At 37.9% G+C, this 144,179-nt stretch overlaps 1 protein-coding gene across 12 annotated transcripts; it reads right to left on the bottom strand.

Annotated features, from left to right (window-relative positions):
* Positions 1-25,854: 25,854 nt before the first annotated feature.
* On the bottom strand, positions 25,855-142,227 carry YAP1 (Yes1 associated transcriptional regulator). 12 transcript variants are annotated; one of them, XM_053670415.1, is made up of 9 exons: positions 141,501-142,226; positions 137,836-138,086; positions 82,581-82,696; positions 62,865-62,984; positions 47,569-47,762; positions 45,311-45,358; positions 33,446-33,576; positions 30,361-30,473; positions 25,855-28,897 (listed from the first exon to the last, which is right to left on the bottom strand). In XM_053670415.1, the coding sequence occupies exons 1-9, from the start codon at positions 141,819-141,821 to the stop codon at positions 28,659-28,661; spliced, it is 1,533 nt and encodes a 510-aa protein (XP_053526390.1). In that variant the 5' UTR covers positions 141,822-142,226; the 3' UTR covers positions 25,855-28,658. The 12 variants fall into 12 exon arrangements, with proteins under 12 accessions (XP_053526390.1, XP_053526392.1, XP_053526391.1 ...); XM_053670417.1 differs by having other exon boundaries at positions 47,581-47,762; positions 141,501-142,225; XM_053670416.1 differs by having other exon boundaries at positions 62,871-62,984; positions 141,501-142,225.
* Positions 142,228-144,179: the final 1,952 nt, after the last annotated feature.

The following is a 144,179-nucleotide window of genomic DNA, read 5'->3' as shown; positions in this document are numbered from 1 at the left end:
AGCTCTCCATTTGCCTGAGGATGTGTGCTCGCCTTCCCTTTCCTTATGAAGTTGGTTTGGGCGAACTTCGAGATGCTCTACTGAGCATGTCGGTCTCAGTCAGAACTCACTAACTGACTTTGAGGAAAGCTCATTAACTTTCACTTTGGCTGTGTTTTGGTCTGTATTATTTTAGTTCTTCTCTCCCCCTCTTCCTTTCTTTCTCCATCTCCCACATATGCTAGCAACAAGACGAGCTTGTTATACTACGTTTTAAAGGACGCCTCCTTTCTTAGGCTGTACGTGAAGACTAAAAGAAGAGGCCAAACTGTCATGAATTGTCTTTACACAAAAAATGTTTATAAATACCTAAGTACGATGCATGATACTCACAGTTTCAGACCATGCTGGCTAGCCGCCGTTAGGTGTCCTTTTCCTGAGAGTACTAATTCCCACGCATCTGCACACCGGGACCTTTACCTCTGACTCAGATCCGTTCCCATAACTACCCCGTCTGTAGCACCTGTGGTTACTCCTTCCACTTTCCTTCTGGGAATATCCAGCTGCTTCTCCTGATTCCCCAGAGAGAGAAAAGGTGACGGCATGAGTGGTTTGGTGCTAAAATCTGACGTGCCAATGCTGCAGTTTTCAAGTTGGCTGGAGGTAAACATAAACATAGTTGATGATCCATTTTACTTAAATTTTTAAGCTGTGTTTTCTTTTTTCCTGATTACTTCAACTCCTTCAGTTTTTGCACGAAGCTTGACAAAACCTCTGAGAGAATTTTCTAGCATCAAAAAATGGGAACATGTTCTAAAATTATTTGGCGTATGAAGAGATGATAGTCTGAATGAGAGATATATTCCAAAGACACAGTTAAAAGCTTCACAACCGCCCCACTGCCCCCAACACGAGACAGAATAACAAGGAAGGAACTGACTGGCCCACCGGGAGAGCAAAGAAAGACGCTTACTTCACAGACTTCTCATTATATTCTACATTGGAATCAAAAGGCAGAGTCCAGGAAGAGAGCAGAACAGGGTGAAGAGACCCATATTTAGACAGATTTATGGTCCCCTCACACGGTGAAAACGTTATTTATAAGGAACATGCGGTCAGGCCAGGGGAGAGCATGACTATGGACTTGGCTCTAAACCTCATCATTAACTGCCACACAAATCATGTTTCCCATCCGAGTACACGGTAACTTAATGCTGGGTCTCAAAGGTGTGCAATTAAGTCATACCAGCACTGGGAAGAAGTTTTAAATAAAACAGATGTGATGTATATTAATGCCCTAATGTGACATCAAAGGAGCAGTTGGGGATTATTTTCTTTCTTTTTCCAAATGGGCTTTGATCTGGCTCTCTCCCTTATTGCCAGGATTAGTGCGGTGGCCAGAGGCTCAGCGTTAGACTTGGACTGCCACTTAAGGACTCGCTGTGGGGCTGCGGCTGCCACTCACTGAATCCAATTTCCTGTGTAGAGATGGGACCATCATCAGTTCTCCTTAAAACAAAGCAAAACAAACTCTGGAAGGCTTAGGACATTGTACCAACAAATGTCGGGAACAAAGCTTTCTTTCGAGAGTCTGTTTCTGTTATATTATTTTATGCCTGGATATTTTTCAAACATATAAGAAATAAAAATGGAATTAACCTGTTTAAAAGCTAGTATTTAAAAACAAGATAGGTTCAATATATCAGTAAATTACAAAGATAAAACCAAATATAATAATTTGATTTTTTAAATCCTCCTGCACTTTACCGTCCTGCTCAGTGCAAATGAAGACAGATGAGCAAAAATACACTTTAGACCAGTACACAGGATGGAGACCCCGAATGCCCTTTTTTTTAATGGCAAGGATTTGGAAAGAGAAATGTCTTTTTTCTTGTAAATGTCAATTGATCTCACAAGCTAAACTGACATTTGTCATTCCTTTGGCTTCCCGGCTTCCAAGCACCACTTGCTATAATTGCAGAAGCCCCACCTGTTCCAGAAGCTGAAAATGTTGGAATGAAATGTTTGCTTTCCCAGCCGACTTTGCATAGTATGGAGGCGTAGGACCACAGTCCTCTCCACTAGATGTCCCTCTTCAGGACTTTGAATTGGAAGCTAATGATCCAAAAAGAGTAGAGACCACACTGACTCTATTCTGGCAAAGATGGCCACCACGCTGGCTCCTGAAGCTACTGCCCAGAGGTGGCAGGCGTGGACAGTTAATGTTACTGTCCAGGACCGATGTTAGTGGTGCAAACGGCAGTACGTGTGCCCCGCAGACTTCCTCTGTGGCATGAGTTTGGGTGAGGTTCTCACCTCATCATGACCTCTAAATCTGATTTTCTGGCCCTTGCAGAGTCTGTAACGCCCTCTCTTTCTCCGTATACACATACATACACATAGGTGCATACAGGTATATGTGTGTGTGTGTGTGTATACATACATATGTATATTTATGTTTTCCACTTAAAATAGCTGAGTTTATTTCTGTTGCCTGTAACAAGAGCCTTCATTCGTTCAGAAACCAATGACAAGAACAGCTGCACACAGCAGCCTCCGAAGAAATCATCGGAACCTGGGATTCATCATTTTGACTCTGCAGTAACAGGGATGCATATCCACCTGGTATTAAAGGACAGAACTCTGGGAGCCCGTGCCGCACAATGGCATAACCGTGAACCAGAAAAACATCTGAAGAGCTCGTGAAAGGCAAGACTTCGAGGAAACAAGTGGTGACTGACGCGGAGCAAAATGAAAGCCTCGAGGGACTGAAGAGCTGTAGGAGCAGGTGGTCCCTGCTGGACAGCTTAAAGAAAAGGAAAGAACAGCTCAGAATCCTAAATGGTTGACCAAGGACCAGCTAAAAACAAAAGACTTTCTATGATGGTACTTGAAGGGAAACTTGTCTCTTGTAGATATTGGGCTAACGTCAGTAAAACCAAACTCCGAGTTGGATCTTACTGATTGCTACATGATATTAGTTGAATTTATAGGTTCCAGAGTTCTAAAAAATAAATTCTATCTGTGAAAGGGTGTTGCCCAAAGAACTAAATAGATCATGTCTGGGATCTGCAGCCTATTCGGAGCCTCCTTTGCTGGAGGAAGTTGCTGTGCTTCTCTTCCCGTGAATCTGTCCTGGCTTACCTGTGGGCCCTGACACAAGTTAGCCAGCGTGTAAGGTGAGCCGGCCCTTGATTTGCCCTCTCCCCTCCGTCGTCTGCCACTCCATGACTGCAATTAGAGCTCCGCGTGCCCCGAGTGGCCTTTTACAATGTCAGACTGAAGGGAGATTATTTGCTCATTTATTTTAGGGGGCTGAAGGGAAGATGCAATACCTAAGTGGTGTTCTGATGTTTTCAAGTAGGAAACATGAAAATATTAAGTTAGAATAAAATGTTCAATCTGGGCTAGATTACCAGAGATTCTGAAATCACTGGGCTAGTTCAAACAGCCGGGAGTAATTCTAAGTGTATGCTCCATTCGTACATTAAAATCTGGCCCACTGAGGCCCACTCTAGCAAACTATTGCCCAGACCAGCCACAACAAAGCTTCAAGCAGGCTTGATGATACAGAAAGCAGCAGGAACCAGATTATCTGCAGCTGATTTAGAAATACCTTTTATGGAATTAGGCGGAGCCTTGATTGGTGACGGGAGTTATTCTTTCAGCCTGAAGTGCTATGAAAGACAGCCAACCATGCTTCTAAAGCAACTGACCTGTGAATTCATTACTCTGTGAGGACATCGAGACCACCACATTTAGAGTACACCTCTGTGATTGACAATGAAGATACTGCAGTATTTGTCTATGCACACTACATGTATTCTTAATCATCTGTGTGTATTTTGAAGCAATGGTCAACCAGGTGAGAGAAGTCTTAGCCGGGTCTGAATTGTCATTCTCACCAATGTACAAAGACAGACCTGCCTTTGTGGTCTGCCCTGGCTTATCCATGCTAATTAAAGTTGAGACACTAGAAATTCCTTGGTATTATGTGAAGGAAATAATCAAAGATTCGGGGAGATAGGAATGTTGTAGTAAATTCTTAATGTTAAACTGCTCACTCATCTGCTAGCTATGTTCCTTGAACAGCTAGAAGACACTCTGTTCACCAAGTGTCTTGAGAAAATGCCAAGACCTTGAGAAATATTGGAAAGGAGGGCACCAGCATCTTTGAATATTGCTGTAATAGCTGTCAGAAAATACCCTAATTGAGCCCTGGCTGGTGTGGCTCAGTGGATTGAGCGCGGGCCTGCGAACCAGAGTATGGCGGTTCGATTCCCAGTCAGGGCACATGCCTGGGTTGCGGGCCAGTTCCCGGCAGGGGACATATGAGAGGCAACCACACATTGATGTTTCTGTCCTTCTCTTTCTCCTTCCCTTCCCCTCTCTCAAAAAATAAAGAAAGAAAATATTTAAAAAAAAAAAAAAGAAAATACCCTAATTGAAATGAGCGTGCTGGTTTCTGTGGAAAGAAAAATTATGATCCAGGGGTGGTAGAAGCTACATAGAAGCCATTAATTAACAGATGCAAAGTGGGTGTCATGACAAAAATAGGAAACAGGTCAGGGTCCTTTACAGGATAGTCTGACCTATAACACCCAGCAGTGGCTGATAATTATGAGTTCCCTTTGGTTAAATTATAGGGCAACCTGTGCAGGTCCTTGACTGATCTCTACAATAATAATAAACAAAAATAAAATCTCTAGGACTGGTGAACAAGAGTCCTGAGTTTACTTAACTTGATTTATAGATTCACAAGTGATAGGACCTGGTGAACAGGAACTAGTATATGACCCAGATGCCTTAGTAAGACACCTGCACCCCAGAAGAGAAGATAAATCCCACAAAAACACGGGGGCCTGATACCATACGATTCTTCTAAGAGTCTCGTGGTATGGAGCAGGTTGAGATATTTTCTCCTAAGTAAAGGTTAAAAGGATGGACAGATACAACTATAAAAATATATTTGATATGAACATACTATTTTAAGCAGAATCAAAAGACTAATGATAGACTTCTGGTCAAGATGTCAGTGTAGGTAAGTGTAGTACTGGCATCCTCCCATCACCACATCAAAATTACAACTAAATGACGAACAGCCATCATTTAGAGTAACCAGAAATCCAGCTGAACAGAGGTCCTGTAACTAAGGACATAAAGAAGAAGCCGCCTTGAGACTGGTAGGCAGGGTAGAGACACAGAGGAAGCTTGCCCCCCTCCCATATGTGGTGGTTAAAAATAAGGGGGGCTACTTGACTGCTGAGGTCTCCCCGGAGGAGTGAGGAGTCCCAGCCCTACACCAGGGCCCCAGACCAGGGCTCCTGTGTTGGGAAGACAAGTCCCCATAACTTTTGACTGTAAAAACCAGGGGGGATTACGGAGAGCTGAGTGAGATGGAGAGCTTCTGGAGTCCCAGATGTTAAAGGGCTGATGCCTGGATTTATTTACTCCAACTCACTTGTTCTGAGCTCCAGAGCTGGGACAGAGCACAAAAGTTTCATGAGGGACATACAGGAGAAACCGAATAGTCTGGTTTTGGGTGAGCGTTAAAAGGGCAGCTTTCTTCCAGACAGAAGGGCTGGCAGAGGACACTGTTCCTTTGCTAAGCACCCCCAGCCACAGAGGCAGCAGGTGTGTGTGTGAGGGGGCATATCTGAGTCTCCATCAACCTAGCTAACGCTGTTCATTTTGCCCCAGTGATTCCCGGAGACCCTGCCTCACTCAACTTGCAGAACCACAAAAGCTGTTTTTAGTGGCTTTTCCGTACAAACAGGCTGTCTTGGCTCACGCATTAGACTTTCCTAAACTCTTCCAAAGGTTCACAAACCCCAACCAAGCGGCACTGAGCTTCAGCATGCCCCGTACTTCTTACTAAGTGGCCTCAGGCCTTGGCACTGGCAACGGCTGGCCTTGGTTTGCAGCTTGGCCTCTTCTGTGTACCTCCAAGCCCGGTAAAAGTAGCAGCCCACTGCAGAACACTTTGTAACTCATGCTCGGTGGCCCCAGGGAGGGCACAGATGAGGACTGACCTTGGCCTGTAGCTCCCCAGAGGTCCCAGAGCCAGCATATCTAGTGGGGAACTGTAATTGAAGCCAGTCCTCACCTCCCATCGGACTGGGAATAAATCGCTCCCATTGATAGATATGCCAACAGCAACCCAGGCTTGACTACAACAGGATGGTGCACCCAGCCCACGTGGGGAGAGGAGGAGAGGGCACACCTGGAACATTCAGCTGAGGTGACTAAGGGGGTGTGCCACTGAGCCCTAAAGGACACCTACAACATAGGGCCCCTTTACCAAGACTGAGAGAAGTAGCAGCTCTACCTAATGTAAACCAAACACAGGGAGGGAGCCAAGATGAGGAGACAAAGAAACATTTCCTAAATGAAAGAACAGAACAGAACTCCAGAAAAAGAACTAAACAAAATTCAGACAAGCAATCTATCAAATGCAGAGTTCAAAACAGTAGTTATAAGGATGTCCTTTGAACTTAGGGGAAAAGTAGATGAACTTAGAAGTTCAACAAAGAGATAAGAAACATAAAAATGGAGCTAGAAAACCTACAAAAGAATCAGTCATAAATGAAGAATACAGTAAATGTAAGGAAGAACACATTGTAGAGAATCAGCAGGAGAGTGGATGAAGTGGGAATTTAAATCAGTGAATTGGAAGATAAAGAAGCAGAAAACACCCAATTTGAACAGGATAAAAATTTTTAAAGAGTATTCTTCAAGAAAGAGAAGAAAAAAGATGAAAAATATGAGTAATAAAATGGCAATAAATACTTATCTATCAGTAATTACTTTATTTATTTTATTTTTAATTGATTTTCGAGAGAGAAGAAGCAGGGATGGGAAGGAGAAATAGAGAAATATTAATTTGTTGTTCCATTACAGTATCATAAATAATTCATCACCTGGTATACCCTGGCAAGGTAGCTCAGTTGGTTAGAGCATTGTTCCCAAACACCTAGGTTGGGGGTTCGATTCCTGGTTAGAGCACATACAAGAAGCAACCAATAAATGCATAAATAAGTGGAGCAACGAACCAATGTTTCTCTCTTGCTCTTTCTGTCAAATCAATAATTTTTTTAAAAATTTAAAGAATTCATCACTCTAAAAAATCCAAAAGTTTAAAAAACAGCTTCATCAGATATAAATGACAATTACTGTACTAAAGCAAGTGATGAACAGAGTTTGAGACCGGAGATGCATCTGTTCACAGGCCATCAGAAATATGAATCCCCTGAAGGAATACCACCTACTCAAAGACATCAGACTGTAATGATTTATATGTCACAAGTCCAAAGCTTCTATGTTTTTATTTCAACTTAACAGTAATAACATATGCCCATTGTAAAAAAGTGACTGGAGATAAATAAAAAAGAATAAAAGTCACATACGATCGTGCCAATCAGAGATAATGTCTGTAACTACTTTAATATGCACAATTCTCTCTAAAAATGTATCTACCTAGTTTTTCAACAAAAAGAGATATATGTATAACATTGTTTTGTTACTTGATATTTGTTGAATGACTGCTTTATGTTAGTCATGAAGTTAATCTCTAGCAACATAATTTTGTAACTTCCTCTTTCATTAGAGTATAAAATATTATAAACATCTTTCCATCTCAATCCATATGCTTCTTCAACCTCATTCACAATAGTTGCATAATACTTCATTTGACGAATGTAATGTAATGAATTTAACTGAGCTTCCATTTTTGGAAAATAAATTATTCCCATGGAACTTGTGCCTATTTTGCTAAATCTTTGCACAAATCCTTCATTATTTTCTTGGGACAATCCCCTACAAGTGGAACCTACCAGCAATCTTGCTAGAAACTTCAGTTGGGCTCTCCCGTCACTTTTCTTTTGGTCACCGGGCTCCGAGTTCCCCTGCGGTGTCGCAGCACGGAGAAGGTCGCCCCATCCTGCATCTCACCTTCAGGCAGGAAGGCCATTCACAGTGAGCCCAGGGGTTTCGTCCTTGTCATTGGTGGAGGGTTTGCTTTCAAAACATTCAAAAGATATCAATGGAAAGAAAGCCTAAAGAGTTTAGTTTTAGTCAGTCTGTCAAATATTTTCAAGTAACATTTTAATAAATTTTAATCCAGCACTCCTCTCCAATTTTATTGCTCATGGTAAACAATGTAGTCTATGACATATTGATGTAGCTAGGCCAAACATGGATTTTCTTTCTTTCTTTCTTAAAAGGTTTTATTTATTTATTTTTAGAGAGAGGGGAAGGGAAGGAGAAAGAGAGGGAGAGAAACATGAACGTGTGGTTGCCTCTCACACATCCTGCACTGGGGACCTGGCTGGCACCCCAAGCGTGTGCTCTAGACTGGAAATCAAACCAGTGACCCTTTGATTTGCACGTTGGCACTCAATCCACTGAGCCACACCAGCCAGGGTTATTTATTTATTTTTAAACCAAACTCTGGCCAGTTTTATTACAGAAAAATTTTGCATGATTTCCTCTTCACCAGTCTGTTCTGGAATGCTTCTAATGATACCAGAATCGCCTGAGTCAGTGACAGCCAATGTGCACGCTCTAGTATTTTCCACACATCGTGCCCAGCTCAGTCCTGTTGCGGGTGTTGTGATGGACCCCAGTCCCGGCCAACACGGCACAGCACTCACTCAGGTCTGCTCCGGGCTGGACAGTTGCTGGCCAGGGTGACCAGTTTTGCTCTGCCTTACGTGATCATCATCTTCAGAGTCTCCTGTGCCCCAGCTCGTACTTTCCACTTTCCATAACAAGTGGGAGCCTAGAGTTGATGGACTCCAGAGGCTTTTTTGTCTTCTTTGTGGCCACCATCTTCCTGCCTGCGGTGCGGGGTGGCCCCAACAGAGAGCAGCTGCCGAGATGGCGGGGGAGCGGGAAAGGGCCAAATGCGTATGTTAAAATAAATATGTTTTATGTTGCATACCCGCTTTCTCTATCAGCTCTGATTAATATCTTGGATTATAATGTATACTATATAGACTCAATTTCCATAGCTGGATTATATTCTAGGAAGTCTTTGCCAGTTGCTTATTTGGAACCAGAATGAATTTACACACCAAAAGCAACTATTATGAATTGCTCTCAAGCACCAAATTAACACAAAAAATCCACTTGATCTGTTGTGTAGCTACAATATCATGCAGGAACCCTGTAGTCAAGACCTCAACCCCTACCCTAATGATTATGCTGAATTATGGAGGTTTATGCCAACAAGGGAAGGTTCTTCAAACAGGCCGGCTCCCTTCTCCTGATTCCTGGTTCTGATCAGTCCCTGCTGGGGACAGAGGCTCCATCGCTGAACCTCAGGCGGGCAGAGAACAGTCACCCCCTGCTGGGTGTGGAAAACAGCACCTGACTTCATGGGGGGAAGCTTTACCCTCAGGAGTGCTAGTTTGACCATAACTGTCTCAGAGCCTTTTTTTAAAAAAATATTTTATTTGTTTATTTTTAAAGAAAAGAAGAGAGGGCGAAAGAGACGTTGAGAAACATTGCTATGTGAGAAAAACATGGACTAGTTGCTTCTCATACACTCCCCAGCTAGAGACTGGGTGGCAACCCAGGCATGTGCCCCGACTGGAATCAAACTGGTAAACTTTTGCTTTGTGGGATGGTGCTTAACCAACTGAGCTACGCTGGTCAAGATTGGCTGACAGTCTTTATAACTGAAAAGTCCCATCTGGGACAGGGCCACCTGGGTAGCTGTGAGTCAAAGAATCATGAAGGAAACAGAAACTCTTCTTGAACACACATTGGTCAGTGATACGTCTAGAATGACCTTTGTCACATTACACTTACTTGGAGAATCTCTCCTTGACCCTTCATATCTGGGTCAGATGTCCCACCTGTGGTCTTCCTTAACAAACAGAGCACAAGTCACCTGTCCCTGCCAGTTTACCTGTCTGCCTCTTCTACCCTTGAGAACCCTGGCTCAGTGATTCTCAATCCTGGCTGCACACACAGTTATCTGGAGGGCTCTGAGCAAACGTGATGCTCAGGCTCCATCCCTGTCCAATTAAAGCATAATCTCTGGGATGGAGCACACACATCACGATGTTTGAAAAGCTCCTCAAGAGATTCTAATAATCAACCACTTCCGTGGTTTAAAGAACAAGGAGTTCTTTAAAAGCAGGGCACATGCTTGCTTATTCATCATGGGTATTAAATGAGTTAATAAACCCCTTAGAACAGTGCCTGGCTGGCAGACATTCAGCTCTTAATAGTTTAATTGCCATTTCATTAGTAGTAGTAGTAGTCAGTACAATTCCTGACCAGCAGGCACCTTACCACTCATTTAACTTACATAAATTAACCTATCTACACTGCAGACAAAGAGGAGAGGTAGCAAGAGAGAAATACTGTTTTAGAAGCTCAGGTGATTTCATGGACCTTCTACTCAGTACTTAACGGCCCCAGACTAAGCCTGAAACACGTGATCTGAATCTGCTTTTCCCCACACTGGTCTTCGTCCCTGAGTGTCTTCCAAAGTATATACAATATAGTTCACCCTTGAACAATGCTGGGGTTAGTGGGGCCAACCCCTCGAGTAGTAGAAAATCCACATAAACTTTTAAAATATATATATTTGATTGATTATGCCATTACAGTTGTCCCATTTCCCCCTCTTCATCCCCCTCCATCCTGCACACCCTCTCCCACCCACATTCCCCTGTTCATGTCCTTGTGTCTTAAGTTCTTTAACTTCCACATTTCCCATACTATTCATAGCCTCCCTCTGCCTATTTTCTACCTACCATCTATGCTACTTATTCTCTGTACGTTTTCCCCCTTTCCTCCTCCCACTCCCCTGTTGCTATCCCTCCATGTGATCTCCATTCTGTGGTTCTGTTTCTGTTCTAGCTGTTTGCTTTTCTTTTTGTTTTAGGTGTGGTTGTTAATAATTGTGAGTTTGCTGTCATTTTACTGTACATGTTTTTTATCTTCTTTTTCTTAGATAAGTCCCTTTAACATTTCATATAATAAGGGCTTGATGATGAACTCCTTGAACTTGACTTTGTCTGAGAAGCACTTTATCTGCCCTTCCATTCTAAATGAAAGCTTTGCTGGAGAGAGCAATCTTGGATGTAGATCCTTGCCTTTCATGACTGGGAATACTTCTTTCCAGCCCCTTCTTGCCTGTAAGGTCTCTTTTGAGAAATCCGCTGACAGTCTGATGGGAAGTCCTTTGTAGGCAACTCTTCCCTTGTCTCTTGCTGCTTCTAGAATTCTCTCCTTCATTTTAATCTTGGGTAATGTAATTATGATGTGCCTTGGTGTGTTCCTCCTTGGATCCACCTTCTTTGGGACTTTCTGAGCTTCCTGGACTTCCTGGAAGCCTATTTCCTTTGCCAAATTGGGGAAGTTCTCCTTTATTATTTGTTCAAGTAAGTTTTCAATTTGTTGCTCTTCCTCTTCCCCTTCTGGTATCCCTATAATTCAGATGCTGGAATATTTAAAGATGTCCTGGAGGTTCCTAAGCCTCTCATTTTTTTTAAAATTCTTGTTTCTTCATTCTTTTCTGGTTGGATGTTTCTTTCTTCCTTCTGGTCCACTCCATTGATTTGAGTCCCAATTTTCTTCCCATCACTCTTGGTTCCCTGTATATTTTCCTTCATTTCATCTAGCGTAGCCTTCAATTTTTCATCTAATTTGCGACCAAATTCAACCAATTCTGTGAGCATCCTGATCACCAGTGCTTTGAACTGTGCATCTGTGCATAGGTTGGCTATCTGTTCATCGCTTAGCTGTATTTGCTGTGGAGCTTTGATCTGTTCTTCTGTTTGGGCCATTTTTTTTGTCTTGTCACACCTGTTACGTATGAGGGGCGGAGCCTTAGGTGCTCACCAGGGCGGGTCAACCCAGCCACTGGGTTGTGATGCTGTATGTGGGGTCTAGGTCCAAGAGGAAATAATGGTGCTTGCTCTGCTCTCTGTCAGATTTCAGTCCCTTCTGCTGCTTCCCCCTAGCAAACTGAGCCCTTCTGGTGCTGATTCCCGGGTGGTGGGTTTGTGTACATTCTAGGACTCTGTGGGCCTCTCCAATGAACTCTCCTGTGAGGCTGGAGTCTCTCCCAGCACCTCAACCCCCACAGGTGTTTTCAATTGGTGTTTTGAGGTTTTATTTCACTGCGCTGGGGCCCTGGGTGGTGCGGTCTATCCTGCTCCCCAATTTCGCCTGGTTTATCTGCGCGTGAATGTGGGACCACCATCTGGCCACCTTGCACACAGTGCCTCACTTCACAATTGCTGCCTCGCTGGGTTTACCCATTGCCACCCTGTGCCAGGCAAGAGTCTTGCGTGCCCAGGGTGCCTTGCATGCCCGGTGTCACCACTTCTTGTGCCATGACCACTCTCTGCTGGGCCACGTGACTCCACCCTGCTTACCAGTCTGGATGAATGTGTCTATTTTAACTCCTTGGTTGTCTGACTTCCATATAGCTCTATTTTCTGTCAGTTCTTGCCACGTCCACAGTTGGATCCCTTCCTTGACAAAGTCGGGAGGGAAGGTCCAAGACTTCAAAGAAGCATTTTCCAACCTGGTGGACGTGGCATGGAGGGCATGTTTACCCCCCGAGTCAATTTTAGACATATCTAAAATGCAGAATAAGAATAGGCCCCCTGCGACAGCCTAACCGAGGCAGACAGCCAAGTTCCTGTTCAGACCAAGAAGCATAGTAACAGTAACTGCAAAAGCCAACGAATCCGAAATCGCTTGCCAGCTGAAATCACTTGCCAGCTAGAATAGTATAAAAGCTTCAGCCTTACTTTCAATGAAGGTCTTCAGAGCATCACCTGCCTTGAGCTGCGTAGTTGCCTGATTTCCGCGTCGACTCCTACCTTCACCTCGAGGGGACCTTTAGACCCGCTGCGGCCGGACCCAGGCAAGTTCTGGTTGTTATTTTGTTTTTAAATTGTTGTTGTCCTTATTTTGGTTGTTCGAGAAGGTACAGTGTGTCTATCCATGCCTCCATCTTGGCTGGAAGTCTCCACATAAACTTTTCATTTCCCCAAACTTAACTACTAATATAGCCTACTATTGACCAAAAGCCTTACTGACAACGTAAACAACACATATTTTGTATTATATGTACTATTTACTATATTCTTATAAAGTAAGCTACAGAAGCGAGTGAAACTGTTAAGAAAATCATATGAGCCCTGGCTGGTGTGGCTCAGTGGATTGACTGCTGGTCAGTGAATGGAAAGGTCTCTGGTTCGATTCCCAGTCAGGGCACATGCCTGGGTTGTGGCTCAGATCCCCAGTTGGGGGTGTGGGAGAGAAAACAGATTGGTGTTTCTCTCACACACCCATGTTTCTCTCTCCCCCTCTCTAAAAATAAATAAAATCTTAAAAAAAATAAAATCATAAGAAACAAAATACATTTAAAATACTATACATATTTATTGAAAAATAATTGTGTATAAGTGGGCCAGCCTGCTTCAAACTCATGTTGTTGTAGGGTTGACTATATAGGCAGTTAAAGTTTTTGGGAATAATTTTGACTCTGTGAGTTTCTACCAAGGTATTTACACGATAAATTGACTGCGAGTCAAAAGTCTAAGGTTCTGTTCCAGGCTCTCTGAGCAAGTCTCTTCAGCCTCTGGGTCTCGTCCTTCCCTTGAGAGTTCTATTCTCTGATTTTGAAATCCGGACAAACCCTGTTTTACCCCATCTTGTCTGCCTCTAGTACCCTGGTAGATCAGACTCCCTACTCAGGACTGCACGGGCCTCACTCCTGGCTGCGCTGCCCAGCTGCCCATCAAGGCTCTCACCCCACCAATGCCCCAAGAAGCCTCCCCCTGCCTGGGGTGGTGCCGGGGAGGATGTGACATCAGCTCTAGTATAGCAGCTGTGTGTGTCGAGTAAGTAGTCTTGGAAACCACTGCCATTTACACCGGAGGCCAAAGGAAGAACAATGCTATGGGACCGTCTTTCTTGAATGCTAGTTCTGGGAATAATGACAGCTCTAGGAGTCCGGTTCATACTTTGGGATGTTTCTTTAAGAAAAAAAAAAAGACCATCTGACATTTCACTCAGTCAGCCTGGCCTTTGGCCCAATTTTCCCAATCAAGGGAGGTTTCTCAGCCTGGCAGCTCATCAGGAACAACTGAACAAATGCCAATAGCAGTTCCCCTCCCCCACGTTGTAAACAAGGTGTGAAGTGCTAATCAAACACACATGGCAGTCCAGTTAATTTAAAAATACACAAAATCAATGGGAGAAATGAGGCCAATTCCTGTTAGAGATGAAATAATAGAATTGCCAACATTCTGTTGTACTTACATTATTTTAAGTAAGAGTCTTTGGGTAGGAGCAGGGATTATTTTAACCATGTGCAGAGGTGTTCTAATGGGATTTGACCTGCATTTAAAAATAGTGAGGTAACAAATCTTTTAAATCCACATTGTGCATTTGGGATTGTTGTATGTTTGTTTTGGTTCCTTTTGGTTTTGTTCTTAACTCTAAAGGCCTGGTGGACTGGTCTTGAACTTGGGGAGTTTCCTAAGTGTCTTGTTAGAGTTGAAAGAGATCAGATATACTCAAGAGTTGCGCATGAACTTCACCTAAATCCATTGCCCTTCTTAAAAACACAGGATTAACAGAGCAGAAGCCTCTCTTTGGGCCAGGCAGCAGCCTTTAATGTTCATCTGCACTTAGCCAATACATATTTTGTTTACCCCTACACCACCTCCCCCTCTGTTGTTTTACATTACTCTCTTCTTCTCTCTGACACCTACCTATTCAATGATCCAGCCTGTTGCTCTTATCTGCTCCCTACACAGCCACAACCCTGGTGCTAGCCAGCACCACCTCTCCCGGCGACTACCACTGTAGTTTCCCAACTGGCCCCTTGTACCACACTCATCTGCTTAATAGTTCAGTGTTATACAGCAGCTAGAGTAATCTTCTAAGCACCCTACTGTGAGCATATTATCCCTTTTATGTAAAACTTCAATGACTTCCTTTTGCATTTCATTTTAATTTTTCAATTACAGTTAACCGTCAATATTGTTTTATTATATAGTTTCAGGTGTATAGATAGCACTGTGGTTAGATGAAGAGATCCCACAATAATTCAAGTACCCACCTGGCACCATACATAGTCATTACAGTATTACTATGTTCCCTACGCTGAACTTTACATTCCTGTGACTAGTTTGTAACTGCCAATTTGTACTTAATAGTCCCTTCACCCAGCCCCTCCAACTTTCCTCCCTTCTGGCAACCATCAGTTTGTTCTCTGCATCTATGAGTCTATTTCTCTTTTGTTTGTTTATTTGGTTCTTTATATTCCACATATAAGTGAAATCCTATGCTATCTGTCATTGTCTGACTTATTTCACTTAGCATAATACCCTCTAGGTCCATCCATATTGTTGCAAAGGTAAGATTTCATTCTTTTTCATGGCCAAATAATATTCCATTGTATATATGTACCACAGCTTAAAAAAAAGATGATCAGTCTTTTTATTTAAAAAAAATTTATTATTTTTTTAATTTTAGAGAGAGGGGAAGGAAGAGGGGAAGAGAAACATCAATGTGCAGTTGCCTCTTGCATACCCCATATGGGGGGGCCTGGCCTGTAACCCAGGCATGTGTCTTGACTGGGAATCGAACCGACTCGTTGGTTCACAGGCTGGCACTCAATCCACTGAGCCACACCAGCCAGGGCTGTACCACAACCTTTGATCCACTTGTCTATTGATGGGCACTAGGGTCGCTTCCATTTTTTAGCTATTGTAAATAATGCTACACTTGGGCAAGAGAAGCAACAGAAAAAATAAACAAATGGGACTACGTCAAACTAAAAAGTTATTGCATAGCAAAGGAAACCATCAACAAAGTGAAAAGAAAGTTTACTGAATGGGAGAACATATTTGCCATGAATACCCCTGATAAGGGATTCATATCCAAAATTTATAAAGAACTCATACTACATAATGCCAAAAAACCCACAAGAATTCAATTAAAAAATGGGCAGAGGGCCTGAACAGACACTTCTCCAAAGAGGGCATACAGATAGCAAATAGACATATGAAAAGATTCTCAACATCACTAATCATCAGAGAAATGCAAATTAAAACCACAATGAGATATCATCTCACACCTGTCAGAATGGCTATCATCAATAAATCAACAAAAAAGTGTTGGCAAGGATGCAGAAAAAAGGAAACCCTTGAGTACAATTGGCAGAAATGCAAATTGGTGCAGCCACTATGGAAAACAGTATGGTGTTTCTTCAGAAAATTAAAAATGGAACTGCCTTAATAACACAGCAATTCCAGTTCCAGGTATATATCCAAAGAAACCCTGAAACACTGACTCAAAAAGATATATTCACCCCCATGTTCATTGCAACTTCAGTGACATTCCATTGCTGCTGGGATCGAATTGCAAATCCTCAGCATAGCCGAAGAGCCCTGCTGAGCCAGCTCTGTCTACTTTATGCTCTTCTCACTGTGCTCCAGTCACACCAGGCTTTGATTTTTGTTTGTAGTTTCTTCAGGGCTGACAGAAGCTTCTTTTCAACCTTAGATTTTGAGGACATGCTGTTCCATCTGCCTGGCATGACAGGCTCCCTGCCTCAGCTCCCAAGCAGCTCCCTTTCTCTACACTATGTCTCCTCCTCAGAGAAGCCTCTCCGTACTTCCTTGCCCAGGTTAGGTCTCTTTACACATTCTCATGGCTCCCAAACACGTATGGGTTAACAATGACAAATCATATCTAAATTTAGTTAGATAACTAAAACATTTCAGGTTGGCTTCTCTCCTTGAAACAGTAAGTTCTGTGAGGGCAGGGGTGGTGTCCTGTTCCTTGCTGTAATGTCTCACCCAGCAGAATACCTCACCCCTGGTGGGTGTTCTATATACTGACTGAATAAAGTAATAGTTTCTCCTACACAGATTGGTTTACTCTCTGGTATTTGTTTTAGTCTCCCTCTCCAAACTCATTTGCCTTCTTTATGACACAATTCAGTTTCTCCCTGAAAGGCAAGGCTGTAACAATTCCTTCAGGACTGATCCCTCCCCTTTCTGGAGGGGTGAGTTGTGAAGGGTAGTAGGAACCTGTCAACTCTGCGCCACTGAGGTCCCCGCTCCTTTTGTGATTCTGCCATAGGCAACCATTTTGAGGTCTTCTGGGAATGCCTGTCTTCACATCACACACTCAACCCCATTGCTCTTTGTGTTGCCATTGGTCTCTAGTGAGCCACACAGAAGCAAGTTACTAGGTAATACTTTAAGATGCTTTCTGAGTGTCACCTCTGCTCATACTGGATCATGGCTACTGCACACCAGCTCAGATGTTGGCACATCACTCAAGTGCCAACACTACATCTATTTTAATGGGCAATACAGAATGGCTTAGACTGGATTTTTGCTTCAGCACATATGGAGGTACTACTCTTGCTAACAGGAGGCAGTCTATGACTTCGGTTTTCTTCAGGTCTTTTAGCTGGTCCATTCTTGTTCAGTGATCACCCAACCGCCCCCAACCCACCCACAAATGGGCTCACAGCCTTTCAGTAGCTGCTCTTGATGGCCTCACGAGATTAAATTCCCCATAGTTTTTCTTTGCTTGACATAAATATCACAAGTTAAGAATCTGCTCATATAAGAGTTTTCCTAATTTTAACCTCTGTATTAATAGAATTGTTTCAATTCTACAGTAATTCACTGCCTGAGCAGATGTTTGATTATACTATTGGGGAAACCAGTTTGGTTGCCTTCAAAATCATCCCGTTCCTGTCTTCTACCTGGAGGGTTATATCAACACTATTGGGAGTATTTTGGGAGCAAATAAAAAATACCCTGAGTTCACTGTTAAGGTCTAGATATGTGCATGCAGATATCATATACGTACTTCTCTCTCCGCGTGTATATCCAGTGCATCTTTGTTAACCCTTTAGGTAAGTTCAATTATAATTTTCCTAAGATTTGACTCTATAGCTTATACTTTTAAAATAATTTTTGATAGTACTGTCCTTCTCTTTAGAAGACCTGCACTCCTAATGTTTCCATTAGATATTCAAATTTCTCACCCAGCATATGGTGGTAACAGGTCAAGTTCTAGAACCAGACTGCCCAAATTCACTCCTCACAGATGTGTGACCTTTATGCCGGTTTTCTTATCTACAAACCTATGACAGTACCTACTTCACTGGGTTTTTACCAGGATTAAACGGGTTAATTCATTTGAAAGTGCCTGGCATATAGTGAGTGCTCCGTACACATTAACTCATCATCTGGTCGTCTGTACATATTAACTGTTATCATACATTAACTGTTAGTGTACTAAACTCCATGAAGGTAGGGGTTTGTCTGTTTTGTTCATTACTGTGTTCTCAGGGCCTGGAAGAGTGCCTGGCACAGTAAGACACTCAAGTATTTGTTGAATGGGTTAATCCATCGGAGGTTTACAGCCCGACTGAAACACTCCCATTCCCACATGGTGTTTTCCTGTTTTGTGACTTCCCCTTCCTCTAACACCACTTCTGTTGGTGAGTCAGAACCATTCAGTGCCCACACTCTAATGCAACCTGTATGAGGCTTTTCCTAATCACCCCAGGAGGAAATCTGCCCGTAGACAATTCTCTCTTGGTACATCACATGGACTGCTCTTCATCAGTCGTCTTATTTCTTCAATCTTGTAAGCAACTTGAGGGAGTTACGTATTACTGGACAGATTTCGCAACCTATTAAAGCACCATCATTGTGGTGGCAGTCTTTCTAGGATTACCTCTGCGTGGAGAGCAAAGTCCTACCTGCTGCAGGGCAAAGGGTAGGGTAGAGCCAATAAATAAATACAGTTGAGCCTCAGTGCATACGGTTCGTCCCATACACGTTTCCCAGGTAAGGGTTATGTCCTCAGCTTCTCATTACTTCACAACCACAGTGTGGAATTTGGACCTAGGTTTGAGGCCCATAGTTAGTAATAATACCTACTACATCTCACAGAATTTGGTATGATCAAATAAGGAAGTGGAAGTGTTTTAATATTGTTGAATACTAAGATATTGTTATTGAAATAAACAGCATAGTTATATAAAATGGGAAGGGTAAATGACTTGGTATGCAACACTAATGAAAGCAAGGCAGAGCTCTGCCTGTACCTGTGCAAATTTTGAGTACACCTACTCAAGTCTCAAGGGCAATTTTGCATTGTTCAGTAACAATGTTTCTAAAAAATGCTCAGAAAAAATTATGGGCATGTTAATAAAACAATTTTGCTTCTAAAGTATGTTAACAGTTCCCCAGTTACTCTTATATTTTGTTTTGGTCCTCATAACCAGTGTCAGAGATGGTGTATAGTATTTTCACTTTACCCTTAACAGAAGTCTTAGTTTCAAGTCACACAGTAAGTGATAGCAATGGGACATCAATCTGATTGGAATAACTTGCTACAACAGGGAAACTGCTGGAGATATTCAGGCCTCAAGAATTTTGCTTTAACAACTTTGGATGCTGATGGGGACTTCGTCTACAGTTATTTTTTTAGTTGAAATCAGTGTTAAATTCCCTAAACAATATTCCACATTTGTCCAGGGCTTGCTACTCCATTCCAGATCAACAATGTGCCCTCAAAAGGGAGTTCTGAGCTGGTTAATACACACATGCCTCGTGAGTCATCAGCTGTTTTTCTATTGGACAGTTTAGGGGCTCATGCTGTTCTCCTGCAAGTCTCATTGTAGACTTCTGCATAAATTCCTTTGGCCTAGAATGCAGAAGAACTACATTGTTGGTCATGGCTTAGATTGTAATAAAAGATAGCCAAATCCCAACTCCACATTCTCTTCTGGCAAGTTTCACTGAGATTATTTTATAGGGATCATGAGACTTCCTGGTACCCAAACACTTCAGAAGATACTGTAGAAGTGGTTTTGCACAGCATGAATTCAAGCTAGTCATGATCTGGGTGCTCATGTATGTATGACTTTTTGTGTCTCAAAAAACTACGGCCTTGACTCATGGTCATCCGAGTTCGGATCATACAGTTGTGATATTCTGACCTATCATTTAGATCCTGCTGACCTACAGCCAATGAGATGCTTCTCTTGAATCCTGGATGCAGATATGTTTCGCTCTTAATCAGTAGAATGAGGTGCTTAAATACAAGTTGGTACAAGGTTTACTTAAAGAGAAATGATCTTCAGCCAAGTTTACTGCATTTATCACTATGTTGGCTTAGAGTAGCTGCTTTCAATAGCTCTTGGAGATAGTACTCAACTGAAATCCAAGAGTGCTTCTTCCTGAGATTCTGCCATTTGACCCACATCTTTGAGGACATGAATTTGTCTTACAATTGTCTAGACCACGGGTGGCTAGGCTTGGGCCCAGGATGGCTATAAATGTAGCCCAACAAAAAGTTGTAAATTTACTTAAAACCCTGAGAGTATTCTGTGATTGTGTCACAGTGTCACATAAAATAAATGTACACATGCTCCTGCTACTTGTACAGGTGCATGGCTTCAGTTTTATGGCCTGTGGCTTCCAGCGTGTTACTTTTCAAGCAGACAGTAGAATGGACACCATCAGACATTACATGTGCTTGTAGAGACTCAGCGAGGCAGCGATTATTAGTGATATTTCAACCTACCATTGCAACGTTAGGCATTTGATGTTATTTAGAAGTCAGGTAAGCATTATTTGATTTTATTAAAGGTACTTTCACACCTCAGCAGCACCTTATATATATATACACTGCCCACCACGCTTTACAACTTGCCTTCTACCTCATGCTGCATCGGTAGCCACAAGGGCTGTGGAAAGGCCCAAACCTTGCTATTTTCCTGTCAATTAATTTTCATAATAGAAGTAAATGAAGGCCCTTATCTATTATTTTTTAAAAATATTTTATTTATTCTTAGAGGGGAAGGAGGAGAGGGACACATCGGTATGTGAAACATCGATTGGTTGCTTCTTGTACGCCCCCCAACTGGGGACCTGGCTCACAACCCGGGCATGTGCTCTGACAAGGAAATGGACTGGCGATCTTTTGTTTCACTGGCTGGTGCTCAATCCACTGAGCCACACCAGCCAGGGTCCTTATTTATTATTATTTTTTTAGTCCCAGCATGGCTTCTCAAAAGAAAAAAGAAAAAATACAGATAAAGGAAGTGTTCAATTAAAAATAGACAGATGACTACTTTTTTTGTCCAGGCAAATAGTAAGGCACTGTGCTTAACTTGCAGGGAATTTGTGCAAGTTTCCAAAGACTGTAATTTGAAAAGATATTATATGCAAAAAACATGTTGCCAAATTCAATGCACATGAAGGATTATGTTGTAAAAACAAAACAGCAGAACTTAAAAAAGTCTGTTTTCTCAACAAAAATTTTTTCAGAAAGTTATAACTTGGACGGATTTCATTGTAAAAGCTTTATGTGGTAGCATACTTAGTTTCAAAAAACATCTAAACCTTTTACTGACGGTGAGTTTATTAAGCAATGCATAAAAAGTGTGGTAGCTATAATTTGCCCTGGGAAAAAAGGGGTATTTCTAAAACCAGTTTGTCTCACCAGAGTACAGCCAGAATCAAAGGAACTAGAAAATCTACTGAAAGAAGTTTGGAGAGTAAAGCTACTAATTTTAAATTTTATGCTTTGGTGACGGGTGATGGCACAGAAGCTACAGATGTGGCTCAACTTGCCATTTTTATCAGAGGCATTGATGACGACTACGTCACTGAAGAAATGGCTTTTTCAGTGCCATTAAAAGACATAACTAACTCAAGAGATTTATATGGAGCAGTAAAAAATATATCCAAGTGATTTTCTTTGTCCATTGTCAGTGTATCTGGTACAGTTACTGACTGTGCGATGGTGGGTAAGAGAGAGGGACTTGTAAAATTAATGGAAGGCAGTGCAATTGCTCCCCAAAACTCATGTTTTGCATAGTACATCAGGAAATTTAAGCACAAAAGCTTTAAAAATGGATGATGTCATGTAAATCACCACCAAGACTGAATTTCATAAGAGCCAAGGGATTGAATCATTGCCAATTCCAGGAATTCCTTAAAAGTCCTGAAGCTGACTATGGTGACACCATTCACTTTTCAGAAAATGGCTAAGTCAAGGCCAAATATTGAAAAAGATTTTATGATTTGCGATGTTATCAAGTCGTTTACGGTATCAAAAAACATATTTGTGCTGGAACTTAGACAATGAAAACTGGCTTACAGATTCAGTGTTTTTAGTGGATTTAACTGCTCATTTAGATGAGTTACACATACATCTTCAAGGTGAAAACTGACTTATCAATACCATGTTTCAAACTAGTGTTCCAAGTGAAACGGAAATTAAGTTTCAGTTAATTTGCCAAAAAAAAATGGCAAGCTCAAATTAAGGCAAACAATTTTATGCATTTTGACATGTTGGCTAAACACAGTCCTGTGAACAGTGAAAAATAAGCAGCCTTGCTTTCCCATTTGATACAAGAATTTGAAAACAGACTTCAAGATTTCCAGGAAAACAGTATTCTGCTATATTTGCAACTCAATTTTCAGCCGACATAAATGTTACCTGACAGTTTTCAAATGGAATGCATAGAGCTGCAATTGGACATTCTACATAAAGAAAAATATGGTTGTATCTCTTTACTGGACTTTTCATAAGCCCTGTCTTCCCGGAGACAAATACCTGTTGCTTCACCATCACGCCTTATTCATGTCATCACTTTTTGGCAGCACCTACATCTGCGAGGAACTATCTTCAAGAATGAAACTCATTAGGAGTAAAATTAGAACCAAAATATCTGATGAGCATCTTGAAAACTTACTGAGAATTGCAGCTACTTCTATTACACCAGATACTGATGCACTAGTTTCTCAAATGTCAAACATCCCACTGGTTTTATGTTGCCCTCTTACTTTTATAATAAAAAAATCAATGCCAATCAAAAACTAAGCAATGGTTTTATTACTTAGATATGTACATTTTCTATATTAGTGATCACAAACTTGGGACCTGCTTGACGATTTTCGAAGATTATCAAAAGGACTGCTGCATAATTTGTGTTATTATATGAGGGCTTTCTTGCCTATTGGTAGTGGTGGATATCATGAAAATTACACATGGACCTTATTACTATTATTTTTTTTGTGCTCATCAGTTTTTATTAGTGTTTGTGTATTTATTTAATGTGTGGCCCAAGACAACCCTTCTTCCAGTGTGGCCCAGAGACGCCAAAAGGTTGGATACTCCTGATCTAGATAAAGAGCAGAGCATCATTTTAATCTTGTGAAAATCCACTGTAATGCACTAACTTGATTTGTAACTGAACAAATGGCCTTATTAAAAGGACCTGAGATGTTTCATAATATCCCATGAAGAAAATTAAACCCAAAAGATGTTTAATTGATAGATATAAGTTCCGTGGAGGTCATGGGAACAATGGTCTCACAATAAAATATACTTGGGACAACACATGAAGATACGAAGACACATAAAGGTGTATCATAACCCTAAAAAACAAGTTGGCAGTCTTAACTATACTAAGGGTATCCTCCTGGTTTCAATCTTACTTTTTTGGTGGTTTTTTAGAAAGGTTCTTTTTACTAAAAATCTAGCTCTGTCCAGTTACTTACTTTTACAAACCATGTCAATTTTATAAAATTGCACTCTAGTTTTTAATAGCTTTACATTAAAAAGAAATCCAAGCACCAGATTAGCTGTTTAGGAATTTTACAGTAGACTCTTTGCTCAGTTATCTCCAAATACTGCTTTGAGCAGCACACAAATATCAGTGTCATAGGATTCTCATCTGATTTCTAATTCAGTAATAAAGTTTTAACCAGAGGACTTTATCAAACTTCTCATGGTTATTAGAATACAGTGACCGAATGCCAACAATTTAAGGTGGGACAGGGAAAATATGGTATATACCCTGCCAAAAACATATTTGACTCCAGCAGCACATGAATCTACTCACAGCTGCCAAATAAAGCCAGATTTTCAATATAACTGAATACGAACCTCATATAATTACAGTGGCCAGGACCAGGGAGGTCTGGCTGTCACTGAAGAGGTAAGGAAATGGGACGGGGTCTCTGGGCGGCTCTTCTTCTGCAACCTCATCTGCTGACTAGATGGAAACCAGTGGGTGTTACACGACTCATCGGTCTCACTGACCTTGCTAGCAGTTACCATCTAGGTTTCCTTTTATTATTAGTTATTATTCTTTCTCTCTCTAGAAAAAACATTTGTCTGCTTAGACCAGCAGGGCAATTCATTTACTGAGCTGTTTTACTTTAGTGTTGGGTCTGTCTTTCTAAAAAAAAAATTATGTATATTATTTAATATCAGGCTCTAAGAAAGACTACTATACTATACTTCTAAAATATTTAGAATGCCCCTCCTTGTTCTTGCTAGAGGCTCTTCCTCTCAAATACAAATTAATACACAGGAGTGGGCAAAATATTAACAGTTTGCCCACCTCTGTATTCTTTTGAGTATTATGCTGACTTAGGTTCAGTCAGCTACCTACAGGTTGTACGATTCTGGTTCACAGGATCCAGAATGAAGATAATTGGGGTTTACGCCATCTAACATAAGGTGCATTGCCTACAGACACAAGATCGTTTTGAGCTAAGATATACAACCACTACATCCTGCACAAGATGAGGAAGACAATACATTTCAAGCTCTACAGTTATGAGCATTCTTCTATTGAGAAGAAATTATACATAGTTTTCAGATTTGCTTTGCCAAAACTCATCTGTCAATAATTAAAGATATTATATACACACAGAAATAATTTTCAAAGACAATCAAATTTACTTCTTAATCAAAGTTCAGAACCTATCACTTAAATTTGTGAATTTTTTATTTATAAAGAAAACTAATGATTTTCACCAATGGAAGTGTTATAATTTGGATACCGTGAGACAATATTTGGGAGAAATAAAACCAAAGGCTATTTCGAAAGACCGTGTCAAATTCTTCCATTTCGTCTGTGCTGTTACATGTAGTAAGTAATTTAAGAATGGAGACAACTGTGCTTCACACTGTTGTCAATGGGGATGGTCTACCTGACAAGTGTAGGCCATGAAGTTCAAGGAACTTCAAAAGTTCCAAATGCCAACCTAACCTTCATGTACCAGTTACTATTATAATCACCCTTTACTTTCTTTTATCACTAGAACTTGTTATATCAGAAGTCCACTGAAAAGCCAAAAAGTTTTAAATGTATTAATCGTTAAAAACAACAAAGAAGAGTTTAAAGAATATATTTGAACCACATAAACAAACAAAAAGGTATTACATAAGAAAAAATAATGTAACAATTCATGTAAGTACCTAACATGATGAGCATGCTCTTACATCTAAAACAAAAAAAGATAACATTGGTACTATATATATATATTTATATATTTGACAAGTGTGCATTAAAGAATTCTCTAATATAAAACATTTAAAATGTGGAGAATATTTTTTCAAAATACAGAAAACAATTGTTAGGATAGGCACACCCCCAATTCTTCTAAAAACATGCTGGCGGAAGGTAAAACTCATCTGAGCACTCATCTCTCAGATGTGCAAAAGCTACGAAGCTGTTAGTCACTGGATATTGGCTCCACTTTGCACGGTTTGAGTTTCAACACTGATTGGTATGGATTATGAATCACATAATTAATTTGTTATTTTCAGTGTTTTTGCCAAGGTTCCATATAGGAGGCAGCAAAATCATTTGTTTATAAAAGTTACTTCCTTTGTTCTTTTTTTAAAAAAGGCACTGTATTTAGAAAATAGTTATTATAGCAAATAGTACTTTGGGAAATCTGAAACTCTAAATCAACGTGCTCCATGAACTGTAAGTAGATCTTAGAAGCCCTAACTGAAAAGAACACAAATGTAAAAAGCTCATAAATTGAAAGATTATAAAAATTGGTTTATTGTAAAAGCAATTCAAGAATACCCAGTTAAAATCTTAACCCAATGCTACCCAAAACAACCAAGAAGCAGTTAAACACGTTTACATTAGGAACAAGAACATAAAACAAGACCACACTGAGGCTGTGGTTAAACTCAGAAAGAGAAAGGACTCTTAGGTCTTCCTCGGGTCAGTACAGAGGGTGTAAGAACCAAGAACTGCCTATGTCAGCTACCACGGTGCTGCTACAATATTGAGGTATAACTGGGCAAATTAATGTCGAGGGGAAATAAAGAACTCCATATTCTTATTTTGTGGGTATACTTTGAAATTTTGGGAACAACTGCCTGTACTGACAGCAAGGTAAGTTTTTACTGAAGAAAAAAGTTATAAAGTTCTCTATCAAAGTCCCACTAAAATCTTCACAACCCCTGCCCCTCCCTCTCCCTCACCTAGAGCTACTCTGCTGATATATAAGATACAGTCTTGATTTTCAGCTTACTGGCAAATTACAGGCACTCCTCTCTTTGATCTTCTGCACATTTAAAATCCAACATGCACTCACTTCTCTGCCTTTTGGCTAAGATCAAGTGTAAAAAAACCCAATATGCTACATCATCCATGTACTCAATTATACATTCTAGGTAGAATTTCATTATTGCTCTAAAAAAAAAGAAAAAAAAATCAATGGATCTGCACAGTGGCCATTTTCCCTCAGATTTGTTTCAAGATTTAATCTTTCTGCTGTTTTCTTAATAAAAACCTTAGAGTCAATTATTATGAGTGATTGACCTATGAATCATTATATACAACACAGTGATTGCTTTTTTTTTTGAGCACTGAAAATACTATAAAAACTTCTTTACTTCCAACTTTTTTTCCACTCCTCTAAATTGAAGGGTCAAAATACTTAGATTTTGTAATTAGGGAAAAAAAATCTATCTTTCCAAGCTGAGGCATTTCATAGCAGTTTTAGCCAGGAAAAGAGATTTTATGCCTGTTATAAACCCTTGAAAATAAGGGTTTACTCTAGAAACACTGACAGACCCTTACTCACAAAGGTACTAGCTGGTGCCACTGTAGTTCACAACCAACTACTGCTTCATAGCTTATACTGAAGAGTTGACTCGTGCTCATTTTTTTCCTTTAAAAAATACTCTTTGGAAACCATTATGAGTCCTGTAGACACATACTCTAGTTATATCTCTTACTGTAAAAATAAAAGTATAATCATGATTATCTATATTTCTTTGCTAAATTCAACTACCAATATACATTTATTAATCTGATCACTTTACCAGCTAATGTATGACCTTACAGTATTATACTGTCCAGGGTCAATTCTCATTATACAGAAGTAGGAGCAAATCTTATAAGTAAGAACAGTCTTATAGGCAATATTTCAATGTAGTCTTGAATGTGTTCATTACAAATGATGACTAAAATACTAGACTTTACTTCCAAAACTAAGGTGGAGATAAAATTTCCAAAGCTAAAGGAAGGTGAATGACCACATAAAGTTTACTTCTATCATGTGTATGAGAAACCTACTCGGTGACTTATAATCACTCTAAGGGAGTCAAACAAGGGGAAAATAAAGCCATTTCTTGGTTGCTTCTTTCAAATTCATCAGATAATCTTCCTTGTGTGCCTGGAAGGCGCACACTACCCCTTTAGGCACTGTCTCAAACAACTGCTCTTTCTAGAACACTGAACTACCTCCAACATCTGCAGACTGCCCCAACCAGATTTAAACTACCTGTGAAATATAAACTATTGGTCATGTATTCTAAATGCATACATTCAAAACTACCATTTTAAAATAAACTGGAAAATAGGGAAGCCTAAAAAAATACATTCTACTATCACATAAACTCGTAAGTGTGTGGGGGTACATATAGAGAGAGAGCAGATAATCAAGATTTAAATAAGAAGGTAAAAAAATCAGGAAATGAAGATTTTTACCAAAGAAACTACAATAATTGTCCCAGCTACAACAATAAACAGATTCACTAATATGGTAATTTGCCTTGGTTCCAGAAAGAAAAACAACATGACAACAACAACAAAACCACAAAACCCCAACCAATCAAGCAAAACAATTCCACAACAAAACCCACCAAAACCTATACTAGAGTATGTGGCAATAATAATATATTTCTATGAAAATTGTCTCATGCCTTACAAGCTCCTAAAATAAAATCAAGGTCACTATGTGACTAATGATATAGCACTAGGAGGGGAAAAAACAAACACTGAAAATAAAACAGTCTTCAGCCTTGGTTTCAGCTCTCTCTCCAAATCAGCATTAAGTACTCAGTATCAGACACAACATTTTTGGCTTGTCAGACCAGTAAGTCATGTTTTACACTGGCCAAAGGCAGCTTAAGAAATAATTGCTTAAACAAACTAAATGCTGTGACATGAAGCATTTGACTTCCAAGTCTATTTGTTAAAATGACCGGTGAACATCTAACAGGGCAAAAGGAATGGCATCCATCATCCAAACAGGCTCACTTCCCCCAGCCCCCAAAACAAACAGTAGTTATAATAGCAAAAGAAACAAAAAAGTTTTTTGATTCTTTAGGGCCAACTATGAAAGAGGTCAGCAATATATTAACAGCAGCAATGGACAAGGAAGAGCAAAATAGTGGATGAAAGAATCTTGCTGGACGTTTGTTCATCTTTTTCTGTATCAGCCAGAAGATCACAACTGGCTTATTTTAAAAATTTCTGGTATGTGTGTCTTAACTCCTTAGATCCTTCACAGATTTAGAATTCAGTCTACCTGAGGGCTCTATAACCATGTAAGAAAGCTTTCTTTATCTAGCTTGGTGGCAGCCAAAACAGACTCCATGTCATTAAGGATGTCAGAACTCAAAGCTTCCTGAAGACTTGGCATCAGCTCCTCTCCTTCTATGTTCATTCCATCTCCCTCCAGTGTTCCAAGGTCCACATTTGTCCCAGGAATGGCTTCAAGGTAGTCTGGAAAACGATTCTGCTGTGAGGGTAGGGTGCTTTGGTTGATAGTATCACCTAGTTGGAACAGAGAGAGAGACAGAGAGAGAGAGAATAAGGTCCTTTTTGAAAAGCTAACATCAGAGTTGTATCACGTGAGAACATGCAGAAATGTATAGAGAAAAGCACTCCTGAGTGACCTGAAATGATGCCATTTATTTTAGACCAAACAACCCACAAGTAACAATGCCAAGATTACTTCTGCTTCAACGTATGTCCACATATTTAACCAACAACTCGATCACTTATTACTATGTACTAAGCACTAAAGGGGGAAGGGATCATTAAAAATGTAAAAACCCCTTGAAAAATTATATATAGCAAGAGAAGGAACAAGCACACTACACAAGAGCATTACTACTTAATTCTGTCCCAAATATGCACCAACAAAATAAGAGGAAATAAAGTCCCATCTTTCCCTTAAGTACACTTTGGAGAACTAAAATAAAGGACTGGATAAAAACTCTATTCCACTCTTAGCAATTAATATTTCATAATAACGAAACAAGCCTCCCAGAAGTCTTTGAATAAGTAAATTTTCCTAGCCCAGAAGTTTTCCAAATTTACCTGGCCATAAAACATTTTTTTTGGAGGGGGGGGCACATGACAACATGAACATTTCTTAGAGCTTCAATGAACATGCTGTGAGGCATGTTCATTGCTGTAGGGGTTTGGAGAAAAGACAAATGGGGGACAGGGTAGGGGAATGTATCTGAGATGGGCTTAAGTGACTCCTAAGGGTGATTTAAGATTTAGATAAGCAGAAACAAAGGGGGAAACTAGGAAGCACAAAAGCCAAGAGCTGGATGAGCACTGGCACAAAAGACTCGCCCAACACTTTCAGAAGTTGTCAGCTGAAGAACCAGCTAGCTGGAAAACTGTTTTACTTCCCTGCCAGTTCGTGCCCTTGGAGAGCTGCAAGTCCGGGGCCATCAGCCGTTGCCAGGTAAGCCATAGGAAGAATGACTCCTTAATGACCCTTGTGAGGAAGGTGTTTCTCAGCTCCTGCAAGACCCTTGTAACTATTCTAATGAGAGTAGGTGAGCCCCACGACCAAGCCTTTCCCATTTGGCTTCCTGAGCTTCATAACACCTAAGTTGGACCGAAAACCCTCACAGGAAAGAGGGAGGCAGACACTGAATTGCAACACAGAAATCTCTCTCCAAAATTAAGGATATATATCTGTATTAACAGAGAATTCTAACAGGGTCCTCAATCGTCCTGCCAACTAACTTAGCATTTTAAGTGCTAAAATAAGTCATGTCACCAGTTTTGTTCAAATAGAGCTGAGATTCCATGACATTTAAAAACTGAGAAAGGACTCAAGTTACAAACTGCCATATAAAACAAAGAAGGCACAATATGAGTTGAAGTTTACAGGATTTGAATGGCTTTCTTCTGAATAGCCTTTGCTCACAGTAGTTTATTAGAACCTGGAGATATCTGCCCGAAAGTCCCTCAGAGGAAGGAAGAATACCGACCTGTATCCATTTCATCAACACTGTTCAGGAAGTCATCTGGGGTTCTAGGGACACTGTAGCTGCTCATGCTCAGTCCACTGTCTGTACTCTCATCTCGAGAGTGATAGGTGCCACTGTAAGAGAGACCAATACAAATATTTAAAAAATGATTTCAAGGTAAAAATAAATACTTGCTGAGTATGAACATGATTCTCAAAGAGGATCAGGAAAACTGCCCCGCAGCAACTGAAACAGGCACTCCTCCGGGGCCCACATGCCGGCAGCCCTTAGTCTACACAGTGAAAGAGGCAAGGTAATCCCAATGGAAGCTGGCAGTTCTAAGGGACCACGACTGCTCCGAAATGTGTGGGCCTGGTGGCTATAGGGAATGAAAAAAATACACCCAGTTTTCCTGGCTGACAGAAAATTCTCTGGATAGGTGTTCTCTCTGTAATGCCACTTTGAATCTAGGGACCCACATAGCCCTTGTTTCGGGGTCTCAATTCGCCGAGTGGTGGTAGTGCAGGCGTAGGTCAAAACACGAACTCTTGGTAGGAGGTGACGCAGGTCTGCACTAGACTCACATTAAATTCCTAGCTCTTATGCAGCGAGTTTAAGCTAAGGGGGAAAAAAATCAACAAATAATAAAGAACTAGAATGTGTTTTTGGACTAGGCCAGAACAGATAAGCCACTGCTGATAAGATAAGAATTCCCATAGCTTGATCTTCTTGCTTCTGTTTAGTAGAAAAAAGCCCTAATACCTCAGAGTAAGAGTACTTAGAGTCCCAACTGAAGAAAAGATTAATTGAAAAGCAAACAAAAACAAAAAACCTACAAGGCACACACCTTGAGAAAAACAGAAAAACAGGCCAAGACAGATTTTGACTTTGGGCTAAATGAAGTTTCCTAGATTTACATAAAAGTATGATAAATATCCTCAAGACATTACTTTCATAAACAGAATACTTTCCTGGGCTAGTAGGATTGTAGACAGCAGCTGGCATTGATTGTAAAATTTGGTGTTCTTCTAATTCTAGAAAATTTTATGGCAAAGTGAAAAATACAGGTAGGTCATTGTTGGTCAAGGGTCTGTGACCATGATGTGAACTTTCACTTACCTCACAGCTTCAACACTTAGGCAGCTATTTAGCTTACATGAAAGTTAAAAACCAAAAGTTTTATAAAGCAGCTTTAACAGTTACTTTAGGTTGAAGGCTTGCTTCTGCCGAACTTCTTCCCTAAATTACTAAATTGCTTCCCTAAATTGCTTTGCCCCCCACCCACCCTCACTCCGTATACTGCAACCACTGGTTTACTCTAATGCTTCTACCAGACTGTTTCGGAGTAGCTGGATTTACAGTTGTGTGGAGTTCTTTCCAAGCCACAGGGGCAGCTCCAGAGCATTCCTGAGGACAGAGTTCACAGAGCTCTTCCCTGCAGAACCCCACTGCCTGCAGCCCCCACTCATCCAATGAACATTCACTAGGATCTGCTACCATAATACACAATAGGCTTTAGACCAGGCTCAGAGGATGCAGGGGTTAAAAACAACAAAACCACTTACAACGGATGCTTTTTGAGAGGCCCACAACTTTAGGGGTGGGGAGAGATGAACAAAAAATTCAGTACATTAATGAGTCACATAAAGAGCGATGTGCTTTTATAACAAAGAAGAGGGAGCTTAAAAAGTACAGGAGGAAGGTTTTGCGCAGGGAGGCATCAGAGGTGGCCTTGAAGGCTCTCAGGGTAAAAGGGAGATAAGATGTTATACCACTAGGAGTCAACTCCAAGGCAAGGTAGGGAAACAAGTGTTTATAGCTTAAGGGATCTGTATGAATCAAATAACAGGCAATAGGGAAACCACCTAAGTTTTTGAAAAAATAAATGTTACAATCAGATGTGTTTTAGGAACTACAGAAAGTGAACATGGCAGAAAGCCATGTTCACTAAAAACACTGATGTTGTTTACCAGAAATTACAATTTTGAACTGCAGCCCAGCTTTGATTAAGTTTTAAGAAAGAATCTTCAGAAATGACTATCGGAAGGATATGCATTCTATCCCTTTTTCTAAATAGCCTAATTTTATCCCTGGATTAATACAGACCTTACACAGATGGGTACTAGAATTATATTGGCCTAAAATTCCCCTTGTGGAGAAAAAAATAAGTTCTGTGGCTATCACCTTTCCTAATTAACCTCAGTTTAAGTTCAGAGCTACAATTTGTATAAATATACTCAATTTTTGGCAAAACTTTAAGCTGTATGTGTCAGATAAGTAAATTTTGTTTTTCTTAAGATCATGAAGTTTTCAGCTCAATTGGTGAGAACTAAATGGGCAGCACAACAGCTGGCCTAAACCAAGGTATCTTTAAATACTTTGAAAACTGCGCTGTTTAAAACTGGTTAAAAAAAAATATATCTAAGTACAAAGACCAGAAAGTATGTGTTACTTATTTTTAAAAACTGAAACTCCAAAATATTTTATAACCTAGAAGAATGAACTACAATCCAATCTTAATTATAAATGGCTTTCTAGGCAAAGAATACAACCTGCTTCAGTGGGAACTGACTAAAACGCAGCCTTCGGCAACATTTCACATGTTGCCTTTAATATTAATGTATTTCTTGAAAAAGCACAACTTTACATTTTACCTCCTTGAACCTGCAGTGTTACAGTGCTGCTGCACTGGAAAGCTCAGACTGAATGCTTATGTGCAATATTCCTTCCAGTCATCCCTACAGTGCAGCCCTAAGTTGTTTTAAGATGCAGTTCATTTGCTTTCATAGAAAGGCATTTACATGTTTCTTCACAATTCTGTAGCTTTATGTAACTGTTAGTCTACAGTATAGGCAGAAGCAAACTCGTGACTTTGAATTAAGTATCCTCTCTACAAGTCTGAACAGCTCACTTCCTCTCACAGAAGCTGGCTTTTAATTCTCATTTTATTGTACTTGCTGCCATTTATGGGAAGATTCCTTTACAGCTATGATTTTGGGCCCACACAAATGTTCAAACAGCTTATTACGAGTACTAAGGAGAACAATCTCAAAGCTAGTAGATGATCTTTTTTTTTAGATAACTGGCTAGTAGCACTCTCACCAACCTGTTCAGGAAGGGATCTGAGCTATTGGTCGTCATTGTCCTCAACTCCTGAGACATCCCAGGAGAAGACACGGGATTTTGAGTCCCACCATCCTGCTCCAGTGTGGGCAACTGGCTCCGGAGAGCTAATTCCTAGAAAAAACAAACACAGACAGGATCAGTCTACTGACTAATGAATTTATTGTTAGGTTTAAAGAAATAAAATGCACATTAGGGCACCCATGTGCATATAAAGTTGAAGTATTAACATCTATTTCAAAGTGAGTAAGTTCCCAGTTAGAAAGACCAAGTTCTTGTCTCCCCTTCAGGTGACTGAAAACTAAGTCATATAAACTGAAAGTTTACCCAGTCTTATTAACCCCAAAACATACATACTTTATCACCTAATTTCATTTCGTTATTCTCATTAGACTTTGGTAGACACTCCAAATCTTCCCACTGGGGTAGGATGGCAAATCTGGTCTTTTAAAAAACAATTCTTTATTTTTACTCACCAACCCTCAATACGGTTTTGTGTGTTTGGCACCAATAAGTAAAAAATAAAGTGAGAAAAACATCAGACAATGTACTGTAAGACACCAATCCCCCGCCCAGTCCCCCTCACCCTGTACCGTCTGCAGTTTGCTATCAGTGTCTCATTTTGATTTCAGGTTTTCCTGTCTTGGGCACTGAACAATTTTTCAGCAGGACTCTCACTCGGAAACCTGAGCAGAAGCTGTAGGCCAAAGGTTCCAGACGGCCTGCCGTAACGGGGCCCCAAACATCCCAGGCCGCAGCCTGGTATTTGGCCCAGACCTGGAGGCTAGTTTACCTCACTCTGTCCAACCCCTTAACACCTTCATTCCTACTCTGTCCTTTCTCTCACTTTTTTGTAGGTTTGCTGTTACCCTTCTTAAGAATTTCCCCTGTGCCTCCTAAGCTCTTATAAATATCATCTCTGCTACAGCATCAGCTTTCTCCCCCTTTAACTTTTTTGGTTTGACTTGAAATATGGCTTTTTATCACAAGAACAATGCAGCCCTCTTTGAGGCATAGGGTCACCATGTCCAGTCCCCTCACTCCCATAGTCATTGCTGGGCCAGAGGCAGTGGAGACAGTCTGAGCTCTGCACCACTTCTAAACCATGAAGTCTTCCTCATGCAAAAACCACTTCTTAAAATCCAGGTTTATGCCCTCTGGATATAGCATCCCCACAGAATTGGGTTTCTTAGCCAGAGGATCATGACAGAATGAAGAGGGCCTATGAACTTGGATGGAGGAAAGAAAACCTCACCTTTATTTTCACTAACTTCTAACTGAAATTCAGCATTTTATTTAATTACAATTGTAGGCAACAGACAGTAGAGGTATTAAGTGTATCACTGACTTTTCATCAGCAGACAGCATTCTATATTACATTGAGGTTGTGTCAAATATCTTAGAATGCCATTTACACTCACTACTGTTTCAGTGTTTCAGTGGCTATAAGACATAATGCTGTGTTGTATTACTTATACATTAGGCAGTTGATTCACTCACTCAACATGACGGCTCCTTGATCTTTTGGATTTCAGTGACCGTCATTCTACACCTGCCTCAATCATCCACCCGCACAGCTAAGACCTTGCTTTTTAAAACCAAACCGACCTCTAAAATCTTGTCGCCCCCTGGAACTGGCTTAGAAATTTCTTTCCCAGAAATCTTACATGCACTCATCCCACTTTCTGGGACGATGATTTTTCTTTCCACCCAGTTCCTGCGTGATGTGACTCCCACTTACTAAACTTACAGCCGCAGGACTCCACTTTGTTCTCTCTCCTACCATTCTAGTCTATTGGCTTCCTTTTGTTTGTTTGTTTTTTGAATTGAGGTATAATTGACATATAACATTATATTAGTTTCAGGTGTACAACATGATGATTCAGTATTTGCTTACACTGTGAAATGATCACCATATTAAGTCCGGTTACCAGCCATCCCCATACATAGTTATAAATATTTTCTTTTTCTTGTGACGAGGACGACTTTCAAGATTTGCTCTTAGCAACTTTCAGGTATGTAACTGTAATATTAACTAGTCACCGAGCTGTGCACTATATCCCCATAACTTATTTATAACTGGAATTTTGTACCTTTTGACTCCTTTCACACACTTAATTCACCCTTCATACCCTCCCCTCTGGCAACCACCAATTTGTTCCCTGTATCTATAGCCTTGTTTTTTTCTTTTTTTTAAAGATTCCACTCATTAGTGAGATTAAACAGTATTTGGCCTTCTCTGAGTTATTTCATTTAACATAATGCCCTCAAGGTCCCATGTTGTTGTAAATGGCAAGATTCCATTCTTTTTTTCATAATGGCTGAATAGTATTCCATTGTGCACATATACCATGCCTTCTTTATTCATGGCTAGACACACTTAGGTCATTTCCATATCCTGCTTATTGTGAATAATGCTGCAATAAACATGTGGGTGCAGGTATCTTTTCAAATTAGTGTTTTCTGTATTAAATTTTAAAAGTATTCGTTGAATTTGTTGAGGTAACTTTGGTTAATGCAATCATATAGGTTTCAGGTATAAAATTATTAGTGCCTTCCTTTTCTTTGGATAAATACCCAGAAGTGGAATTGGTGGATCATATGATAGTTCTATTTTTAATTTTCTGAGAAACCTCCATACTGTTTTTCATTGTGGCTGCAGCAATTTACAGTCCCACCAACTGTGCACAAGGGGTCCTTTTTCTCCATATTCTTGCCAACACGTTATTTTTTGTCTTTTTGCTAACAGCCATTCTGACAGGTGTGAGGTGATGCCTCACTGCGGTTCTGATGTGCATTTCCTTGATGATCAGTGATGTTGAGCATTTTTTCACGTGCCTGTTGGGCCACCTGTTGGTTTTTTCCCCCCAAGGCCGATCAGTTGAAATACACGAACACCTTTAACATTCTTTATATACACATAATTTTATCTCAATATAGCAATTTCAACCCTTACTGCAATGTGCTGACTTCATTTCTATACTGAGACTGCTAAGAAATGCTTGAAACAAAATCATACAACTATCCAGACTGTTTCTACAAAGTAGAAAAACAGTTCTGGGCCTTGGCTGGGCCCTTTGTGTACCACTCGTTGATTTTTTTGGTAGCTGGTCAGTTTTTCTTACATTCCCATGGTCACTACTACAAATCTGGCACACTCCCTCAAGCTCCTATTCAATTAAGTCCATTTCCATCTCTTTGCCATTTAAATAAGAACACTGAGGCCATTAAGCACAATTTTCTGGCTCCTCCTGCCATCTCCTCCTGCTCCCCACAAAGCTATCTTCACTCATACTCATCTCTTCCAGTCTAAGGAAATGGTTTTTCCCCTTCCTCCTGTTAAAAGCCAACATATTTTTTCCTAGTAGCTTCTGGGAATCCATTTTATTTGTTTTCTCTCTATCCTACATCTTTTTTTTTTTAAGATTTAAAAACGTTTTTAAAATTTATTTTTAGACACAGGGGAAGGAAGAGAGAAAGAGAGGGAGAGAAACATCAATGTGTGGTTGCCTCTCACATACACCCACCGGGGACCTGGCCCACAACCCAGCCATGCGTCCTAACCGGGAATTGAACCTGTGACCGGTTTGCAGGACAGAGCTCAATCCACTGAGGCACACCAGCCAGGGCTCTGGCTGATCTTTGATCCCTCCCATTCTCTCACGAAGTGACAAGTGACTTTAAAACAGTGACAGTCACTCCATGCAGGTCTGTATTATGACATCTTGTCTCTTGGTCACATGCCTTTCCATATGCTCTTTCTGACTCGAATACTTTTCTTCCTTCTTTATTATTATCCAAGGCTTTCTCTACGTAACTCCCCATGATGATTCCAGATGTTATGTCTTTAACACCCTGAGCACATGTATGTAACATGATTTAGTACCTATCACACGATACTGTAATTATTTCTTTATTTCTCTTCTGTCTCTTAAGGGCAAACTGAAGTGAATGGATGGACTGTTTTGGGGCATAACACAGTATCCTCTAATACTTTTGAGAATTTATGTTGCTTTTGAAATAAGAATATAAATAGAAATAAATTTTAGAATGAATAAAATTCTGGATGAGGCTGATAGCCAGGGTTCTGCGAGGAAACTAGGTCTTTCAAATATGAAAGTGATTTGTGATTATCCTAGAACAAACTTCATTTGCTTTCTATCAAAGAAGGCATGCTCATGTCTGTGAACCTAATTTTGAATTCCTTACAAATTCAAATTCACGTACTATGGCAAAGCCAAGTGCATGCCATAACACTAACCAGTAAATCACTACTAAAATGACTGAATACATTGGTTGTCATTTTCATTCTGTGGCTTTTTATTTCACTGGTTTTTTAAAAATAAAATTTCTACTTTTTCATGATTGTTTTATAAAGTTACAGTAATTCATGTGCAGATTATACATGTTTTTGCTTTGAATTTTGCCATTGTGCTTGTTCAAAGCTGTCCAAGTTTTACTTTTTGTTGCCTTTAACAACTGAATTTCTACTGTTAGGAGACAGTGCAGAGCCACCTTATCCACATTTAAAAAGAAAGGCAATTTAGAGATGAAAATAAGAAGGGAAATCATTCCAAGGTGCCTAACTAGATATCCACTTCTTGAACAGCTATGGAACATACTTTTCATCAAATCTACAGCAGAGCCATGCATAACTAAGAGGAACAAAGCTAGGGATTCATCTATACTGAATTGAAAAAAATGCTACTTTATTTTCTGGTGGTAGTAGGAAGGTGTTAGCATTATCAATCAGATAGGAAGGAATCTGTCATGAAAGCAAATATAATGTGATAGGACCAATGATAAAAATTATACGGATTATAGAAATCGTACTGAAGGTATGAATATTCAACTCGCTTTTGACACTTCCAATTACAGCAAAAAGAATGGCATTGATTACATGCCCTTAGTAATTTTTGAACAGCTTGATGTATAACTGATGGGTAATAACTTTCATTCTATTATCCAAAATGGATACATTCTTACATAGCTCAGTATTTGCTTAAAGACAAACTGGCTTTATATAATTAAAGTTTACTTGGCAGTCCTTCTCCAAGTCATTAATTCCTATGTTAGTATTTTTACCTGCTGCAAATATGATTTATTGTATTGGGTTTAATAAAGATGAAACACTTCTGTTGTTATTTTAAAGAAATTGTCAAAATTGGGAAAGAGACTTCTGTATTTAGGTAGGAAAACAAACCAAACGTTTCCCTGCTCCTTAACCCTAAGTCTTTGGACTCCAGTGGGATATAAAAACAGTTAACTTCTATTTCTCAGATAAACACACACATCCATACAGAGATAGTTTTAAAAGGCAGATCTTAGAAGTGAAGTGGAAATGTGGGGAGGGGGTCCTACTACTGCTTACCCACTCAGATACTGAAGGAGAGTGAACAGGGAGCCAGAGCTAACTGAGAGTTCTTCTCTAAGGCGTCCTGCTTCCAGTGAGGAACAGTTAAGTCGTGCATTTTCTTGGAAGTCAGCTTTATTCATAACCACGGACTGTAAATATGAATGTGAACAGGCTTGTCTAAAACCCAGAATTTTAGAAATAAAATGCTGAAAATTTGTTTCAGATCTGTAGAGACATTTTGCTAGTGACTCTAAAAAAAATAACTATTTTAATATGAGTAAGTATGAAAGCAGGTATGTAATCTGAATTTTTTGATCAAAAATGTATTTCACATAAACTTTCTCCATTACACTGCATTTAAAAAGCCTGTATATATTTATATGTATAAAATAAGCCTGTTTTATTGCAATAAATTAATTTTTGTTAAAACACATTTTGGATGAGTATGAATATCACTTTGTAATTGGGTAAATCTGGCCTGTTTAAAAATAGGCCTTGGGACATAATTGGATTGTCTACAAAAACTGATTTCAGTTGAAACACGTCACGCTGAAAGTTACGTCTATCTCTAAAAAGTTTTTATACCCTGAACAAATGCCTAAAATTAGAACACTGGGCTAAAATTATAAGTTTGTTAAGCTTCTCTTTTCCCCAAGGTATTTAGAAAAAAATAGTTTGACAGACTTTCAAAAATGGAGAAGCAAGTTGATAGGAATTTCAGCCAAAACTTAATCATGCTTCTGTATTTCAAAGGTCAAATAGTTTTTGTTTTTTTTTGAGTAGCATTTGATTTTGTCTAAGTGAAGCAAGTATTTTTAGCTCATCTTCTTCTGTAATAATACAAATATGTGGTGGCTTTTTCCCACTGAGCTTATAAATCTTAGCTAATCTGGGACGCACTGAGTCAGAGCTATCTGCACTATAAGTAAAACCAATGGTCCCAGCTTGGTCTGGAGGAAACTTTCCAGGATGGTTTATAAAGAAAAACACAAGTTTGCCTGCTTTATATAATACACTTTCAGGGACTCGGGACCTAGACATAAGCCACTGACCTTTTTCATATTGCCCTCCTTTCATTTAAATAGTAGTACAATTTTTCATAGGGTAAAAAGACACTTTATGATAATATAACTACCATCTGGTAGTTAAAGTATTTTGGCCCCATGTAAAATGGGTTTTTGGGTTCCTATCATTTAGAAAACGAGAAAGGCAATAGAAGCGGTCAGTAGTCTAGGAACATTTAGAACATTTCTAGGTTATTCAGTTCTTGTATCTAAGAGAACTGAATGCTTGTATCGGCGCCAAGTCACATAACTCAGAAACAACTTACATGCCTGTCTATCAATAGGTGAGTGGATGAAACAACTGTAGTATATCCCTCTAATGGGATGCTAGTTTAGCAATAAAAAGGAAAGGACTACAGATGCAACACGAATGAGTAATTTTCAAAACAATAATGCTAAGTGAAAAAGTTATGATTCCATTGACAGAAAAGGAAAAAAATGCATGCCAACTTTAATTATACTCCGAAAGCAATTTTTGTCTTTTAGCAGATACTAAGCTATGTAAGATTATATCCATTTTTGAATAATATATGGCACCTAAGTGAAGCCTACTTATTCCCCCCCATAGCCAAAAGAAAGGTTGGTTCAGTAAAGTAGAAATCCAAATTCAGAAATGGAGAGTAACTCTAAAAACACACATTTTATACAGTCTCGATGATAGTTTATAACAAAAAATTCCAAAAATAGGGAGGAAAAAAGCCATTTCTTCCAACTATTTTAAGATAGGCTCTGCCTTATCCCATTTTCCAATATAGCTTTAAACAGTCACAGATATTTCATTATGTCTGAAGTTATTAAAACATTCAGCCAATGTTTAGAATGCTTTTTGTTTTTTAATGTTTGGGCTATTTACCAAAGTATCTTCAGCTTCAGAAACATTTTTGACTGAAAAATGTGCATACATGGATTTGAAGATAGTTGTAATAACTGTACGATAACCCTACATTTTGAAAATATCCGTAACAGATTTGCTGTTTGGTGAGCCTAGCATTACCTTCAGTCATACTCTTTCTAGGTCTTTTGTATTTTGTATTACTTAGTAAACTAACAGAAGTCATTACAGTATTCTTCAAATTATGTTGACTTGAACAGGGAGGGAGGGAAAGAAACCTATTAAGAGTATACGGGGTGTGAGGCTGAATCTCCCACCACCCCTAAATGATTTCAAACATGCCCATGAGAAATAAAATATAAAACTGTCACAAGAAAATACCTAAATGAATCTACAGTTTATATCAATATTAGGACTTCTAAAAGAAGAGACATTATCTTGGGGAAAGTGTTCATTGGATTCTGAAACTGCTTTTCCAGCATCTGCTAATAAGAAAGAAATTCAGATGGAAAAAAAAAGATTGGTAGGGCCCTGGCTGGTGTGGCTCAGTGGACCGAGCACCAGCCTGAGCATCAAAGGGTGGCTGGTTCGATTTCCAGTCAGGGCACATGCCTGGGTTGCAGGCCAGGACCCCACTAGGGGACATGTGAGGGGCAACCACACATTGATGTTTCTCTCCCTCCCTTGCTCCCTCTCTAAAATCAATTTAAAAAAAAAAAAAAAAAAAAAAAGACTGATGGCATTTTTTTCCCGCAGGGCTGAAGACTGGTAAAAATTTTGGACATCTGAATCACTTTACCACAGTGGGCTAATGACGTAGTATGGTATCTTCAACAGTAATACTGTGAGTTTTATCGCTCATTAAACCAGTGACTGACCTAATGTGTATTTATTACTCCTCATAAGGAATGGCATCTATACAATATTTATTAGTTATAAAATAGTTATAGCTATAACTGCTAGAAGACAGAAGCAATTATTTGCTCATAAAAAAGTATCTGTATACAACAGTCTTATATCTATTTTCTGGGGAGTTTCAAGAATTCTGATGAGGCCACTTTGGGATGAGTTTTGACCTAGGTCTTACAAGGGAAAAAGAGAACCTTTACTGGTAAGAGGTCAGAAGAAAAGCCCGTGAGCAGAACTGTGGCAACAACACATTAGACAGAATTTAGCAGAAGGAAGAGTAAACTGGCTTAATCAGCTTACTGACCACTGACCACAGACCATGAGCCAGGTTGCAGAGTTTAGGCTAATCTCATAGGTATTGGGAAACCACAGGTATTAAGAACCACATTCTTAAAGGAGAAGAGAAGGTAAAAAAAAAAATTCATACTCAAGGCCGGCTATCTTCCCTTAAAGTGTCTATTTCAAAAGACCTTGAAACAAAAAATGGGATGCATTCTCAACCCACTCTCTGTAAAGGTCTCCAATTTACAAAGGCGCAACTGATATATGAGACAAACATGCAAGTAGAAAATTAAACATTCTGTGCTCCATCTCACACAGCAAAGGTGGTATTCATACTTTCAAAGTTTTCCTGAGAAATTACTTTTGAGACACAAAATAGTGAATAATCAAAGTGAAATAAATAGTATACAACTCTATGAAATCAAGATTCTCTAATGTTCTGTGAACAATCCCTAACATATTAAAGAGATAATTTCCATCTTTAACTAAGAAGACACTCTTCTACCTTTAAAGCTGTCTTAATTTTTCAGAATTTTGCATTAACCTTACCTATGCTGACATTAGTTTATGTGACAAGAGAATCTTGCAATACAGACATGTTTTGTTAATTCTATTAGAAAGTATTGGATTGGCCAAAAAGTTTGCTGTTTTTTCTGTATGATGGTTCTAGTAGTGCTTAGTTGTCTTTAACTTCATTCAAAACAATTTTATTAGATTGCATAATGACAGCTGTCATAGCAGATGCATTAAAAAAATCAAAATTGTTAATTTTTGTGCAGCCATTTTAATATTTAAGATGGAAGATGATATGCAACATTTTTGGCATATTATGCTCTTTTATTTCAAGACAGGTTAAAATGCAAAAGAAATTTAAAAATTTTATGCAGTGTATGGAGAAGGTTCTCTGACTGACTGAATGCGTTAAAAGGTGTTTGTGAAGTTTCTTGGTGCTACTGACATTTTGGCCAAATAATTCTTTGCTGTGGAGCTGTGTTATGCATTAGAAGACAGATGTTTTAGCATCACCCTGGCCTCTACCCTGGAAGCCAATAGCTGGCTGACATACTTAAAATATCCAAATCAATAAAGTTATTGGTGAAAATGAAAAAAACGTGTGTTTTATGTTGTGGAAAACATGTAATGAATGGACTTTTTGGCCAAACTAATCCTTAAAGACAGCCTTTGAAATGAGTAATTTATAAACATTTAAAAATTTGGTACCTTCTCACATCCCAAAGCATATGAGGTACAGAATTATAAAATAACGACACTGATTTCTCATTCCTTGTTAACTCACCTGCACTAATTTCTATTAGAAAAGTAAAAAACAAACTTTGAACAACAGTGCCAGGCACGGATATTGAAAGGATCCATCCCTTTTCTCTATTATTCCTCTATGGTACTACATTTTCTTCCTTGAGAGTGCAAAGCTCTTCCTGACTTTCTTGGTTTTCCTGGTAACCTTATCTAAAGCTATCTTCACTTAAAATATGAATGACCCTTCTTTGTGAAATCTTTCCTGACACCTACCTTAAGGTCATCTAGAAAACATGTAGGATGAGAAAAATACAAATGCTTGCTTCACACAAATACTAAGAGATTCCATGTATGTGAGCTACTCCAAATTTAACTCTATACTGGAATTTCAAACATTCATGAACATTTTCACAATCATGCCAATGACAACTAAAATTTATATAACAAGTCAATATTTTATTTTCTAGCAAATGCAATGTTGATTTACAAAACTATCTTTTTTAGGCTGCTTGTTCTGACTTAGATAAATCTAAGAAATCAACCCTGCATTTTCAATAGCATATAAATTGAATAGAATTTTTATTACTTATGAGGCTTACGTTTCCTAAAGTTTTAGTAGTAAAAAAAAAGTAACTAAGGCTCTAGCTGGGCAGCTCGGTTAGAGTGTCATCCCAATACACTATGGTTACAGGTTCAGTCCCCTGTCAGGGCATATACAAGTATCAACCTGTGAATGCCTAAGTAAGTGGAACAACAAACTGATCTCTTTCTCATGAATCACTAGAAAGATACATATCATTTAAAAAAAAAAAAAGGTAACTGATGAGAATTTTAGTAAGAGCAACTATTTGCACTTATACTCAAGTATGAAATAAAAACCCAGAAGTGCTTAATTTTTAAAATCAGATTTAAGGTATAAAATCTCAGATTGGGGGAAAAAAGAAGCAAATTCAAAACACTTTGGGCACGTTATGTAATTTTTGCTCCTATGTTAGTTTCCATCTCATTTAGCACAAAAGCCTTCTTTCAAGAACACTTTGGAGAAAAAGCATGGAAAAAACCGTCTTTACTGCATAAAGATCCAATGCTATGATGTTCTTCCCAGACAAATGTAGTTATTTGTGGACCTCATTCCAAGAATGCCTGCGTTCTCTGCTTTAGCAAAGATGACTTCTGAGTTATTCCCTTACTTGATCTCTTGATTAAAAGAGCCATTAATGAGAAAGAGAGCGGAGTTTTTCCTCTCACAAAATTAACTGGTCTCTTTGAGTACGATATCTGACTTTCTCAGCACAGTGCTCTAATGGACAAATTAACGTACCCAAAATGAGTGAAATTCTGCCAACTCTCACTTCTACAGCTGGTTCTAGCACAACTACTTACTTGGCCTAGTGCAGAAGAGCCATATATCATATGAGGTATTTGTGGTTGCTTCTGCCCACCTGAGAAAAGTGCACTGATCCCCCACCTCATTCCTTCAAATCCTGTGAACACTGAACACAGAATTTTTTTGGTTTCAAGAATTAGTTTCTTCCACAAGCCTGTGTTAGAAGGAAAACGACTACAATCTTTCCCTCTAAATAAGATACCTTTCCAACCACTGCTTCCTGGTTCATCAGGGAGAAACACGTTGATAAAAGCCAACAAAGGAACCCAACACTACCCAGGGAGATCCTTCTCTTACAGTCATTTTGATACTCTTCCTTTAGAATTTCCACTGGAAAAAAATTTTCCTTTTCTAACAGCATCATTATGACTCTTAATAATATTTCTTATAGTAGCCTAACCAAGTAAGTAATTCATGTGGTTACTGTTAAAATTATTAATTTAATACTATTTTAAGCTACACAATATAAAAATTAGACTTCAAGTCTAACAGACCGTACAATGGAGACATAATACACTTCGAATGTGGAATAAAAAAAGACCGCCATGGAATCAAAACGAGTACTAGCAGCTCTACGGGAGGAGTAGGAAGGGACCAGACAGTGAGGACTTTCTGGGAAGAGCCATGTCGCCTTGGCAGAAAGATGGTTCAAAGTTATATTCTACACTAATCTTCAGTGAGGACAGGCCTCAGGAGCACAAGTTTCTCTCCTTCCTAATGTCTTTTTCTTTTTAAAGCTAAAACATCAGATAAGAGCCTACCTGACATTTTGGAGAATTTGCTGTGCTGGGATTGATATTCCGCATTGCCTAAGAGTAAAAAATAAGATGGATAAAAATTACTTTAAGCCACATGGTTTGGCTATGTAGGCTGATTTACAAATTGCATCCAGACATATCACCATAGCACAGAATTCCCAAGCTACCCCAAGCAGCAGCAGACTGACGAAGACAGGAGCCAACGAGTCACCACATAACAAACTGCACCTTCTGAGATACTGAATAGCATTGAGGACAGGAAAGCAAGACGTTAGGTGTCAGGACTCCAATAAAATTTGATATTGGCCAGGTAGGTTCTTTGCTTCTGAGTATTAGATGAAGCAGGAAAAATATAATTTGATGTTTTAGTGATAAGAGAAACTGCCAATGGAAGAAGTTCACAGGAAGCAAAAAGACTTAAAATATACTGAATTTATGCTGATTGCTGAAGAACAAAAACAAAAATATCCTAAAAATACAGACTATTAGTATAAGAACAGAGCAGGTCTGTCATTCAATGTAAGAAAAAGATAACACAGATGGCAGTAAAGAAGAAAGAGAATAAGAAGTTACCTTTAAAGGAAGTGAAGCTATTCTGTCAAGGACCCATCACCCAGAGTAAGAGTGAAAATAAGACTTAGAAAAATTCTTTGGAAGGAAGAGTTTTGTAAGTAGCAGCATTCTGCCCACCAAAACAACAAAAACACCAAAAACAAACCAGGGTGATCTACAGCATACAACAAAATGACAAACGGCCCTTTCTAGACTTTACAAATAAAATTATAAAAATCATTTTTCTTAATAAGACTTCTTGGTTTTCATAGTCTTCGATTCATATGTGAAACTAACAGTTATATTAACTTAGACCATCAGTAGCAACAAAATGAAAAGCAAGCAATGAAAACAGGCTGTGTAAAACATACTCTTCAATTGCTTTATTTCTTCTAAAAGCTACATAATTATATTCTTGATGGTGTTCCTTTGCTCTAATGATAAAGGAAATTTTTCCTTTATACTAACTTGTTAGAAAGTCAGAGATACAGTAAACTGGTTAATATGCTTCCTGTCCCCACCTTCTTAATGGCAGATAAAGAAATCTCTCTTTCAAGACCACTTCCTGACATCGTGCTGGCACGAACTCTCTTGCTCCTATCGGAGCCACCTTTGGTGCCAACCACACTGTTACTGCACTGAGAGATGACTGGAGCACAAACAGTGTAAAGGTGAGCCTGTCTGGGATTTCATGGCTTAGTCTAATTCCTCAGGTACCAGTTCCTTAAACCCCAAATCAGAGTTCAATGACTATATCGAGTTCATGCATTTCCATTAATACTCCAGTGATACTTTTAAAGTAGCCCTCATTAAAAATAAGTACCTTGTTTAAATGCCTACTTCCTGGTAACAGAACTGTAAATGTAGAGTACTGTAATTTTTTAATGTCTATACTTAGTATGCTCTGATTTAGGTGTGGGTGTAGGATGGAGTATGGATATGTGTACTGAATGTTTTTAAACAGAGTGTCTCTGAAAAGAAAAAAAGACCACAACTCCATTATTTAACTTAGACTTTACCACTCTCAATCAAGGTAAAGTAAAAATTGATTTTTTTGATGAGGGATTATCCATTCTTATAGAACATAAAGACCAACAGTACTTTCTGAAAGAAAACTGATGGAAAGATCATAAAAGGTTTCAAGATTTCTAATTCCTTATTTTTCCCCAACATTAAAAAAATCCATAAGCAGGTAATTTTAAGGCACTTTGGGACCTTCCAAACTTAAGATAACTCGTAGCATACTTTAAATAAAACATCACTGATTCAGCAATGCTGAGAGATATTTGTCATATGAGAAATATCATATCAGTGTATTCCTCCAGAAAAATAATTCATTTAAAGGTATTTTTCCCCAAGTGATGTCCCAGAGTTTCCCCCTTACTGAAATCTTCAGAAATATAGTAATCTACAATTCCATGTACATTTGAGGAAACAGCCTTGCTTCCTGCAATTTTTACTAGGTGCAATGACAATGCCAAAACATCTCTTTGGCACTGGAGGTACGGATTTACATGTTACAGACCATGTAATCAAAGGCCAGTCGAGAAATTAACTAAGACAAGGACAGAGCTGGCTAGAGTGTTTCTGCGTCAGTCTGGTTTCAGAGAAACAACATTCCTCTAATTAATAAATGCTAAAATGAAAAGAAATACACCCAACTTCATGTAGGAAAACAGACCCCAAAAAGTGGAAGGCTGGTTTCTAACCTGTGGCCTCACCTGCCGAAGCAGTTCTTGCTGCTTCAGTCGCAGTCTCTCTTTCTCCATCTGCAGCTGCTGCAGCCGCATCTGTTGCTGCTGGTTGGAGCTGCCACCACCCATGACTCCTCCCTGAGGGCTCTGCGGAGCCAGAGGTGGTGGCTGTTTCACTGGAGCACTTTGACTGATTCTCTGGTTCATGGCTGAAATGAAACAAAAGATCTGCCCTAAAAAACTAGCCAAGGAAAGGATATTTAGTTATTCAAAACAATTAAGGATATTCCACTTAGTCTTTTCTGTAGTAAGACTGGAAATAACCTAAAAATCCATCAATAATACAATGATTATATTAATTTACCATTACTGTTATTGTCATCATTGTTACGAGCTGCGAGGCAGACATAGAGAAAAGAAACAAGAGGAAGCTCTAACAGTGCAACGAGTGCCCAACAGTCTGAGACCTGTGACGTGCAGAGCAGAGTGTGAAAAAGGAGCAGGGGGAGTACACATTACACACATGTCCAGAGACTATGAACTGAAGAACAGCCAAGAAGCATTAACATATGTTGGCTCTAGAGCTGGGGAACTAGGTGACCAACTGAGTTGAAGAGAGACATTTTTGGTAACTTTTTGAAGTTTGGTATGACTACATTGTATATTACAAAACAGAAATATATATTGTTAAAAAATGCACTTCTTAAAGCGAGACAAAACATTCTGAGCAGTAAAGCCCATCAGAATGATCAATCTTTAATATATCCTAAAATACATACACATCTCTAATAAAGGAAGTAGATTACAATGACCGGATGCATACTACTAATAAAATAATCCTACAAACACTGGATGACAGAGATCTGTCTCATTCAACACAAGACCCCCATACAGACCAGGTAGTCCCTATTTTTTCAGTTGAACCTAAATTAGACCGTTTGACAATTAGAAATGGACTGGATTCTTATACTAGGGAATTTTGGTCACTGACGCAACAGTGATCAAAGTGGATTGTGGTAACCTCAACAAGCAGATGGAAGCTTTATTGTATGAAAATGTTAAGAATGATATGTGTATCACATTTTCAGACATTCAATTTTTTAAGGTCCAATGTTGGGTCACTATCTCTCTGAAGTGTTTAATGCATCCTGATGGAAGAAAACTTCAGGCCCAAACAACTTCATAAATATTCAAGGAAGAAATAATACCAATCTTAACCTTTTCCAGAGAATAGCAAACAAGGAATACTCCACAATATTTTTATGAGGCTAGTACAATCCTATTACCTTAAGGACATTAGAAGAAAGGAAAGTCACAAAACTGTCTCATGAACCTTAGTACCAAAATCTGAAATAGCATACACTGCAAATCTTGTGACTTAGTGACCTTCCAGTCACAGAGTGAACTCCTTGTGGTGATTTTTCATACACCCTCTTCTGTTCCACAGAGACCCTTGGTAAATGCTAACTTTATTTTTTTAAAACCTCACTTGAGGTACTGATTTTAAAGAGAGGGGAGGGAGAGACAAAGGGGAAGAGGGAGAGAGTGGGGAAGGGGGGAGAGGAAGAGAGAAACATCGATTGGTTGCTTTCCACATGTGTCCTGATCAGGGACCAGACCCACAACCTTTCGGTGCATGGTAACGATGCTCCTACCAGCTGAGCCACGCAGCCAGGGCATGCTAATTTTTCGTGGAGAATTTTTAGTTTACTTAAGCAACTTCTCCAGCTTTTCCCAGAGTCCATTACGAACATTAAGAATTATCTATCCTCCAGACTTTTCTAGTTTGTCTACTGACATTTCGCATCTAACAATTATTTTTTATTTATAAATTTCTATACTCTCTTGGACTGAAGCACTACAGGAGGGTAGGAAGAATATTCTAATCACATATATCCTCAATGCCTAGAACAGGGTCTGGCACAAAATTTGTGCTGAAAAACCACTAAAATGTTTCTGAGTATTCACTGAGGCAGAAATGTAGCTATTTAAGATATGACAATATAGAAATCCAACCAATTTCCCTTTAGACTGACAAACTCTTCTGAGTCCAGCATGGTATCAATAAGAACCAAGTATACTAGAAGAAAAATTACAGATCGACCTCTCTCAGATGCCTTAATTCAATTCAACCTACTGAGTTTTCAGAAAGTTTTTGACTTTGGGGGTCATTTTTTTGGTCCTTAATTCATTAGATGTACACAGTCAAATCACTCTAGTTAAAAGTTACCTGAAATAATTCTCTGCATGATTCAGTCACCAACTCACTGTATTGTTTACTTGTGACATTTTGCTTTTGAATTTTAGAGACTTAATTTCCCACCCACCATCCTCCCACCCTCAAGAGGTAATTTACCATTTCGTTTATTCTATTTTTAAAAATCTAAGTAAACACAGACACTTCTTAGATAAACTGTAGTATTCTATGAATACTTTATTCCACTTCACCTTTTCCTATCTAGTGATGTATTTGTGAGGTTACTCCAAAGCTGTATGTATATAGAGGTTTCCATCATTTTCTTTTTTAAAATAGCTGATTAGTAAGTATTCCATTAGGTTTATACCATCACTAAACAGCACCAAACAGAAGTTCATACATACATAATTTCATATTTTTGCTACTGTATCTTCAGGATACAGTCCTAAATTAGAGAGACTGCTGAGTTAATAGCTAAAGCTAATTAACATTGCCAAACCACCTGCTCCTTCCCACACATACAGAGGAGTTTTACTTTCTTGTGTCCCTACCAGAAATATATGAAGAGTGCCTCTTGATTCATCAAACCTTGCCAAACTTCTGGATTTTTGCCATTCTGAATGATGACAAATGGTTCCGCAGTATGATTTTATTTAGCTATGTTTTATTGGGTTGGCCAAAAATTAGTTTTGTCCGTAAAATAAGACATGTTTTTCATTTTCACCAATAACTACTGACTAGGACATTTTGAGTATGTTAGCTATCTCCCACGTGGTTTAACATCAGTTGTTCTCAATTCATGTTTCAATTTGATTGCTATCCACTTTTAACTGCTCTACCCAACCATGAAGCCATGTCCAGTGAGAAATCTCCAGCACCAAACTTTGTAAAGCACTTTTGACACATTTGATCAGTTACTGCACCTTCTCCATCCACTGCACAAATCTTTTTCTGCGTTTCAGTTGTGTTTTTATCTTTCTTGAAATAAAGGCTAATATACCAAAAATGTTGCTTATTTTCTTCCATTTTCAGTATTAATATGGCTACAAAAAAATTTACCAATTTTGGTAAGTTTTTAAAGAAATGCACAATGATAAGACAGCTGTCACAATACAATCTAACAAAATTGTTTTGAGTGAAGTTAAAGACAACTAAATGCTATTAGAGCCAACTTACAGAAAAAACAAACAAATTTTTTTGCCAACCCAGTATTACAAGAATTTGGTCAACTTCCACATTTTAAAGGCCCATTTGCGTTTTGTTTTTTTTTTCATCTTTTACTATAGGGTTACTAAAAGCTTTATATAGTAGGGATTTAAAAAAACCTTTGTCATACATAAGTTGAAAACAATTTCCCTCAGCTTATTGTCTTTTTAGTTTATTTAATTTATTTTTAAGTCAAATTTATCAATATTTTTTGAAATTTGAACTATAGTTTCCCTCACTCCCATGTGACAAATGAATTCATCAATTTTGAAATTCAAAACTAATGACTCCATTTTATACACTGTATATGCATTTATTTGGCAATTCAATCCCTTTAGAATTTATGCTGGTGTATGGCATGAATGGGTCTAACTTTACCTTCACAACTATCCATGATTCCAGACACCGCTCATGTAACATATATCCTTCCTTCAATCATCTTTATCAGATTAAATTTCCATATTTGGTTGTTCTTTTTCTGAATTTTCTATCCTGGTCATTAATCTAGCTACTCTCATACTTGATGCCACAATTTTAATTGCAACTTGTATGTTTTAACAGCTGGTAAGGCTATCTATCTATCTATCTATCTATCTATCTATCTATCTATCTATCTATCAAGCTAACTTTTTACTATTGGGATCTAATGTTAGTGCGGTGGTTAAAAGACTGTGGTCTGTATACTGATTTTTGAAATCTGTGACTGGACACACAGTCAACCCTTGCTTTTGTAGTAGGATATAGCCAGTCAGTTCTGGACGTGGTTTTTACAGCTGGGCCTATTTCTATACTTCCTCCTTTGTTCTGAACTTTGAGTGCCTGATGTCCTCAGCAGCTGAAAGGCCCCTAAACCTGGCAGGACCCTAGTCCTGCCCTTGCTCACTGATTTGTGTGGTTTTATTTTCTGACCCACAGAGATTATGACTCTAAGTTATGTCTTTTTGGTTATCTCTCTCAAATATTTTGTCTGGAAGAGCAGATGTCATAAAATGACTCACTACTCCATACTGTTCAAAGCCTTCTTAATGTCTTACATGGAAAACAAGGTCAGACTTATTTATGAAATGTCTTTACAAAGAACAAATGGCTAAAACTTTCACAATTATGGCTTATAGCTTAGTATTTTATAAGGGAATGTAAAGGGAAAACTTGAAATATACGAGAGCTAACATTTGCCAGGCACCAATCAACTACCTCATTTAATACAACTTGCTTGTATCTACCTATCACCAACATTATTAAATGTACAAACAGGCATGTAGTATGATTTGAAAAACATGTCCTGTAGAGGCAAGCAGCCTTAATGAACATCACCAATTCAGTAATTCATTGAATTCTGTTTCCTCCATTCCATGTTACTGTCCTCCCTTTTCCAGAATAGTTCCTTTTAAACTTTAAGATTAGTACTCTTACAGATAATGATCGAGGCCTGAATTCCCATACCCTCCTAAACCTTCTCCCACTTTACCATGCTGCTCACACTTTCAAAGAATTCTCTGATTCACAAAGATATGTACACTTATCTGTCCTATACGATCTAAATGGAAAAAAATGGGTGGTGGAGACTGAGCCTGAGCTCAACCCCCTTAGGGACCCTTCTCTTTTGATGAAATATGTTCTTGGCATTCCAGGACACTCAATGTATTTTCCACAGAGATGTTTGTACACATTGTGCTATGTCAAGTTTGATAATGTGAATTAAATACGAATTGACGGGATGATCTGAGAATCCACCACATATACTGAACATCTCATCCATTGAGGCCTAGAGTAAACACCTATATTGGGGAAAGAATGTTTTCAGTTCCAAATTAAATAAATAAAATTGAAAAAAGTAACTGCTAGGAAATAGCTCATTAGTAAATTCAACAGTGTTGGAATTGTAAGACACGGCCGATTTCAAAACAGATTCTAGAGCTATACACTGTTAAACATTTTATCTATTAAGACACATTCTCAGCTTTCCACTTTGGATTTTTATTAAGTACTATAGCATTTAACAAATTAATAAAATATATATTCCTCGTGAAAGCTAACTGGACAATAATAAAGTTGCATGAAAATAAAGAGGCGAAAATCCTCTGCTTCCTAACCTTTTCCCTAGGATTAGAAACCACAAGCAGCCATCACTAATGACAGTGACCACTGCTGCCCGCACACCAAACTGGTCAAGTCTTTTGCAAATCTAGGTTTATCTGACTATTCCAAACCACGGAGAGGTAAAAACAGGATATCAAAAGATTAAAAAACAACTCTACATAACTGAACAGAAATTCCCACAAAATATGCAACAGCAACAGCCTGTCTGGCTAATAAATGGTGAACATTTTAGGACCTAAATGTTGTGTTTACTTAAATGCTGTTACCTATGGATACGAGCAGTGCTACACAGTTTCCATATAAAGAGCTCCCGGGTAGATGACCAATTCTAACAACCTTGTTTATCTACTGACTGGGATTTATCCCTCTCCAGAAGCATCCTGTTCTTTACCTTCTGAGTATCTCAAGCATTTCAAACAAAGCACGGAGCAGTGCACCCACATGGGGTGCAGCAGAGACCTCACAAGCAGGCATGAAACAAAACAGGCTTTGTTTCCCGGGGAAAGGGGGCAGGGCAGTTAGAAAAGAAAAGCATTACCAACTTCTTCCCCTCCATGATCAACTACTGAAAATCAATGTTTCCAGTTTTAATAAAATTTCTAAAAGGCAAAGAGAAAAAAGATCCCTAAAATATGACAGAATCTAAAAAATTTCACATGCTACGTTTTAAAATTTGGGTTCCAGCAGCCTGGACTATGAAATAGTAACTGTTTCAGGTTTTACTTACATCAATCCTGACAGCTTTATGGTAGCCAGCCATCAACTCGGCAATTACGAAAAAAGAAGAGACCACCTTCTCTAAAAGAAAGTAGGTCATCTCCACGGGTCCCTCCCCAGATTTCATTCTAACATCTGAGTTGAGAAACTTCAGACAATTTTTACATTTACATAATTTGTAACCTCAACTTTGAAATAGTACAATGAACTATAGATCTGGTAATCAAACCTTAGCTTTGAGAAATTAAATCCTGAGAGATAAAGTATAAATTTAAATCAGAAATAATTGAGTATAAATTTAAAACCAGAAATAATTTTGGAATTTTTGAAACATTATTTTTAACAAATCTCCCACAATGTATAAAAGCACTTTTTCACTTTGTTATCAAGTCTCAGACACTACATTTTAACATACTAAAACAGATCTATTAGTTTGTTCATAACATTTAAAACAAATTTTAGGTTCTTCCCATACCTACAAGGGTACTAAAGACTGTAAAATAGTAGACATATTAAAAGAAATGAATGCTTTTCTAAAAACACAAATAGGCCATCATCAGTCTTAAAATAGTAAACATAAAACACAAACCACCCTGTGCTAGCGAAGTGTTTACTACATGACCTAGGGAACTGCATCATCTACTATTTCCGTGACTTATATACATATTTAAATATAAAGTGATGGCTCTCCAGTGAAAGTTTACACTATTTTATTCACACTGAAAACCTCTTACAAGAGGAGCAAAAGACTAGGGTCCTAATCTAGTGACTGATTATATCTTTTTATTATTAATATGCAAAAGATGTTTCCCAACACTTGACAATGCCATGTCAGGAATGATTTTTTAAAAAATGTTTCACTGAGATAGTTCACAAACCGTAAAATACATATTTATAGAACTCTGTAACCATCACCACTAATCTTATTTCTGAACAATTTCATCACCTTAAAATGAAACCCCGTATCCTTAGCAGGACACTGCCTATTGCCCCTCACCCCATCTCTGGCAACCACCAATTACTCTGTCTTACGGAGTTGCCTGCCTGGTCTGAATACGTCATATAAATGGAATCAAACAATATACGCCCTTGTGTGACTGGCTTGTTCCAAACAGCATGATGTTTTCAAGATTCATCCTTGTTGTGGTATCAGCATTTCATTCCTATTTACTGACAAGTAATATGCCATTATATGGGCATACCACATTTTGTTAGTCCATTTAGCAACTGATGGACATTTGTGTTATTTTTATGTTTTGACTATTATGAATAATGATGCTCTAAACATCCACATACAGGTTTTTGTGTAGGTGTATATTTGCAATGGTTTTGCATATATATCTAGGAATGGAATTTGCTAGGTCATATGGTATCCTCTCTAACATTTTGAGGAACTGCCAAACTCTTCTGAAGTAGCTGCATCATTTTTTCAATCCTCCCAGCAATGTACGAGCATTCCAGCTTCTTCATAGTCTAGTAAACACTTGTCATCATCTCTTTGGCTTTAGCCATTCTACTGGGAATAGAGGGGTAGGAATCTCACTGTTTTGCTTTGCATTACGTGCTAACAGTTCAGCTCCTCTATGACTTTAAGTCTTGTCACAAACAAAGGAATCTCTCTCCCTCACACTTTGCACTTCTCTCCCTTTCCAAGCACCAACTTCAGAGCTCAAAAACCGAGTTAAAAGTAGAGCAGGTCCTCAAAAAACCAATGTCCTTTTGTTTTAATGTTGATGAGATGCTGTAGGAACTTAACTCCTGTTTACATTAGTTAGCCTATGGTAAAAGTGATTTCCTTATGGTCATTTCACTTAAAGTCACAGAACCTAGAGACCACTTAACTATATTTAAATCTTTAAACTGTTGAGAAATACCAAAAACATCATTATTTCAGTCAATTTTTAAATTCAACTGTCTGTCAAAAGACTGGCATGAAAATTCATTAAAATGGTATTTTTCAAACAATACAATTATGGATGGAGCTTTAAAAAAACCTCAGGAGAACATTTTCTCCTCATCACCTCATCAAGCATTTTGGGGCAAGACTCTGGGGTTGCTAAATGAGGTGAGGAGGAGAAGGGAGAGAGTATTCTAACTAGCTTTCAAGCTTTCTGACCCCAGAGTACAGCCATGTTTTTTTTCCTCTACCATGAAAATAAAGTTTAAAGTCTAGTTTGGAGAGAAAGTTCAGATAGTAAGACTACTGGTCTAAAGAGAAAAGTAAGAATTGTATTTTAAAATAAACCTACCACCATGAATTCATGTTAGTGAGTAAATAGTTCTATTAATAATAGCTTTATTTATGATTACATGTTATCTATTAATATTAATGTTCTTTCACAGAAGTTATCATTTAGAAGAGATGCATATCTTAATTTTTACAAATAAGCAAAAAAAAAAAAAAAAGGTTCTTTTATACAGTCAAAAACACGACAGACGTTTTCTCATCCTTTAACATCCCTCTTCAAAACAGCATTCGTTAGCCACCGATGCTCACGCAGGTTTCCTCCAACCCACATTATTCTCTTTCATGGGCACCTTGTTTATTACCCCTTCACTGTATTGAACACACTTTGTAATGATTTGTCTAGTAGCCTGCAACCCCTTCCCTGATGGGGTTCAGTATAGTGCGTGGTACATAACTGGCACGCAAATACTTGTTGAATGAGTAAAAAGTACTGAAATGGTTTCTATCCCTAGTTAGTAGGACACTATTAGTAACGCACAGGAGAATCTCCAAGTTGAAGCAAGGCCAGAATGAGTTCTAAAATGACCTCAGCAAGCAGGGTAGCAGAACAAAATGATATAAAACAAAACAAAAAGTATGAACCAGTCTCCTTTCTAAATCATTCTGATTCACTTCAACAGAAATCTATTTGACTTACTCCTTGGAAAGTCTAGATAACGGCTTTCTCTGCTTCTTGTATCTGAATCTCTGGGTTGGCACCAAAAGTGGCATCACCAAATGGCTCTTTTCTTCAGCACACTTTATAAAATACTTGCTATTGATGCAGAATTGATACAAATATAACTTGCAACTAATTCTTAAAAGAAAATTACACTAAGGTTTTAGTAACACAAATAAACCATTAATGTAAATTATCATTCACTGACTTTGGTGGTCTTAAGCTTTCAAGTTTAAAAATTCTGTATGAATAAATTTTATAAACAAAGACAATATTTCTTTGCCATACAATTATTTGCATAATCGACTCATTGTCAAGTAGAAACTACATACTAACTTAACTTCCTTAACACGTCTACTCACCCTTGGCAAGTAGTGGAGAGATTGCTTACTATGATCAATAAACTATTTTAGCACCATCCTCCTGAATTTAATATAGATTTATAAAAAAAGGAGAAAACTGCAAACCTCAAGTATTAAACTAATTTTGATATTCTATAATCTTATGCAATAAAATATTCATTTCAGTAAGTGCTTGTTTTAAAAGCAAAAAAATGGACAAGGGCAACAATTAGAAACAATCTCTGTGTGTTTTAAATCAGGCTTCAAGTAAGTGCATAGCCTGGAACTATACCTCATATCACCTTACACCAGGCTTTCCATTATGCAACTTTAAATTTTAGAAACAAAATATGCCAAAATGCACCATCTTTAAGGCAGTGAAGCTGAGCCCTGCTAATATAAGCATGTTTAAATTCCTATATGCTTCCAAGAGTTTCAGACTGTAGACAAAACTTAACTATTCCACCCAGCACTGCCCATCCCCCCCTCAGTTTTGTTTGCCAGGGCATACTCACCATGTGATAAGGCTTATCTTTAGATTAAAGGTTGAAAGATTTGCCTGCCTCCCCTTCAAAAGTAATTCCCAGCTGTGACCAGAGCACCAAAAACTAAACTTAAAATGGTACAATAAATAGTTCAATGAACTCAAATCCGTAAGGCTATTTAGAAGTAACCTCAAGCAAGGGTCCAAACTCAGTGATGAATTCATAATCTAGTGTACTGTATTTAATTAAGGACTGGAAATATTCTTAAAGCATCCAGTAGGATACAGTCACATTTTACAGAAGAGAACAATTAAGTCAGGAGAAGTCAGACATCTTTCTGAACAAACTCATTACCAGGAGAACTCGAGTCTCTTAACTCTCAGCTGAGTAGGTAAATTTTTCTACATGGTGATTTAATTCTTTTGAAGGCAGTACATTACAAGGTGGAGCAAAAGTAGGTTTACAGCTATCTATATGGAAAACAATGCAATAATTAACAAATAATATAAGAATAAACAGTTTTGGGTACTTACTACTGTAAACCTACTTTTGCCCCTCACTGTATATAACTACCATGTAGAAAACAGGATGTTAGCTAACTTCTACTGTAGATGTTCAAAATGGGTTTTTGGAGGGTACATAAAATAAAGTGCCAGGTCAAAGCAATGCCATAACTATTTTTCTCACTGGATAATATACATGTAAAATACTACAATGAAAGACATCCAGAAGAAGAGTGAACTGGTAAAGCACTCAGAACTTTTAATACATTAAAAAAAAAAGGGAGAAACCATAGTTAGAAAAGAATGCTTCTGGGATTAGAACTGTATCCACAAATTTGAAGGACAGTACACATCTGGGTAATAAAGGAATACAAACTTTCTGGTCATTATAACTTTCTTTGAATAGAACAAAGTGTTTATACTGTGGTAAGCTTGCAGTCGAGGGAGAGGTTAAAAGATAATCTCCTAACAAAATGATTGAGGCGAAGCATGATAATTCATCTACATGGCTGTGCAGTCTGCTCCAATCATATACCTTGTAGTTTTCTTCTATAACTGGGAGCTCATTACCTTTCAGTAATTTCCTCAAGATGAGTCACGATATAGCAAAGAGGGAGTAAATGCATTAACCACTGTTGTCTTCTTCCCTCTGAAATTGCCATGTATCAGTACTGGTGAATTGGCTGTATTTCTGAAAGATTAACTAAATTTAATGTAAATTTCTTAAAATTTCTAGGTGTCAAAACATGTTCAGATTTTAGTTCTGTCACTTAACTATATAACTTTGGATTGGTCACAATTTCCCTGGATCTTAAAGGAGCTCAGATTGGGGAGCAGTATCCTCTACTTCTCCCAGCATTAAAAAAAACCACATATTGTTGATTTGTGGAGTCACAATGATGGGCTGGCACTATGGCACTTAGTGGGCAAGAGCCAGGGATGCTGTTTGTCCCGCAGTGCTCAGAACACACCCCTCCTCTTTTGAAAAATGTTGATTAGAGAAATTATAAATTCTTTTTCAGGGCCAATTTTGTGATGTTGTTCTGTAAAAAATTTTTAGTTAGCAACAGCTCTCCTTACCTAAAACATCTTTACCTCCCCTATCGTAAGTGGTAAATAATATAGAGCCCACAACCAAATACTGACAATTTAGGTTAGCCAGGGAGGATTGTAAGAGGGTAAAAACAAAACAAAACAAAACCCACAAAATTCATTTTTAATGCACAGATATTAAGAAACTCAGTAAAATTCAAAAGATGAGATGTTGACATTCTATCTACCCAAGACCCCATTAAATGGGTCACAAGTTTAGATCCCACAGCTTCTAGAGGTTTTATTCCATCTCTAATAGAACAGACTTAAGTATTTAATTGGTCATTAGGTGAACTTCCATCAGAAGTAAAATATTACTTATAACAGCTATCAGAAATATTTGGTCTTAAACGGAAAAGGTTAATGAATGTCTAAATAGTTATAAATTTTAATAAACCTCTATCGATACAAAGTATTTAACTTTGATAATATAGGCTGAATAAACTTTTGGCTTTAGGACTTAAATTATATACAAATATATATACATATTCTTTCAATTTTATTAATACTTTAGGAAATTATATCACTCACACACACACACACATACACACACAACACAACACACACACAGGTAAGTTTTGGGAAACTGAAACAACGAACCAACATCAACATCTTGATTTTAATCACCTTTGACATGCCTATGAAAAGAATTTCTAGAAACAAAATTGTTGTTAGGAATTAAAGGATATTTTGTTTTTGTCATACTAGATTGTTCATTGATATATTTTTTAGCCCAAATCTCTGGTTCCAATATTTTATTTACACTAAAAATGTCTATCCCAGTGATGTTTTCAGCACTTATTTCCAGAAACATAGATTGCTAACACTATTTAATGTCCTTTATATAAACAATAGGAGCAATAAATAGCATTATATATTAAAGATCAGTTCATTGACGTTGGAGTAGATCTTTCATTCTAAAAAAAGGAATTATACTTTTTGTGCGTTTTCATTACGACTTTCATGGGAAAATATTCATATGAATGCATCATATAAAACAATTTTTCTACAATGTACAAAGAAATGTTTAAACCTGAGACTCCATGTTTACAAGTATAAAATCTCTCAGAAAAAAGAATGTTTATATGAAATAATTCAATGGCCCATATAATACTCAAGCATCAATTTTCTTTAATGCAAGTTAAAAAAACATTCCTAATGATTTCATAAAAACAAGCAAATAAAAGTCCTCCTTTTTCCAAAGCCAATAAATATCAATGAGTCCTTATTGCCATGTTACTTCATGATTTGTTACCAATTACAAATCAATTCACTAAAATAATATCAGTGTCAAAGATATACTGTTTTTAAATGTTAAAGAACAAGAAAATCAGACAAAAAAGAACCAATTCACAAGTTTCTATTTAATTTCCTAAAATTATATGGGTAATCTGTTAACTTCCTGTGGGAGGTGAAGAAGTGAGAAACTGTTCTAAATGTAATCTAAAACATCTGATAAAGAACAGAAATATAAAAGAGAGTGGTGTTTGAAGGAGCTGAGTGATAAAAGTTAAGCTTACACAGAGGTGTACATCCATTCTAAAATGTTAAAAGACACAGATCAGCTTGATTTAAGCCAAGATTTGGTAAATATTTTAATATAGATTTGGAGTATATAGGAAAGCAAATTCAAAACCATGAAAGCACTAACCTACAACTTGGTTGTGTCTGCGTGGCTCAAAAGGTCAGAAAGGGGATAGTGTATATTTTTTTGGCAGAGATAAAACACAATCCGCTATAGAACTGTAGATTTTAAGGAAAACGCCTTCAAATTCAGCAGCTAACAGCTCGTCTCTATTTGCTGTCACTCTAGATCAGAGAAACCCACACTTTTTTTCTTTTCTGCTCCCCCCCTTAGTTACACTTGAGCTCTCTGACTGAAAAGGTCTGGAACAGATTAAAAGTCGGGCTACAAAATAAAAAGTTTGGCATGTTGTCAAGCCTGTCTGGAATACACATACACTGTAGGCCCAAAAGGGAATCTAAAGGCAGTAAGAGAATTTTATAAAACTTTTTTTTGGCGTATCTAATTGTATGTTTGTGTGTACATATGTGTTGAAGGTAGAGAGAAAGAACTTTTTTTTTGGTATGTTCTCTGATTTAAAACAAAGGAACAAGCTGTGGGTGTAATTAATGAATCTACTGAAGCTCACAGCCAGGCTGTTTTATTTCACCGCTGTAACTGAAAATATTGTAAGAACAAAAAAAAATCAGCTTTGTTCCAATTCCTGATTCTGCAGTTAACTAAGAGTTAATCGTCATCTTTCATAACCTTATGTAGGGGGTGGGGGGTAAAAAAAACCACAGTACCATTTTAAAGTTTCCAAAATGTGGACAAGTTGAATTCGTTAAAGATGATTTAAGGAAACACGGCTGTTATCGTTCCAGTCCATACAAATGGCAACATTTATTAAATTCTCTACCTTACTTGGTTTCCTGTTTCAACCACAAGGACTTATTCAAGTATTAAATAGAATCTGAAGTTGCAAATTATTAACATGCCACCTAACTTTTTTAACACCTAAATAGGTCTTGAAGCTCAAAAGGGAGCATTTAAGCCAAGCCGGATATCTGTCAAAATGACAGTCTCTGCCCTGATCCCACCTTTGACTTCACTTGAATAAGGGGTACAATCCATAGAGCTGGCCAACCCAAATGTTGGGGTTATTTAAAGGTACATAAAGACACAGGAGAACTGTTCATAATGTTCCTGACAGGAAAGTTATTTTCCCCACCAGCTCTGGGTAGTTTGCTTCTCCCAGCCCCACCTCAGGACTGTGTTTTGATGGCCTTCACAGAGTTAATTCCTCTTTCCCGTAAGGGCCCCACAGTTGTTGTTAGGTCAACCCCTGTAAAACTTCAAAGGTTCCCTGTCCCCTCAGTCTGACCTACTCAGTGATCTGCACATTGTTTTCATTTAGCTGCCTTCAGTCCAAGAAGAAAACTTTGAAACCACAATGATCTGCTCCTTTTTAGAGTCATTTTTCCATGGCTTTGGAAAAATATCTCAGAAACCTAACTGAACAAACTGAAAACAGTGAAAAAAAAAATTGGATGAAAAGGCATTAAAGGGTTTGTACACTATTGTGCACATTTGGGAGGGAAATATTCTTTTGTGCAAACTGGTGACCTTAATCATGTGATTTGGAGAGGAATATGGCCTTGCTTTTTATTTCCTAAATGTAAAACAAAGAAAAGAACCTTTATTAAAAAAAAAAACACCAAAAAACTAACAAACAAAAAAAAAACCCCAAGAGAGTAGGAAAAACAAATGCTGTCACTGGTCTTACTTCTAGGTGACAGCCCCCACCCCCATTTAGGTTTGGAAACACTCCAATAGCCAGGCCACAAGACAGTCACTCATTGCTCTCTGAAATTAAGCACAGACAGACATCAGGTCACTAACAAAAGCTGGTATCCCAGGTTTTAGATGCAGCAAGACAGCCTGATTATTATTGGAGCTAGAAAGATCATTTTAAAGAAATTACTGTGTCTCCCCAAAATGTGAAAGGCACACTGATTCTGCCTAGTGAAGCACCACAACACTCCCTCAATCCCATCCCAAAGAATCTAAGTGAAACAGCTGATTTAAACCTGAAATTTCTCAGGTTTAAAGTAAAAGGTATAAAAACAGTTCTGGAAAAGTTGAGTGGGCAGTCATTTTTTAATACTATAAAGCAATGCAATTTTATTTAAATATAACTTCTCAAATTCACGTACAAAAAATAGTAATCAAAAATATCTAGGAAGGTTTTGAGATGAACCTTTACCAAAACGAGGGTCAAGCCTTGGGTCTAGCCAAGAGGTGGTCTTGTTCTTATGGTTTATATAGTAAATTTCTCCATCCTGAGTCATGGCTTGTTCCCATCCATCAGGAAGAGGACCTATAAATATAGGAAAAAAAAATCACGGTTGGTTTTTATTTCGTGCATCTAAAAAAGTGGCAGGGATACTAATTTAATAAGAAAATACATCTTGACATAAAACAATTCATTAAAACAAATTCAGAGAAGAAAGGTAAACCTATATACCAACGATACAGAGGGAAAAAGTCAGATTAAAAAAATCCTTTTGGAAGTCATGACCTAAATAATTATTACTGTTAGTACAAGACATGAAATGCTACAGTTCAGTCACCCCCCTCTTCCCCTAAATCCAGTTTTGTGACACTACCTTCCTAGGGAATCCAAGGTTCTTTACTAAGGAATACAATTGAGTGTTTTCAGAACATCTACAGTGTCATAAACATTGTTAAATATAAAGCACACTGTAACTAAGCCTGCCAAGCTCCATTTATTTCCATTATTTATGTGACAGGTTCACACCAAGAAAACTACAATAGAGAAAACTATAGCTCAAGAAAAGTTTTTTTTTAAGTAGCCCCAAAATTGCTAGAAGGTAGAAGCTGTGGCTGGGAGTTTAAGTTTGTCAGAGTTTTGAAAGGGGGCAGGTAAGTGCTGAAATTGATGGGAAGGCAAACTTCTGGAGGGGGGCGGAGCTGTGAAGGGAGCAAACAACATCTGAGAGACAGGACTAAAGAACATACTGTACACAGCAAGTGTAAAAAGATTATTACATCTTTATGAGGGTATGGAAGCTAGACAATTGCCTATGGGAGGTAACAGCTACAAAAAGAGAGACCAAGAATAAATTACTGAATTGGAGCACATTCCTTGTCAATTCCTCTTCTTCCTCAGCATCCCAACCCCTGCCCCATTTCCCATTCCCACCAAGTCAGGAGAGGCAAATACAAATTGGAAATAAGAGTCTGAGTAAATCCTTAAAACTTTTTCATCTGCAGACTAACATGAGTTGAGTGCTTCCTGTGTGCCAGTCACTGTTCTAAGTATATTGAATACATTAACTCATTTAATCCTTACAACAACCAATGACATAAACAGCAGTCTTATCTCAATTTTAATGAGGAAACTGAGGCACAGAGGGGTTTAGTCTGGTACAACCTCACAAAGCTGATTAGTGTTAAAGTGATGAGCCTTTGTTCATTATATGACTACATTTGTTTTTATTCATGTCCCACATCTAAGACAAGAAAGCGGGTATGCTTCTTCGGCAAAAACAGAACAAGTTCCTTCTTTCTATATTGGCAGTCCAAGAGAGTCTTGTGAGTGATGCTGAATAAGTAACTTTGGTTAAACAGATCATTCACACAAGCCCAATGGGACCCAAAGCTCTAATTCTAGGCTAGTTCCATTTGTATCAGAACAGATTCATTTGCTACTAGACTATTATTGAAGGGCTGCTTTGAGGAGAGGGTGGAGGGGGTGGCAACATGCTGTTAGGTAACGCAGACAGACACGTGAAATTCTAGAGAAGCCACTGGGGGAAGACCACCCCCTCCAGTCCTGGATGTGCAGTTGTGTACACAATGCGAACCATGCCCAGGGTTGAAACTCACTGTAAGAGATCCTATGTTTACTAATAGGTGAATGGAAGCAAACATATAAATCAAACCACTTTGCTCAGCAGCTTTCACTATCATTTTGGGATCCCTTTCCCCACCAGGAAGGTAGAACCTCCAAAACTAACTACTAATGGTTGTTACTACCCTTAAGAAGATGGCTCAAATGTAAAATGCTTTTGAAAAACAAGTAACTAAAATTCTAAGTTCCTAAGATACACTGACGAATAAGTCAATAGAAGTCACGGGATGCCTTTGGAAGCCTCAACTCAACAACCCCAACAGACATCATTATAGTGGCTAACTCTGCTCAAGTGCATGGATTCCCTACTTTAAACAAACAAAAATACAACAGTATCACTCTGCACCTTAACTGTCTGAGTTAGAACCAAGAGTGGTATCTTGAATATAAACTAACCTTACCTATCTGCTCACCAATCTCACTTACATTCTCTCTGACTGATCAGTCCAGTCCCTCTCTTAAGAGCTCAGCCATCACTAGCTACCAGCTCCTTTCCCTGGTGCCTGACTTCTCATCTCCTCCCCCCATCCAAGTGCCTTCTAACAAACACCACCAGGGTTTCCTCCTTACCATATTAGCTAATCAACATTTACATGTCACTCATTGCCTTTAAAAACATTTCCCTTCGTCTATACCATCAAAAGGTAAATGCCAGCAGGACTCATTTTTCTTAATAAGTCTTCTCCATACACCCAATCCCCCCCAATCCAATTTCCCCCCAAATTATGTCACCTCTTTGTGCCTGCTGTTCCTGTTATCACATTCTGCCTAGACGTCACCTTTTCATTCAGTCTTTTCCCTGGTTACCTCACATAAAACAATCAGTTTCCTCTTCTACTTCATATTAACATTTAACAGATAGAGCTGAAGTTACTTGTTTACATGCCTGGCAATGACCAAGTCACTCATATTTTAATTTGTAGGCTCATATCTGAGAAATTGCCCAATACATATTTAATAGAAGAATAAATGCCCAGCCCTTTAACACTTTGAACTTTCTAGAAATGAGCCTAAAATCATGTAGTATGTATATTATTTTCAATTAATGTTTATAAACAGAATATGTGAATGTTATTAACCTAGTGCCTTTAACACCTTAAACTTTGTGCTCACCAATGTACTCATTTTTAGTTTATTTAAAATGGAAAAAAATGTTAAAAATTGCAGAAATACATAATGAAGTAAGCAAAAATTTCCCCTATCCCCAGGTGAAAAACAAAACAGCTTCAGTTTTGTGATGACAGGTTCCGGATTTTTCGTGTGCACATTCCACAACATATGCACACCCACTGATGTCACGTTCTACTTGCGCCACACACTTGCTTTATTCAATTGATACAGGTCTCGCATTCTCTTTAATGGCTTCATAGATCTTATGGTATGGATATATTAGAATCCATTCATCCCCTTTTCCAGTGTTGGATAGCAGAGTTGTTTCTAACTTTTTTTTTTACTGTCACACATAATCATGCAAGGCGCCACCCCTGCGGTACCTCTACCACTACTGGCTCCAGTAGTATCATCATCACACTGTGGTGACATCATCACATCTCGACTGATGTAGAGATGTACTGTGATGCACTGTTCTTATCCTCATCATACAAATGAAACACAGGGACATTCAGAAAGGCAACTTGCCCAAGGTAGAGGGAAGATTTGAACTCAGACAGTTTGAATTCAGATCTTCTGATTTTCAACTATACTATATGCTGCTTCACAAAGGTACAAATACATTCCCCCAAACTTATGCAAGTGTTTCCGTACACTAAATTCAAATTGGAAGAGTACCTCTACCTCTTTATACATGAGTTTAAATCATTAAGTATTTATCATGTAAGTCATATATCAGGTATTTATCATACGTAAATCACTAAGTACTTAGTATTTCACTAAAAACAGTAGACCTCAAAAATTAAATTCGGAAACCTTTTCACCAACAGTGTTCTTATAGCCCATAAACAATCAAAAACAAACCTCTAAATGTGCTAATTTTAGGAATAAAGATATAAAAGAGACATGCCCAGTGCAAATAAACAGTGTAGCAGGGCTGCCTATTTTCTCACCATGTTTTTAATTAAAAATATTATATAATGTGCACATGAAATAGAATAATTACCATATAATTAAGTTGATTAAGCACTCAAATTTATAGCAAACTCCATACGCTAACAGAAAAGAATGCTTTATATATTCATTTATGTCTTTCATTTAACATTCTGGTAAGAAAAATGGGGTGGTCAAAAATAGGTTTAGAGTTGTAATAAAAGTAAAATGTAATAATTAATAATAATACCAGACTAAACTATTTCACGTACTCACAATAGTATGCCTGCTTTTGCCCATATCGGTACAATGCTAATATGGAAAGAAATGGCCCAAAATGGGATGTTTCTTTATATAAAAAGAAAGGTATGCATCAAAGGCAAAGGAACAGATAAGGAAAGATTACTTTTTAACAGTTTTGAACCACAACTGTATCTTTAGTATTAGAAAAAAGAAAACTAAAAAGAATCTTCAATCCATATGTGAATTAAATAAAACAATATAGATTTGGGCTTTGTTCACTGGGAAAAAAATTTGTAATTTAAATGGTCCTTAGAAGAAATTCAATGACTTAATACTAAGTAAACATGTTAAACTAAGCTAACTGTTGAATAGCCATGAATAGTAGAGAAAGCAAGACTGATACAGTTTCTGAATCATCAAGTTGCACAGCTACTGAAAGTTTGATTTGAGCATCTGTATGAGCCAGAGTGAGAATGGAGTGAGGTCGGTAAGTTCAAGGAAGAAAGGAAATCTGGACTTCCCCTAAAACTAAGTTTATAAGAGGAGACTACAGGGATGGATGCCTTTGAGTTCAATGTATTCTGATTTTAGTGTTTCATAAATATTATAATTTCTCCAATATGGAGTATATAAATGAAGAAAATGTAAATAGCAACATTTTATTTACAAAACATGATCTCAACAGTGGTGCTCAAACTTCAGTATGCATAAAAATCTTATGGAGGGTTTGTTAAAACAGACATCCCACACTTAAAATTTCTAATTTAACTCACCCTGAGAATCACTGACCTAAAATACCAACTTAGAATTCTTTAGCTGGTACAGAACTGCTTTTTAACTCTAACTTAGTGTGTGTTTTCTTCCAGGCTAGACTGTGAAATACCTGAACATCAGTGTATATTATTACATATTTTTCTATTTTACTGTCTAAAAGAGTGCCTACTACTCTCAGAAAGGGTGGGAATAAATGTTGACTGAAATTAATGAAATCAAAATGAAATTCAATTAAAATCCTTTATTTATGTTTGAGAAAAAAATACTGTTTTCTTCTTTCCATGTAGGTTCAATTTCTCTATTATTTGATAGCACTTAAACTTAAGGTGCTGGATGTAGCAAATTCTTTTGTTCGAGAAGCATTTATTGAGGTCCTATTATATTCAGACACTATTTTAGGCCCTGGAGGTAGCAATGAGCAAATTAGTTCCTGTTTCATAGACTTAAGTTCTAGTGAGTAAGACAAACAGATACGCACAATACAATATTGGCTAATAAGTACAGTGCAAAGGGAGGAAAAGCAGCATGAATGGTGGAGGGGTGGGGCGGGGAGAAAGGGTCTTTAGAAAAGTGGACCAAGCTCTGGCCAGGTAGCTTAGTTGGTTGGAGCACTGTTCCATACACCAAAAGGTTGCGGGTTCGATCCCCCATCAGGGTGCATGTAGAGGCAACCAGTTGATGTTTCTCATATTGACCTCTCTCTCTCTAATCAATAAACATATCCTTGGATGAGAATTTTTAAAAAAGGCATGTGGCCCAAGAATGGCAGTACTGAGAATGCAATGTTAAAGCTGAGGAGATGCCAACAAGAACCCAAGTCTGCGCATGTGATGATCTGGGGCATGAGCATTCCAGTCAGGTGAGATTGAGGAGGCTGGTATGGAGGGGACAGATAAGCAAAGAACGAGCTATTGTGGTCTACTTTGATTTTATCCAGATTCAAACAGAAAAGAAAACTTCCCATCATTTCAAACAACATAGGGTTGAATGGGTAAGGCCTAAAAGGGACTGCCAAGACTAAAGGGTTATACCAATTTCTCCAAACTCATGGTCAAGTCAAGCGGGCAATAAACATTTTCACCCCAGATCACATTTACATGCACTAAACGTAGGACTTCAGACACGGGAAAGATATGGGAGTTTTTCAAAGCTGAAATATCATGCTTGACCATCACACTAAAGTCTTTTTGGGAAAGAAGAGGAGATAAAACAGAGGCCCTGAATCAAGATGGCAGTAAGAAAGAAGTCAGCATTTCAATGAGATGGAAAAGGGTAAGATAGAATTAGGATAAGCAAGAAGACAGTAGTAGGCTGTAACTAAAATAATTCATAAATGAGAATTATCTATCCTTGGGGGAAATAGATTTTTATGTAGGATTTACTACTGCTGGTTGAATGATAACTTATCTATTACAGCAAATACTAACTTCCTGCAATATTTTAAAAACAAACAAAATACTCCATGTCATAACATTGAAGGTGACTCAACATCAACTTCCTGCTCTTGCCTAAGGATCCTCTTGCATTAGCAATGACTAACAAACCATCTGCAAATCTAATCAAACAAGAAAGTCTTGATTACACCACAAGTTAGATGATCAACCTCTCCCTCTCACTTGCCCCACAATTCAGAAATAAAGAAGTCACCCCCCCAGGACACTGAAAGCTTACTAAACACACTCTGATGAGTATTTCAAATACAGGATTATGAATAAGTAGTTCCTCAGAATATAAGAGGAACAGGAAAAATAGATGCAATGATCCTTTAAAGGTATCTAATTCTGATCAGTTTCAGTTTTTTTTTAAAATCTGGTCTGTTGTATTTATGATGTATCACAAACTGTTATTGTTTGAAGTTCTTCATAAGTAAATATTAACTTAATTAATAGCCCCATGGCATGGATACTGCTGTTAACCTCACTTTATACAGATGAGAAAACTAAGGCACAGAAAAGCTGCCCAAAATCACTTAGCCAAGAGTAGTCAGTGGCAGAGCTGGGATTCAAACCCAGACAGTTCTAGCTCTTCAGAACCCATGCTCTTACGTACTATATACTGTAAATAACAGTGTCTTAAAACTTGCACAGTTCCATGACTAAGTTTTACAGTAGCCCCCAAACCAGTATTAGCCAACTGCTACATTAAACACCATATATGCCCCAAGATCATCTTGCATTCCCTCCTTTGAAAAGTAGCTCTCCGGCTCAGGGGTCTCCGAAGCCCACAGGAAAATTCCTCAAATTTTTATTGGGTTATTTATTCAAGGTCCTCTATAGCCAGGCATTACACAGCACTGTGTGGGCCCTGAAAGCACTCACCACTACCATTCATACTCCTCCTCTTTCTCTCCTCTCTAGGGCTTCCCTGAAGGAACTCTTCTAACCCAGCCTCCCTGCTCTGCTAACTTCCTGAAGAGGGCTTTGCCTACAGTTTCCTCTCCTGTGCATCAAGTACTTTCTCTTTGGTAAGATGATTCCATCACACAAGTAATTTAGTAATTCATTCCATGTCAGTACCCCCAGCTGCATGGCTTGTTCATTCCTGCCAGCACAGGCATACCTCACTTTACTGTGCTTCGCTTTATTGCACTTCAGATATGCTTTTCATAGACTGAAGGCAAGACCCTCCACCAGCAAAGAGATCAGGACTCACTTCACTGCAACACACTTCACTGTGGTATGGAACCGAACACAGAGTACTTCGGTTGGAGGTCTGCCTGTATTTAGCAGTGTCATGGACTTTTTACCGCCACAGACATCCCCAATGCTCCCCACCCCCTACATCGTCTCCTCCTAGCCTCCACTGTTTTTACACACTGAAATTCTACTCTATTCTCACACTGTATCTTTGTGAAGCTTTTCTCAACCCTATCCTACTAGTATGTCTCTTTCACATCTATCTATTGAAACTGCACTTGTTTTGATTTTTTTTGGATGCTCACTGCAGATTGTCTTGTATCTGTTCCTCTACAGATACAAGCAGCTGGGGGTACTGACATGGAATGAATTACTAAATTACTTGTGTGATGGAATCATCTTACCAAAGAGAAAATACTTGATGCATAGGAGAGGAAACTGTAGGCAAAGCCCTCTTCAGGAAGTTGGCAGAGCAGGGAGGCTGGGTTAGAAGAGTTCCTTCAGGGAAGCCCTAGAGAGGAGAGAAGGAGGAGGAGTATGAATGGCAGTGGTGAGTGCTTTCAGGGCCCACACAGTGCTGTGTAATGCCAGGCTACAGAGGACCTGGCTATTGAGTTAAATACAGACCAGGTAGTGATATGAGAAGAATTTATCGTTCTGCTGTGGAAAGGAGAAAAAGAGTTCTTTATTTCAACAATGGGAATGTTCATTCTTTCAAGGTTGCTAAGGACAAAATGGCAACATTAGAAATTACCACCTAGTCCATTTGTGATATACTTTGATCTGCAGACTTATGCTCGTCAGAATAAACAGGGACTAAAATATATTCACCCCTGAATCGTCTGCAGTTTTGTTTACAAAGGAGTCTTCCATAAATGTAAACATCTAAAATTCATATGCTTGACCTTGTAAGCCCAAACAATTCCTTATAAAGTTCTGCCCACACTACTAAAATTTTTAGGTAGACACAATGGAAAATGTTGCCATGTACAACAAATATTAAATATTATTGTCACTAACCTTTTTGTGGCTTCAATAAGCTAAACATGGGACAAGTGTGTATAAACACATTTACTTAAGAAAAAGCAATTTATTAAATCAAGTCTTGGTAACAGAAATAGGATTTCTCTTTTGGTTTCCATAGTTTTATTCTCAAGGTGGAAACTGACTTAAAGCATGCAGCTCTAAACCTAACGCTCAGGAGGTTTCGTTTTTGTGTACAGACCTATCTGCTTCAGAGTGATGGCAAGCTCCTTTCTCCCCCTACCCTCCAGTCCAGGTGTTCTCCTCTGTCTTACAGGTAACTAACCAGAAGATTCTTCTGCCAAACTGCGTAGACCACAATGAACAGTGTAGTGGATTAAGATGAAACTCTGACCTACATATCTGAAGGCTTAGGTTGGAATCCCGGCACTGCTACTTGCCTGCACTCTCCTCAGGAGCATATGGTGCCCTCAACCACTGGGGTTGTGTCCTCTTCATAGCAGATGCTTCTCTGTACCCTCATCATTTGCCTAAACCTCCCCCGCACCACCAGGCTCCAAGGCTTGCATATAAGCACCTTATTTGCTTGCCTCGGTATCCCCAGAGCTCAGCACTGCCACCAAACACAACCAAAATTTGTTGAGCTGAAAAAATGAAGAAATTATCTGTGGCAAGAATAGTGATTGATCTTGGTCAAGTCACATCTCTCAGGTCCTCAGTTAAAAGTTGATAGCATTTTGCAGGATTTTTATACTGAATACAATCTCATTAAGAGTGATTCACATGCATTAGGCACTTAGTAAAGGTTTTATTCCAACTGAAAATAGGAATAAAATTAAAAAATGGGAATAATAAAATAGATCATAAATGTTTCTAGGGGTTTTAAGTTTCCATTTTAGAGTTTTCAGTGTAATCCATGAACCAGCAGGATCAGCACCACATGGAAACTTATTAGAAATGAAGACTCTCACTCAGGTTCCATTCCAGACTAATTAATCAGAATCTGCACTTTACAAATCCCCAGGTAATTCCTTCACATACTACAAACTGAAAACCACTGACCTAGAATACAGAAAATTAATAAGGTTCACTGTTTTATTAATCTTCTTTATAGAATTATCCACCATGGATTCGAGTTTTACCTATGTGGAAACTTCCATTTGGTGGATTACTTGGTTTAAAAAAAATCACCTCTGATGCATTTTAAATGAAATTATATTAAATATAATTTTAGCCTTATAATAAACTGTAGAAAGACAGCATAGTTAAGAAAAAACTGTAAAATGTTTAGATTCAGACAGACCTTGGTTCAAAATCTTGGATCCAATATTTATTAGCCTTCTAATGTTAAACAAGTTCCTTAAACTATTTGATGCTCACTTTCCTGATCAAGAAAATGAAGATCAATATTTCTCAATTAATTGTCGTGAGGATTAAAGGAGAAAGAGCTTGACATAGGGCAAAAGAGTCAACTCCCTACTCTTTCCTAGAATAGTTCTGCCATTTTGTTGTAATATATTTAATTTACAAAGGCTGTGTATAATGTAAGAAAGTAGGTTTATGGGAAAAACAAAAACACCTGGGCCTCAAACATGTAATAATTAAGAAACAAATAAAGGGAACCCATAAAAGGTTTTCCCTTTCATAGGGGAATGACCCCAGGGAAAAAAATCGCATTTTAATATCTTCCCAAAATTTTTTAGGATAAAGCTCAAACTCTTGGTTGATCACACAGAAATTTTCTGTAAATGTCTTCAGTCTCATCCCTTCACCTTCCCACTGTTTATGTGGTGCTGGAGGTCTCAGGCCCCAGGAAATCTCTCACATTTCACTACCTTTCTTCCCTTTCCTTCAGCAAACTTAACTCCTACTCATCTACTGAATTCAGGTCCCGAATCCAACCACTTCTACCTCTACCACACGGGTTCATCTTTCCCTTGAATTATTATTGCAACTGTCCCATAACTAATCTCCTTACTTCGCAAAAACTTGGATTATATCACTCCTCTGTTCAAAATCTGCAAGCCCCTGTACAATATGGCTTTCATGCTACCTTTTACCAACTCTGTTCTAGTTGCAGCAGCCTCTTTGCTGTTCCCTAAACATGCCTCAGCATCTCTGAACTGCCTGTTATGTTATGCATGGAACATTCTTTCTTCCCTTTTCCCCCAGATGACTGCATGATCTCATTCAGATCTCTGCTCAAAAGACATCAATTACAGAGGCCCTCCCTGCACCATCTATCTAAAGTATCTCCCTTTAACAGGTTAGGTGTATTTTTCTCTTTCCATTTTAAATACCTCACACATACATTTGTTTATATTCTGTATTCTCATGATTTGGTATACTGCCTGGCACATATTAAGTATTTAATATTTACTGCAGGACTAAATGAACCTCTGGGCTTTTAAAGATGTCTACTCTACTTTTCTAACTACTGATTCACATTTTCCTCCTCTACTTTCTCAGCATTTAATGCATATGTCTGCCATAACATTTATTGTTATAATTATATGATGTGTGTGTGTGTGTGGGGGGCTGTTTTAACTTGACTCCTCAATCCCTGTGGCCATTACAGTGCCTAATACAAAGTAGGGCATTTTCGTGGAATCAATGATTTAGAAAGGGAACAATTCAATTGTCTACGTTGAAACTTGGTAGACTTCATGAAATACCATTTTCCTGTTTGTCTGTTACACCTAGATGAACTTCCTAGAGAAAAAGGCCAAATATAAGCTCAGAGAACTTTCTAATACGCAACACTTCAGACTTTCTTCACTGCAACTTAATTCTTTTAGATTTTAACATAATAACTTAGTTTAGCTTTCTGTTAAGCTCATTTAAATTTCAGAATGTTCAAATACAGCAATGACCTTTTGTTAAAATGTTAACCTAAACTAAGTTTCATTACCTCCTTACCTTACTGACATCAAAAGAAATTATTTTGGAAAACTCTGCCTATTGCTGCAGGATTTATTTCATTTCACTGATGCTGCCTATATATGGTAATCTATGGATATCATTTTTAAAGAATTAGCATCTTAATCTTTCACAAGAATATTCCTCTTATGACTCATTGCGTTATTGTAGCAATAGAGTAACCAGAAGGATTTACAAATCAGTGGGAAAGACAAAAATAATATCCGACACTTACCAAGAGAAAAAATAAAACAAGCATTTATTTGGTTCCTAAATATAAATAACTTGTAATCTCTTTCTCATTCTCTCTAATCCAAAGCAAAGTTTCCAAAATTCTACAAATAATCATGGAAGAAATCTGAACAGAGATACTTCTATTTTTAAGTATCACTACCTAATAAATGATTTTAGTAAGAAAGCTGATGGCAATGACACTAATGTGTCAATGTTTTTTCTTTACACTCTTTTTTTTTCCTTTTAAAAACATCGACTGGTTGCCTCTCACACGTCCTGGACCAGGGACCCAGCCTGCAACCCAGGCATGTGGCCTCACCAGGAATCAAACCAACAACCCTTCAGTTGGTGGGGCAACACCCAACCCACTGAGACACACGGGCCAGGGTTTTTACTCTTTAAATAGTATCCTTTTGTCTTCATAGTCCCTATATTTTGCTTATTTGCAACTATTAGAATGAAATGTACTGTTCCGTACTTTTAAACAAGAAAATGGTTTGTTCCTGTATTATTACACTTCTGCTTTTTACTATTATCCCCTTTCCTGTGGCCATCTTTTCTTAATTTACCTAAATTCTCAGATCAGAAAAAAAGAAATGGACAATTTGGTTAAAAAAAGATATTTTGAATATCTTTGTTAGATATCTTAGTTAAAAAGATATTACCTAAGATATTAATTTGAGATTAACTAATGCAAATACAGTCTCTTACTGCATTCATTGCTCTGGACTTTGGGCTTTGTTACAATTTTATTTCTATAAATACTGTTGATGCACTCCTAGTAGAATTTTATTCCATATACTCTGACTTCAGGCTGACAAATAATTTCTATTTTATAGTAACTTTCTGAAAATCAGAAACATTTTGACTCATGTAAATTCATGTAAATGTAGCCCCAGAGACAATGTGGTAACAGATTTTTAAAATCATTTTAAATGAAGAAATAGTGCCTACTGGCTCATACAAACTGATAAAATTTAAAATATCAGATCAAATCACATTTACTTATCTATTACATGAGTATATGCAATATGATACCAAGCACTGTACACTGTTAATAATAATTTCTAACTATACACTAATCATCTCATATATGTTGCATCATTTAATCTTCTCAACAGCCCTCTATGTTCAATGTTATATTATTGTTATCCCCGTTTTCCAAGTGAAGAAACTGAGGGACAGGTAGGAAGAGTAATTTGTCCAAGATCTCGCAGGCACTAAGCGACAGAAGTGGGGTTCAAATCCACGTTCACCAGACTCCAAGAGCCCTTGATCTTAACCCCCAACTATAGATTCTTTTCAGTTCACTCCAAAGGTGAAAAGCCTAACTTTGAAGTTTGTGAATTACAACATATAAAGTAGGAATTATGAACCCTTAAAATCTGTTGTCAGGTTTCCAACTTCTCACACATCCTGTCCTTTTCTGTAAAAACCCTACACTTACTTTTTACCTGTCATTTTTATATTTCACATCTATTTTCTACCTGTCATTTTTCTTGATAACAATTCTTCTTCCCCAGTTGGTCTTTTGTGCTCTGACTGAGATTATACAAAGCAGGAGAAATACAGCAGGCAGACACTGAGGCAGTTCTGTACTCCTCTGGCTGCTCTTCAACATTTCCCCCAACTGCAATGATAGGTGTTTAGCACATTCCTCTAACATGTATCATCTTTCTCCATCTAGAGCACTTTCTCCACCCATCTTGAGGTATTTCCTAGGAATTCCATGCAGATTCACAGGGAAATCTAAAAGTGCTGCATTGCTAGGATTTGAGCATTAGTCAAAAAATGGCTGACTTTACAACGCCAAAATAATGAATTTTAAAAAATGTATTGGTAATAACACACTTGACTTTTGATTGTTATCAAAGGTATATTTTTAAAAAGCAGATAATTGGGTTAATTGATTTTGCTTAATTTAAATCACAGCATGTAATTTTCAATGTTCTAAACGCTTCCAAAACAGCCTTTGGCATCAAGTTATTTTTGAATTTTCAGTGAGTATACTTTCTTGACTTTATTGCTGCTTTAAGATTCAGCAATCTTGTGTCACTGTTAACAAGCTACTACTAAAAAAAAATTAGTATCTTCATTTAAATAGATAGAGCTGATTAAAGGAAAAGTCCACTTTTCCCTCCCCAAGTCCTTTTTTTCTAATGTCTAACCCAAGATCACTAATGTTCACCCAACTCTCAGTACGCACAACTGTTTTATTTATTTATATTTTAGATTTTATTTATTTAAGAGAGATGGGGGGGGTGGCAAAGAAGCATTGATTGGCCTCTCATATGAATCCCAAGCAGGGACTGAACCTGCAAATCAGACCAGTGACCCCTCACTTTGGACCCCTCACTCAGTCCAACCAACTGAGCTAGGGCTATACAACTATTTTATATAGATCCCAAGCATACATCAAAGAGCCATTAAATCGATATGCTATAAGCATAATATATTTAATAGAATTTCTATAGGGCAATCATATCAAATAATTTAATAGAACAGTTTATATCTATATATACTATATATTTAATATAAAGTAAAATAGAACCATTATCTTGCTGAATTATTCAAATTACCTTTTATTAATTACCTTTTTAACTACCTTTTTTCTTTTTCTCACCTTTCAAATACTTTTCACAAAGTTGAGTCATTTATTTGTCAACTAAATGAACAAAAATATAAATTAATATTCTTTATAGGCTCTGGTAAGTCTTTTTGCTCTAGAACCCTTTCCAGGTACACCTTTAAGTGATTACTCAATTATATACAATCCTTTCAACCTCACATTCTGAAAAATCACTTCTAAAAGCAAGTACACTGACCATTTTTGCTAAACAGAATTAAGTGACTAAAACAAACAGAATTTCATAATAGCATTTCACAGAATCTTAAAAGATTACCCACTCTAGCTAACCATTAAAAAGTAGGTCTGGAAAGTCTAGAGAAGAATGACACTATTTTAAGGAAAGCAGTATGATCAGAAATAATTAGAGCAGAACACAATGCTGGACTCAAATATCTGAATGAGAATTCCTTCCAAAGAGCAAAACTAGAAAGTTCTAGTTAATTAATGATAAAAACGTAATTCAAGTTGTATTTAGTTTGATCAACCCAGTGAAATGCTTCAAAAGAGCTGTGTAGCCTTCTTTTATCTGAAGGCTTCAGATTAGCAGAAGGCATTCCCTCCAGGGTAAAAACCGTCAGCGGACACCATGCCTAACTGGCAAGCCCTGTGCTGCTCTGTTAAAGTAGATGCCTTCGAAACTTAGATGCCCTCACCAATCTCCTTCCTCACTATTTCCAGGTTCTAAAGACTCCTTAGAAGATTATTTTCCAAGCACAGACAAGTGTCACTTTTGCGGTTTTTGTTTCAAGTAGAAAAGTCCTGACTGGGAAAAGGTGCTGTGTATGTGCTTCACTGGGAAAGGCACAGCCAAAAGCTAGGGATGCTTTCCAGATGGAGAAAGACCACCCTACACTGAAACCTCAGTAACAGGACATTATATCTATAATTTTGTATAAGCATGGGGTAATTAAGATTACAATTCCTGTGATATCCATTCCAAAGCATTTCAGCACCATGTATAAGTCCTCTATTTATTCTTTAAATGTCCATTGAAATGGGGAAACTAAAATACAACAATCTTGTGCATGTAATTCAGAGTAAAAACAGGCATTTACTATAGATATTATCAATATCATCAACTTGATTTGGTAGTTAAGCCTCCATTTGTATTTGTAAACATATTTAGAATCCACACTTGAATTTTCATATGTACTTAATTTAATACCTTACTTTCATTTTTAACTTTTGCCAACTCCTTTTTCTACAATCTGTTTGTTTGTTTTAAAGCTTTTTGGTTTCACCATACATGTTTCTTCCTTTCTTAACTCATCATATTATCTGACCTTCCCGTTAAAGACAATAACCTCTAGTGTCCTCTTTAAATATTCTAAGGTATAGTGTTCTTTTATTAGTCCCAGAATCTTCTTTAGCAAATATCATCCCCACACCAACCACCTCCTGTAGAAAGATTTCTGTCCAGTGTATCTACTTATATTTTATTTTTTTAGATTTTATTTATCTTTAGAGGGGAAGGAAAGGAGAGAGGGAGAGAAATATCAATGTATGGTTGCCTCTCGTGTGTCCCCTGTTGGGAACTGGCCTGCAACCCAGGCATGTGCCCTGAGTGGGAATCGAACCATGGTTGTTTGGTTCACAGGCCTGTGCTCAATCCACTGAGCTACACCAGTCAGGGCTCTACTTATATTTTTAAATAGTGCCTCTAGTGTATTAACAGATCCTATCCCCCATTTTCTGAGGCTTTACTTTCTATTACTTAGCCTAACCTTGGTCACATGTACACTAAGAGCACAGGCTCTGGAATCCCATTCATTACCAGAGGCTGAGAATCCTGGTTTCTACCATAAAAGGTATGTAATTTGAGGAAAGTTACTCACATGTGAAAGTTTTCTCATATGTGAAGTGAGACTAACAACAGCACTAACTTAAATGACCATTATGAGAATTAAATCAGATAGCACAAAATGAGCTTAGCAGAATGCCTAACATATAAATACAATTTATTATTTTTTGGGTTTCTTTTTTAAAAAAGTATATTCTATTGATGGTGTTATTAGAGTTGCCCCATCTCTTTCTCCTATTTATTCCTTTACATCCTGCACCCCCTTCCCTCTAGCATTCCCGCCCCCCCTTAGTTCATGGCCATGGGTCATATACATAAGTTCTTTGGCTTCTACATTTCCTATACTATTCTTAACATCCCCATCTTATTTTATACCTACCATTTATGCTTCTTGTTCCCTGTGTCCCTTTAACATTTTATGTAATAAGGGCTTGGTGATGATAAAATTCCTTTAACTTTACTTTACCTGGGAAGCACTTTATCTGCCTTCCATTCTGAATGGTAGCTTTGCTGGATAGAGTAATCTTAGATATAGGTCCTTGCCTTTCTAACCCTGAATAGTTCTTTCCAGCCTCTTCTTGCCTGCAGGGTTTCTTTTAAGAAATCAGCTGACAGTCTAATGGGAACTCTTTTGTAGATAACTGTCTCCTTTTCTGTTGCTGCTTTTAAGATTCTCTCCCTATCTTTAATCTTGGGTAATGTAATGATAATATACTTTGATGTGTGCTTCCTTGGGGCCAACTTCTTTGGGACTCTCTGAGCTTCCTGAACTTCCTGGAAGTCTATTTCCTTTGCCAGATTGGGGAAGTTCTCCTTCGTTGTTTTTTCAAATAAATTTTCAATTTCTTGCTCCTCCTCTTCTCTTTCTGGCACCCCTATGATTCAGGTGTTGTAAGGTTTAAAGTTGTCCCAGAGGTTCCTAAGGCTCTTACAATTTTTTGAATTCTTGATTCTTCATTCTGTCTGGTTGAATGTTTATTTCTTCCTTCTGTTCCAAATCGTTCATTTGAGTTCTGGTTTCCTTCCCTTCACTGTTGGTTCCCTGTATATTTTTCTTTATTTCACTTTGCATAGCCTTCACTTTTTCCTCTATTTTGCAACCATACTCAACCATTTCTGTGAGCATCTTGATTACCTGTGTTTTTAACTCTGCATGTGACAGGTTGGCTATCCCTTCATTGCTTAGTTCTACTTTTGAAGTTTTGATCTGTTCTTTCATTTGGACCATATTTCTTTGTCTATGCATGCCCGTTACATTGTAAGGAGCAGAGCCTTAAGTATTTGCCATGCAGGGCAACCCACTTTCCTACATTGTGGTGCTGTATGTGGGGAAGGGGGTCTGAGAGGGAACAACGCCACTTGCTTGAGTCTCCTCTGGCTTTCAGTCACTTCCCCCATAATCCACAAGCAAATTGGGCCCTTCTGGTGCTGATTCCAGGAGGTGGGGTAGGGTGTACATTCTAGGACCCTGTGAGTCTCTCCAATGCACTCTCCTGTAAGGCTGGGAGTTTCTCTCACCACTGCCACCAATTCCCATAGGTTTTTACAGCCAGAGGTTTTGAGGCTTTATTTCTCTGTGCTGGAACCCTGAGCTGCATGGTCTGTCTCATTCCCTAATTGTTCCTCTCAGTTTATCTGCACACAAATGTGGGACTGCCAGCCACTGCCTTGCCTGCCTAGTCCTTCAGCCACTGTCTTGCTGAGTGTCCTCTCTACCCCAGGTGCCCATTTCTGTCCCTCTTATCAGTCTCAATGAATGTTTCTTCTCTAACTCCTTGGTTGTCAGACTTCTATACAGTTCAACTTTCTGGCAATTCTGATTACTTTTTGTTTTTAAATTTGTTGTCCTTCTTGTAGTTGTGTGAAGAGGCAAAATGTATCTACCTATGCCTTCATCTTGGCAGGAAGTCCAGGTTTATTATTTAATACCTCTACTACCGTTTACACATACTTAAGTTTCTTTGGGGATGATTTTTCCCATTTCAGGTCCTCCTTCCAAAATCTATCTCCAACCTTCTCTTCATTCTTTTTCTCCTCTTACTCCTAATCCACTACAATCATGCTTCTTCCCACTCTACTCCAACTGTTTCTGCAAAAGACACCATCTCTCTTTACTAAATAGAGCTGCTCCAGATAGGAAAGGGGTTGTGGGGATGGGTTAAAAAGGTAAAAGCGGCCCTGGCTGGTGTAGCTCAGTGGACTGAGCATGGGCCTGCGAACCAAACAACCATGGTTCAATTCCCACTCAGGGCACATGCCTGGGTTGCAGGCCAGTTCCCAGCAGGGGACACATGAGAGGCAACCATACACTGTTATTTCTCTCCCTCTCTCCTTTCCTTCCCCTCTAAAGATAAATAAATAAAATCTTTTTTTTTAAAAAGTAAATGAAGCTAAGCATCTTAAAAAAAAAAAAAAGGTAAAAGGGATTAAGAACAAATTGCTAGGTATAAAATTACTCACAATGCCCTGACCACAGTGGCTCAGTAGTTTGGATGTCATCCCTCAGAGTAAAAGGTCACTGGTTTGATTCCTGGTCAGGGTATGTGCATGGGTTTACAGGTTCAGTCTAAGGTTGGGGCACATACAGGAGGAAAGTGATCCATGTCCCCCCACCCAATATTTTCCTCCCTTCCCTTCACTCTAAAAATAAATAAAAATCTTTAAAAATAAGCAATGTCTTTAAAAATAAGTAAATAAAGTTAGTCTTGAGAACGTAAAACCAGACATAAGGAATACAGTCAATAATATTGTATTATGTTGTTCAGTCTGTTGATAGGGAAGATGTATGAGCTGCAAAGAAGAAAGCCATCAAGGCCACTAGGGCTGCCAATGACTGTTGCCATTTGTGCCTTGAACCAGTGCACTAAGCTTAAGAAGCTAAGAGGTAAAGTATGGGAGGTAAGGAAGTGATGAGACATGCGGCCCAAATCCTGTCCCTGACACCAGACATGGGTTTGCATCCTCCCAGAGGAAGGCAACATCTTTCTCTGTAAGCATAAAGATGCATAATGGGACAGCTATGGACTTGGCCCCACAAAACAAAGAAAGAGGCCAGATAGTATCTACACTACTAGAGAAGAAGCCTTTACTTATACCTACTATGTACTAGAACTGCAATAAAAGCTTTATATGTATTATACTATTTCCTTTAATATCTTCCTCTCTATAGAAGGAAGCATTGTCACTCTTCATTATGTAGATGAGAAAAATGGCAGATTTAAGTAAACTGCCAAGTAAGAGGCAGGAAAAAAGATTTATACTCAGGTTTATCTCCTGTGAAAAAGGTGGAAATGTGTTCAATAACATGTACTACACCTAAGAAAGATGGCTTGGGGTTTATAAATTGCAGTCTCCCAGTTAATCTTATGGTAAACAATTATCTGGTTGAAGAGGTAGGGGATTAGGTAGGGAAACACCACAGCTTCGTTTCCTATCCAAACCACAAAAAGGATAAACCTTCAATACAAGAAAGCAGAAGAAAATGCAAGCATGTCAAAATTAATCAACGCAGGAATTTGAAATATTCACTCCAGAACTGAAGCTTTAAAAACTGTGCCTTTCAGTCACCAGCCCCTTTATGTATTAATGACTGAACAATGCTTTGGCACAGAGCATGTTGTTTTGAAATAAAGTAAATCTCCCCTATGGAACTGGATAGAAAATAACCATCATTCATGGTCCATTTCCTTAAAAGAATAATTACTGTTTTTCCAGAGAAAAGTTTTACCAATGCCCAAGCATTACTTGGTGTTGTCTAATTACAGGGTCTCACTCACCTGAGGCTGAGTTCATCATATTCTGCTGCACTGGTGGACTGGTAGGGGCTGTAACATTTATCTGGGAGAGCATAGCCTTCCTGGGGTCTTGCCATGTTGTTGTCTGATCGATGTGACTGAGACAAAACAAATAGTTGCATTAGATAACAAATACCAGGTCCTACAAAAAACACTTGCAGATATGAAAATATGGTAGATTATATGGGCTGATCGGCAAAGGTGTCTAAACTAGCTCTGAAAAAGCATATAGTTGTGACATCTCACTGCCTTCCTCTGCAACCTTTTTTTCATCCTCTTATCACTCAGCTTTCACTTCTTAGATCTCACAAGTGCAAGATTTGGAAAAGCTACGCTGATGTTTTCTCTCTCTCTCGGCAATGAAAAAATGTCCTTGGGTAAAGCTTTTTTCAAAAAAAGATAAAATGTGATTTATATAGTGATTGTCTGTAACAGTGATCATGTGACTAAAATCCAAACTGTGCAAGGGAATCATCCATGTTAGTTCTCCTAAGCTAAGAATGCCAATTAACATAATTTTTAGACCTAAAACCCTTTAAATAAACACAAAGATACTGTCTTATTATACACCAAAGCCAAAATAGAATTAAAGATTTCATCTGTTTTTATTGTCTCCTGTGACTGTTGAAAGCCTTTATTTGCTAAACAAAATATTTAAACATTTTCTACATACACTTAACTTACTGTAAAATATGTTAGACATATGCATATAGATTTTATCTATAAAACTGGTATGAAAACAGCCAGAGTCTATGAAATGTAAGATTATAAGTCATCTAGCACAGAATCTGGTATATGAACATTCAGTAAGTATTAGTTTCCTTCTTCTAGCAAATGTTTCAGGGAAACAACTAAAAATATTATGAAACTACCTAAAACACTATCCTGAAAACATAGCCAGAGAAGTACTCAAAGAATTATGCAAGGTTCTCATCTGTATAATTTATAAAAGCAAAAACCTGAAAGCCAGCTAACATCTAATGGTAGAAATTGGTTATAGAAATATTGTTTAATATGATGGATTATAATGCAGCTACTGAAAATATTTTAGAAGAGTATTTGATAACATGGAAAATATTCATAATACAGCTTTTTAAAGTTGGTGGTAAAACAGCATGTACAACATGAGGCTTATTGTTTAAATATGTGTGTAGTGAGAACATATGGGAAGGACAGACATCAAAATGTAACTGCTTATTTCTAAACAGCAAATTTATAGAACCCTGCTTTGCTAGATTTTCTTATTAAACAACCATGAACTCAGTAAGACTTATTTTTACATGTGTTTAAATTTCAAATCTTGAGTTCTCTCTTCTTGAATCATCCCATGATAAATACATATGTAAATGGTTAGGAAATGACACCCTGTCATTTACTTTCCAAATGTGGAATCAGAACGCTATCTTCATCAATAATAGTACCAAAAGCACAGTAAATAGACTCTGGCTGGAACAGACCAAAAATATTACCTCTACTGGAGATGGGAGAATTCCTATAGGTCCTGGGCAAGCAGAAAAGGGATGAAAACAGGTAGGTAACAATGTGGAAGGTGTGTATACTTAGGAATGATAGGGGTACCTGTCAATCAGCACTTCATTTTCCACTGGTCATAGATGCTTTTTAGCAGTAGCACTGGCATTTGCTCAGGTCTAGACAGTATAGACAAAACCTTATTCAAGTTTTGCTATGTAAGCACCTCATTCCAAAAGATAAAGTCCTTATTGAGCCCAGTAAGGGCTCATTCCTCTTCCTTTTCATTTGTCCATGAGCCGATGAACAAATTAAACCATAAAATGTTCTCTTGATCTACAGCGCTTCTCATGCTTACGAATGGTAAGCAATATACATATGGTAATTAACATAGTCATACTCAATGGAAGAAGTTTAAAATCCACAAGACCAAAATTTAGAGAAAGGTTTTTCGCTGTCTGTTATAACATTAAGCAATCAGGAAAGGAAATGGCTGGTAATTCATTATTAGTGGATCTTAAATCTCAATGAAAGTATATGCCACTGCCTACTTCTTATCCCCAGTACTTTTAAAATTCCCTAATATTTGTGAGGATAAAAGGAGAAGGGGGAGGTAAAGAAGCAAGTATGATTCTGACTGCTGAAGATTTTCTATTATGTAATAGTTGGGTTTCTCTAAAAACTAATTGCATAAATCACATTAATCTATTCATAACCTTAATAGAGCTCCACCCCAGAGTTTAGGAAGACCCCATTCTGAACCACCAATCTTCCCAAATATGGTAGCCAACCCATAAATCTCTTCTCAAGGATTCTTTCTTCCTTAAATAAATTAGAGATTTTAATATAATATAGAGAATGTATAGTTTTACTGCCCTCAAAATATCAATTATTTTGCCGAAAGGACATAAGTACAAATGCTAAAATTTTGCCTCCTGAAAAAGCTGTTGAACCTCATTAAGAGTCTCACAGAGCTGTACTATGTGGACCTCAGGTAATGTTCCACTTCTTTAAAAAAAAAAAATCTACCTCTCTTTATGGAACAAAGATGCCATTATTAAATTGTCCAACTACAAAAGTATGCAACTATTTAGATGCCTAAGAAAATGTTAAGTGAAAATAACTTTAGAATTTTTGTCTTCACTTAATCTGTATGATTAAATAATGAAAAATACTACTTTGTCCTAGTAAGTCAATTTGCAACAGTATACCCCCAAATGCTCAGTCTTCCTTTTTATCATATGAACAAGAATCCTTATAAAAACATTTCATGCTACAAAAAAGTATTTTTGCTAAGACCAAATAAACAGTTTGCTAGGCCCACTCTTCCCCCATTATCTGCATAGTACCTTCCCTTACCACATTCTGGTCTTTGCTCAAGTTATTATATGTTTAGTGGGGCCTTCCTGGAGATGCCATCTAAAATCATCTAAAATTTCTAGACTCTTCTTCGCTTTAATTTTGTTTGATAACCTTTACCATTATCTAACATGTATTTTCCATATCTTGTTTGACTGTTTCCTCTAACTAACAAAAAGTCCAGGGACATACGGACTTTTCATCATATTACTAACTACTGTATCTTCAATAATTATAAAAATGGTTGATAAATACTTGCCAACAAATGAATGAATTCTTTTGACCTAAGAATATCAAACTTTCTCCTGAAGTCCTTACAGACCTACTGACTTTATTAACACCTGCTTTTCCCCCATAAAAATGAAATAATAGGAAAGGATCATAGATCCACTAGAATTAGCAATAAGGAGATTATCAGTGACACTGCCAAGAGCAGCCTCAGTGGCCTGACAAGGCCAGAGTGAGCTGGAGGTAAGGAAGCAGATAAATTTAGTTATGTAAAGAGAAGGGAAAAATGCAACTAGATGGGTATGAGTTTTTGTTTTTTTCAAGAGCAAAAGACACATATCTAAAAGCAAATAGAAGCAGAATAGCTAAAGATGTGCTAAGGGATCACTGAAGAATTATAGTCATACATCAGGTGGTAAAAACATAATGCAGACATTGCTTCCACTGTAAAAGAAAGTGGGAAAGGATAGAAAGCAAATAATTTCATTGGCTGGTGAAAGTTGAGTGATTTCTGGTGTAACTTGTCTCTTAACCAGAGGTACAACATTAAAATGATTAATGAGGCTGGTATAATTGGTACCTCCCTTAGGGACTTACACAAAAAGGACTGCATCTGATACCCAAGAATTCTGAAAACAAGTTCCGTATAAGACACATATATGAAAACAGTAAAAATAAAACATGTAAATTCTTTGTAATATATCGAATAACAAATATATTGCATGCATATTAAGAAGGAATAGAATAAAAAGGAATGAGTATTGAACATTCATTTTCTATTCCCATCAGAATATAAACTGCTTCAGGGAGGTGAAACTGGGAGAGTGCTTGGTACACAGTAGGGCTAAATAAATATGTGCTCAGTTGGATGAATATTAAAGCAGTGTGTACTATTTAAGAATGTGATGACTAAGAGTTCACATAAATGCTAACATTAGCATTTATGAGAATGCTAATGTTTTTTAATATATTTTATTGATTATGCCATTACAGTTGTTCTATTGCCCCCTTCATTCTCCTCCACCCTGCACACCCCCACCCCCACCATTCCCCCCCTTTAGTTTATGACCACGTGTCTCAAGTTCTTTAGATTCTATATTTCCCATACTATTCTTGCCCTCCCCCTTATCTATTTTCTACCTATCATCTATGCTACTTATTTTCTGTACCTTCTCCCCCCTTTCTCCTTCTCCCACTCCCCTATTGCCAACCCTCCATGTGATCTTCTTTTCTATGGTTCTGCTCCTGATCTAGCTGTCCTCTTAGTTTGCTTTTGTTTTAGGTGTGGTTCTTAATAACTGTGAGTTTACTGTCCTTTCACTGTTCATCTTTTTTATCTTCTTTTTCTTAGCTAAGTCCCTTTAACATTTCATATAATAAGGGCTTGGTGATGATGAGCTTCTTGAATTTGATCTTATCTGAGAAGCACTTTATTTGCCCTTTCATTCTAAATGATAGCTTTGCTTAATAGATCAATCTTGGATGTAGGTCTTTGGATTTCATGACTTGGCATACCTCTTTCCAGCCCATTCTTGCCTGGAAGGTCTCTTTTGAGAAATCCTCTGACAGTCTGATGGGAACTCCTTGGTAGGTGACTGTCCCCTTAGCTCTTGCTGCTTCTAGGGTTCTCTCCTTCATTTTAATCTTGGCTAATGTAATGATGATGTGCCTTGGTGTGTTCCTTCTTGGGTCCAACTTCTTTGGGACTCTCTGAGCTTCCTGGATTTCCTGGAAGTCTATTTCCTTTGCCAGAATGGGGAAGTTCTCTTTTATTATTTGTTCAAATAAGTTTTCCACTCGTGGCTGTTCCTCTTCCCCTTCTGGTAACCCCTATAATTCGGATGTTGGAACGTTTAAAGATGTCCTGAAGGTTCCTAAGCCTCTCCTCATTTTTGTGAATTCTTGTTTCTTCATCCTTTTCTGTTTGGTCATTTTTTTCTTCCTTCTGGTCCAATCCTTTGATTTGAGTCCCAGTTTCCTTTCCATTACTATTGGTTCCCTGTGCATTTCCATTTATTTCAATTAGTTTAGCTTCCATATGTTCCTCTAATTTTTGACTAAAATCAACCAGTTCTGTGAGCATCCTGATCACCAGTGTTTTGAACTGTGCTTCTGAAAGTTTGGCTATTTCTTCATCGCTTAGCTTTATGGGCTCTGGGGCTCTGAGTTGTTCTTAATCCATGTTTTGATCTGTTAGTGGCTGTTATGTATGAGGAGCGGAGCCTTAGATGTTCACCAGGTCAGGGCCACCCAGGTCGCTGGTTTATGATGCTGTATGTGGGGGCGGGGTCAGAGAGAGGCCACCCATGTCGCTGGTTTGTGATGCTGTATGTGGGGGCGGGGTCAGAGAGGGACAATGGCGGTCCTCTCTCTGCTGCTTCCCACCACTGGGGCCTGTACAGTCTGTCACACTGCTAGCTCCTTCACCAGTTTATCTGTGCGCGAATGTGTGACCCTGGTCAGCCCTCAGTGAGTCCACCGCCTTGTGCCCTCAGTGTGTCCGCCCACTACTCCACACCTGGGATCTGCCCATGGCTGCTGGCCTGGGTTGCGTGCCTGGGTTAGTCTGGTGGATCTTTCCTGCCTGACCCCGCTCTGCTGCTGGCTCTGCCTGTCTTACTGGTTTGGCTGAAGGGTTCGTTGTTGTCAGACTTCCGTATAGTTCAATTTTCTGTGGTTTGGCTGTGTTTTTGTTGCTAAAACTTTGTTGTTTTTAAACTTGGTTGTGCGAGAAGGCACAGTGCTTCCACCTACACCTCCATCTTGGCGGAAGTCCCTGAAAATGCTAATGTTAACACTGGAATGCTTAACACTGGAAAAGTGTTAAAAAGAAATTTTTTCACTCTGATTCTCAGAAATTTCAAATTATAGATAACAGAATAAAAATATAGAGATGAAGGAGATAAAATTAAGGAAAAATCATAAAACAGAATTTTCACAGTTGAAACATGAGTGGTTGTATATAACATGAAATGATAAAAAAAATTAGTTTATCTTGTTCCTAAGAATAGTCTAGTTGAAAGACTTAATACAGGAAAAGAAGAAGTGTGAAATTCTACAGCCCCTTCAATACATGCAAATAAATTATTCTTTGCTATTACTCTGGGAAAGAAAAGAGAATTGGATTTATGACCAAGGTATACCCTATGATCTCACTCTAGAACAGCCAGGGCTGGGAAACAATGAACTTGCCAAAGTTTAGGCTGAGGAAACCAAGTCTGACCAAGGTCCATGTCTAACAGCAGTTTCTCCTGTGTATACAGAGCCACCTCTCCTGTTGGCTTTTTGTCTCTTATTTTACATTGCAGAAGTTGGTCTGACATATTGGATGACTAAACAAAATGTATCTACAGAATCCCCCAAAGGGTAGAAATCCTGATATGAAGCATTAGAAAACCAACTTTTTCCATAATACCACAGGTTAATTCAGGCTCTGATACATAGCAATATTTAAAGAGCTTTATATCCTTTTATGAAATGTAAATCTTACACAATTCAAACCTGGGCCTTAAACATCCAGGGATTCTTATCTTATAAACAATGATAATATGTTATTGCCACATCTTCAAATCACTAAGGAAACTGTAAGAACACTAAATGCTACCTGAATAGCATTTAGTGTTCATGGTGAGACGCAAAGTTCTTATCTCCCTAGGACCAATTTGGAGAGAATAAAAATGTGCTATTGTTTCATAAGTCTCTTGTAAAGGTTGAAAAAATCACTTAAAAAAAGACTTATAATTTATTAAGATTAAGCGGTATGTCCAAGGGCACCTGAGTAATATGTAGCTGTTTTGGAATTTAAACTCAGAACTGACACAAAATCTTCACTCTTTCTACTACAAGAGACTTCCTCTATGTTATGAAATCCTTTTGGTGTTGTTTAGATTTCTTAGGACTAACCTCTATATTACCACCTCCCTCCTCCAACCCTTGCAATAATTTGGTATAAGAAGAAAAAAAAAATCCTCTGCAAAAACATCCAATGGACCAAAATCTGGAACCCACTCCTTTGTATCTCTCCCACTCAAGCATAAAGGGAATATAGTAGTTGAGAAGTTCCCAGGGCTTTTCTTTTTGCTAAAATAAAAAATAAAAAACAATTTTAAATTGAGGTATAATCGACATTCCTAGGGATTCTTAAATGGGATCAATGATATACAAGCATATCTTCTCATAGATCACTTGATACCGGGGGTAATAGGGCAGTAAATCCCTCTGTGTGAATTCTGAAGGTCAAAGCACATCCTACAGACCCTTCCCCACATATAAGATGTGCTGCCTCCCCAGCAAAACCCTGGGATTTACTGTACAGGATAGAAAGTTGCCAACATGTTAACTGCTCTAAGGATGCTATAGCTCTTCCAGGAACCAATGACTGCAGACAATGAAAAAGGACTAGAGAATCTAGTACTGGGATGATGAGAAGCAGAGACTAAGGGCACAGTTAAGGCTTTCCTACCTGAGATCAGAAACCAATCACAACAGTTCTCAGTACAATCCTTCCTTAACAAATGAGGACACAGCAGCTCAGAAAAGTTGAGTAACTGGCCTTCGGTCACACTGCTAGTAAGCAGCACTGCCAGAATCAAAATGTCTTTTAGCTTCTAGCTCAGTGCTCTTTTCACTCAATCTTACTGGTCTAAATAGAAAAGGTTTTTGTAAAATAATAACTTGCCACTCTAGTGAAACAGATTTTTTCCCCAGGGAATATAATTTAAAAGGAGCATCAGAATCCCTTTAAATGCTTTCTTTTTAAATTCATCAACTATTAAAACTAATCCAGGACTAGCAAATGAGCCAAGACTAACAAATCAGATGGAAAGCTACCTTTATCATACAAAATGCACGATCATTAGAAAATGTTAAAGATATGTCAATTGATGGCACTGACAAAGAGATAAATTGGTTACTGTGGATATTATGCTTACTATCCCTTTTTCTTTAAATTGGTGGTTTGCAGTTCTAAAAAGTTATGCTGTTTTTTGTTCTTTCTACTTTGTTTCTTACTTTAGAAACAACATTTATGGAACTGATATAAATTGATATATATGTGATAACCTGCAAGTTGCTTGCCTATCCTGATATTCATGTCTTGTTATATTGTAGTGTCTAATCTACAATACAGTAGTGTCTATAAAAGTTGGTTTCAAAGACTCCCATTAAACCATCACTCAGAATTTACCAAAAGTAACTCCCTATTGTTTATTTCAACATATATTATCACAATTTAACATAAACATATATTTTTTAAAGAATGGCAATAAATCCATTTTGGAAATGGATCACAGAGAGAGGATTTAGAGTAAGTATGTTACTTTAAAAATCCTTTTGCAAATCAAGTGTTACTGACACTATATAATCAAAAGCTATATACACTTAGATAAACCTCTGATTATTTTGAAACGTCTGCTACATTTCTTGAGACTCCTATTCTTCCTCAGGTAATCCCTTCCCCATCGGGTCCACAAAATACCTTCTATTTAATCTTTCAAAACCCACATTCCTCCCTTTTAGAAGCCTTTGTGGAAGAGTAAGAAAAGTAAAGACAACATGGATTCAAACCCCAGCTCTGCCCATGATAATCTGGGTTGTAGAGACAGGTAATTTGATCCATTTGTTTTATGTTCAGTAAAATCTGATTTATTTACTTCCCAGATTTGTGAGGATTAAATTTGGTAATATACATAAAAGCAACTAGTATTGTGGCTCCTGGGATACACAAAAAGGCCCTTCAAATATTTTCCTGACTTCTTTCCTGTGCTAATCCACTATTTAGAATTGGAACTACTACATGGTAAATGGGCCAAGTCAAGAAAATGTTTAAGAATGAAATATGAGTTCAGCTTTCATCTTATAGGTGATGAAGAGATAGAATATGCAGACACTATAGGTTTTGGGGCAGGAAACAAATGATAAAAAGGTTTCTGGACTATTAGATCAACTTTCACAGACCTATCTGCTTAGAGTAAGAATGAACCAGAAATCACATGAGTACAGGGGAAAAAACAGTAAAATAATTTGGGAATAAAAAATAATCTCATTCCTATAACCAAATATCTCGAATATTCATTGTTGAAAATTTCATCATACAAATGTATTTTTTACTTAAACCACAAGATGGTCAACTCTGTCAATCTAAGCCAAGGCAAAGAGAAAGCAATAGCTCTTATGTACCAGCTAAAGACCATCCCAACAAATTCCAACATACTCTTCAAATTCTTGGTTGTATGTTTTATTACCAAATATTGAATCCACAACCTTTATTTAAGGGAAACTCATTAACATAAAGGGAATTGGGTTTTATAATGATGACTTTCTTTTATCTCTCCTCAAAGTTCAAGATTAACTTGATGCTGCTCATTACTGAAAGCGTTAAAAAACTAAGCTAATGCCATTCATTTAGTAAAATAATTTTAGCAATTAACATTGACACTATACTGTGATAAAGTTTAGAAACCTCCAGAAGTAAATAACTAACAATTCCCTTATACTCTGTTCCTTCAGAGTGTCTGCTTCCAGCCAACAGCACTAACCCCTGGGAGGGAGTGCGTTAGAAATGCAGAACTTCAGGTTCCACCCAACCCACTAAGAATCTGCAGCTAATGGGATCCACAGCAGATCTGTATGCCCATTAAAGTTTGAGATGCACTGCCGTAGATAATACCTGAGCATCTACACTGTTTTAACAATGACTAATGCCTGGAGGCTAAAGATTTTGTTTAGACCTCAGACTTAAAAGAAAGCAAAACTAATAACCTGCAGTAAAAAAAAAAAAAATCAGAGTTCAATCTGCATCATTATTGTAGAAGGGTACACTGAAAGCCATCAGCCACTGACTGTACCATAAATAAGTGCCATTTAAGTCACAGGTAATAGCATTCTCACTGTTACATCACTGGCTACTACAGTGGTGATAGTTTACTTCTTCATTCTTACTTTTAATTTAAAAAAAAAAGCACTGCAACCTTTCAAAAACTTATCTGATATTGCACTAATACATTTTTATTCAGGGCAGCAATTTTCAACCATTTTCATCTCATGGCACATGGAAACTAATTACTAAAATTGTGCAGCACACAAAAATACATTCTTTGCCAATTTGACAAAAAAAGAAATAGGTGTAATTTTGATCCACTGGACAGCTATTGTTGTGCTGGCTGTTGCCATTTTTTTTACTCAACAATCGAAGGGAAGAGTGGGTTAGTGCCCCTGACTAAATAATCAGGTATTGCAAGTTTTAAAAATTCTTGTGGCACAGAGGTTGAAAATTGCTGGTTTAGAGCCATGGTTATCAATTTAGAAGTTGCAGGGGAGGCCCTTTATGGTCATTACAGTCCTACAAATATTTATATGGGGAGATGGTACTGAATGCTAGATTTCCGGCAATGCAGGAGTAGGTCTCCCAAAGCTCTGGAATGTCTTGTCAGACATTCATGTAGGTAAAGACACATTTACACACAAAACTCCACTTTATACACAAACAACATATGCTTTGCACATTTTAATTACATAATAAATTTTTCTGGAAGGTGATCAATTATACTTATTAATTGTTTGGAAATTTACTAATACTATATCCTTTTTGAATAATCACAACAATTTTTAGTTAACAACTCAGTACACTTGGTCTTTCTTCAAAACTGGTATGTTCATGGCAATTACAGGTGTAGATGCAGGCATGCGACTATTATGGTTTCTAATATAGTCATGCCTAAGCATTTATATATTAATATTTTATTAATATACACATTATTTTACCACAATTTCTACTCTACATTATACACACTGATAATGTTGATTTTTAAAATTATGTATGTAGTTTTATTACATATGAATTTCATTTTAGAATAAACACTTTCCAAAATTTTCTTACTTAAAGGGGCTGATGGCACTGACAAAGGTATAAACCACCGCATTAAGAAACCAAAACTACAAACAGAGTGTGTTTGTTGTAATACAAACCTAGTGTCTCCCATCAGATTATTACGGGTAGACAATCAAAGCACCAGGGGAGTCTCTCCCATTGGCCAAGATGGAGGCAGGGGGAGGTTCTTCCAGTGAGCAAGCAGAAAACTAGAAATATCAATAAACAGGGCCTAAGTGCGGGAAAAGCGAACAAGACAACTGGGTAGAAAAAAGCACTCCCCTAGATGGGGATGGGGCTAGAGGAAGGCAAGCACCTGAGTGAGCTATAGATATCAAACTGGCGCAGGGGGAAGGTTCTGGACCAAAGAGGCCTGTCAGTCTAGCCTGGGGAAAGAAGGGATCGGCTGGGAGATGGAGCTCCTAGAGCACACGGAAAGCACCAGGTCTGTCTCACGCCCAAAACTAGTATAATCCCAGGGGAACAAAGGCTATCTCATGGATTGCTCGCTTGCTCTCCCTTCACCTGTTCTCTCCGAGGGCCCTGTGGCGTTATCAGCCATGTGGCCCACGGCCCCCAGGAGGGAGTCTCTCTCTCTCTCCTTGCCCACCAGGCGATGTATTGGCCCATGTGCTGATGTACTCTCTCACCCAAGAGCATGCAACTGTGCAGCCCCGGCAATCGCATGGTCCACGGGGGGTTCAGGCTCTGCACACAGGATCCAGGAGGGAGCCTGAAATGGAGAGTAGCTAATAACAACCTAAGCTACCTGGGTGTGGACTAAATCTCTTAGCAGTGCCTTGAGGCTCCTGAAGCAGAAACTCTGGACACTGTCTTTTGCCTTGGTCTTGCCAAGATGAGCGTTCAGAGACAAGAGTCCACCGTTCTCCCAGATCACACAAGCATCTAAATAAAACCTCTTTCCTTTTACACTAGCACCTGCCTCACAAATTTGGCTTTTGTGACAAAGGGTAGCTGAACCTTCATCTTTTTTGTTTGGTAACAAGATCATGAGTTTAAAGATCTCACTCTTCCTCTTATCCTTTATATATTTAATACATAAACACAGTGCTTTGCAAGTAAGTGCTCAATAACAATTAAATAAATCGAAAGCTTATTCTATTGGGTTATTCTTTAACAGCCAAGTATTTACTGTGACCTAAATCCTAAATGGGATCAACTACCATGTAAGGTATGGTACACAGTGAGTAATTAATAAATTAGCTAAATTTTGAGACAAAAGCTACTTGTACTTAATTTTAAGACTCTCAAGACTCTTGGAGTAGTGAGAAATATATACCAATATTTCAATGTAGTGTAACAATGCATTGTTACACTTACAAAGGTGTTTTCATAGACCCTGGTTTGGGAACAGGGAGGAAGGGAGGGTGGAGAATGAGGAGTTAAGTATCCTCTCAAACACCCTGTCAATTTGAAAAAAATGTTGCAATCTTAGTTAAAATCTACAGCTAATATATATTTTCTGAGATTTTATTTATTTTAGAAAGGGGAAGGTAGGGAAAAAGAGAGAAACATCAATGTGTGGTTGCCTCTCAAGTGACCCCTCCTGGGGACCTGGCCCACAACCCAGGCATGTACCCTGACTGGGAATTGAACCCATGACCCTTTGGTTTGCAGGCTGGTGCTCAATCCACTAAGCCACACCAACCAGGGCAAGAACTAATATTATTAAAGTTGTTATAAACTTAAGCCTAATTATACTGTACGTATAGTTGATCCATTTTTTAAATGTTTTTCTTCTAAACTGTAAAACATACTTCTCACAAAACCCCGGCGGTGTAGTCTTAAATTGTTTGTACCTGAGCACAGCTGCCTAACAAACTGGATTATTCCGACTCTGCCAAGGTTTTTTGATGTCAGATGGCACAAATTAGTTGTAAGAATTTAACAATATAATCTATAAACTATATGAACAGAAACTTGAAAAAAATACAGTTGACAAGTGTTTAACACACCTTTTAGACTTTCTTCATTGTGATGCAACAGGAGAAAAACAAAAAAATAAAAAGAAGTTTTGGCAAGAGTGACTTGCTTAGACTCTGATAAAATGCATCTTTGTGAATTCATCTTTGCTGCATAGGCTTGTAATAAAACTATTATGGGAATTGTTAGAAATTCCTAATTTCCTAATGATGACTCCATTTTAAGCTAGACATCTTGGCAACCATACCACCACCATTCTTGAAGAAAGAAAATTTGTCCCCAAGTATACGTAAGACCACAAAAGCTAACTAAAGGAGTCTTTCTATTAAAAAAAAAAACAAAACATGGTTCTCTTTTAGGAACCAACAAAAATAAGCTTAAAACTGGAAAATACAAAATAATACAAAGTAGATGTGAGGATAGTTTTAATTTTAAGACTTCTGTTATTGCTGTCAGGCACTCAAAATTCTATGATGGCAGGGCTGGTTCTAAAATTTAGAAGAGTGGGCAGTCAGCCCAGATTTATGGCTCACTTATCAAGCCCATGTTTGTTGTGCAAGTGTTATTTATAGAGTCACATGCTAGACTGTACCCAAGCTAGCTAAACCTACACGCTTAATTGACTCTAGGAACAATGATACATTGTTCAATCTAATCCTTCTATAAACTGCAGGTCCTAAGCCACAACCATATGGTTTTTATATTTGTATATGTCACAATGAGCTATTTTTAGAACCCTCAAAAGTTGCACATAATGTAATTTCTTGATAAGGATGAGAATACTCACACACTTTGCCTCTAGGAAAACATAGTTCTTATATTATTGGAAATCAAAATCTTAAATTGAAATATAAATAATTGGGCTATCACTAAAGACTGTATAAAAAATGGGTTAAAATTATGAACCAAGGCAGGTGGAAACACATAAAAGCAAAAGTGACAACTGATTACACTCTACAAACTGCACACCACACTGTAATTTGACCCTATATAGCCTTAGGTTGAACAAAATTAGTATTTGTTTACGAGTATAAAATCAACTTAAACGAAATTTCCCCATGTTATCATACAAGAGTGACATTCTTATACTACATATCTCTCCTTGGAAATGGTTATTACCTAAGGGAAGGGGTGAGGATGGAGCAGCTATGAGGTTAATGCCAAAGCTAAGTAGAGGCTTCCTGTAACAAACACACAGTTCTCTCAATTTAGTCCCAGATAGCTTTTATCTGTAGTTGTGCTCAGAAATATTCTTTTCATAATGTCATAATGACTGAGAATGTTCTCCCCAAAAGTTAAAAAGTATTTATTTCTCCTTATTTCATAACAGAAAATGACTGATGTCATTGCCGTATGAATTGTGACTCATGGTTGTATGACTAGAACAAAGACCAGAAATCAAGTCTCTTAATTCTCAATTATAAAGTCCACCTAGTTCCTTTCATAAGAGTCACCTTAAAAAAAGAACAAAAGAAACATCAGAACATGACCCCCCCCAAAAAACAAAAAAACTCTTATGAAATTTTCAAACAGGAAAATCTACAAATATTCAAACATGATCCTTAAAACCACTTGCATCAGAATTATCTGAGTTACTTATTAGCTCATCTGTATTTCTAAGCACAGTAGGATTGGAGTATAATCGATCTAGCAATTTTATATATTGTGAAAGATCACAATCTGAGATCATTACATGCAATAAGACATTACCCAGCAGAGCCAGATAAGGAATGCCATCTCTTCAAAAGATAGTTATTGTCCTCATATTACACTGTTTTGCTTAAGCTGGTACTCCTGAGCAAGTAAAGTATTTTAAATGAAACTACTACATGACAGATATCAAAGAGGCAAACTTTTTTGTACATGTTAAAGACCTTGCAGTGGTATTCTTTTCATTTTATAACTGCCGTGCTAAAGGCAGAAAAAAAAGACCCAGAAAGATAGGGCAGTAAAATGTGTTGAGTACCAACTCTGACCTCATTTGCCATGACATGACTTAGTCTTGAGGCCCTCAACCAAGGACCAAGGAGACAAACAGGTTTAGGCAGTCATACAAAGCTATAATCAACTGTGTCTCATCAGACACCAGTGGCTTCCAAATAAGGATCTGTTCAGTCGGTTGGCACATGTGTCTACTGTGAAGAAATCACATTTAGTTCAAAACCTGGAACCACATTCATTTCATATTTATGGCTACATTCAAATCTTCAGCTATTATCAACACAACAGGCTTCAGCCACTCAAAATATTAATATAGGACGAGTCAAACAGCCTGGGAAACAGATCCCAAATGGTAAATCACCAGGAAGGCAATCAAGAAAATACACAATAAACACTTCTAAGCAAAGTAGGCAAATGGAACAAAACACATAGGGACCTTTTAACATAAACTGCCAGCACCCCCTATCCCTGCCATTGAAAACAAATCTTTTTCACTGATTGATTTTAAAGAGAGGAAGAGTGAGACAGGGAAAGAGAAACACTGACTTGTCGCCCCACCCATTTTTATGCATTCACTGGCAGATTCTTGTGTGTGTCCTAATAGGATGGAAACCTACAACCCTGGTGTACGGGCACAATGCGCCAACCAACTGAGCTACCTGACCAGGCGCCATTTTTCTGAATATAATACAATTAGTTAAAGAATCTTACATATTTTTCCTTAATTACCACATGCTTTAAACAACAGTTTAATAACACTATAGAATATCTTCAATCATCTAAAAATATTCATACTGAAATTAGCAAAATGACTTGGGGGAAGACCCCAAAATTTATTTATTCTACACGGCATTTTTAGCATAAATGTGGCAAAGAGAAGAATAAAATTCTTTCACTTGTGGCCAAGTCATGGTTTACATTACTTCCACTTTTATCCATTAAAAGTAACCTCTGTTTGGTCATGCCATGCTGATAAAAACAATTTTAAAGAAAATGAATGCTACATACACATCCCAAACAGGCTTGCCTTATAGACAGAGTTGGCTTACACAGACTCTCAGTAGTCCATCAACAGTGAATTATCTACACAGATTAAATGTTTCCTTCTGTCTCCTCTGGGCTTAACATGTTCATTAGAAGAAAGGTGTATGCACACCTAAACTTGAATAACATTATAGACCAATTTTACCTCAATTTTTTTAAAAAAAAGTCATTTTCTAAATCCTTCAGCTCACCAGAATCAGAATATTTGTCCTGAAAACTAGGACTGCTTCTTGTAAGCTGTAACTGAAATGTGATCCTGTCAGCGAAAATAGTCACCTTCTTCAAATCCTTCAAGATAAATAACTATGAAACTCAATTGTACTATAAAATATATTAACATCTTTTTGAAAGATTTTTATAGATGTTGGTAGAAAATGTTACAAACAGTCACAATCATGGTCATTAAAAGGAAATTAACAAAAGGGTTCTACTGTAAACACTAAGCAACACGACCACTTAGAATGATCTCTGAGACCATGCTAGAAGGCTGGGTCCTCAGTTTTACATGAGATATCGCCCAAGGAGGAGTTTCATTTAGTTTCTAGTTCTGACGGGTTTTTTTGTTTGTTTATTTTGTTTATTTTTAAGGAGCTCTTAAGTATGAAGAGGGCAATCCTCTACTCTCTGATTAAAATGCCAAACATTTACCAGCTCACTGAGAACAAATTCAAGCTCTAGGAATCTACAAAAAGTTAATGAAAAGGCTGTGTACTAGATTGAGAGTTTCATTGAAGTTTTCTGTAAAGTTCTATTTCAGTAAATAAACTTAATAACTGAAAAAGATTTTCCAAAGCAGAAATGTACTTTGGTTCTCTATGCAACTCATTTTGTTTATTTTCTATTTCACAGAGAAAAGAACTAATTCTTTAAAATAGTGTTAAGAACACACTTGAATTTTAAGGTGAGAAATTTGAAATACCTGAATTATAAAATAAAAATTATTTCTTTGTATTTTAAAGAAAAAAATTCCACATAAGGAGTTTTCATAAAATATTCTGTCCACTACGACTTTGGCAGGGAGGAGCAGTGGCTGAACGGCAGAGTGGCCCATCATGTCTGCCTGTTATGAATTACTCGTACCTGTGACACTGTGAAAAGTCTTTGTAACTACTGCTCAAGACTGACATAATGGAGCTGCTGGACAAAGACACACCATGATTAGGGACTAGAACACACTAGGTTTAACTAGAATGCCTAAGTCCATAAAGGTGAAGTCCAAGTGGAGATACAATTAAAATTGCAAATGGAAGGAAGATTCTGAAGTTCTCAAAACATAAAAAAAAACACTTCACAACTGAAGGAAAATTTCAGTGATCAATCACTGTATGATCTCACTTACATATATGAGAAATCTTAGAAAAAAAAATCCAAACTCCTAGAAAAAGATCAGTTAGAAAAGATCAAATGTGTAGTAATAACATGGGGGTGGGAGTGAGGGGAGGGAGCAAATAGATGAAAGTGGTCAAACAGTACAAACTTCCGGTTGTAAGATAAGAAAGAACTAGGAATGTTATGTTCAGCACAAATTCTACTAATTGAAGTAGACCCTAAATTACCTTCGGATCATTCAGTTATGTTCCAGGTATTACGTGAATCTTTTCAATCACTAACTCACTAACTGGTGATTAAGTCAATACAAAAAAGACAATTGTTAAAACAAAGGGCAAACTTACCTAGAATAGTACCAAGTTTGAGCTACAAGGAAAACTAGACCAACTGGACAACTGTGTCCTTTTATAGATGAGAATGGACAAACACAGTCATTAAAGTTAAGTACAATGGGACTATAACAGATTTTCTGACTCAGAGTAGCATGACTTCCTTCGGCAACACCCAGGCTGACCTCTTAAATCAAGGAGCTTGATCTAGAGAGGCCAGAGTGAAAGGTACATGGGCACTGTCTACCTGTCAAACAACTGCTCATCACATCAAGGTCACTGGTAGAAGCAACATCTACAATTGCTTTGATGTCAATGACTCACAGGTTGAAAAACAACTCACAACAAGGCCATTTCATCAGCATCTTCTAGTTCTTCATTAGACAGGTGGGAGATACTTAGAATGTATGTAAACCAGATTAAATGAGCATATTGCACTTAACCAGGACATCAATAAAGGTATACCCTAAAAGTTACTTCACAGGTAAAGGGACCTCTTCATTTACACTCTCAGTGCTTGGCATTTATTCACTATTAACTACTATTTGCTATCCCCTGCCTTAAGTTATGGGGAAAATATCTTTAAGTTACACTAGATCTCTTTTTTTTTCACTCTTAGACACACAGCTGTACTCAATAAGATTGTTCGAGACTCTGGTTAAGCGTGTTGTGATACACTGCTTACAGGATGAGCTATTCTTGATCCTGTAAATTCAATCCTCCTTCTGAAGATGACAGAAGTGAGACTCATGATGTCACTCAAGCCTAAAATCATGATACTAAGTAGGTGGTAGAGGCAGCACAGGAATTCAAGTCAGCTATTAATCAGCTTCTCTCTCCCCAACTCCAACTCTTGGGTATGGGAGCCATACCAACTCCCCACCCCAAACTAAACCCAAGACAAACAATATTATTTGAGCTACAGTTCATCAAACACTTACTGCCCTCTGTATGTGCTATGTATATGTTTTTGGCTAATCCCTGGTGATAGCCGGAGGGAAAGGAGGATGGGGAGGAAAAGAGACTTTGCTTGAAGTGAGAGCCACATGATACAGTGTGCAGATGATGTTTTATTGAGTTGTACACTGGAAACCTGTATGGGCTTTTTTATTTTAACGCTCACCTGAGGATTTTTTTTTAAAGCAGGCTATTTTTTTTTTAAAGATTTTATTTATTTATCTTTAGAGAGGAGGAAGAGAAATATCAATGTGTGGTTGCCTCTCATGAATCCCCTGCTGGGAACTGGCCTGCAACCCAGGCATGTGCCCGGACTGGGAATCGAACCGCAGTTCTTTGGTTCACAGGCCTGTGCTCAATCCACTGAGCTACACAAGCCAGGGCTCTGAGGATATTTTTTAATACTGATTTTAAAGAGGGAGGGAAGGAACAGAGAGAGAGAGAGAGAGAAACATCAATCAGCTGTCTCCCATTTACGCCCCAATAAGGATAAAACCCACAACCTAGGTAAGTGCCCTGACTGGGAATTAACCCCACAATATTTGGGTGAACGGGTAGACACACTCCAACCAACTGAGCCACCGGCCGGGGCAAAACCTGTCTGGTTTTGCAAACCAATGTCACCCCAATAAATTCAATAAGTAAAACAAACACTTACTGTACGCCTACTAAGTGTCAAATTCTGCTGGCATTAAAATGAGTAAGACATAGTCCCTGACCCAGTAAAGAAGTTTCCTTCTAGTAGGGAAGATCCAGAAAAATAAATTTTTAATAAAAAATGATACAGAGGCTCACGATGTTTGTGGAAAAGTTCTTGGTCCAACCTAGGAATACAGAGGACACAGAGAAGAGATAACCTCTGACCCTAATGCTGAAGAACCTATAAAATTAGCTCACTGAAGAGGCTGGAAAAGCATTCCACGAAGCTGGGGAAGCATGGCCTAGTTAAATCACAGAGGTGTGATTTCTGTCCAATTAGAGCCAAAGTAGATTTCAATGAACCTGAGGAGGTCACAGTAAAAAAAAAATTACAGTTTATGTCACATGTAACGAAGAGATACATTCATTACTAGTATGTGCTGAAATATGAAAAATAATTTAAAATTGCAAATTTGCATTTATTATATTCATATAACATGTGTTTTTTTTAATTTTCAGTTACAATCTAGAAATTGTTAAACAGATATAAAAAATAAAATTTTTTCTTCTGAGATCTTTTGTGGAGTTCCAGCCAAGATGGAGACATAGGCAGAACCCTTCACTTCCTAGCACAACAAAAGGAGGATAACAACCAATCTGAAATCAGTAACAACCAGAAGTTCCAGAAAATCAAACGTCATGGAACTCTTGACAACCACGGAATTAAAAAAAACAGTCAAATGGAACAACCAGATGAGTAAAGCAGCAGAGGGAGAAAACCAGAGGCAAGGCTGCAGGATGCTCGGGCGGAGCTGAGTTAAGGAGCAACTGAGACTCAGAGCTGGCTGTGGACTGCAGCGGTGGCCTCGAACTCCTAGTCTCACATGACAGTTCATTGGAAAGTGGGCTACAGACGAGCAGGGGAGCTGCACTGTTCCCTCTCTGGCCCCTCCCCCACAAGCGGCACAGCAAGGAGGGTTGCCCTGCCCAGTGAATACCTTAAGGCCCCACCCCTTACAATCTAACAGGTGCCCGGAAAAAAAAATATGGCCTGAATGAAAGAACAAAGTAAAACTTCTGAAAGTGAGCTAAGCAATCAGGAGATTGCCAATTTAGCTGATGGAGAATTTAAAGCCCTGGTAATCAAAATGCTCACAGAACTGACTGAGTTTGGTTGAAAAATGTAAGAACAAATGAAAGACAACAAAATAAAATAAAGCAAAATATTCAGGGAACCAACAGTGAGAGGAAGGAAACCAGGACTCAAATCAACGATTTGGAACAAAAGGAAGAAGAAGTAACACCCAACTGGAACAGAATGAAGGAACAAGAGTTCAATCAATCAATCAATCAATCAATAAATAGAGACGTTTGACCCTCTGGGACAACTTGAAATGTTCCAATATCTGAATTTTAGGGGTGCCAGAAGGAGAAGAACAGCAGCAAGAAACTGAAACTTATTTGAACAAATAATGAAGGAAAACTTCCCTTATCTGGCAAAGGAAATAGACTTCCACACCAAGTCCTGAGAGTCCCAAAGAAGTTGAAACCAAAGAAGAACACACCAAAGCACATCATCATTAAGTCACCCAAGATTAAAGACAAAGAGAGAATCTTAAAAGTAGCAAGAGGAAAGGAAAGTTACCTAAAAAGGAGTATCCATAAGATGGTTAGCTGATTTCTCAAAAGAAACCTTGCAGGCAAGAAGGGGCTGGCAAGAAGGGGCTGGCAAGAAATATTCAAAATCATGAAAGGCTACATCCAAGATTACTTTATATGGCAAAGCTGTCATTTAGAATAGAAGGGCAGATAAAGTGCTTCCCAGATAAGGTCAAGTTAAAGGAGTTCATCATCACTAAGCCATTATTATATGAAACATTAAAGGGACTTATCTAAGAAGATAAAAAATATGAACAGTAAAATGACAACAAACTCACAACTATCAACAAATGAACCAAAAAAAAACAAAAACAAAAACTAAGCAAACAACTAAACAGGAACAGAATCAGAGAAATGAACATCACATGGAGGGTTTTCAGTGGAAAGGGGGAAGGGAAGGATAGGGGTAAAAAGGTACAGGGAAGAAGAAGCGTAACTGGTAGGCATTAAATAGATGGAGAGAGGTCAAAAATGGTATAGAAAACAGAGAACTCAAAGAACTTATATGTACAACCCATGGACATGAACTAAGGGGAGAGGAAGCTGGAAGGTTGGGGGGAATACAGGGGGGAAAGGGTGGAAATTGGGAAAACTGTAATAGCATAATCAATAAAATATACTTAAAATTTTTGCTTTTCAAATAAATAGAAACATGGATACTACTAAAAAACACAACTCCCAAAATTCTGTAATCATAATCTTCAACAGCTGGCTTTGCAGAATGTTTCTAACAGTCATCGCAAACAATACTGCTATGCTCAAGACTTGTAAAAATGTTTTCACAGCACTTGCAAAAATATTTTAATGCAATTTACTACTGAATATATACCCTTACAAAACATGTGTTATAACCAAACTGACAGCTTAAACATTATGGCTTAACATTAGTCATGTACAAATGTGCAGCTAGTCAGACTCTGAACCAATGCACCCACTATATGTAACAGTATTTAAGAAAGTTATAGTTTGTATTTCTCAGATCAGCCATAACCTCGACAGGCCAAACAAAACCCTCTTGCTGAAAATAATTTCGTGTGATTCCAGCAGTCAAATTATGTCTCCAAACATTATCACATGCTCCAGGGAGAGAGGACAAACCAATCTTGGTTGAAAAGTACTCTGTGTTGTGGTCTTAAGAATAAAGATCATGTTCTATTCATCTTTGCATCTCTAGTTCCTAACCATTCCTTATATATGTAATAATGTTACTTCAACCATCTTTCTTAATTTTATAACATGTTCTATTATCAATTAATAAACAGGCATAAAATATATATGTAAAGCAAATATTTTTTAGTTTTCTAACACACATTTATAATATATAACAAATACTAGGTGTGTGTGTGTGTGTGTGTGTGTGTATAAATTAAAAATGTAAGAAGGGATCCAGGAATATATGAATCACCAAAATAAGGATGGCTACAAGCCTCTAATGAGTATACAAAGAACATCTATAACAAAAAGAAACTATATGGTTCAGTTTTTATTCCTGCAGATTAGAAAACATTAATGATCTTAATATTTACTTATAAAAACAGTATGCTACAACTTTAATTCCAAATTTGAAAGACTATTATATCTATGTGGCAGAAACATTTACTGATCACCAAAAAAATCCCCAAATGTTCCTTCCTGTACATTTCCTATGTCTCCTAAGTGAGGAGGAATCTAGGGACTCATTCTTGCCAATGGGCTATGAGAACTTCTGTTTCATTTTTCAGGCCAAAGCAGAGTACTGTGTTAACTTTCTATGTTTCTCTTTTCTTTGTATGATGACAGTAAAGGCAACATGTAAAAATGGCAAAGTCACAAGACAGATATAGCTGGGATGCCTGAAATACCATTAAAACAGAAAGCCACAAGAACACAAAAAATATTTTGTGAATGAGAAATAAAGTGCTTACTGAGACTTTTGGATTGTTGTAACATTGCACGACCTGCCCTCATATAACACAAAGTACAGAGGGTTCCCAATAGAAGATTTATCTTATGATTTTCCAACTTTCTTGATGGTGCCAAAGCATAGGCATTTAGTAAAAACCAGCTAGGCTAAGCTATAATACTCGGTAGGCTAGGTGTATTAAACACTTTTCCAATTTACAATGTCTTCAACTAACGATGGTTTTAATTGGGATATAACCATAACCCCATAGTAAACAGAAGAGCATCTATACAAAACAAGGGCTGCTAGTATCTAACAACATATCCATTCAGATGTTTAATACATGAGAGTACTTCCTGTAGTATTTTAATAGGCTCCAAACTCCTCACCTATGACATAGAAATAAAGGTTCAAATTTTTCACTGATTACTATCTTTAATTATAAAGGGTGGACTTGAGACATTTCTCAAAAAAAGAGACAAAAACAGTCAATAAGTACAGAAAAAGGTGTTAACTACACTAGCCATTAGATAAATACAAACCAAAACCCAATAAAATACCACCTTACATTCACTGTGATGTCTACTTAACAAAGAGAAAACAAGAGTTGGCAGAGACATGGAACATTTATTTGTGCGTTATTTATATGAATGTCAACTGCTGTAACCACTGTGGAAATATTTGGCAGGTCCTCGAAAACTTAAACATAAAATTACCATGTGATTAAGCAATTCCACTTCTAGATATAAATCTGAAAGGACTGAATCCAGGGTCTCAAACAGATAAGTGTACACCAACATTCAAGGCAGTATTATTTTATCCATTATTATTCACAATAGACAAAAGATGGAAAAAAACCAAGTGTCCACCAACACATAAATGGATAGAAACAAAATGTGACATAAAAATACAATGGAATATTACTGAGCTATAAAAGTCTGATATGTAGAAGAACAAGTACTGTAATATTCTATTTGTAGTAAGTACCTTTAAAAGGCAAATTCATAGAGACAAAAAATAGAACAAAAATTTCCCCCAGATCCCTGAACAGTGTGGCTCAGTTGGCTGGGTGACATTCTGCAAAGTGGAAGATTGCTGGTTCAATTCCCAGTCAGGGCACATGCCTGGGTTGCAGGTTAGATCCCCAGTAGAAACTTGTAGAAGAGGCAAACAATCAGTGTGTTTCTCTCTCACATTGATGTTTCTTTCCCTCTTTCTCCTTAGGGAAAAAAGAAATAAAATCTTAAATTAAAAAAAGACTTCCCCCAGAGGCTGGGGGAGAGGGAAGAATGAAGAATTACTATTCCACAGAATAAAGAATTTCTGTTTGAGATGATGAACAAATTCTGGAAATGGATACTGGTGATCCTTGCATAACACTGAGAATGTACTTAATGCCACTAAACTATACACCTGAACCACATTTTTAAGCCTGTCTTCCAAAAACTGTAATCAACTTCAATTTGAAGTAACCTGCAAACAGGAAAAATTCAAAGACAACCAAGATGACTTCACAAAACCACTTGATACCTTCCACTGGCAGAGTTAGGCTTTGGTAGCTGACAGTATAGCAAGCAAATGAAGCAGCAGAAATTCTCAAGCTACAAGCTAGAAAGGCAGACAGGCCAGCCTTGTGGGAAATCAACAAGATACATTCTGCTTAGGTAAAGGTTTCAGGCTTACTACATATCCCCAAAGAGACACAGTTTTAATTGACTACGAAAATACTAGATTTGGGCACAAGTCAAAGTAGAATATTATGATGTGCAAGATGAGATTGGATATATTGTTCTATGACATTCTCACATCATCATCAAAATCAAGTAAGTCTCCTAAACAAAATTGTAAGTCATTAAAAGTGGCAAACATCAAGAATCTATGTAGACTGGAAATGTCTGATTATTTCATCAAGGTAAAGAAAATGAAACTTTACACTGTGATCACAACTGCATAAAAGAAATACTATTTGGATATATGTACTATCGTAAGGAAATATAGACCCCCCCCTCTTCCAAAAAATCTGCGTAAGAACTTTTCATCTTTTAACATTCTTAATGTTATAAAATAAAAAATATTTTAGGTATTAAAACATATATGAGTTCAGTATACACAATATTTGTCAATTACTGTAGACCATGAAAAATTCTACAGACATTGTGGAAACTACAAAATAAACACAAGACAGAACCCGTATTCTCTTGAGGATGCCATCTAAAAGGAAAAGAGTTGGATGAAACTATTAGGTAACCACTTACATCATTATCAGGCTTAACCTGAAAACTCAAGCTATTTATCATTAGATTTTGTATCTGAACAGTCTGCCCTGCAAGATAATTATGCACTAGGTCATCATTTTAAAAGTTCCCAAAATACTGGCTTGGATGGCAATACTTCAGTTGGCCAAAGATGAAAACATCCTGAAACTTCTTGAAAGACAGACAAAAGACAAGCGACACTCTTAAATTCTGTAGAAAGAAGTGAGCACAAATGCTTACAATCTATTTATTAACAAACAATAGAATTCTCTCTGGCACTGATCAGCTGGTCCCATGGCTATCTTCTCAATTTATGACAACTTGTCCTGTTTGTTCAGTTTTGAGAAATTATATGCCATTATAGCCTTATGTCCCTCCACAGGATAATCTTGATGTTGAACTATCCCCTAATAATATATATTCTTTCATTACGCAAGTAATTGAGGAACGTTCCTGAACATCGACTATGGGCAAAGTCATCATGCATGGTGATGCGGGGTACAAATAAGGGAGACCCAACCTCCAAATCATAGTCTGAAGTATCAATAGAACAAGGGCTAAGAGGCAAATAATTTAATATTTTATTGGGTTGGCCAAAAAGTTCATTTAGTTGTTTCTGTAAGATAGCTCTAGTAGCACTTAGTTGTCTTTAATTTCATTTGTAACAATCTTTGTACTGTGACAGCTGTCATATCAGCGTGCATTAAAAAAAACCTTATCAACACTGGTGAATTTATGTATAGCCATTTTCATATTGAAGATGGAAAAAAGCAACATTTTTGGCATATTAGGCTTTATTATTTAAGGAAGGTAAAAATGCAACTGAAACACACACACACAAAAAAAGATTAGTGCAGTGAATGGAGAAGATGCTGTGACTGATCAAACATGTGAAAAGTGGTTTGTGAAGTTCTGTGCTGGTGATTTCTTCCTGGACAATGCTCCATCGTCAGGCAGACCAATTGGAGTTGATAGTGATCAAATTGAGACATTAATTGAAAAAAATCAATGTTATACCACAGGGGAGATAGAAGACACTCAAAATGTCAAAATCAAGAGCTATTGGTGAACATTAAAAAAAATCTTTTATTTTACAGAAAAAACTAAATGGACTTTTTGGCCAACCCAACTGCAACCAAAAGTAATCATTTTAACTTTTCCAAAGAAATTCTTCCTATTTCCCATGATCATAAAAGTAATATTAAATCATTTATATACCCTTACACACTCAGAAATAACAAAGTCTGGTTAATCATTTCACATCTATCTTAAAAGATTTAAACTCACCTGTTTCACAGGACACCTTCCATACAGTTGCTAGAACATAATTCATTATCCAGTCTCTCCCCTCCCTTTACAACAATAAATCTGGCTTCCCCTTTCATCCATTCTCTTGATTAGCACTCAATTTGACCCGTCCCACCCTTATGTCCCCAGCTTCCTTTCTCTCTTGTACTTATATTGTCTTTTTCTTAGCCAGCACACAGATCATGCTCATCTTATATTCCATCCCCCTGTACAAGCCACATAGACCACACCTCTTTTTTCTTATCCTATAGACACTTCAAATTCTGACTCCAAAACAGCTGGTTCAAAAGTTGTACATTGTTTCCACTGGCTAGTGACCATCCTATCTTAATGTGCTCAAATTGTATAGCATTAATATTCCTGTAGCTTTTTACTTTACAGGAACAATCTCAAGTTTTCCTCCATATCCTACAGTATGGCATTTTGCCTAGAGTGGTCACTTTAATAACTTTAAGAACTCCTACTTCAAAATATAAGTAAACAAAAACTACAGAGCAGTAAGTGAATACTAAAAGACAAGAGCAACAAAATTCTAACTCAATGTTGCTAGTGGGAAGACACATAGTTATAACTTGACTGAAGAGTTGTTTGGCAATATCCAACAACTGTAGTGCAGATAGTCTGAATATATATAGGATTATGGGTAATTTATTTGTTCTTTTGCCCTTTCTATATTTTCTAATCCCCCCCCCCCCCAGTGAACCTCTATTACCTGTGCAATGAGAAATATAATTTGTATTTGTTTTAAAAAGTGAATGAACCCTGGCTGGTATGGCTCAAGGCGGGTGTGCGTGAGTCAACAGGTCAATGTATCTCTCACATAATGTTCTTCTTCCTCTTTCTCCCTCCCTCTCAGCTCTCTAAAAATAAATAAAATCTTTAAAAAAAAAGTGGATAGACATAATGATCAGAAACTTGCAGAAGATGAGTAAAGACATTTCAGACGTTTGTATGCTATCCACAGAATAGTAAGATAGCACTTAACATTGCCTATTGCCCTGGTTGGTGTGGTGCAATGGACTGAACATCACCTGGAGAAAGTTTGCTGGTTTGATTTCCAGTCAGGGCACATGTCTGGGTTGCAGGCCAGGTCCCCAGGTGGGGGAGGGAGGCAAAGAGGCAACCAGTCCATGTTTCTCTCCCTCCCTCTCTTCCTCCCCCATCTCGAAAAATAAGTATTTAAAAATAAAAATGCCTATCAAATAAAAACTCTATAATAGTTCTAGTGCTGCACAGCTTTCCCCATATTTGACACCAACAGTGAAGTGTAATTCTTATAGGATCCTTAAACTCGACACAGTAATGCCATCCAGAAACCACCAGTGTGCAGCACACGGTGAGAAAACAGGATTTACTGAACTGAATGAACCTCTACTAAACCATGTATAGTTGTACGTCCTATTTTTTTTTTTGGTTATCTATTATACAGTATTTTTTAGACAGATAAACTGAATCCAAAGCCTAATGTCCTTTTGCAGAAATACGAACTGTCATAAATGTATCCTTATCTCAGCTCTCAGATTAATGGTTCTTAGGCTCCCCAAAGTCCTGAAACCAGGTATGTACAGAGAAGTCAAGTATTTACTTGCAGTTTACAGCTCAAAGCTGCAATGTCTCTTACAAGTCAACTACAAAACAAAGATTCTTGGTTTAAGCATGTAGTTATTTTCATATGTTAAGAAATGAGCTATACTTTAAAACAGACTAAACACATTCAAAATTCTTGTTTATAACAGACTGTACTCTGTTGATTATTCTAAATAATTAAAGATATACCAAGTTAGCACAGACTTAGAAAATTTACAAGGGTGCCTTTTAAAGACTTTTCTGAAGCTTTATTTTATCAAATTCCACAATACACTAAAATATTTTTTAAAACTAAATAAACATCTTTTTCATGACTTCAATTAAGTTTCAAAATTGTAATTTTTAATCTGTATTGTGTATTTTTTCCATTGCCATTTACCCCCTTATATTCCCCTCCCCCCTGCTATCACTACACTCTTGCCCATGTCCACGAGTCCTTTCTCCTTTGGCTCAATCCTTCTACCCTCTAACAACCCCCCTAGAACTGCCATCCTGCTATGAGCCTGTCTCTATTTTGCTTGTTAGTTCAGTTTGTTCATTAGATTCCACACAGGGGTGAAATCATATTGTATTTGTACTCCACCAATTGGTTTACTTAGCATAATATTCTCAAGGTCCATTCATACTGTTGTAAAGGGTAAAGTTTTCTTCTTTTTTACAACCAAGTAGTATTCCGTTGTGCAAATGTCCCATATGGTTTTATCTGCTCATCTACTTATAGACACTCGCACTGCTTCCATAGCTTGGCAACTGTAAGTAACATTGCAATGAACATAGGAGTACTTATGTTCTCTCCAATTAGTATTTTGGGTTCATGTGCATATATGCGTATTCCCAGAAGTACGATTGCTGGGTCAAAAGGCAAGTCCATTTTAAATTTTTAAAAATATATTTTATTGATTATGCCATAACAGTTGTTCTGTTTCTCCCCTTCATTCCCCTCCACCCCACACCCCTCCCCCACCATTCCCCCCCTTTAGTTTATGACCACGTGTCTCAAGTTTTTTAGACTCTATATTTCCCATACTATTCTTGCCCTCCCCCCTATTTTCTACCTACCATCTATGCTACTTATTCTCTGTACCTTCTCCCCCCTTCTCCTCCTCCTATTCCCCTGTTGCTAACCCTCCATGTGATCTTCATTTCTATGGTTCTGCTCCTGATCTAGCTGTCCTCTTAGTTTGCTTTTGTTTTAGGTGTGGTTCTTAGTAACTGTGAGTTTGCTGTCCTTTCACTGTTCATCTTTTTTATCTTTTTTCTTAGGTAAGTCCCTTTAACATTTCATATAATAAGGGCTTGGTGATGATGAACTCCTTGAATTTGATCTCATCTGAGAAGCACTTTATCTGTCCTTCCATTCTAAATGAAAGTTTTGCTGGATAGAGCAATCTTGGTTGTAGGTCTTCGGATTTCATGACTTGGAATAGTTCTTTCCAGCCCCTTCTTGCCTGTAAGGTCTCTTTTGAGAAATCCTCTGACAGTCTGATGGGAACTCCTTGGTAGGTGACTGTCTCCTTATCTCTTGCTGCTTCTAGGATTCTCTCCTTCATTTTAATCTTGGCTACTGTAATTATAATGTGCCTTGGTGTGTTCCTTCTTGGGTCCAACTTCTTTGGGACTCTCTGAGCTTCCTGGATTTCCTGAAAGTCTATTCCTTTGCCAGATTGGGGAAATTCTCCTTTATTATTTGTTCAAATAAGTTTTCCATTTGCTCTTTCTCTTTCCCTTCTGGTACCCCTATAATTCAGATGTTGGAGTGTTTAAAGATGTCCTGGAGGTTCCTAAGCCTCTCATTTTTTTGGATTCTTGTTTCTTCACTCTTTTCTGTTTGGTTGTTTTTTTCCTCTTCCTGGTCCACTCCTTTGATTCGAGTCCCAGTTTCCTTTCCGTTACTATTGGTTTCCTGTGCATTTCCCTTCGTTTCAATTAGTTTAGCCTTCATATGTTCCTCTAATTTGTGACTAAAATCAAGCAGTTCTGTGAGCATCCTGATCACCAGTGTTTTGAACTGTGCATCTGATAGGTTGGCTATTTCTTGGTCACTTAGAATTATCAGCTCTGGGGCTTTGAGTTCCTCTTGAGCCATGTTTTGGACTATTTGTGCCCCTTATGTATGAGGAGCATAGCCCTAGATGTTCACCAGGGTGGGGCATCTCAGTGGCTGGGTTGTGTTGCTGTTTGTGTGTGTGGGGGGGGTCAAAGAGGGGTAGTGGCGGACCCCTCTGCTGCTTCCCACTGCTGGGGACTGTGCGGTCTATCTCACTGCTCACTCCTTTCGCTGGTTTATCTGCATGCGAATGTGTGACTGCGGTCAGCCTGCCCCCTTGTGCCCTCACTGGGTCCACCCATTGCTACCTTACACCTGAGATCCGCCAACGGCTGCCTGTGCACCTGGATTGGTCCAGGGGAGCTTTCCTGCCCAACCCTGCGCTGCTGCTGGCTCCACCCCTCTTACTGGTCTGGGTGAATAGTTTGTTGTTGTTGGACTTCCGTATAGTTCAATTTTCTGTGTTTTGGCTGCGTTTTTGCTACTAAAACCTTGTTGTCTTTAAACTTGGTTGTGCGAGGAGGCACAGTGTTTCCATCTTGGCTGGAAGTCCCCATTTTTTAATTTTTTGCTTTCCACACTGCTTTCCACAGTAGCTGCACCAATCTGCATTCCCACGAACATTGCAAAAGGTTTCCCCTTTCTCCACCAGCACTTTTTTTTGATTTATTGATGATAGCCATTCTGACAGGTGTGAGGTAATATATCACAGCTTTAATTTGCCTTTCTCTGATGATTACTGATGTTGAACGTCTTTTCATATGTCTACTGGCCATCTGTATGTCCTCTTTGAAAAAGTGTTATTCAGGTCCTTTGCCCATTTTTTAATTGGGTTGTTTGTTTTTTGGTGTTGAGTTTTGTTAAGTTCTTAAATTTTGGAGGTTAACCCCTTATCAGACGTATCGGTGAATTCGTTTTCCTATTCTGTGGGTAGGTTTTTTATTTTGTTGATGATTTCCTCTGCTGTGCAAAACCTTTTTAATTTGATGCAGTCCCATTTGTTTATTTTTTCTTTTGTTTCCCTTGCCTGGGGAAATACTGTATACCTGATAAAATACTGCGATGAGCAATGTTCAAGATTTTGTTGCTTATGTTTTCTTCTATTATTTTTATGGTTTCAGATCTAACATTTAAGTCTCAAATCCATTTTGAATTTTTCTTGTGTGTGGTGTAAAAAGATGGTCTAGTTTCATTTCTTTCTGTACATATCTGTCCAATTTTTCCCAACATCATTTACTGAATAAACTATCTTTAACCCCATTGTATGTACTTGCTTCCTCTGTCAAATATTGACGATAAAGATGTGGGTTTATTTTTGGACTCTATCTTCTGTTCCATTGATCTATGTGTCTGTTTTTATGCCAATGCCATGCTGTTTTGATTAGTATGGTCCTAGTTTTTTTTTAAATGTCAGTTATTAAAGTGCATAGTATGGAGGACAGAGAAACTATGTAGCTAATATTAAATATAAATATAAGCTTATGCAGCACATTTTGGTAATGGCTGTTGAATGAGTTTTAGGATAATTTTTTGGTGGAATAAAAGGATGGTGGAAAAACATTCCCTAAAAAACATGAAGTAAAATTAAAAGACCACCACAGAGGACCTGTTTACATGGCAGAGATCCAACACTGAAACTGAATTCTGCTTGTACTTCTTATTCAATCAGTTGATCAAGTTATTTAATCTCTTTGAACCGTAGTTTCCTTCCGTGTAAACAATAATGATGTCCACATTCCTGAAGCCTAGAAGGTGCTCAATGTTTGTTCATTTCATTTACCGTGTGCATTTATTTTAGCAACTGAATTTAATAATTTCAAAAGCTGAAAGATCCAGAGGTATCATTTGATTAACCCCTATATTCTAGCATGTACATTCCTTAATGGTAAGAAATTACTTTATCCTGTTTGTCTCTTTATAGTGTCAAACTTAGAATAGAATGTATGTATATCTATAGATCGTTGGCGGGAGTGTTCTATTACATTATAAATCCTCATGTGTTTGTGATAAGTATTATATGAAAATACAGCTAAGCACATAGCATAGTGCCTACTTAAATAAAGATTCAATTATATTTTAGTACAGAATAGTGGTCAGGGGCGTGGACTTTGGCACCAGAGTGACCAAGTTGGAATCCTGGCTGTGTCATCTACTGGCCATATGCTCTTGGGTGAAATGTGCCTGTTTCCTCATCAATAACAGAGTTGTGAGGATTCAGTGACTTACTCCATATAAAGGACTTAAACCAGTACCAACATGTAATAAACACATGCTAGTCATTATGTTGATATACTTTAGAACAAATCATGCCCTTGAAATTTGACTGAATATAGTACAAGCCAAGTTAAGTATTTCGATTTTATTCAACAACATTTGAGCAGAGACTATTGGGTGTTATGCTGGCAGAGGAGTTAAAGATATGGCCCCTACAAAGAGTGCAAGGTCCAGAAGGCAGGCAACCACAGAATCTCCATTTTCTCTTAAGATTACCAGAACTGAGAGGTACCTAGTTTAAACAAATCTAAGGTCCAATGAGTTGTTAGAAGTACCCTAATTTCACAGGTTAAAATGTGAAAAGTACACCTATTAGAATCAAAGAAATGTTACAGGAATAAAAAAGTTAACACCACAAAAGTTGAGATGGGAGGTTCAAATACTGTCAGTGAAAGCTACAGGGAGAGTTCCATCCAAGATAGAGGCATAGGTGACGAACTAGTATAAAGCACACATGGACAACAACTAAGGGGGGTGGAAATGGGAGGGAGGTGGGGGGCATGGGGAGTGGGCTGGGATGGGAGTAAAAGACAGAATACTGTAGTTGGAAAATAATGAAATTTAAAAAAAAAAAAAAAAAGAGGCATAGGTGGAAAAGCTTTGCTTCCTCACCCAACCAAAAGAAGGATAATCACCAACTTAAAAACAACAAACAACCAGAACTGCCAGAAAATCAAACTGCATGGAAGTTCAACAACCAAGGAGTTAAAGAAACATTCATCCAGGCTAGAGGAGGGGTGTAGAGGACCAGTAGCAAGGCAGAGGATGGAGTGGGCCAGGAGGGGCAGACTCACCTAGAAACTAAAGACTCAAAATCTCCAGCTGTAAAATACTGTGGGGGCTGTGAAGGCAGGAGAAACTTCCGGTCTCACAGGAGAGTCTGTTGGGAATTGGGGTTATAGCACAGCCAAGGAGCAGCACTGTTCCCTCCCTGACCTCTCCCCCATAGACAGCACAACAGTGCAGCAAAGAGGCTTGCCCTGCCTGGTGAATACATAACGCTCAGCTGCCTTACAACATAATGCGTCCACCCAGATGAAGAAAAGCCCAAAAGAAAGATCAAAACTTCAGAAAAAAGAGCTAAGTGACAAGGAGAAAAACAACCTATCTGATGAAGACTTCAAAACACTGGTAATCAGGATGCCCACAGATTGATTGAGCTTGAGCTCAGTAGCAAAATGAAGGCCAGTCGAAGTGAAATAAAGGAAAATATAGAGGAAACCAACAGTGAAGGGAAGGAAACTGGGACTCATATCAACACTTTTGAACAAAAGGAAGAAATAAACATCCAACTGGAACAGAATGAAGAAATAAGGGTTCAAAACAACGAGGAGAAGCTTAGGAACCTCTGGGATAATTTTAAGCATTCCAACACCCGAATCACGAGGGTGCCAGAAGGAGAAAAGGAAGAGCAAGAAACTGAAACCTTATCTGAACAAATAATGAAGGAAAACTTCCTCAATCTGGCAAAGGAAATAAGACTTCCAGAAAGTCCAGGAAGCCTAGAGAGTCCCAAAGAAATTGGACCCAGTGAGGAACACACGAAGGCACAGTATCATTAAGTTACCCAAAACTGAACATAAGGAGAGAAATCTTAAAAGCAGCAAGAGAAAAGAAGTTACCTACTTATGGGAGTTCCCATAAGACTATCAGCTGATTTCTCAAAAGAAACCTTGCAGGTAACAAGGGGCTGGAAAGAAGTATTTGAAGTCATGAAAAGCAAGGATTACTCTATCCTGCAAATGATTGCTTTGCTGGATAGAGTCATCTTGGTCGAAGATTACTACATCCAAGATGACTCTACCCAGCAAAGCAATAATTTAGAATGGAAGGGCAGATAAAGTGCTTCCAAGATAAGGTCAAGTTAAAGGAGTTCATCACCACCAAACCCTTATTATATGAAATATTAAAGGGACTTATCTACGAAATAGAATAAGATAAAAAAGTGAACAAAAAAATGACAATAAACTCACAACTATCAACAACTGAACCTAAAAAACAAAACCAACTAGACAGGAACAGAATAACAGAAATGGAGATCATATGGAGTGTTATCAATGGGGAGAGGAAGGGGGAAAATGGGGGGGAAGTACAGAGAATAAGAAGCATAATCGGTAGACATAAAATAGACAGTGGTAGATTAAAAACAGTATTGGAAACAGAGAAGACAAAGAACTTGTATGTATACCCCACTTATGAACTAAGGGGAATGCTGGAGGGCTGGGGGGTACAGGGCAGAAGGGGGATAAAGAGGAGAAAAAATTGGGACAACTGTTAATAGCATAATCAGTAAAATATACTTAAAAATAAAAAATAAAGCAACAGGACATTTTGTGCCAATGTCTGAGCTAAGCCTTAAATGATGAAATAAAAATGGAGCCTTTGGGGAGACCTTCCTGGATAAGCAGCTCCAACAGTGGGAACATGCCATGCAAAACCATAAGCACATGAACATGCATGATCACTGTAATACAACTGACTGATGGTGCATGGTGGGCAGGGAGAGATGGTGAGGGGAAGGGGTGATGGACAGGTGATGTTAAGGAGGTTTGGGACCAGGCTACTTACCTTTATCTCTAGGCTAATGGTTCCACTGACTTGCACAAACATTACATAAATGAGATTTAACTAATTTAACTAACCAAACTAAATCCTTGACATAACTGACCCAACTAACTTAACGTAACTGAATTTTGATTAAGTGACCTACCTATATTGCCTACCTGGGCCAGGTAATATTGGGCTTCTCTTTTGTACCTCTCTGGTAAACTATGGCTTCACAACTGCTTTTGTCCTGAAAAGACTACAATATTCAGACATGAAAATACTGTAAATTTTGAAAAGCATAAAGAACAAGATGAGTAAGCAAAGGAATAGCAAAGGTAGAAATACATATAATGCAGCTTAAATCTGAATAAGAATCTTGAATTCATTAAGTATTATTAATCTTACGTATAAAATGAAGACCTAGGAGGTCTGATATGTTTTAATTTTGAACAGTTCAAATAGGTTGAAAAATATGACCTACGCTTTATAAATATTCTCTGTCTCACAGATGAACCTCTTTCTTTATGCTTCCTAATAATCTTTCTTTAGGTTCAATTTGTTTTCCTCAGTTCAATATTTATGGTTTTTAGGGCTTAAGTTTCCAAGGACGAAAGACTTAGATGATACATTTGTTACACGTTTCTTTTCAAGTTGCTTACAGTTAACATAAAAATGGACATTTCTTTCCTTGTTTGAAGACAACTTCTACAGGCTGAAGGCAGAGGCAGGTTTTGGGTATCAGTGGTATTTCTGGTACACTACAATTCCTTCCCAAATGCTCTGAAGAAATTATTCACATTTTGCCTCTTCTCTCCCTACAAAGAAATACTTGCTTGTCCACTCAAAAGACATACAAAACCAACACGTGTACCTGGGATTCTGACCAATTATTGGAGAACACCATAAACACTGAGTCAAACCCCAATCATTAAGCAGAGTACTTCTATTCTTAGGAAACAGCAGGGTTTGGTTCAGTTGGCAACACTCCTGGCTTTTGGATTGAGAGGTCACAGTGTCACATTTCACGTAAGAACAACCCTTGCTAACACTCCTACAGAATAATTCAAGAGGCATTAAATCACAATCCGACATCAAAAACAAATATCGGCAAAACTTCAGATCTAGAAATATGGAAATGAACTGGACATATGAATCCTTCTTTTAAGCAAAAGACTGTGCACTTAGAAATAGTAGCAAGAGAGTGAATGTGAGCATGTGTGTGTGTGTGTGCGCGCGCATGTGTGCACGTATTTTGGCTAAAGGCACAATAAATGAATTTTATTTCATAACTCCACTACATTTGCTTTTAAATATTGCCCTGTTGCAAAAAAAGTTAGGGCAACATCGGCAGTAAAAACTTTATTAAAAGTAAGCTTCTGGTCTCAAAATATTTCTAATAAATAAGCTAGCTTCATACTAGAGTAGTGGGCTAAAAATACAGGAAAAAGTTTTGCAGAAATAAGAGGCTGTCTGTATCAAGTGATTTCACGTAGACAATCCACAAGCACACAACTCAGACAGGGTGGCACCAAGTGCTTAACAGCCCTTTATAAAAATAGATAAATAATGTTGCAATACATGAGCTCTCATTTGAAAGCACTGGGCTGAATTCTGAAAAGCAGAAGCTTATTCTGTACTTTAAAAATAAGCGTCCTAGTAAAATCATTAAGCCTCATTTAAAATTTGTACATCAGGTGTCTTAATTTAAATACAGAGTTCCTAAAACATCATAAGGTAAATTTCCTTAATAAAACTATTTTCCCTACTTAAATACTTCACTTCCATAAAAATAGTTCAGCCCTTAGATAATGAAAACTATATAACTTGAACTAATTTTGTACACAGTTGGAAAAAAATTATCTGTATGTGGTATAATGAATCTTTCACAATGCCATGGATTTTCAGTTTTCATTTACATGGGCATATCTGGTACCATTATTTTCAGAGTTCTAACAGCTTTAGTTATCAACTTCTGATCACAGGTCTGGAGCCAAAAGGTACCCAGAAGGTCATCCTCTTCTCACAATGAAATGCCGATGCTGGAATACCCTCGGGCACACCCCTGTCAGTCTGCACATTTGCTTAGTCTTCTTTACATGTCTTTAAGGCCACTTTTTCTTAATCAGGTATAATAAAAGAAATCATTCTTACTCCTTAACATTCCCAGAAATGGGAAATTCCAGTCAGGACAGTTCCATTAAGAAAGCTATCATGAGTGATTTCAATTTGCTTCTGTTTTCACAGTTATTATATAAAAACAGAACTGCATGAGCCTAAATGAAATCCTTATTGAATTCTAATCTAATGGGTAAGTACTAGTGTGTAATCTGTTCAACTAAAATACTGGTTTTCAGATAAAGCAAGATGTCTATGCAACCTTCTCTCCCTCAGTGCCTATACCATGTGACCTACTCAGGTAATAAAGAACATTTATACAGTCTTATACAATGTAGGCAGTACTCTCACGTAAATTATCACAAGTATGAATAAAATAACAAAGGGAACTTAAAAATGTGCAGCGGTGCAGGGAGTATGGGCTAAACTTTCATATCTGTAAATGAGGATCCATCCATTTCACAGCTTGATATACGTGTTCAATGATTTAGAGTATATGATATGTTGAAACTACAGTCTTTTCGATCCAATCAATAACTATTTGATAAGTGGGTGCATACATCAGATTCCCTCAGGAAGCTTTTGAACAGTAGATAATTCTTACTGGTGTCATTTCTTTTAAGGAACGTGATAAAGAAATTAAAGCACCTTAATCTAATTAGTGTTCAATAATCACCAAGTATGCAATATTGAATGAGACTATGAGAAACACAGCATAAATTTAACTCAGTCTGCAAAAAAAACCTCACTGATGATAAAGAGACAAGCACAGATTTAATAGAACTGGCTAGTGTTGTGGAAGGACAAAAGCACAGATGGGTGTAACTTACTTCACTTCTTCAAGTCAGACCCCCAATCTAGAAAACATGTAATATTTACATATTTAAGACTATGGTGAAGATTAAATGAGGTAAGGCTTGGTAAGTACTTACACAGTAAGTATTCGAGACATGGTTACCCTAACTTTAAAGTGGTTAATGTCAAAAGTAGTACATGAAACAATTTTTACATGTTCAAAAGGAAGCTTAAATATTTTTCTTTGAAATTAAATCTAAATATAAATGACTATCCACAAAATACTGACATTCTTCCATACATGGAATGAATAAAGCAACTAAACGATCATCAGCAATTTGCATTATTGGCTACAATGGGTTAAAAAATTCTAAGTTTATCTGACAATCAAAAAAGTCCAAAAGTAAAACTGATTGCAAAAGAGATTCCAAAAGATTTGTAAAGTGTCTGGAACTGCTATAGCTCTCCTCTCAGAAGACTATAAAAAGCCTTTTTTGGTACTAAGAATGGTGATTGTTTAACCAAGTTTTTGTGCTAACAAAGAAGATACAAATGAGAAGGAGTTGGTAGTTTAAATCCTGAATTTCCCTTTCCTAATATCTTTCTTTACAGTTCAATAGATAATAAACAAGTTGTTATATGTTGGTTTTTCCTCAATAGAACCAATATTTCTTAAAAGCACTTTGCATTCTTGCAAAAACTAGGACACCAAATTAATCACTGATTCTGTAACTAGAAAAGTCAGCCCTTTCTTTTAGGACTCTTTCAGCCCTGAATATAAATTCCATCTTAGTATCTACCTAAATCATTTAATGTCATTAGAGCTTTTTTACTTTTTGTTTTCCTCCAGTTAAGTCACAGTCAGGAAAAAAAAAATCCCTCCTCTAAAATACTACTCCTGTTGCCAACATTACTAACTGTTTTTGCCTAATGGTAGTATTTACATAATAAACATATATATTATGATAAATTAAAAATATTGTAAGTTCATCTTATCAGAAATTAATTTGATATTTATATATAGAACTGGAAATTCACATGAATTTCTTCATTGATTTTCGCAACACTCTGGAGCTGGAAAAGTGCTTAGACATCATATATTTCAATCCACTGATTTCATAGATAAGGAAACCAAGGCTCTTGGAATTATTGGGTTTGCCAAAACGTTTGTTTAGTTTTTTTCCACACGACAGCTCTAGCAATGCTTAGTTGTCTTTAACTTCATTCAAAACAATTGTTTGATTGCATTGTGACAGCTGTCATATCAACGTACATTTAAAAAATGCTTATCAAAATTGGTGAATTTTGTGCAGCCACTTTACTATTTAAGATGAAAAAATATGAAATATTTTCAGCATATTATCCTTTATTATTTCAATTAAGTAGAAAAGCAAGTGAAACTCAACAAAAAGATTTGTGCAGTGTATGGAGAAGGTGCTCTGACTGACCCAATGTGTCAAAAGTGGTTTGCCAAGCTTTTGGTACTATTGCCATTTTGGCCAGATAATTCTTTTGAAGTGGGGCTGTCTTACGCATTGGAAGATATTTAACAGCACCTGGGACTCCACCCACTAAAAGCCAATAGTGGGAGATAGCTGACGCTCAAAATATCCAAATCAATAGTTACTGGTGAAAACAAAAAATGTGTCTTTTATTTTACAGGAAAAACTAAATGGACTTTTTGGCCAACCCAATAAATCAGCTACCCAGTCAGCCAGATTATTAAGCATCTATTATGTGCCATATACTATGTTAAGAGTGTAAGACATAATGGTGAACTGAATGGGCCACAAAATAACTTGGAGGGGGGAGGGGAGTGACAAGCAACCAGGCAATGGAAACTAAAATAAGAGGGAAAAAAATGTTTAAATCAGACATAGGATTTTACTAAAATCACGCACTGCCAGATTATAAAGCCATTCACCAAAAAACAAATTCAAGAAATGGTTTCAGTATTCAGTATGTAATAAAATCCTATTCTATCTAATCCTATCCATCTTTCAAATATAACCAAAGACCAAACTCCTCCACAAACCTCCAGTGACTCCAACACAGAAAGCAATCTCTTCTTTTTCTGGTTTACTAACATAGTGACTACTTAGTACTCAGGGTTTACCACACTGTTTAGCAGTCGACAAGATACTTTCTCATGTCATTTCTGTTTCCCACACCTTGCCTGCTAACTGAGAATGGGGACGATGTGCTCTCAATCCCTCTAGGTTCTATAGCTGAGCATATTGCTGAAGCTTTCTGAAGGCACCAAAACATGAAAATAACTGACATTCAAAAATCCAAATCAAGTTACTAGTGAAAACGAAAAAATGTGATTTTTATTTTACAGAAAAGGCTTCTGAAATGACTGGGAAAACATGTAAAAACAATTCTCAACATTTTTTGGTGAGCAGTTAATATGTGCTGGCACTATGCTAGGTGCAGGATATACATTACAACGAGTACGTAAGTAAAAACATATCCCCATGCAACAAGGTTCATAGGAGGCCAGAAGAGGGGGCTAACTCTAAAGCCCACTTAGAACTTGGAAAAATCTGGGAAGACACTCCAGGGAATTAAAATCTGAGCTCAATCTTGAAGGAATTTGTATTTCATTTAAATAGTGTGTGTGTGTGGGGGGGGGGGGGAACGACGGCGTAAAAATATCCAAAAAGCAGTTTCCAAATGCTATCATTTAGCTAAATACTATAGAAATGCCCTAAGTCATGGAACGAGAAAATTTCTCTCAATTATAACTGCTACAGTTAAGAAAGTCACTATTCCACCCAATCTGTGAAACTCGATTATTCAGGAATTAGGCTGCCATTTCATAAAGGCATAGGAATTTGGAGGGCATCTTGTAAGGGCACTATTCTTTCTCCTTTAGTCTATGCTGTTAAACAATCATGGGTTGTTGGAAGAAAGGGGAAAGTGAGAGTTAGAGAAACAGTAAATTAGGAAATACTCATCTCTGAGAATGCTCACAACAAAAATATCCTATTCAAATAACCTATATTATGACAACACTTTCAGAGAATTTGAATTAAAAACACATTTCAATTTTTATAACATAATTCCTGATTTTGTCACTTGATGCTTCCTTAGTATTAAAATGACATATATAGCTAAAAACCAATTTTCCTTAGTCATCAAAAAAAAATTTCTTGAAACTGAATCCAGAACAACACAGATTTAAAAAAATAGAGAAAATCCTGTGGAACAAAGTCTAACTTTTTAAACACACCAGAATACAATGTAGAAAAGCTACTGAGTTTTAAAAGTTTGACACCAAAGAGTGAAAAGGCTGTAAAATTCAGATTATAGTAGTGTCCTGTTTAAGATAAAACCACTACTAGTAATTTTATTTCTGAGCAGACTGAAGCTCATTGGTTTTCATTTCATCACATGCTTTTGTCAAACACAAATGAGACCATTTAATTTATTTTCTATCACCATTAAACATAGAGGAAGTATGAAGAGGACTGGGGGGGGGGAATGGGAGGGAGGGGGGAGACCGGGCGGGGGGGGGGGGGGAAGAGAAAAAAAATGTACTTGAAAAGTAACTAAATAAAATTTAAAAAAAAAAAAAAAACTATAAAGAAATGATGTTTTCATAGGTAGGCAACAAAGCTATCTAAAATCCGATAATCAAACTCTTCTCAAACAGCCTCCAGCTCTCAGGATGTATATAAATTAAATTGAAATCCCTCTATTAGACAACTCCTAACATCTGTTTTAGTGAGCTTAAGTAAAACTGCTGGACAAAATTTGAACCTGACGAAATGACCTGATTTTAATTAACTAAAAGGGAGAGGGGGATGGGGGAAATTATATTCTTGGATGCTGAATTATTTCCTGAAAACTCAAAATAGGTTATATCCTATAACCACTTAATAATCTTAACTACTAAGAAAATGGTTTCAGAATGCATAAAACCAGCCTGCTCTTTAAAAAAGTAAGCGACTGACAGTAATTGAAGAGGGCACACTTTGCACAGCAGTAGTCCTGAACCCTTATCCACACAGGCTGCAGGGTGGGGGCCTCAGTGACTGCTGGCGTGTAATCACTGACTTGCTCAGCAACTTTGCTGTAATGGCTTCAAATTGCAGGCCTGAGGAAATGCTCCATAAATAGCTGCTCTTTTCTCTTGTGAAGACTCTTCATAGACCCAATACAACTCCACTACCAAAAATGGAGGAGTTGCCATGGACCTTTTAAAAAAAAAAAGTTAAGAGAATGAGAGATACCCTGCTAACCACATTACTGATTGCAGGAGTGTGAAACACAGTGCTAAAATCTAATTCACTGTTTACATTCAACTTTCAGGTAACAATTTATGAAGAATCAAATCAGTTTTTTACAATCCAAATTTCATGAACAGCATAAAGCCTTGTTTTTATACGTGTTTAGAAAAGGAGAGAGATGCTTAGTTTTGAAATTATATGTTTGAGAATGTTTTCATTAACTCCCCAAGAAGCAGTGATCCTCAAGTGTTCGTTCCTTCATGAGCAACTTAGAAACCTAAGCACATGTGGTGCTGCCACTGAAAACACTTCCGGGAAGTGGGAACAACAAAAACACACACCTTCTAAAATCACTGTGAATTCTCACCAACTGCATTACATATGAATAGCCAATCAATAGGGTCAAATCTATTAGCAATAATAATACAGATTTTTCTCAACTTAACTGAATTCAGATAGGGAAGGAAAGTAATGTAATTAAATTGAAGACAAATAGGTAGAGGACATCTAGGTTCCATTTCTGCTGTATGTTCCATGTGAATTTATGCCTAAGTTAATTTAAAGATAAATAATGTAAAAGAAAGTTTGGGTAGTCAACCTCTAGAGGATAATTACAATTATATGCCAATCACAATTCATGGTCTTGATCCATACAGGTAAAGTGTAACCCCAAAGCCCATATTTTGTCTAACCCACTGAATGTTTTAAAAAGAACTTGACTGACTTGATGGCATCTTAAGAGGAAAATACCTATCAACTTATATTACACTACTCACAAAAAAATGAGATTTTACTTTTTAACAGTATAAACTGTTTCCAGTGACATTATGCTCTACCCTGAGTTTTTTAGGGCCCAGATGACAATTCACCTATTTTAAACATTTTTTAAAAAAACTTCCCATTTAAGTAAGACTTAAAAACACAGTCGCAATATTTTGCAACTCCTATCAAGAGGCAGAGTCTACTTCCCAACTTGCTGAATGTGAGCTGACTTTGTCAAATGCTTAGACCAGCAATTTTCAACCAGTGTGCCATTGGAGGCAGGCACACTGGTGTGCCGCAAGAATTTTTGAAACATGCAATACCTGGCTATTTAGTCAGGGCCACCGATTTCTTTCCATTAGATCAAGTAAAAGAATGACAACAGCCACCAACACAATAGCCATCTGGTGTGAATGATCAAAATTACACCTATTTTTTTTGTCATATTGGCAAAAAATATATTTTTTGGTATGCCACAGAATTTTAATAATTAGTTTATACATGCCATCAGATGAAAAAGGTTGGAAATTGCAGGCTTAGACCTACAGAATACAGAAGTGACATTGTGTAACAGCCTCAAAATGCTTTGCAACTTCTGCCTTCATCCTTTTAAAAGGTTCCCACCAACATGTAAGGAAACCTCTGTGCACACAAAAGAGGTCAGGGGAGCACACAGCAAGAGGCAATTGCTTATCAGCAAAGAGAACAAGTCTCAGAATAAAATGTACCTTGCTGGCACCTTGCTCTTGGACTTTGTAGCCTCCACAACCGTGAGAAACACTGGGTGCTTGTTTAAGCCACCCAGTCTGTGGTTTGTTATGGCAGCCCAGCTTCCTAAGACAGCCAGTAACAAGTAAATGACCTCCACATGACTTACTATAAAACAAAGTTGAAATCTTAACTCTTATAATCATAGAAGTCTAATATGTTGCTGTTGACTTTATTCACTTCTTAATTACTAGCATTCCTGAAACTCCTAACTTCCTTCCAAAACCAAATTAAATTCTGAGTTTAGGTAAAGAATTTTGATTGTTCTGTGTCCCTGAAAAGTTTTACTAATAACTTTAAATCCTAGAATGTTTAAAAGACAAAACTTAGTTTCCACAGTAACTTCTAATGGTGACAGTGTTAGATTTGCTTTACAATTTATTTTAATATATCTGATTAATAAACAACCTTTCAAATATTTATCTGGTTTTGGTAATGTAAAATAAACTAAACCATCTGATTTTGCTCATCTAAAACAAATTCTAAAGCTTAATTTGAAAAATGCTTTAAATCTCTGAAAATGTTTCAGTCAGCAGCTTTCTTATGCAATTTTAAAAATTAAAAATTATAGTTTTTACAGTATATTTTACAATTTATTCAATTTTTACAATGATAGATAAAACAGAAATAATCAATGCATGAAGAGTTTATATTTACATAATTCTAGTAAAATTTACTTGATAAAAACAAGTGAACATTAAGCTAAATTTCAACAGTGCCAGAAAAATGAAAAGCATCACTTTCAACTAGCATTTTCTGCCAAATGTTAGTGACAAAAAGAAGCAAAAAACTTCTTAAACAGGCTGTAATATCAAAATAAACTTTAGAAGTGCATACAGGACACACTGTATATGACAATGTTCATGTAATAGATGGTCCTCACAAAACTTTTTTTAAAGCAATAAATAAAAACAAGTCATTTAATAGTTTTTCAAGTATTTTGATATTAAAACCACTTTTTTTAATTCTTAAAGTGAGAGGGTAGATTTAACTACAATTAACAGCTTCATTTTGATGAAAAGAAGAACCTCTGATGATACAAACGTCACCCAGGTAGGAAGACCAAACCCTTGGTTACCAGAAAACCTGTTTGTAGCACCGTCTTTGACTCCCCACCTCCTCTATCTACCCCACATTCACTGAGCAGAAAATGCTAATCCCATAAGTGTAGTACCATCTCTTCACCTGGGCTCCCAGAGTAGTCTACTCACTGGTACCACTTCTACAACAGAATTTTATTTATTTATTTAATTCTAAAGCAGTCCAAGGAAGATATTTATAATACCCTGCACAGAACTGTTATTTATATCCAGAAAACAAATATATCTTTAAAAAACAATTCTAGATACACTATTTGAGTTTCAGAATAACCTCAAACACAGACAATTAACTTCATAATACACAAGGTAAATACTCTAGCATCTTTTTTGCACAAAATTTCATTGCATTAATTATGCAGGGACTGCAGGCTCTGAAATGAATGAGCACTCTAAGGGATGTCATTTGCCAATAAATACACCAAGAGCTGCATACATAAAACTGAACACAAAAGACAAAAGTCTATGATCACTGAGCTTATAATCAGTGAGCCTCAACAGGTTCTCCAGTGGGAGACAGTTAGCATACTATTAATTCTGTCCCCACTCCAGACTGGGACCCAATGAATCCTTAAAATGTCTGCTACATAAAACCACTAGGGGGGCCAGGTTTATGATATCAAAAGGCCAGTAGGCACACTGAGTGAATTCAAAGAAAATAAATTTAAAAAGTAGGGAGAAAGAAACCAAGTCCACACCAGTGCACGTGACCCGACACATACCACTGAACCAAGTTGTTCTTTCTTGGGAAAAATTACCCTGTGTGTGTGGGAGTGGAAGTAGTCAGGACACTGACAGATAAGCTGTGCAAATTCTTATCTGCCCTGTGATGGGCACTAAATGAAAATGTAAGAATAGACAGGTACACAAAGGGCATGCTTTGTCTTCAAATACAGAAGACAATACTAATAATTTTATATCATTGTCTGGAAACTGACTATTTTGTCATCCACAAGAAGAGATCTGTACCAGTCCTAACAAGAAAGTCTGCACACCCTCCAGCTGAAAGGGGATAAAAGTGATCCTATTACATCATCTGGAGTCCATCCAAACTACACAATTTCTGAAACATAACCTGTATCAGTCTGAACATGTGTAGAGGAAAAACAGAAACATCTGTATTTTAGCCAACTCTTCCCCAGAAGTTTTTTTTTTTTTTTTTGATTAAAAAACAAAAGTCATCCAGGTGAGCTTGGTAAATTTCAACTGTGATTCTATCACTGGTAAATTTCAAGCAGGGTCTCCCAATTTTCATGAAATGAAACTAACTACTTACATTTCCATGGTTAGTTTATACGTTAAGAAAATACCCTCTTGCTCTGGCTGGTGTAGCTCAGTAGACTGAGCCTGGGCTGGGAACCAAAGGGTCACAGTTCCATTCCCAGTCAGGGTACATGCCTGGGTTGCAGGCCAGTTTCCAGTGGGGGACACAGAAGAGGCAACCACACATTGATGTTTCTCTCCCTCTCTCCTTCCCTTCCCCTCTAAAGATAAATGAATAAAATCTTTAAAAAAAAGAAAATATTCTCTCCAAAATAATATAAAATGTAAATTATAATTGAGAAAATTTAACCAGGAAGGTAAAACTAAAAAAATAAAATTGTTCTGCAAAAAATAAAATAAAATTCTTTATATTAATACTATTTTATGACATTGACAATAGCTTATTAAGGACACACCGGCTAATTTTCTGAGCTATTAAAAGAAAACAACCTATACTAAAATAAAACCAAGTTATATACCACTGGAGGTTTACCTACATAAGTATACCAATTATTATCTAACCAAATTAGACATGCGTAAATATTTCCCTTAGCCTACCACTAACTATGTTGATGAAAACTAGAAGCAATGTAGGAAGACAGATACACACTAACTTCATAAAACTCTTTTACTCTAAAGTCCTATTTTTAAAATCTGTGTACGCTACACAAATTACTTGAAAATAACATATAGGTATGGTTATCTCCATTATCATTTACAGGGTCCAGCAGAAGAAATGCCTGCTTGAGTGTGGTTGGTAACAATATGGTGTAATAATTTATAGTTTTAATTTGAATATTTCACCTAAAATGTCATATGGTGTGCTTGAGTGTGATATTATGTCACAGAATTACATGCTTATGATTTTGTAATAAGAGTTTGTAATTAAAAAGGGCGTTATTTGCACCAGACCCTATATTAATAGGAATTAAAAGTTTCTAGTCTCGCTACCTTTGCACACTATTTCAGAATCCAAACCCTCTGAACAAAGTATACACACAAAATGCCAACTTCCCTTGTGTCAAAGTATATAGTTCCCCTTTAAGAAAACCTAACACAGAGATGTAAACCTGCAAAACTGACACTAAATGGGACAAATATAATTGAATTAATCATCTACCTAGTAAATAATTTACTTAAGTATTCACACAAAAATGTTGCTGTAGTATTTAAGTCAAATCACACAAAACTGTCTAGTTACTATTTTGGGTTCAGAAAACTGCACCTTTACAGAGTCAACCTAACAATCAAATTGGATTTACAAAAATTTAGCTTAAATACGATTTTTTCAAAACCTACTGCAAACCACCCCTGTCCCTGGCCCAAGGAGATGGGAAATTCTACGCTCCAGAGAAATGGGGCCACAGGCTCTGGATTGATACTTAACACAGTCCAGTGCAGGGATAAGCCCCACACTGGTCAGCCCTAAAACACCAGCAGTCAGTCAGTCAGTCCTAACACCCATCCCCACCAATGCTCTCTGTAAACAGGACTGCAGATTTTTATCTGGAGAAACTGGTCACTACAAGAGAATACAACTGAGATGTGGACATTTAGGGCCCCCACAACTTCAGAGCCTGATTGGTCCTTGTTATATTATAGTGAAGCCCAGTAGAGGCACTGAAAGTAGGAGAACATTAAAAATGATGTATCAACTATACTAGGGAGGACCCCCCCAAAACAGAATGCTTTATTAAAAACTGTGTATTTATTCTTGTATGTTGAACTTCAGCCACCTTCAAAGCACTCTCCATTTGATGCAATACACCTACTGAGACAATCATCCCACTGTTGAAAACAATTTTTGAACTTAACAATTTTGCTGCCTGTTAGTGCTTGTGCTGTTACTTATTTCACCTCTTCCACGTCAGCGAAATGTTTCTCTTTGAAGACAGTTTTCACCCAGGGGAACACCACCACCAAAATCACTTAGGGAGAGAGCAGGTGACTAGGGAGGGTGGGGCATGGGGGCCATACCATTTTTGGTCAAACAGTGCTAAACACTCAGTGCAATGTGGGCAGATGTGCTCATAAATCACCCATCATGAAATGGCAAATGTGCTGAAAGTCTTCAAAAAAAAAAAAATTCACTGAAGCTGAGCACAACCTCTCACAGCAACACCAGCTGGTGCACTCATACAGATGGGTTCCCAGAACACTCACCGAGTGGGGGAAACCCGACAAGGGGCCCACCCTCCAGAAGATAATTCCAGTTTTTTGGGGTCTCCCCTCATTCTCTCGGAGAGGTATTTTATTATTACATCCATGAAATAATAATTGCATTCCATTAAAAAAGAACAAAGAGCTCAGAAAAGGGTCCCTGGAAATTATGAATGAGAAACAGCTTTTGAGGGGTAAAAATCAACATAAAAGTTAAAAGGCTAAAGGTGAAGGAATCTTCCAGAAAGCATTAACAAAAGGCTAAGTAAAGGAAAATAGGGGTTAAAGACAATACAATTATAGAATTACCCTGGCTGGTGTAGCTCAGTGGATTGTATGTGGGCTGCGAACCAAAGAGTCACCAGTTCAATTCCCAGTCAGGGCACATGCCTGGGTTGTGGGCCAGGTCCCTGGTAGGGGATACATGAGAGGCAACCACACAATGATATTTCTCTCCCTCTCTTTCTCCTTCCCTTCCCCTCTCTAAAATTTTTTTTTAAAGTATTATTCTCAGTAGCCATTCCAGGAAAAGAGAACAGATAAAATAGACTGGAAGAAATTATATAAGAACTAATTAAAAAATCTTTCCCAGGATTAAAGGACAGTTAGAGCAACTACACTGAAAAATGTTAAGGGGCACCATTCACACTGAAGACAATTTCCAAGCTATGCAATCTTTACGAATGAATTTTAAAAAGGTTCATACCAAAGCACAGCATGAAATTTAAGACCACCCTCCAAAAGAAGAGCCCTGGCTGGTGTAGCTCAGTGGATTGAGCTCAGGCCTTCAAACTTCAAACCAAAGGATTGAGGTTCGATTCCCAGTAAGGGCACGTGCCTGGGTTGCAGACCAGTTCCCAGCAGGGGACACATGAGAGGCAACCACACATACTTCTATTTCTCTCTCTCTCTCTCTCTCTCTCCCCCCTTCTCTTCCCCTCTAAAGATAAATAAAATCTTTTTAAAAAACAAGGAAAAAATTGAAAAGATTAAAATATTAAAATCCCCAAGGAAGCAAATTGGGCTTAACTGATCAATAAGAAAACTAGAAGCTAGAATAAAATGACACGTTCACTTTAAAACTCCGAAGAAAAATAACTAAACCTTGATTTCTACAACCAGACTACCCATCAAAAGTTAACAGACAGACATTTTTAAACATAAAAGATCTCAATACCATTACCTACCACGTACCTTTTTCCTCAGCAAATTCCTCTGGGATAAGCAAACTCTAAGAGTGAGCAAAATCAGAAAAGTGATAAACAGGGTAACCAACCAACAAGAGTGATGCAAGCACCCGCCGGGATAAGAGTGAAGGAAAGTCCCAGCACGAATGATATGAACATGTTACTTTCATAATAAAAAAACATACACCTTATTTAAAAAACCATAAAATACATGGGGAGGAGAAAGAGGGAGGACAGTTTTATTAATATAAAAGAATCCCACATTCATGCTTGTACATTAAAAAACCTACATCTTACCATAATCTCCCAGATGGTAGGATTTAGTTCCTTCCCTGAAGTCAATTCCATATTATGGTCATTTCTGAATATGTAAGAAGTTAAATTTCAAACTTTGTAGTGCACATTTAATATTGTGAAAGCACACAGTAGCACTCTGAAGAAAGTTGTTTTTACTCTAAACCCCAAATCAAATTAGTCTATAGGTAAGTTTTCATAAATGTACCAAAAAACACATCTCTCTAAACATACTTGCAGGTAACATAAAAACCTTACTATAGAAACAAATAAACAAACCCTCCTCACTTTAGGTTAAGTAAGCAGTTGAAAGAAGACAAAGGAAGGATCTTTTAACCAAAAGAACCTTCACCACCCTTAAATCAGGACCCAGCTGAAGATCTGGTAAATCCAGTGAAGAGATAAGAGAACCATTCTAAAGTGAAGAAAGGTCAGTAATAGCTCTACTACAAATAAAGTATTTTAAATACTTGGTGGAAACAAACAGCAATTTAACAGATAGATACCTCCATTTGCATTATTTTGCTAATCTGCAACATTATTCAGAGAAACAACATATTATTTGATGCATTAAAGATTATGCTTCTTGTCATGCTAAGAACCAAATGAAAATTAAACTACTGACCACTTTTTCTTGTCTAAAATATTAAAAGGAAGAAAAAAAGACCTTTGTGATTTATACCAAACTTCTTTGTTTGCCTTTCGAAGGGGTCAAGCCGTACCCACACAGAAGTGCTTCCAGTGTGGCAGTACTCGTTCCCAAGAAACTTGGTGCTGCAGTATTTAAGCAACCAGAACCATGAAGCAATTCTTCTTCATAAAAACAGCAATGCCCCTTTCAGGGCTTGAAGTTCTGATTAATCCTAGAATCAGAAGCTTTTTGTAAGAACTGCATCACTTAGTAACCATAGTTATACAGCTATGGTTCTATAGCCCTTTAAGAACTCCCTTTATACATTGCTACTCAACTATTATTAAACTTTCAAGCCATAATTAATGGTTAAATTATGCTATTACTGAAAGTAGCAAATTAAGTTTGAATAATCTTAAGTCTTAACAACTGATTTTTAAAATGACTTTACTTTGATTTGCCCTAAGCCTAAACTACACCATACAATTTGAGGGCCTAAAGGTTAGGTTTAGAGTTTACCTCTTCCTTAAAGCCTTAAGGTAAAAGATAACTTAGTTATTAGCCTAATATTAGCATTACTATTTTAGGATGCTAATGTGCATTATATTTCTAACTATAAAGTAAAACCTGTTTTTCCACATTCTAGTGAGGACTGATCTCAGGGAATCAAAAACATTAAAAAAAAAATACTTTAACATTGGGCTTTCAGGAAGGACTATTTTTTAATGTTATTTTTAAAAGAAAATGAACTTACCATCTTATAGCCCACTGAGAGTTTTCTGCATTTAAGCACCTAGTCAGTTAACTAAACTTTAACCTTTCTTAGTTCACACTAAAAATACTCATTATTTTCCCCAGGAAATACATTAATCTCCATGTTCTATTTACTCTGTCACATTCACTATCTTCCAACTGTTTTTCTTCTGCCACCGTGTTCAACAGTTCCCCCAGAGTTCTTCTGCCTAAATCACTGTGGCACTGTGGGCCATTCTGCCCTGGGATGCCCACCCACTGAGCAGAAGCAAGCATTTTTTTCTTAACACTGAGGGCACACTTTAATCTTCTCTCCCCACTCAACCTCAACAGCAAGACAAACAGGCAGAGACTGGCCCTGCCCTCACAGAGGGAAATACTTTGTGATTACAACTTGAATTGCTTTTTGCAACTTAATCAATATTAAATGGCAATATTACAAACTTTTCACTTTTAAAAGGAACCCATATCAAGTTACACTAGATACACAGTGAAACAAAAAAAATAGTATAGCTTTAATCCTTATAAAACTGTTTCTTTGAAAAATACCTAATCTTTATTATGGTAACAGTACACATTGCCAAGTATTTACAGCCTTCTGGGAATGAGACAAGTGTTTGGGTGAAGCATATATCAAATTATAACAAGACGGTTTAATTCATCTCCTTTAATTGATACATTTCTAAGGTAGCTTTAATCAGAGCAGTGGAGGATTAACTTCTGAAATAACATGTAACAAAAAAGAAATCAAACCATTAATAGCGATCAATAACATCTGCTGCAAGGCAAGTTCTTTAATTTTATTAAACTGGCTAATCGATATTATATGCAATGTTGAAAATCTCTGAAAAAATACCTTTTAGAACTGTGGATCAAGATGCTCAATATAACCTTTACATAGATCACAGCTTCAAGAAACCTTGAATCTTCAAGGTTTAAAAACACTGTGGCCAGTTACTCAGAAAGTGATAAGTAACAGAAATGAAACAAAATAATCCTTTAAAAGTTAGAACATTATTATAACAATGCAAATCTACAAACTTTTAAAACCACTAGATCACTTTCTTAAATCATAGTATAAAGTCCAATATCGTACATTATATATAAGAAGCTCTTTGTACATGGAAATAGTTACAAGGTATCAGATTCAATAAAATAAATCTGAGAAAAACACTCCTTGTAACCAGAGATATTATAGAATACTAATTCAGGAAGTTATTCACCGGCTTATAAAGAAATAGGAAGCTGTAGACCAACTACTTGAAGAACTATTTCCTGTAGGAAAACTGTAAGACAGCTGAAGGCGGCAATAATTTTCAGAGTAACAAAGACAAAGGATTCTTTTAAAATAAAAGCTCAACATACAACTTTAAATAAATTAGCTTTAAACAGTAAATTTAGTAGAACAAATGTTACACATAATACAGTCTAAACTTTTTTTTACATACTTCACAATCATACCAGAGCTTAAATATGTGTCATTGATAAATACAGCTAGTGCCACCATTATTTTACTTTATTATCTGCCCAACTAAGGTATGTCTTCTCCAGAAGACCTCACTGACCTAAGAAGGGCTTTAAAAATACCCTGACTGCCTGCCTATAATCCTTTAGTAATTGTGCTGCCTTGAAACTGGAGGATAGGCCAACTGTTTTCCAAAAGCCATTCATCTGTTGTCACAAGGCAACAATTAGTTGTTTCCAAAGTCAACATTTATGTTTTCAATCAAATTACATTACCTTCCAAGTCTGGACATTTTATGATCAGATTTCTTCATGACAAGTATAAATTATGTACTTGTAACTTAAAAGTTAGTTCCAACAAGTATCTACAAAGATGTGTAGTAAGATGTAATTTTTTCACATGCAACTAGTTTTAAGTCTTCATTCTCTGTCTAGTGACAACAAGAATCTTCTTTAGATACAAGGGGAAGAAAATACATAAACATTGATTGAAAAGAGAGGCTGAATTTACAATATCAAAACTAGAATAAAAAATGAACTTTGATAGAAGCAACTTGGCTCCAAAAGCTTCACTCATCATCTTTGACTCAGAGTCAGGACAGATATTAACCATTTACCTGTGCAGTACACAAAAATAAGTTGTTTATGACAACTCATAGAGCCCATATCATTATGGAAGTACCTAATAACTGGATGTAAACTAATCTTCTTAGAACTTTTTCCAAATTGCATACTGTTCATAAAATAGATACCCTGTAGAAGAATAATACCCATCTTCTATATCCAATTTTTAGGAGCCCTCTCTATAATTCCTGACAGGTAACCTATAATTCTTGCTTTTATTGACCCAAATCTATCATTCAGGGCAAATCTATTTTTGAAAGGTATGATATGAGAAAATTATTCCACCGAGTCAAAAAATCCTCATGTTTCTTAACATATAAGCCTAATTTTACTGCCACATGAGAGTCCCTCAAAAATATTTTCCCCCACTTTTTAAGTCTATTTAACATCTGTTACCATACACAGTTACAGAATTTTTTTCTTATGACAACTTTTAAGATTTACTCTTAGCAACTTTTAAATAATGAAATTAAAAAATCTTGAATAATCACATTTGTATCTTTTTTTCTTCAGGGTTTTTTCCCTTTTCCAGGTAAGCTTCCATCCACTCCTGCAACCATTACTCTAAATTCATAATTTTCATATCACTTTGGCCTGGTTTACCTGCTCCACCCCCCCACAAGCCCCCACTCTAGTTAGGGTGTTCAGAATGATGTGGTGGGTATGTGTATACATTCTTCATTAATCCTTCTGTATCAATATCTTTAAGAGAAACACTTCTTCTCAAAGGAAGAACCATTGGAGGCTTTAAAAAATAAATTATATAACTCATTTCAACTCAAAACAAAAAGATCATTCAAAATGAAAATGTAGGCAGATATCGCCAATAAACAATTATTAAAAGACACAAAAGACTAAGGGGAGCATAAATGTTGCTCTTTAACCTTATACTTTCAGCTACAGAATCAACCAAAAGAAAGAAGGCAAGCAAGCTATTAAGCTGTTTAAAAATCTCCCCAGGTCAGCATGTGACCCAGCAGGGAGAGGTTCAAAAAAAGTACAGCCTTCCTCCCCCCCATCCCCGCCCCCACCAACAACCTGTTTTGTTTCCACTCCTTTTCCCTTAAAGACACAACCTCACAGCTAGCAGCTCTTTCAATCATTTACTTTGGATGTCTGCTTGAGAAGAAATGATCTCGCTCATTCAGATGAGTTTGCCAGACTTGTATGTACTTTCCAGTCTCAGGCTCTTTATTGTTCTGGTTGAAACCTGACCCTTTGAAATGGATACCAGGACACCAGAAAATGAATTAAAAAAAGAAAAAAAGTGCAGGAAAGGGGGTAAAAACTGTAGAAACATTTCAAGATCAAACTTTTCCCTCTGCTTATCTCCTAATTAACCCTGTCACAAAACTGTATTTTACATTACAAAGTAACAACCTACCCTAAAAGCCAACTGATATAAAATACTCACACAATAAAACAGTATCACTAATTGTATTATCTAATCTAATATACAAATATTACATTTACTTTAGGAGTCGACTGTCCAGAGAAATCTCAATAACACAGTTTGTTTTTCACTTTATTAAAAGTGAAAATACTACCTGATTAAATACTACCAAATAAGCTACTCTTCTAAACAATTTCAGTCTGTAATAACTACTTTTAGAAAATGTTTTTATACACTTAAGCCAGATAAAAATATTAAGGTCTTATCTATAATTCCAAAGCAGGAGGGGATAAAATTCTATTTTGATCTTTTCAACTTTAATGAAATTTTACCATTTTGCTAAAGACAAAAAGTCTGATAAAAATAAATGACCCAATGACCTTGTTCTTGTTTTCCCAGAATGGATGAATTCTATTTTGAAGACTTGCTAGTTTGAAAGAAGTCTGCTAGTAAGAGATTGTATATCAAACCTGAAAATTCTGTTTCTCGTTACATTTTGTGAGGTGGACAGGGCAGTAACCTGATAAATCACATCAAACTGGAGCTAAAAGTTCGTCATTTCACAATCTAAAATACTGTAAAATTAGACACCCAAAGAAGTCCTACTTATTTTTATTCTTCCCTAATGAAATGTTTATTTAAAAAGACATGACTACATTTCACATTTCATAAGACTATGTTAGCCCTATAATTCTCACAATTTGAAATTTTTTCATGCTATTCTTTCAGTTTTGAACTAGGTTAACTAGTAAGTAAGTCTGGCACAAACTCAAAATGAGACTACCCAAAGTGCTATAAAAGATTATTAAAAGGCTCTGAAACAAGAATGAATCAAAAGTTTTCAAAATTTACCCAAGCTAAAGCAAGTATTTACATCATACCAAACAAAAAAAATTATGATGTTGTAATTGAACATGACAGAAATATTAAGGTAAAAAAATAAATGACATTTTAATTCCTCATACCATTTTATTGTTTTCTAAAATACATTTTCCCTAGAAAAGTATCTCCCTCCATTATTTTCACTTACTTTAAGAAGTATCTCTGACCAGAAGATGTCTTTGCCATCTCCCAGCCTGCTGGCAGAGGTACATCATCAGGTATTTCAAAAGAAGACTGTCGAAGGTGTTGAGCAGTGGGTGTAGCTGCTGGGCCAGAGACTACTCCAGTGGGGGTCAGCGTCCCAGGAGACACGGCTCCCAGCTGCAGGGAAGCTGGGGAGGAATGAGCTCGAACATGCTGTGGAGTCAGGGCTCCTGCACTGCCTGCATCGGTACTGGCCTATGAGAATATTAAAATGAAAACTTCTTTAAAATTGTATTTTTTAATTTCTTATTTACTGATTTGAGTGAGTTATTCCTCTTATTCCATCTTATTTATGCATAAGTTATTCCTCTTATTTATGCATTCAATGGTAGACTCTTCTATGTGCCATGACCAGAGATGGAAGTCCCGACCTTGGTGTATCAGAGGGGTGCTCCAACCAACTGAACTACCTTTTTCAATGGTCCCTTTAAATTTCCTAGATAGATTTCCACTGCAACCAAATATCTAGGTACCAGCGGCAAATCTCAACATCTGACACAGAGGAATATAGGTTTGCAGAAGAGTATTTTGAAATAGTTTATGTAATTTTAATATATACTCTTATAAACACTGGTAATTTTATCAATCAGCAGTCTATGTTAGTAAATTTTCTACCCACTACATATTTGATGTGCTTTCTACCTATTTTAAGGGCAAATAGTACAGACTTAAGAAAACATCCATAAAATAGTAAGTGTTGAATTTTACAACCTAATTTCTATAAGGCCAATGCAGTATGGGTGCCTTTCCTAGTTCTAAAATGTCCCAGGGCCCTGGCCAGGTAGCTCAGTTGGTTAGCATAAGTCCCCAACCTTTTTGGCACCAGGGACTGATTTCGTGGAAGACAATTTTTCCACAGACAGCAGGGGATGGGGAGATGGCTGTGTAGTCCAGGTCCTAACAGGCCATGGGACAGGGACCAGGAAGGTCCATGGCCCCTGGGACTGGGAACCCCTGGGTTACAGCACACTCCCTCCCAATAAACCAAAATTGCAAGTTCACTCCCCAGTCAGGGCACATACAAGAGAGTCAACCAATGAATGCATAAATAAATGGAACAACAAATTGGTGTTTCCCTCTCTCTCAATCAATAACATTTAAAAAAAATGTTTCGTGTATAAACACAACCCCTCCAAATAATAACTATGTAGGGTTATTTTTTTTTTACTAGGTCTTAAGTAGTATTTTTTTTCTAGGCCAGGCCCTAAACACAACTGTCATCTTTTTTCTCATTATAGACAAATGGCATCAATAAAACAATCACAAGTTATACAACTTTTAATGAATGCATTAAATTTACAAGTAGCAAAGCCACCTAATGCATGAAATGAAAACCCAACCACGTATTTGTACCTAGATGATAAAGATGTCAACAGTTCAATTGCAATATAACTTAAGGACTTACACACTTACATACCTACCACTGTGTAACAGCAGAAAAAAATTCTGCACTCAGACCCCAAAGGTCTAAGTTCCAGGCAAAACTGGCTATAATCTCTGTCTCAGTCCTCTCATTTGTAAAACAGCTTTTTTCATGATGACAAAAGTAGATACAGGTATGATTACATACAATACTTTGTGAATAATAGTGTTTACAACCCATATTCACACTATTCATAGCTCAGTTAATTAAATTCCACTGTTAGAATTAGTGGTTGATGATCAAAAAGAATTTCCTAGATTTCATATATGCCAGAAAGGGAAACTGGGAGCAATCAGAAGAGGCATTTACGCCTCAAAGTCATGTACATTTCTGAGTTTCCACTCATAATATATTTCAATTAGGAAATCATTAGCAGAAATAAAAGTCAAATTTACAGATGCACAAGTTACTTCTGGATATAAATTGTGCACTTATTTACTAGAATAAGAAGTATACTTCTCAGCTGCAATTCTTTTTGGCTTACAGTTGCCACAAAATGGGGAATTCGATCTCTTATGTGTATTATACTTTCAAAACACATTAACTAGCAGCAGAGCCGTGTAGTCCGTAGGGTGCAATGCCAGCACACATTTACCCATAATGAGTCCAGAAACCCACTTCCAGGGTAGGAGAAAAAGGCATAAGCCTACTTCTCACATGAAGTGTTTTAGGAAAGCAGCTAAACTGCTTTTACTTGCTCTTTATTAACCCAGATTTTTGTCAGCAGGTTAAGTGAGTTTTTCTAAATTCCAAAATCCCTTGGTCTTCGGCAGAACCTACAACAGGCTTGCAAATAGGTAGGGGAATGAAGGGGGGAGGGGAAGGGGGGGTGATAACTCTGCTTTTCACTCAAGTTACAGCCCAAGTGGTCTAACTACATTGGAGTATTTGGAAAACCAATTAACTTTTGGGCAAAGTTCCTAAATTGAAGTTTAGCCTCAAGCAAGTTCCTTAAAAAAAAAAAAAGGTTAAGAAAGAAAAACCTACACTAAACAAATCTACTGGGACCTATCGGAATGTTAACACTCTTTAAGTTTCACTTCTTGTTGCATCAAATCGACAAAATAATCGAACGCTGTGTATCTGTAAGAGCCATGTTCATGTTCTCAATAAGAATTAAAAAGTAATGGCGAGCCTCGAATTAGTCATCGCTTCCCCAACAGTAACTTTTAATCACAGCTGAACCAGGCAGGACTGGGCCTATGAGTCAACCTGCAATGTATTATCAAAGGCTTGTGTTAAAACCAAGGCACAGTAAAGCGCAACTCAGGTCCTACGCAACGTGCAGATGTGGCTAATTTAAAAGCATTTCAGCAGACTGTAAATAATAGTCTACGATTGGGAAACCAACACGTGAACCTACTAAGTTTGATAAGAGCGAGCCTCCCGGAGTTCCAAGGCACAAGGGAAGCAAAAGGGTGAAAGTACTAACTCTATAAACAACTTCCAGGAAAGTCTGGATCCAGTCTTCAGAAAGCGCCGGGGCCGCGAGGAAAATAAATGCTTTCGGGAGGGGGAGGGGAAGGGGGAGAAAGAGCAAGAAACTGAAGGGACTGGTTCTACCCCCACCCCTAATCAACACTGGAAAACAAGAGAACAATTATTTGACTCCCCAGGAGACTGAAGCGGACCGAGAGGCCCCGAAAGAAAGGGGGTGGGGGGTCGAGGCTCAACTTCACAAACTCGGCCGCCGCTGGCAACTCACCCACACACAAATGCCAGAGGCCCCCCTCCCCCTCCCCCAGCACGGCGGCGGCGGCGGCGGGAGCGAAGGTGCAGAGCGCGCGGAGGCGCGCGCATTGTGCAAGCCCACCGCGGTCCGGGCCGACTCTCCCCACCCCCTTCCTTCCTACCCACCTCCCCCGCCACTCCCGCCAACCTCTCGGGAACCCCCAGGAAAAAAGAAAGGAAGGGGGAAAGCACGCCCCCCGCGGCGGTAACCTCACAGAAACTCCGAGGGGGAAAAACAAATCTCGGCCCCGGACTCCGGGAGGAGCGGGGAGCCGGTAACTGGGGCCCGGCGAGGACTCCAGTTTCTCCACTCTCCGGAGACCACCCCCGCTCCGCGACCCGCTAGAGCTCCCAGACCCCCTTCTCCGGTCCAAAGCTGGCCGCCGCTGCTTCCGAGCGCCCCCGGGCCCGGGACCCGCCCAACGGGGACGTGGGCAGAGGAGCCGCGAGGTTACCTGTCGGGAGTGGGATTTGGGTTCTGGAGGCTTGAAGAAGGAGTCAGGCAGCTTCCGGAGCCTCATGGGCACGGTCTGGGGAACGTTGGCCGTCTTAGGGTTCATGACGGCGTTGAAAAGCGCCTCCAGGTCGGTCTCCGAGTCCCCTCGGACGTGCACGATCTGGTGTCCGGCCGGGGGGGCCTGCGGCGCCGCCTGAGACCCTGGGGGTGCCGGCTGCCCGGGTCCCGACGGCGGGCCCTGCCCCTGCGGGGGCTGCGCAGGCGGCTGCCCTTGGCCCTGGGGGGCTGGCTGAGGCGGCGGCTGCTGCCCGGGATCCATGGTTTCTGCCTCCCCCGACGCGCAGCCGGACCAGGCGGGCGAGGGCTCCGCCCGCGCGCCCCGGCTCAACGAGCCCGGACGCGAGAAGCGATGAGGGCGACGGGCCGGGCTGCTCTGGGCGGCGGGAGCGACGCTCTCTTCGCTCTCAGGGCTGGGGGGCTGCGCGGCGGCCCCGCATCCCCCGCCCCGGCGCCTCCGCCCCCGCCCTGCGCCCCGGCTCCACTGGTCTGGCGGCTGCGCCTCGGGAGGGGCTGCGAGAAACCGGGACCTGCGGCGCCTGAGAACTTTTTTCCTTCACTCCCTAGACGGATGCCGGACAGCAAGTTGCCTGTCCCCTCCCCCTTTCTCTTTTACTTCCTTTTCTTGTTCCTTCCTTCCTCCCTTTCTTTTCCCTGGCGGCGGCTGCGCCCGACTGAGACAGAAACTGGCCTCAGACGCCAAAACTAAAGTTGAGAGAACCGCCCGCCCGAGCGGCTCATCGGCTCCGCCTCCCGGCTCTTCCTTCCTCTGCGCGCCCGCCCGCACTGGATCCCGGCCGGCGGCCGAGGGAAACTTTACTGTGCGAGTTGCTGCATTCCAGCGGACTCCCGGCCTCCATCGCCTCTCCTGGCCGCGGGCGACCAACTCGCCCAGTCCGGGCCTCCGCCCGGGCTTCCCCGGACCCTGCTCCTATGGAGACTCGATGACCAACGTGGAGTCCAGTCTGGGTCGGAGCTCTGGAGCTCTGGTCTCTGCGGAGCACACCGCTGCCCTTGGCCGCAGGAATTCCTCCCGCCCAGCCTGGCCCTTTCCCGGCCAGTTCCTCGGGAAAGGATTGAAGGGCTTGCAGTTCGCCCCGAGATGCGAAATGGCTAAGGCCGAAAGGAGTCTGCGGGGGTCGGATAAACCCACTTAAACTCTCCCTGCGTTAGCTTAACTAGACCAGCTGGAGGGCCGTGCGGGCTTAACGCCTCGAAGATAGCTTGAGGTTAAAATAGATACCCGTTAACAGGAGCTGACTTAAATAAGGGTCCATCTATTTTTTTTAACATTAACTTGATTTTTTTTTTACTGCGTAATAACGCAAATCCCCCCTTCAAAGGGATAGTCAACTACTGTAATTTGAAGCTTTGAGATTACTAGAAAAACAAAACTGCCTTTTTTAAAAAGGAAGACCTTTTTAGCAGTGAAACTTGCAACAGTCATGAAAAGCTCAGCGGAAAAAAAAATCAGTGCTGCGTCTGCAAGCATTCCTCTGTGTACCTGCCTCTCATCCTCAAGGGAATGGGAATCCACCCCCACCCCCGTCTTTCTTATCCCTGTGCCTGGCGCAAGGGTGAACCCAGTGGACCTCGACTGAATAACAAATGGAGAGGAGCAGACCCCAGCCACCTGGTTCTCTATGTGGCTGTGCAAGGAATCCATTTGAAATCATTAAAACCAAGGGGAAAAAAGTTCAGTCCATTCATTCTGATTGTTTAAATAAGCAGCTTTATTGACATAGAAGAACTGTATTGCATACTGTACAGTTCATCCATTTAAGCAATTCAGTGTTTTTACTATATTCACAGGATTATGCATTATCTCTAATTTTAAATCCACTAACCTACTCTAAACAAACCTAGTTTCTTGTCTTACTGAGTGTGTCTGCAATGCTACTGTAACAAATGTATAAATAGGTTTAAGTTAGAGAAGGTACTGGGGGGGGGGGCGGAATAATCTTCCTCCAGCCACGACTTGCCCAAGAGAATTCTGAGAAAGGATCTGTATCTCGGTGTGGGAGGGCGGGGTCAGGGGGAAGTGGCTTCAGGCCCTCAAGATTCGAAAGCAAGGTTCTAGTCAAGTGCTGTGGACCTCAATTTCATCTGAAGAAATAAATCCCCCTTAATGAAACTCCTGACGCTTCAGAGATTTATCTTCACCCCCATACCAATATGTCAAGTGCATTTAACCATACACTTGTGGGTTCTGGAGTTACAGAGATTTGAGTTCGGGTCCCAGTACCACCATTAACCTGGTGTGAGACATTGGACAAGTTGCTTATTTTCTATTCTTTTAACTTCTTTAATATTGTGGTTGGGTGATAACAGCTACTTCATATGTTGAGGCATTAAATGAGTCAATGGACATAAAGTAAGTACTTAGCCCAGATTTTGCCTGTAATGAGTTCTGTATAAATGTCAGTTGTCATCGTCCACATTCATAGATTACTTCGCATGCAGTGACATGGCCTCTCCTTTGCAGCACCCCCCTCAGGATGCTGTTGGCAGTCTCTTTCGTGTCCAGTAGGCAATCCACACAAAGCCTTTGGACAGAAACTATACATTAAAAACTTTAACTGAAAAAAAAATTAACACGAAAAGATATTAAAAACCTGGG

The sequence above is a fragment of the Artibeus jamaicensis genome, unplaced genomic scaffold, assembly GCF_021234435.1.
Source record: "Artibeus jamaicensis isolate MK-2021 breed Jamaican fruit bat unplaced genomic scaffold, CSHL_Jam_final contig_585, whole genome shotgun sequence".
Lineage (NCBI taxonomy): Eukaryota > Metazoa > Chordata > Mammalia > Chiroptera > Phyllostomidae > Artibeus > Artibeus jamaicensis.
Note: the sequence above shows the minus strand (reverse complement) of the source record. Positions and strands in the feature narration are given on the sequence as shown.

Coding starts and splice junctions, on each gene's coding strand:
- YAP1 (XM_053670415.1), bottom strand. CDS start 141,821: ATGGATCCCGGGCAGCAGCCGCCGCCTCAGCCAGCCCCCCAGGGCCAA. Junction 33,577..45,310: donor CAAATTCTCCAAAATGTCAG/GTAGGCTCTTAT, acceptor TGTTTTTTCTAG/GAATTAGCTCTCCGGAGCCA. Junction 30,474..33,445: donor TCAGATCCCTTCCTGAACAG/GTTGGTGAGAGT, acceptor TCTCTCTTACAG/TGGCACCTATCACTCTCGAG.